The 138246-nt window shown below is 35.0% G+C and overlaps 23 protein-coding genes and 1 non-coding gene across 30 annotated transcripts in view; 8 read left to right on the top strand and 16 right to left on the bottom strand.

Moving 5' to 3' along the window:
• Positions 1-3496: 3496 nt before the first annotated feature.
• On the top strand, positions 3497-6851 carry LOC116011126 (transcription activator GLK1-like). Its single transcript, XM_031250644.1, has 6 exons — positions 3497-4340; positions 4431-4571; positions 4921-5277; positions 5382-5420; positions 5562-5693; positions 6355-6851. The coding sequence occupies exons 1-6, from the start codon at positions 3789-3791 to the stop codon at positions 6502-6504; spliced, it is 1371 nt and encodes a 456-aa protein (XP_031106504.1). The 5' UTR covers positions 3497-3788; the 3' UTR covers positions 6505-6851.
• A 5019-nt stretch (positions 6852-11870) lies between these two features.
• Positions 11871-14536, top strand: LOC116011473 (protein NUCLEAR FUSION DEFECTIVE 6, chloroplastic/mitochondrial-like). The gene is made up of 4 exons (XM_031251051.1): positions 11871-12082; positions 12213-12334; positions 14037-14101; positions 14228-14536. The coding sequence occupies exons 1-3, from the start codon at positions 11940-11942 to the stop codon at positions 14054-14056; spliced, it is 285 nt and encodes a 94-aa protein (XP_031106911.1). The 5' UTR covers positions 11871-11939; the 3' UTR covers positions 14057-14101; positions 14228-14536.
• Positions 14528-16803, bottom strand: LOC116011471 (reticulon-like protein B17). Of its 2 annotated transcripts, none has more exons than XM_031251049.1 (8): positions 16235-16803; positions 15819-15978; positions 15645-15719; positions 15420-15561; positions 15254-15323; positions 15096-15161; positions 14885-15010; positions 14528-14708 (listed from the first exon to the last, which is right to left on the bottom strand). In XM_031251049.1, exons 1-8 carry the CDS (start codon positions 16722-16724, stop codon positions 14581-14583), a joined length of 1257 nt encoding a protein of 418 aa, XP_031106909.1. In that variant the 5' UTR covers positions 16725-16803; the 3' UTR covers positions 14528-14580. The 2 variants fall into 2 exon arrangements, with proteins under 2 accessions (XP_031106909.1, XP_031106910.1); XM_031251050.1 differs by having other exon boundaries at positions 14885-15007.
• A 396-nt stretch (positions 16804-17199) lies between these two features.
• On the bottom strand, positions 17200-19920 carry LOC116011470 (probable aminotransferase TAT2). Its single transcript, XM_031251048.1, has 7 exons — positions 19531-19920; positions 18803-19142; positions 18476-18694; positions 18211-18270; positions 17909-18064; positions 17733-17826; positions 17200-17590 (listed from the first exon to the last, which is right to left on the bottom strand). Exons 1-7 carry the CDS (start codon positions 19797-19799, stop codon positions 17448-17450), a joined length of 1281 nt encoding a protein of 426 aa, XP_031106908.1. The 5' UTR covers positions 19800-19920; the 3' UTR covers positions 17200-17447.
• Positions 19921-23167: 3247 nt separating this feature from the next.
• On the top strand, positions 23168-25992 carry LOC116009844 (uroporphyrinogen decarboxylase, chloroplastic). Its single transcript, XM_031248998.1, has 6 exons — positions 23168-23416; positions 23926-24047; positions 24326-24436; positions 24566-24754; positions 25059-25184; positions 25269-25992. The coding sequence occupies exons 1-6, from the start codon at positions 23296-23298 to the stop codon at positions 25782-25784; spliced, it is 1185 nt and encodes a 394-aa protein (XP_031104858.1). The 5' UTR covers positions 23168-23295; the 3' UTR covers positions 25785-25992.
• Positions 25981-29875, bottom strand: LOC116009845 (tyrosine aminotransferase-like). 2 transcript variants are annotated; one of them, XR_004096860.1, is made up of 8 exons: positions 29490-29875; positions 28120-28459; positions 27801-28019; positions 27397-27456; positions 26874-27029; positions 26702-26795; positions 26473-26633; positions 26195-26311 (listed from the first exon to the last, which is right to left on the bottom strand). XR_004096860.1 is itself a non-coding variant. In XM_031248999.1 (7 exons), the coding sequence occupies exons 1-7, from the start codon at positions 29762-29764 to the stop codon at positions 26193-26195; spliced, it is 1263 nt and encodes a 420-aa protein (XP_031104859.1). In that variant the 5' UTR covers positions 29765-29875; the 3' UTR covers positions 25981-26192. The 2 variants fall into 2 exon arrangements, 1 of the variants encoding a protein (XP_031104859.1); XM_031248999.1 differs by lacking the exon at positions 26473-26633 and having other exon boundaries at positions 25981-26311.
• A 4965-nt stretch (positions 29876-34840) lies between these two features.
• On the top strand, positions 34841-35745 carry LOC116006137 (ethylene-responsive transcription factor 4-like). Its single transcript, XM_031246420.1, has one exon. It carries the CDS (start codon positions 34905-34907, stop codon positions 35562-35564), a length of 660 nt encoding a protein of 219 aa, XP_031102280.1. The 5' UTR covers positions 34841-34904; the 3' UTR covers positions 35565-35745.
• A 6602-nt stretch (positions 35746-42347) lies between these two features.
• Positions 42348-43939, bottom strand: LOC116011079 (zinc finger CCCH domain-containing protein 61-like). The gene has a single exon (XM_031250590.1). It carries the CDS (start codon positions 43819-43821, stop codon positions 42790-42792), a length of 1032 nt encoding a protein of 343 aa, XP_031106450.1. The 5' UTR covers positions 43822-43939; the 3' UTR covers positions 42348-42789.
• Positions 43940-45811: 1872 nt separating this feature from the next.
• LOC116011172 (probable protein phosphatase 2C 58) lies at positions 45812-49587 on the bottom strand. The gene is made up of 5 exons (XM_031250700.1): positions 49292-49587; positions 47129-47383; positions 46749-47025; positions 46329-46483; positions 45812-46174 (listed from the first exon to the last, which is right to left on the bottom strand). Exons 1-5 carry the CDS (start codon positions 49325-49327, stop codon positions 46037-46039), a joined length of 861 nt encoding a protein of 286 aa, XP_031106560.1. The 5' UTR covers positions 49328-49587; the 3' UTR covers positions 45812-46036.
• Positions 49588-52156: 2569 nt separating this feature from the next.
• On the top strand, positions 52157-53062 carry LOC116010125 (tobamovirus multiplication protein 1-like). The gene has a single exon (XM_031249396.1). It carries the CDS (start codon positions 52157-52159, stop codon positions 53060-53062), a length of 906 nt encoding a protein of 301 aa, XP_031105256.1.
• Positions 53063-61711: 8649 nt separating this feature from the next.
• On the bottom strand, positions 61712-64316 carry LOC116010577 (squamosa promoter-binding protein 1-like). Its single transcript, XM_031250050.1, has 2 exons — positions 63832-64316; positions 61712-62281 (listed from the first exon to the last, which is right to left on the bottom strand). Exons 1-2 carry the CDS (start codon positions 64113-64115, stop codon positions 62026-62028), a joined length of 540 nt encoding a protein of 179 aa, XP_031105910.1. The 5' UTR covers positions 64116-64316; the 3' UTR covers positions 61712-62025.
• Positions 64317-68943: 4627 nt separating this feature from the next.
• On the bottom strand, positions 68944-73162 carry LOC116011031 (switch 2). Its single transcript, XM_031250530.1, has 8 exons — positions 72695-73162; positions 72185-72291; positions 71056-71980; positions 70646-70893; positions 70370-70496; positions 69995-70270; positions 69640-69889; positions 68944-69515 (listed from the first exon to the last, which is right to left on the bottom strand). Exons 1-8 carry the CDS (start codon positions 73073-73075, stop codon positions 69196-69198), a joined length of 2634 nt encoding a protein of 877 aa, XP_031106390.1. The 5' UTR covers positions 73076-73162; the 3' UTR covers positions 68944-69195.
• A 65-nt stretch (positions 73163-73227) lies between these two features.
• Positions 73228-74681, bottom strand: LOC116011032. Its single transcript, XM_031250531.1, has 4 exons — positions 74467-74681; positions 74013-74213; positions 73746-73904; positions 73228-73604 (listed from the first exon to the last, which is right to left on the bottom strand). The coding sequence occupies exons 1-4, from the start codon at positions 74659-74661 to the stop codon at positions 73392-73394; spliced, it is 768 nt and encodes a 255-aa protein (XP_031106391.1). The 5' UTR covers positions 74662-74681; the 3' UTR covers positions 73228-73391.
• Positions 74682-81350: 6669 nt separating this feature from the next.
• LOC116011224 lies at positions 81351-82958 on the bottom strand. Its single transcript, XM_031250758.1, has 3 exons — positions 82658-82958; positions 82357-82582; positions 81351-81966 (listed from the first exon to the last, which is right to left on the bottom strand). Exons 1-3 carry the CDS (start codon positions 82910-82912, stop codon positions 81539-81541), a joined length of 909 nt encoding a protein of 302 aa, XP_031106618.1. The 5' UTR covers positions 82913-82958; the 3' UTR covers positions 81351-81538.
• A 3074-nt stretch (positions 82959-86032) lies between these two features.
• Positions 86033-86103, bottom strand: TRNAG-GCC. Its single transcript has one exon. It is a non-coding gene; the product is annotated as a tRNA-Gly (tRNA).
• Positions 86104-86541: 438 nt separating this feature from the next.
• On the bottom strand, positions 86542-91506 carry LOC116009933 (probable serine/threonine-protein kinase At1g54610). 2 transcript variants are annotated; one of them, XM_031249138.1, is made up of 8 exons: positions 90454-91506; positions 89838-90122; positions 89299-89616; positions 88796-89023; positions 88421-88521; positions 88028-88148; positions 87340-87807; positions 86542-87083 (listed from the first exon to the last, which is right to left on the bottom strand). In XM_031249138.1, the coding sequence occupies exons 1-8, from the start codon at positions 90886-90888 to the stop codon at positions 86868-86870; spliced, it is 2172 nt and encodes a 723-aa protein (XP_031104998.1). In that variant the 5' UTR covers positions 90889-91506; the 3' UTR covers positions 86542-86867. The 2 variants fall into 2 exon arrangements, with proteins under 2 accessions (XP_031104998.1, XP_031104999.1); XM_031249139.1 differs by having other exon boundaries at positions 87340-87804; positions 90454-91501.
• A 4079-nt stretch (positions 91507-95585) lies between these two features.
• On the top strand, positions 95586-98036 carry LOC116010499 (pentatricopeptide repeat-containing protein At1g11710, mitochondrial). The gene has a single exon (XM_031249931.1). The coding sequence runs from the start codon at positions 95969-95971 to the stop codon at positions 97934-97936; it is 1968 nt and encodes a 655-aa protein (XP_031105791.1). The 5' UTR covers positions 95586-95968; the 3' UTR covers positions 97937-98036.
• A 99-nt stretch (positions 98037-98135) lies between these two features.
• LOC116010500 (mannan endo-1,4-beta-mannosidase 2-like) lies at positions 98136-101439 on the bottom strand. Its single transcript, XM_031249932.1, has 6 exons — positions 101076-101439; positions 100561-100965; positions 99947-100144; positions 99416-99538; positions 98998-99209; positions 98136-98706 (listed from the first exon to the last, which is right to left on the bottom strand). Exons 2-6 carry the CDS (start codon positions 100939-100941, stop codon positions 98304-98306), a joined length of 1317 nt encoding a protein of 438 aa, XP_031105792.1. The 5' UTR covers positions 100942-100965; positions 101076-101439; the 3' UTR covers positions 98136-98303.
• Positions 101440-105645: 4206 nt separating this feature from the next.
• On the bottom strand, positions 105646-106400 carry LOC116010501. Its single transcript, XM_031249933.1, has one exon. It carries the CDS (start codon positions 106275-106277, stop codon positions 105774-105776), a length of 504 nt encoding a protein of 167 aa, XP_031105793.1. The 5' UTR covers positions 106278-106400; the 3' UTR covers positions 105646-105773.
• Positions 106401-110065: 3665 nt separating this feature from the next.
• LOC116011150 (putative ubiquitin-conjugating enzyme E2 38) lies at positions 110066-112709 on the top strand. 2 transcript variants are annotated; one of them, XM_031250673.1, is made up of 6 exons: positions 110066-110272; positions 110849-111304; positions 111415-111478; positions 111582-111721; positions 111813-112124; positions 112249-112709. In XM_031250673.1, exons 1-6 carry the CDS (start codon positions 110201-110203, stop codon positions 112495-112497), a joined length of 1293 nt encoding a protein of 430 aa, XP_031106533.1. In that variant the 5' UTR covers positions 110066-110200; the 3' UTR covers positions 112498-112709. The 2 variants fall into 2 exon arrangements, with proteins under 2 accessions (XP_031106533.1, XP_031106532.1); XM_031250672.1 differs by having other exon boundaries at positions 110071-110272; positions 110846-111304.
• A 360-nt stretch (positions 112710-113069) lies between these two features.
• LOC116009919 (two pore calcium channel protein 1A-like) lies at positions 113070-126559 on the bottom strand. Of its 2 annotated transcripts, XM_031249118.1 has the most exons (24): positions 126259-126557; positions 125255-125398; positions 125009-125116; positions 124470-124565; positions 123830-123954; positions 122636-122696; positions 122096-122262; positions 121579-121684; positions 121221-121298; positions 120472-120533; positions 120030-120102; positions 119665-119730; positions 119406-119549; positions 118569-118626; positions 117246-117353; positions 116989-117052; positions 116341-116509; positions 115976-116040; positions 115646-115736; positions 114638-114724; positions 114127-114207; positions 113894-113928; positions 113699-113790; positions 113070-113422 (listed from the first exon to the last, which is right to left on the bottom strand). In XM_031249118.1, the coding sequence occupies exons 1-23, from the start codon at positions 126409-126411 to the stop codon at positions 113709-113711; spliced, it is 2223 nt and encodes a 740-aa protein (XP_031104978.1). In that variant the 5' UTR covers positions 126412-126557; the 3' UTR covers positions 113070-113422; positions 113699-113708. The 2 variants fall into 2 exon arrangements, with proteins under 2 accessions (XP_031104978.1, XP_031104979.1); XM_031249119.1 differs by lacking the exons at positions 113070-113422; positions 113699-113790 and having other exon boundaries at positions 113926-113977; positions 126259-126559.
• Positions 126560-128840: 2281 nt separating this feature from the next.
• On the bottom strand, positions 128841-131775 carry LOC116010489 (mediator of RNA polymerase II transcription subunit 15-like). Its single transcript, XM_031249918.1, has 3 exons — positions 131366-131775; positions 130479-130769; positions 128841-130359 (listed from the first exon to the last, which is right to left on the bottom strand). Exons 1-3 carry the CDS (start codon positions 131525-131527, stop codon positions 129196-129198), a joined length of 1617 nt encoding a protein of 538 aa, XP_031105778.1. The 5' UTR covers positions 131528-131775; the 3' UTR covers positions 128841-129195.
• A 532-nt stretch (positions 131776-132307) lies between these two features.
• Positions 132308-133591, bottom strand: LOC116011383 (CASP-like protein 1C3). 2 transcript variants are annotated; one of them, XM_031250943.1, is made up of 4 exons: positions 133530-133591; positions 133214-133365; positions 133001-133103; positions 132308-132683 (listed from the first exon to the last, which is right to left on the bottom strand). In XM_031250943.1, the coding sequence occupies exons 2-4, from the start codon at positions 133288-133290 to the stop codon at positions 132471-132473; spliced, it is 393 nt and encodes a 130-aa protein (XP_031106803.1). In that variant the 5' UTR covers positions 133291-133365; positions 133530-133591; the 3' UTR covers positions 132308-132470. The 2 variants fall into 2 exon arrangements, with proteins under 2 accessions (XP_031106803.1, XP_031106802.1); XM_031250942.1 differs by lacking the exon at positions 133530-133591 and having other exon boundaries at positions 133214-133392.
• A 2477-nt stretch (positions 133592-136068) lies between these two features.
• The window catches only part of LOC116010683 (DNA-directed RNA polymerase II subunit RPB2-like), a 6697-nt gene continuing 4519 nt past the window's right edge, over positions 136069-138246 (top strand). The window contains exons 1-8 of the mRNA XM_031250182.1: positions 136069-136360; positions 136564-136785; positions 136871-137161; positions 137257-137454; positions 137574-137638; positions 137723-137809; positions 137889-138009; positions 138112-138156. Coding sequence (XP_031106042.1) covers positions 136079-136360; positions 136564-136785; positions 136871-137161; positions 137257-137454; positions 137574-137638; positions 137723-137809; positions 137889-138009; positions 138112-138156 — 1311 coding nt within the window. The 5' untranslated portion in view covers positions 136069-136078. The remainder of the gene's footprint in view (positions 136361-136563; positions 136786-136870; positions 137162-137256; positions 137455-137573; positions 137639-137722; positions 137810-137888; positions 138010-138111; positions 138157-138246) is intronic.

Here is a 138246-nt window from a genome sequence, read left to right as displayed (position 1 = left end):
AGCAGGTTAATTACCATATTAATGTGCTAAGTTGCCCAGTTGATGTGTCATTCAAATTTGAAAAGTTTAATTCTTATTTTTAATTTAATTGATGTAGATATTTGTGTCATAGACATTCTTTCACTTTCATGTTTTTGTATTTTATTTTATTTTATTTTTACACTTTTTATTCTTTTCTACGATCAGAGATAAGAATTAAATAAAAACTTCAATTTTGAAAATTTGAAGGACACATCAACAAGGCAACTTAACACATTGTCATGGTAACCTATTAATTGTTCTAAATACACAATTACACGTAATAATATGATGAAAATTGTTTATGGCCCTTACAATTACCATTTCTTGTTAATCATTTTGATTTTCTTTTTAAAAGGAAAATTCTTTATTTTCAAGGATTATTGGTGAATTGGCATACATCACCCTGAGTTAATAAATAATTTGCATATATCCAATAAATGATTATTGGTGAATTGGCTTACATCACCTTGAGTTAATAAATAATTTGCATATATCCAATAAATGATTATTGGTGAATTGGCTTACATCACCCTGAGTTAATAAATAATTTGCATATATCCAATAAAAATGACACGTTATGTAGCGACTAATAAAGAGTAGTAATTATAAGGCCAGCTCTCTAGTAATTTTTTGCGTGATGACTTAGTTGAAGGAGAGAGGGTGAGGTGAGAGAAGGTTTCAGATTCTTGTAGTAAAATGGAGATTTTGCATAGAAATTTGGGTCACACGCTGACATTGATGTGCTCTGTATTCGCGCGTTGCGCGCAAACTGTGCGCCCAACGGGTGCACGCGCCCGTGGTGCGCGTTAAGCATATTTAAAAATTTTTTTTTTTTTGGTTTATGATTTTATTTCGTTTTTCTTTTTCTTTTTTCCTTCCCTCCCAATTTTTTTCTTTCCTAATTACACCCGGAAAAACTCCTCAAAAACATACAACTATTGAGGATAACCTAAAGAGTACAACATTTTATAAGTAATGCAACACACGCTCCACATTAGATTTTGATCGAATGGAATATGATTCCCTCCCAAGTTTTAGGTTTTCTAAGATTTCCAAGCATACTTACTATTTTTTTTCTTTTTAATTCTAATTATTAGAAAATATATATTTTATGTTAGCTTATTATATATATGTATCATATTTAATTAGTTTCTTAATTATATATTTTATTTTATTTCTTTATATATGGAGGTTTGGAGTACTGATTCCAACATCCTGCCATTGAAATGTGATGATGACTACTACAGGCAAGTAAAAGAAATAAAATTACGCATTCTCTACTTGCTATAGCTTTTGCCTCTCGGCAGAGTGGTAAGTGCTTGATGACAATTAGTATCAGAGAAAGTGTCGGAATAATTATTGGGTGGAAGTTTAAAAGGTCAAGTACAACTTAACATCATGTCATTGAAATGTGGCGATACTTATACGCAAGTAGAAAAGAATTCTCTTACACCCCTATCGCATAGCAATGAAGCTTTCGCCAAGAATCCGCTTCCCGTTATATTTTCCTTACTTGAATCTCTTATTACTGACTTAATTCCTTATGAGACGCCTTAATTTGTCAGTAGTACTAATAAAAAAAAAAAGACCCCTTAATTTGTCTCTTTAAATATACCCAAAAAGTAAATTTGTATCAAGCCTTTTCCATTTTTCCTTGGGACGACTAGTTATGTAAATGTGAAAATAAATTAAAGCAGTAATTCGCTTCTTCACACAATCGAAAATGACATGATAATATTAAGAAAAGGACAGAAAGAAATAGAAAGGGACGGATGTGGATGCCTTATAAGTTGATCACGACCGTGGAATTTAATATTGGAATCTTAAGCCTCATAAATATACTCCAAATCATGTTTAGTACTTGAAAAAAACACAGTAGTTTTCTTATAAAATTCAACTGTTCTGTTAATTGAAAAATTGCAAATAAAAATATCGAACGATTTAAAAAAAAAATTCCATCAAAACAAAAAAAAAATTTTCATGAATTTTCTAAACATAAAAACGACTTCCACCGTTGCATAATGCATTATTGCCATTTTCCAATCATTCGAAAAGCAATTAATTAGAAAATTAAATAATTATAATTTTTAATATATAATGCAATGTGAAATAATCTCGAAATCTTGTTTGCGTCACTAAATTATAAGGTTTTTGGCAATTTAATTTGTTAAAATTTTGCGCTTGAGACGGAATTATTTTAGTACCAATTCGGCAATCCGGAATACTATGTTTATGCTTGATTGCTTGTTACCTTGTTATGATTGATGAATGAATGAATCTTATAACTTTTTCTTTTGGGTGACGGGAACTCACATTTACTATTTGATGATGTGTATCGGGTAGATCTTATTTTTGTGTAAGTAGTCCGCAACTCCACATATAAGAGGGAAATCGCATTAAAAAGACCTTTTGCGACAGACTCGAGCCTGTGACTTGTTTTGCTACAAAATGTAAAAACGACTTTTTTTAACAAAAAAGAAAAAGAAAACATGTGTTTAATACCAATGGTCAGAATTATGCTTTTATATCGTACCATTTGATCCACAATTATAGCCCGTAGTAAATGCATAATTTTATTTTCTTATATTGTTCTTAATAGCAACCAACATCAATTGAACCACACCCGTATATACTCCAACACACAAAGAAAAGAGTTACAAAAGTCTATATGCACATCAATTGCAAATAGGAAGCAAACACATTAATCGCGCGGTTCATCATACACATACAACTCTACAAGTAGTGATATATATAAACAATGTCGTCCAAACTGTACCCTTGTTAGAGCATCCACACCAGTAAATATTTTGTGGTTTATGTTCGTATATAAACTTGATGTTGTAAAAGTGAACTGATGTGGAGGCCAAAATGAGAAGAAATAAATCTCCTGCAAAAACTTAGTTTATGTAAAGAAAGGGCAGAGCAAATACAAAAAATGCCTGAAATAAATCGGCAAGTCACACTTACAAAAAACTTCTCAAAAACTCCGAAATAACACCAATGATAAGATGCCCTTAGCTGCAATTGACAACATATAATGAAATGTCCTGCAATTTACACAACTAGTGTTAGCTATGAGGAAATAGGGTTTCCAAAATTAGAATTAGCAGGATTAAGATTGCGCATGGTGATAACATCCCTTTCCTTTTACTGTACCAAGCTAGATATATCAATTCAGTTCCCCAGTCCTTGTTGTGTCTCTCTGTCGCTCTCCAACGTCAACTTGCACAGTTGCACCTACATAAAATATATGATTCTTTAAAACAAAATAATAGCAATAATAAAGAAAACAGGTCACGAGAAGTGGTAAAAGATTTTTTGAAACTTCAAAAAAAGGGCATCCACAAGCCCCAGTAATATTGTGAAATATTTTATAGAATAAGCCAAACCAAATGGAAAAATACAAATCTGAGAGACGCGTCTCTACACAAGTTGTGGTGCTCGTCAATCCTCTCTCTCTCTTCTCTCTCTCTCCTCCCTCTCTCTCTCCACACTCCAGCAGACCAAACAACGACTGTTTTCAGCACCCTTCTGTTATATATTGTTCAGTCCTTTTTATTTCATCAAAAAAAGAAAGAAAGAAAGAAAGAATTGCTGGAATTTTTTTTTTGCTTAATTGCCTAACAATTTCTGCGGCATGCAAATAAGGAATAACGAGTAGTTATAAGCTTGAATTGTGTTGTGAAGGAGATAGAGATCGTGGACAGTCATATACTACGTCGAGGGGTTTAAGGTTTTTTTTTGTAGTGTTTTTCTGTTTTTTGGGAATGCTAGCTGTGTCGCCTTTGAGGAGCTCGACGACGACGACCGGGAAAGATGAGCGTGGCGGCGAGATGGAGGGTTTTCCGATGGGATGCCACGACGATTTCCCGGACTTTACCGGCGGGAACTTGCTGGACAGCATCGATTTCGACGACCTCTTCGTGGGGATCCACGACGGCGACGTGCTGCCGGATTTGGAGATGGACCCGGAGGTTCTTGCGGAGTTCTCAATCAGCGCCGGCGAGGAATATTCCGACGCCACCACCACCAGCACAAATGCCACCGCTACTTCCGTGTTAAGCAGCGAGAATCAGGCATGCGCAGAAGATAAAACGTCGTCGTTGTCGTCGAAGCAAGAAGCTGAGAATAACTTGGGTTCGTCTAATTCGGGTTCGGACCTCGGGTCCGGCCTCACAAGCGTGAATCAAGGGGAAGAAATTTTGAGCAAACGCGACGAAAATACGAATCCGTCGCCTAAAGAGAATTATGATAATAATAAAGGGAAGAAATCCTCGGCGCAATCCAAGAATAATCCGCAAGGAAAACGGAAGGTTAAGGTAATCTTTCTTTCTTAAAACATTCTTAAATTAGGTTTTCTAAGTTTGAAGAATTCAATAATAATAATAATAATCTTGAACTGCGTGAAGGTGGATTGGACTCCCGAGCTGCACAGAAGATTTGTACAAGCAGTGGAGCAATTGGGTGTGGATAAGGCAGTCCCTTCAAGGATTTTGGAGCTTATGGGAATTGATTGTCTCACTCGTCATAACATTGCCAGTCATCTTCAAGTAATTAGCATACCATTATATTTCACCTCTTTTAAATTAAATTAATATTCTTTCATTAATTCATGGCCAAAACAGTAGTTTTTCTGTTCTTGTTAATGGACTAAGTTACCATGCTAGCTTTAATTTGTTTCTTTCTTTTGTTGTCACTCCCTACTGGTATATTCTCCTTTCTCTAAAGAGAAAAGTGGATCCACTTAAATTTTTTGCCTAGTCCAGCATGGAAATGAAATGATTTTGGGCACAATGTTTAGGACTTAATTACTTTCCTCCCAAACTTCACCCTTGTAACTATCTGGGCTGTTCAGGCTGACGGGCAGGACTTAATTACTTATATGTATGTGATGTGCAGAAATATAGATCTCACCGGAAACATTTACTGGCGAGGGAAGCGGAGGCGGCGAACTGGAGCCAGAGGCGGCAAATGTACGGTGGGGCTGCGGCGGGGGGCGGCGGAGGAGGGGGAGGGAAGAGAGAGATGAGCCCTTGGCTGGCACCCACCATGGGGTTTCCTCCTCCCATGCCACATTTCAGACCTTTACACGTGTGGGGGCATCCATCTGTCGACCAATCCTTGATGCACATGTGGCCTAAGCATCATCAGCTAGCGGCTTCAACGTCTCCCCCGGCGGCGGCGTGGACGCCGGCGGCCCCTCCTCCTCCGCCGCCGTTAACTGACCCTTCTTTTTGGCACTCCCACCATCAGCGTGTAAGTACGGTACATATTTAGCACTGCACGATATTATGTACTGTACATACTTTAAATTTATGTGACTAATTAAACGGAAAACATGTTTATTTTTAACGTTGTAGGTTGCAACTCCTTGCTTTCCGGCACCTATAGCACCAGCGGTAACTAACTAAACTAATCCACCATTATTCTATTTAATTAACGTTTTTATCTATCCTTGTATTCTATGTATTCCTCATTTAATTTGTCAGTGCTACGTCGTTATTTTGGCTTATTTGTGTATATCATAATTGATGTTGCAGAGATTTCCAGCTCCTCCTGTACCCGGAATCCCACCACCTGCCATGTATAAACTTGACCCCGGTATTGGTGTCCCGACCGCCCCCACCGCCGCTGCCCAACCTCTCCCTACACCTCCTTTTGATTTTCACCCGGTAAGCAGAAACTCACTACCACTACTTAATAGCAGTGTTGTAAAAGTTCAGACACCGATTTATCTGTCGCCTAGGCTCCGACCGTCCGCCTAGAGTATCACCATAATCGGTAGTCTAGACGGCTAGCTGGGTAGGGACCGACTAGGCCGTCTAAGCACCGCCTAGGAGATTAGCTATTGTTGTCTTTTTTTCTAAATGAGTTATTTCACTAAAAACGACATACTAAATTGTTTAAACTCTTGATGTTTTTTAGGTTAATATTTAATATTTTAGTATTAACTATTAAAGTATTAAATAATTTATAATTATCTAGTCTTAAAAATTAAAAAAATTAAACAAATTTTTAAAAAAAATAAAAAGTACACCAAACGATGGCTCAGGAATGCCTAGCGATTTTTTCAACCATGTTTAATAGTATACATTGGGCCTTGGCACCCTAACAAGCACTTAAACATATTCTTTTCACTTGAATCACATGTAACCACAAAGTCACGAATTAGAATCATAGCCATCTTGATTTGAGTTTGTTAGTTATAGGTTACCTAGACTGGTTTAACTATTTGTGATTCTTTACTATCCAAAAAAAATCTAATCCAGACTTGACTAGATTGGTTTCAGTTACATTTGTTCTGAGAAGTAACGAACTTTAAATTTGTATCAGTCGAAGGAGAGTATAGACGCGGCTATAGGAGATGTTTTATCGAAGCCATGGCTGCCGCTTCCGCTAGGGCTGAAACCTCCGTCCACGGACACCGTGATGGTGGAGTTGCAGCGTCAAGGGATATCCAAAGTGCCGCCGAGTTGCGCTTAATTAACCGGCCGGAGCACGGTGCTGGAGGCTGTTTTTTTTAAGGGTTTTCCGGCCAGAGAATCATAAAAGCCCTTTCAATTTGACGACATTTCGTGAACTTTAATTAGATGAAAACGTAGGATTCGACATCTATATATGTATCGATCCATTTCATCGTATCTGCATGAGCTGCTGCAGTTTTTTTTTTTTTTTCTCCAGATTTTTGCCTTGTTCTTGTTTATGCATGCATGCGCAAGAACATTGTTCATCCATGGGGGTTGTATATGGACTATATAATCTTATTATATATGCATCTCTTCGTCCATGTGAGAATATATAATCTAGCAATGATAACAGCTTTTTCACCCCCTCTTATAGTCAATTATTACAATTAAAGTTATTATACTATAGACACTTATCATAAGTCCATATGCTTACCAAACTGGAAAGAAAAATGATATTGTCGCATGTCTGTATTTTATTAGATGGAGAAAATGAATAAAAAAGGCCCACTCTTTCTTAGATTAATCTGAACATGTTCAATAAATGCGAATTAAGAACGGAATTTTTTATTTTTTTTGGTGATATGAAAACTTTTCTCACTCTTATGTACTCTGTACTAGTTTGTAAACCACACATAAGAAGAGAAAAAGGTGACTACAAGTGTAGTGTGGCCCATAGGGGTGTATACAACGTAAAGTATTACAATCATTCAATTAAGGCAAAAACTTGTGTGAGACTGTCTCGCGGATCTTAATCCATGAGACGGCGCGGGTCACGTCAACATAATTTGGATCATAATTAGATTATGAGTTGGTCTTTGATTGGTTTATACTAGCAAATGTAATACTAAATTAAGAATAAAATATTTGTTACTTATAAGGGAAAATATAATACTTTTGATGATAAATGTAATACTTTTATATTTTGATGTAAAAGTATTACTTTTTTATGTATTATATTTTCATTTATAAGTAGTGTAGCAGTTATAAAGGAAAATGTAATGTTTTTGATTAAAAATGTAATACTTTTACATCAAAATGTAAAAATATTACATTTATTTTCAAAAGTATTACATTTTTCTATATAATTAATAAATATTTTATTCATAATCTAGTATTACGTTTGATAGTATAAATATTACATTTTATCTTGACCTGACACATCTCACAAACAAAGATCTGTAAGACGATGTAACAAATTTTTACTATATTAAAACATCTAAATTTTACCAATTGAACAACGTCTTCGTCACCACGAGAGTTTACTAATAGAGGAAAATTGTGAGCCGCAGAAGTGGCACTAAATTGTACTTTTGCGGACTAAATTGGGGAATCCTTTTTGGAGGTATTTTAGTGAAATATCTCAATCTTTAGGTACATGCTATTTTTTTTTAATCTATGTTATTATTTTGATATAACAATAAACTTAAATTATTTTATTTACAAGAACTCAAAAAAATTATTTTATTTACAAAAGTTTCACCCGTCGCTTTTAATTTCTCAAATATTGTATTAGAACAAAGTATTTTATTACATTTACTTCATAGAAAAGGTAAGATTACAAAAGCTAATAGTTAGTTTATCAGTCAATTTGATTTATTTGACCACTATTAATTGTTTGACTTGGTTAAAAAATAAATATAAATGTTTGATTAATCAATTTTTAATTAATTTAAGTGTTTGGTTTATTTGATCATTATTAGTTGTTTGATTTGCTTAAAAAATCAATTAGAATTCCGATTTGCCATTATTTTCCAGAATTATGAATTGTCAATGTCGATTCAAAATTGAAACTGAACCGTAGTCACGTCTACTGGGAATTGGTTGGGCAAAATTAAAATATTGAAAAGTAATATCATAATATCTAAGAAAATGGAGGTAGTAATGCGATTACCTCCAAATCTTATGTGACGGCAATATAAAATTACTAGGATAATATTATCATATTCATATTATTTAAGTAATCAATTTTAAATAACTCTAATTAAATTCACCCTAAATATTAGATAATTTGAACTAAATCCGCCCAAGGTGTAAAACAACCTAAATGTAAATGACAAAGACGTAAGAAAAGAAAACAAAATTAATATAATTCAAATATTTACTGAAAGAACTATGGGAAGTACTGATAAGTCCAATACTGAAAATGATGGAAGGGACCTACTCAGAAAACACAAGAACGTGGGGTTGCGGCTGTGACCAATTTCATTGCCAAATGCCAACTGATAAATGATATCAAAATCTAATGGAAATCATCAAACAGCAAAATCATTTATCACCCTTCTTATCCAATCACATCCATCACTAACTAAAGTACCCTTTATCATTTAGGTGTGCCCTAACTCATAAGCAAAACTGTACTTTTGGTTGTAGTTTTTGTAAGAGCAAGAGAAAAAAGAAAAAAGAAAAAATAATAATAATCATTACTTTGTTAGCCGTTATGTCAATGGTTCGATTCCAGTAATGAATCAGCGATTTTCAGGCCAAATCGAAACCAGAAATTTGTATAAAGGTTCTACTGCTGGTTCTAGTTCGAACCAGATTTTTTTTAATTCTATATTGTATTTTTAAAATTGTCTAAATTTAATAATTAATATTTCTTTTTTGAAAAATTCTCATTCTAAAATGTTTTTAAAATGGTTAATTGGTTATATGAAATATTTAAACTTGAAAGTTAAACTATATAAAAAAATTTGTTATTAGTTAAATTTTAAAATATTATTTAAAGTTTAAACTTTAATCTAATAATAAATAATAATTATTATTTTTTTCTAGTTTGGAACAGGAATCAGAACCTTGGGTTTCGAATCTTAACCGGTTCTAACAATGCACTGTTCGATTCGACAACCATCTAAAAATAAACTCCCAATGTAAACTCTTTTGAACAGTGCTAGTGATTGCAACGCACGCCTTGTTCAATTTTTTTAGCAATAGAATTCTCCTCTCCCCCTCTCTATCTCCTTTACCTATGAAATTATTTTTTTTAAAAAAACAACAACAACAATGATGATATTCTCCGCATGAATTTTAACTTCATTAACAGGGCGTTTGGTTGGGAGAAGGGAATTAGGGTGGAAAAGAATTGTAATTCGGTGGAATTGTAATTCAATGAATAAAATAGGAATTGAAATTACAGTGTTTGGTATGCAGAAATAGGAGTACAGGGAATTGAAAGGTAAGAAGTGACAAAATGACTAAAATGCCCTTATGTTGTAGATGTTGTAGTAATAGTAGTAGTAATAGTAATAGTAGTAATAATAATAATAATTCAAAATAATAATAATAACTCTTTCAAAATAATAATAATAATAATTATTATTATTATTATTATTATTATTATTATTTCAAAAAATTAAAAAAAAAAAAAAGAAAAAGAAAAAAGACAAAGGGTATGGGAGGAGGGGCAAAATTGTCTTTACACCAACAAATTGCCCCTCCTCTCCACCGAATTGCAATTCTGCGGAATTGAAATTCCCTCCAACCAAACACTGTAGTTTGGGAATTCACTGAATTGCAATTCCATGAATTGCAATTTCCCCCAAACTACATCCAACCAAACAGGCCATAAAAGTCTTTTATTTGACTCGAAAGTGGTGAATTATGTTATAAAAATTTATGAGCCTTATCTTAAAAGAGTTGATAACCAATCAAGTAACTGAAAATCTTTATTTGACTTGCTCTAGACAGCGGACCCTCCCCTTTCTGACTGGACTGACTCGGGGAAGGGTCAACCTCCTCCGTAACCTCCTCCGTAGCGAGTGGTGAATTATGTTATAAAAATTTCATGCCAATTTATTTGGAAGTGATTAACATCCTTTTAATTCCATTTTAAGTGATGGTAAATGTATTGCAAGTATGCATTAATGTAATGGAAAAAGGAAAAAATCACACCAAGTTTATAGTAGTTCAATAGTGCCTACTTAATTACGTAAGGGTACTTCCCATATGTTTTTCAACTTTACTCTCTTGACCAATTATTTTTTGGTAAGAACCGCTACCGTTGTTTATGAACGTAACATCCCCTTTCAAATAAGTTCACACTTCACTCATAGTAAGATACAAAAGTCTCCAACAAAACACCACCTAAGAAATATATATGAACTTAGAAAGGTTGTAGGATGTACAAAGTGTATGAACATTTTTCTAACTATATATATAAAAAGCTTTAGAGTAATTTGGAACAGTTTGAAAAAGTATATATTCAAGAATAGAAAAAGAAAACCATTATATATTAGATGGGAGAAGATGAAAAACATGATTTTAACTCAAACTCCTAGAAAATGTGTTAAAAGAAAGTTTGAAGTTTTGAAAATGGTGAAGATCGAATCAATGTTGCTCTCATCTAACTATATATAGTTTAACAATTTAATAACAATAAATTTTTTGAATTATCACATTGACATATAAAGGTAGCACGAAGAGTATGTACCTTGTCAAAACTCAATCATTATTTACTAAGATACTTGGTTTAACCATTCATGACTAAGGCATGGTGGGGATATCCATCCAAAACCCAGGCGTTGCCTCCTATTGTATAGTTGCATCGAAATTTTTAAACTCTGATCTTTTGAAATATTTTTAAAGATTGTTAATTTAGAAGATCAATTTTAGTTCAAGGAAGTTTTTTTTTTTATAATTTTTTTAAAAAGATGCTAAATGTGACTCAAAAATTATGTTGACACTACAATCCAAGATTTTAGACAATTTTTGAAATTTTGAATTGAAAATTCCTTTTTGAAGTTATTTGAGACAGTAGGACCCATCATCTATCATCTTTACCCCTTCACTAGCAAAATCCTTACTTTTGAAACCAAGAAACCTTGAACCCTGCATCCTTCAATTCAACCCAATTGTGTAATCATGATTAATATAATGAATATACATTCAATTTTATATTTTATTATTTTCAGATTTTTTGTAAGTCCACAATTAATTGAAGTACCAAAAAATCATAATTTTTTTGTTATTGGTAAGTCCGTCAAAGTTTGATATATTTGATCAAATTAAACGTTTAGACTCAAATCAAAATGTTGAAACAAGTGTTTGGTAATCAACAATTTAAAATAATGTTTTCGCTCTAAACTGTTAAAATCTCAAATGTTGCTCTTAGCCGCGCTTGAGATTGATATTTTAAGGATTTTTCTTTTTGTAAAATATCCTTCAAACAATAAATATATTTATAAATAAATAAATAATACTGAGTAGTTAATCACCAAAATCGTTCTTCGATTGTGATAATCAATTAATTATACCAAATATTTTTTTACAAAATATTAATATTATTTACTAATCAAAATCACTAACATAGTCGTGACTACTAATTAACCCAGTAATTGCCAAACAATCCCATAACAAAATAACGTATTCAAAAAAAAAAAACTTATCAAACCCTAAAACCCTCCACTGTCTACTGACATCGCCTCGCACTGAGAACAAGTTATCGAATTGCTTAAAATGGCAATAGCAGCTGTTGCCAGAGTGGTTTTCCGATCTCCGGCTGTCCGTAACGCTGCCTCGAGAGGAGCATCTGAAGCCAAAGCTGCTTACTCCCCTTTCCGCATCGCTTCCAGAAATCCTCTGCCTCCTCGCATTTTTAGGTACATACCGTATGTATATTTTTCCATACTTAGAATCATTGCGTGCGTGCCAATGCAATAGTAGGTAAGGATATGTGTCTGTGTAATTGTGGCTAAGCAAGCACTTATTGTGTGTGTGTGAACTGTGAAGGTGTCCGGCTGAGTTGATCGCGTGTGTGGAGTCGATGCAACCGTACCACACGGCCACAGCTTCGGCTTTAATGACTTCAATGCTTACGGTCTCTCCCCGCAGCTTCGGTTGGCTTGCCAAAGGTACCTTAAGTATTACACGGAGCTAATAAATTGTGATTTATGGTTTTAAATGACCTGTTTTTTGCCCAATTCGATGGAATGTGCTTGATTATTAGTTTGTGATATCTGATTGTGGTTCAATTAAGGTTGCCAGGTTGGGAGTTGATGTGCTTTATGGTTATTTGCTAATTTTGCATATGCCTGTAAAATTGGATTCTCATAGTAGAAGTGTGCCCTTCTGATATGCGGATGAACTTTTCTGTATTTATTTATTTTTAATTTATGGCTTGACAAGGGCTTCATTTCATGGTTTGTCTAATTAACTTCTGACTTGCTAGTGAGTTAATACATTAGCTGATTTTGGTCATTTAGACTTCTAGGAGTTTTAGTTTTCATCCCTAGTTTGTGTAGAGCTCTGCATTTTGCTTGATTAATTGTCCAAAACTCTGCAAAGAGTTAAAGGCCTCTTCTACTTTGGTCATATGCATATGCCTTACTGAGTTTTATAAGTTGTCTTAACATTTATTATCCCATTTGACAGACCTCTATTTGACTCCATACTACTTGTATGCCTTCTGACTCTTCCAGAAGGAACAAGTTAACTTTTGCCCCTTCGTACTTTGCAATATTATAGCCTAATCTATCTTGGAGTACTTTTTCTTTCATCAATCATCCATGATCCATAGCAACTTCTGCCCCTTTCTCCTTTAACTTATACCTTGAACTTGAATATTTGTCTTCCTATCTTGCTTAGTTGTGCGCCTTCCTTGTATCTGTTTATTTCTAAGTAGGTTCTCTAACCAGAGGGCTTTTCATTCTTGATTTAGGTGTCTAGCAAAACATATAGGATCATCCTTTTCCTCTAATAATATGGTGAGTTCATGCTGGATTTTTCTTAAACCTAATTTCAAGTACATGAGTTATTTCCATACAGCATTTTTTTGGATTTGGATTTTGGATTGCATTCTGCTTAGTACTGTTTTGCCTCTACCATTAAGTGGGTTAGCCAGGGTATTTATAAGTTATGGAGTATATCGCAACCCAAGTAGGCAGGCTTCAGTCACTGGTAGCTGAGCAATTCTTGATTTTGCTTTTTATAGAACTTCCTTCTTGTATCATCAAACCATCTCATGATATAACACCAACATCTTTTTATTTCAAATTTAGAGCAATGATGATTGTACAATCTTCGAATTCTAGCAATTTTATTACTTCATAAAGACTGAATATGAGCAATGCCATTGCCATTGAAGTACAGTACCGGGATGGAGATTGGCATTGCATTAAAGATTATGACTTTCTTAATTCTTCTTGTTGTAGACGTTTAAAACACTAAATGAAGGACAAGCAAAGTGGATTAAAATGAATTTCTTACCATATAGTAGAAAGTCTGCTTATTGATAAGACTCGATTAAGAATTTCAAATTTACTTGAAAAGATTATCTGCGCAAGGGTTAAAGTTGAGGGGAACTTTTGCAGATTCCATTAGAAGCATTTTTAGAAGTTATTTCTATTCATTTGTCTCCTGTATTCCTGTCCTGCCTTAGGGCTTGTGGCTGACATGCAAGGTTTTATATTTGCATATTCTCTCTACCCTCAGTAAGTCAGAGGTTTTAATATTTAGGAGTAACTGACATGCGATATATATTTCTTAAAACTAAACCAATGAGCTAGCACTTATATTTGTTTTGTTTTGTTTTGTTTTGTTTTTGTTATTTATCAGCAATCAATGATGATGCGTGATTGTATTGTGGAGGTTGTGAATGAACTGCCGAAGGATTGCTCTGGGTATGCTTAGCTTGCAAAAACATAGGGAAATTTCATCATTTGTATTATCATATCTTTTCAGTGATATTTTGCTACTAATATCAAGTAGTTGAGTATCTTACTGATTTCTTCTATATATTAAACCAGCCTGCAGTGACGGTGTTTGATCAACCATGGTTCAGTTAAGTTTCCAGCCCACAGTCATTGCAAATTCAGATACTCCAACAAGATGAAATCTTTCAGTGGTTCAGGTCCTTCCAGACTGAGTTCCAGTTTCCTTAGAACTTCAATTTCATATATATACTCGGTAGAAGGGAAAAACTGATGTTTGGTCTATGTTGGAGATAAATTCTTATATGGATGCGAGGATTTCTCCATCTTGGGTTCTTTGAAAATATTATCAGTAACCTGGAAGTGATGCATACCAACTTATTTATGCAATTGGGATCACGCAAAGGATTTTTATTTTTTATTGTTACAACAACATACAAGAAGGGAATTCACTCAAACACAATCAATGCCTTCCCATCTTCGGGTTCATCTTTATCTTCTGGTAGCTTTATCTCTTCTTCCATATTTGCTTCTGAACGTTGTCTACAGTATCTAATTACTACAAAGCAAATGAATGCTGCAGAAAAAATCAGCAAAAAGTCTGGGTTACCACCTTTTTTCCAGATCTTGATGTCAGAAGAAATTTAACTGAAAGCAAAAAAAGTCTGATTCCATGCTCGTAACCCTAGCAGACAAAAGCAAGAAGAGAAAAGCCTACCACAGCCTATTCTCAAGAGGCAAACATAAATGTACCTGCAAAAATGCGAGTTCTGGCAGTGGTAAGATTCCAAAAGGCTGTCAGTGCTGATGCTGCTATGGTCTTCTTGTGAGAGCAAGCTCCCCAGCTCTCCATCACCCTACATTTCAAGTATTCACCTGCTATTTTTGGAGTAATTAGAGTCTGACAGACATTAGATCAATAGGAATCCATCGGATAACCTTAACAGGGCAAGCATTTAGATACCTTTTCTACATATCTGACTAGAGTAAGATGAATATAGTTTTGGGGCAGTGAAGCTCATAAAGAACCCTGTGAAAGCAAATCGAGAAGTGATGTTACCCATAAACTTTATGTCACATGCTAGCTAAAAGATGTGTTTAGAATACATGGATGATCCTTACCAAATGCACATAGCCTCCATAGAGAAAGCAGATGGCCATACTCAGCTCCAACAAGCAGGAATGGTACTACCTAAACCATGATGAAAGTCCACAATTCATTCTTCAAATTCCATCCTATTTTATCAACAAAATCCAGTTCAGATACAAACAAGTATGGAATATTTACTTTAAGTGTCATGGCTGGCTCTCCTGAGAACAACTCTCTTGTTTTCAAGATTGCAAGATTTGCTGTTGGAAGTATCATTCTTCCCATTCTCAAAATGTCATCTTCTTTCAGCTGGATATCACACTTAACCTCAACATTACCTCTGAAAGTTCAAAAATTAGTTCAGCAATGATTGCAGTAGCATTCTGAAAGATAACAAGACAGATGGAATGCCAAAGGGTCTACCTTGGCCGGATTGAATTCGACAAGAATGATACAACCAAAAACAATAGCCCCAACTGAGATACTAAGGAGACAATACTGCAATAGTGCAACCATGATGTTAGAATGTTACCACATTGTACTAAATTGAAAGATATGAATACAAAAACTTCATGGTGGGCAATAATTGGGGCATACCTAATGCTAACTCCACTAGCAAAACAAGAAGATAAGAAGCAGATAGACCCAAAACCAAACCAAAGGCTTGATCTTGCTACATCCCTCCACATCACTAGATCATTTACCATCTCCCCAATTCTATCCAGATTAACCCCTTCGCCTTCGCATTCACTCGATTCTGCATACCCAGAATCAAAATTTCATCACCCACAAAAAACAAAATAAAAACGAGAAAGATCGATATAAAATAAGAGCTGGTCTATTGTGAAACGAGTCAATCTGCTGTGAGGCGATCTTGTTGAGCATAATATATAAACATATGTGCAATCCAACTATAAGCTTAGGCTTTTAGTTGAGATGGAGCACATGCTTCAATTGATCTCACCAGAGAATTTGCCTAAAATCAATGCATATTGAAGGAAAAGGGAACATACTTGGAGAGGAAATTGGAACTAAGCCAAGTTTATCTTTCTTAGATCTACCACTATGCCTCTTCTTCCTCTTAATCATTTCTTCTCCCACACCCAAATCTTTATCCTCTCTCATCATTTCCAGCTCCAATCGCCGTCTCGATCTCCTCCGATGATTCCTCGGAGAAGCACACCCCAATACAGCTCCTCCGCCGGCATTCCCATTCCTGGATCTCCTGCGGCCCCCACTCAGCTCCACCCCATCTTCGCCAATTTCAAGCTTCTCCGCCAATCGAGTCCTCGATTTGCGAAGAAGCGAAGGCGATAAAAGCAGGAGATCGCGGACTGGGAGGCTATAATGGTGCTTTGGAGATGAAGCTGAAGGTGGAGGTGAAGGGGCCATATCGAGGTGCGGTATCTCATGATCGTCGGAGCAGCGGAGTTTGGAAAGTCTTGAAGCCGATTTTAGTCTGCTTCGGGGCTCGGAACGATGAGACTGAGGTGTGGTTTCCATGGGTTTTGCTTGTTTTCAGTGCTTGGATTGGATTTGCAGAAAGGTTGATGATGGGAGAAAGAACCGTTGGAGGGAGGGAATAGAGTTTGAATTGTTTTGGGTCGATAATTGCCCATTGGGCTTCTTATATAGTTATATGTACATATTTTTGTATATTTTCTCTAACGGTAGAAAATGGGAGACAAGTCCGTTTTGGACCTTTGGTGCCTTTTGACTTTTGTGGGCTTCTGCCACAATTTTGTATTCTATTTGCTTTAATCTAAATAATATAAATTAGAAAGCCAAAGACATCTTCCACCAAAAAAAAAAAGAAAGCCAAAGACATCGTGGTCGAGCGTGTATGACTCTGGTTCTCTCAAATGAGAGGTCACAGGTCCAAACTTGTGGTCGAGTAGGTATGACTATGGTTCTCTCAAATGAGAGATCACAGGTCTGAAATAAGTTGAAAAAATATACATGGACAGAGACTACATTCTTAATAGAATCAGTAATACTAAAAAAACTGCAAAAAATGTATATAGCAGATCCCAACGAAAGTGGGAATAGGAATTGTGAGTTCAAAAAAAAGAAAGGCTAAATCTTGTGCTTTGCTAATGAAAAAGCACTCACTACTTATTTCAAAGGCTCATCAACATAATATTTGGAAGCTTAAGCTCAAAAACTTAAACTAAAGAAATTAAGGTTTTCATGAGTGACAGGCAGTTAGTTCAGTCTGCACTATCACTATGCACCATCAGCTGTTGTACATGACTGCTTCTTGGCATGCCTTGTCCAGAAAGCTTTTAGCCTTTTAAGTCCATCTTCAAGACTAGCCAGCTCGACAGCGAAAGTTATGCGAATCCAGTTCTTCATCCCCAACGCAATCCCTACAAATGGCACCCTCGTTTTTTAGCAGTATAGCAATGCAGATATGTTTTTAATCGTTTCGAGCAAAAAAGTGGGAAACTAGAAACTGGCCTGTAAGATGAATGCAGACTGATAGGTGTGTACAACTCGAGAACTTTTTACCTGGCAGGACGAGGACCAGTTCTTCTTTTGCCAGTTTGACACAGAAGTCCATATCATCATCTATGTCTTCCAGCAATGACACATTTAATTTAACCTATGAGCAAATATAGAGTTAATTTCGAAGTACTTTGGACAGATGAAAAAGATTGGCTCATCTTCCATGTTTTATTAATTACCATCATTGACATAGCTCCTTCTGGCTTGTATGGACAAGAAAGACAAGGGATGTCTTCAAGTTTGGCATAACAAGAATCTGCTGCTTCTCTCAGCATATTGTTAATATTTAAGAAGAAATCTTTTGGCGTTTTCTCAAGAGTTTGAGGAACCGCTCCCTGAAGGTTCAAGAGTTACACGATCAGTCTATCTATCATCATCCCGACTTAAATTTAGGGTATAAGATAAATTGCCCTGAGGTTCTGATCATGCATAGTTACTAATGAAACATGTATGATTAGATGGAAATCTCATAAAAATGCACCTGAATTACAGTTGCAGGGTTGGCACCGATGTCAAGATATCCGCGAAGGCATTCAACAATCTGAAATGAAAGCAAAACTAAATAAATAATAATTGACTCGTATTCTCACACTCATGAAGATTTTAGGCTTATTTCCAGGCATGCAAAGTTATAGCTACATAAAGGTATTGCTTTCAATCTTTCCTCGACTCGTCTTTTAGCTTGTTTGATTGAAACTGTGAGAAAACATGATTGAAAAGCTAGAAGTAGTGTGAGCTATACAAACCCCAGATTTCTTAAGGACTTCATTGGGATCAATAGTTGCTATCCATCCCAGTCGCCATCCAGGAAGGATCCACCGTTTTGATATTGATCCCAGAGAAATGACAGGAGTGATTGATCCAAACTGTCCCATTGCCACAAACGGTTTGCATCCGAAAGACAGATGGCCATAAACTTCATCAGCAATCAGTAGAACTCCGAGTTTTTGTGCTGTCTCTGCAATCTCCAGTATGAAACAGGGAAAACGGGAAGCAGTCAGTACCCAACAAAGCAGAATCTAAACTGAACTGCAATGATTAACAGTGCGCTTCTTCGACTTCTGAACACTCACCTTCTGTAAATGAGCATGACTATAAACACTTCCACAGGGATTCCCGGGGTTTATTACAACCATAGCAATGGTGTTACCATCTGCAAGAGCTTCTATGCCATTAAGATCAACCTCCCAACCTTTCTCTGGAAGCAGGTTATAATGGCGGACCTCAACATTGCTGAATGCAGCCCGGACTTCATAAAAAGGATACCCTGGTTTGGGCAGCAATATGTTCACCCCCGGGCGACCAAGCACTGCCATTATGACTTCAATCGCTTGATTTGCACCAACAGTGAGATAAACATCATCAGGTGATAGTTTATGTGGAAGATCACAGGACAAATACTCTGCAACAGACCTAATGGATAGAAGAAATTCATAACAACTTCAGTACATTAAGTCATTTTCTTTGGCATAAATAATTCTGAGGTCTTAACATCAAATCTCCCCTAGCTACCAGTCTGCAATATTGTCATAAACCCACACACCCCCAACTGTCTGGAAACTTGTCTAACAATGACTCTGATACCAAATTGAAGCATGTGTTTCATTTCAACTCAAATAAAGGCCTAAACTGATAGTTGAACTGCACATTTATGTTCATATATTATATATGAACAACAGAGAGAACAAACTCATCGATTCCAATGCAGAGAAATATGCAAAAAGAGGAAGCTTTTGAATCCATGCAATACAATTTATCGTACAATAATAAATCAGAAAAAAAAGTAGGAATTTTTACTGACCTTCTAGCCGGATAAATCCCAGTGGCCGGAGAATAGCCATTGAACTTGGCGGATCGCGCGGATGCATTAATGGAGTCTTCGGCCACCGGAGAGGTCCGAAAGCATGGGAACAAAGAAGGGTCTCCTCGGCCGAGGTGAATGAGGGGCCTTCCATTTTCAGCATCCTTTTCATTTACTTTCTCCAATATCGCTTCAAGAACCGACCTGATGGAAACTGCAGATTTATTATTAGTCTTCTTGAAGCTCCATTTCGCCAATTTGTTCTCCATTTCTTTCGCTTCTCTTTGGCGAAATGCGCACCAAAATATTCACGTGCAGTCCCAATTACAGGGAAGATGGAAATCTGGTAAAGCACAGAACAATGATATAAAAAGGATAACACAGAGACAGAACACACAAAGCCAAAAGCGTATTATAATTTGATCACAACTTGATAGCTATATGATTTATATATAATGTGTCAGATATAATAAATTCATAAAATGTTGTTGAGTTCATGTTGATTGATCTCATAGAGTATCAGTGACTCAGCGGGCATTAACGTGTTAATGATAAATTTATTCAATCACCCAACATTATAATGAGATTGATAAATTTCTGTAATATAATGTATTTAAAATTTTCAAATCAAGTAATTTAAATCAATAAATAAGTTATACTTTTAGATTTGTTAAATTAAAAATGAAACTAAGCCAATATTTGAAAGATATATATATATATATATATATATATATATATATATACATTCAATTACTTGCCATCCTAGGTGATACTGGACCACCATTAGTTGTGGGTTTTCTCCAGGTTTTTGTGGGCCCCAGCATCCACATCATCATCTATTATCTCACTCAATCACAAAAACTATTCTCCACATTAGTTTTAAGTTGGGAAAATTGCACTTTTGATCCCTCAAATGTTGCCCGATCTGCAATGTTGTCCCCTTAAGTCAATTTTAGTTAATTGGGTCCTCAATAGTCTTAAACTTTAGTCAATGTTGTCCCTCGGTCAAATTTGGCTCTAACTAGTGTTAAGAGCATGGACAATTAGGTAATTTCACAACCCCACACCAATTTTACCCTAATTTCTTCTGTTCAGTATTGCACATGTACGCCTAACCAGCATTCAATTGTCACTGCCGGAGGGTTGCTTCAAGAACGGAACGGGAAAACGCAGGAGGAGGTCTCAAAGCTGCTGTCAGAATCCTCCATTGCCACCTTAAAGAACAGGGGAGATTTTCACGGTTCTGACTCACCCGCCAGAGACGATCGCTCAAGCTGCCGCCGCGCTACAGGTTTCGTCGTCATCAGAGTTTCGCCGCGCTAAAAAATAGTTTATAAAAAAAAAAAAAAGCTTATCACCAATGAAATATCTGAATGCCCACCCTCCTTGGGTCCAAGAATTCAACAGTGCATAAAATATTTTGCGACTTTCTTCCACACGCCACAGCCCCCAGATGGACCAGCCATGAACACTGAATACCCAGGCAGGAAAAACAGAAAATTTAACAGTAATATCATTGAGGAATTGAGGAAGAATGCATGCCTTGCTGATCTGGAGCAAACAGACAAGCTCATTCTTGTATTCCATGGCATTGCAGGGCTCAATCTCTTTGATAACAGTAAACATTATTGCAGTGGTTGGCGTACACCCAATATGACCAACATCCCAACGTCTTCGCAATGACCGCCAGCTCCACCGCCTCGACGCCAATTCCTTCGGCCTCCTCGCCGTCGCCGCAGCTAAAGCCGGCCAAATCCTTTATGCGACCTCCATTATCAAGTCAATGCTCAAGTCCGGTTACCTTCCCCACGTCAAGGCCTGGAGCGCCGTCATCAGAGTTTCGCCGCCGCGCTAAAGTCAGAGTTTCACGGTTCTGACTCACTGGCCAGAGACTTTCACGGTTTTGCCGTCATCCGATTACCAGAGTTTCGCCGCTGCTCTGCTTGCTGACGCCGTCCGTTGAACCCCGCCGCTGCTCTGCCTGCCAACGAGAAGGATGGAGCTGTAGACGTGGGGGATGAACTCAGCTTTGAGCTTGAGGTTGAAATTCTCCATTTTAAGAGAGATGTAGAGCTGGCAATGACGGCATTGACGTCACCATAGATTCCAGTGAGTGACAAATATGAAAAGTCAATGCAGGAGGAAGAAGGGTAAAATTGGTGTGGGGTTGTGAAATTACCTAATTGCCCATGGTCTTAACACTAGTTAGAGCCAAATTTGATCGGGGACAACATTGACTAAGGTTTAAGACTATTGAGGACCCAATTAACTAAAATTGACTTAGGGGGACAACATTGCAGATCGGGCAACATTTGAGGGACCAAAAGTGCGATTTTCTCTTTTAAGTTTTTTCCCAGTTTTTTATGGGCCCACCATTAAATTTATTTATAAATTCATTTCTAATTAAAAATAAACATAGGTACATTGGTTTTTACATGCACTGCCAACATGAAACTTGAATTTAATTAATAAAAAATAATTAAAATTAATATGCATACACCTAATTAATTAAAATGATAATTAAAATCAATTACTTAAAAATTAAACTACATTGTGTTTTAATAAAAATAAATTACAAAGCGATTAAAAATAAATTAAAGTACATATAAAAATAAATTACAAAGCGATTAAAGTACATAAGGAAGAGATAGTATTTATATAGTAAAAAAAAAATACTAATTAAATTTTTAAAAAATAACAATATAAAAAATAAATTTGCCGTTGCCCATGGCAACGGCCGGAAATTCAGCCGTTGCATGGCAACGGCCTTGAACCAGTGGGCAGTGGCCCACTGGCCACTGCAGTTGTCAGCTAGTAAATGTCAGCTTTTCACTATTTTTTATTTTTTAAAAAAAAAAACCTTGCTGGGGTTGTTGCAGGAGAAAAACATCTCCTAAATGCAACAACCCCATTTGCTAAAAACTTGAAGCTTAAGTTCTTATTTCTTAATACTTGTGCCAACCCCAACTAATGGGGAAGGCCTAACAAGTTGACATAATCTAGTATAATACGTAATGTAATTCATATGTAATAATTCGTAAAATTATGTTGTATACATATGCATTCTATTACTTGCCATCCCAGATCACTATAACAAATTGAAAAAATATAGTACAATAGGCAATGTAGTTCATATGTAATAATTTGTAAAATCATGTATGATAAACTCAATAGAAAAAGTGTTAACAAGAATCAAACTTTTGATATTTAAATATGAGAGTCATGTTTTACCCACTTGACCACCCATTTCTATTCTTAACTAGTTTATTTTTAACTTTATTATGGAGTACAATTTTTTAAATGCTAAATTAATTTTACTTAAAACCCCAACACCAGACATCACACCACTGTCGTATATTTAATATTTCACGAGAGCAAATCATGGCTATGATTTTCATATGTTTTACTTCTTACTTTTTAGACAATTTTTTTTTTTTAAAATAGAGTGATTAATTCAATTTCAAATAATTTTGTTCAAAATTAATTAAATTAATTAACTGATTAATAACTTCTACTCTCAAGAGTCTAGACTGTGGTGCAGTGGAGGAGGGTGGGACCTCTACACAATACACTTGACCAAAGAAGATAGAATTTAGATTTCGCCCCCTTATCTTTTTATCTCTTTCTTTCTTCTTCTTCTTCTTCAAACCAAATCCCTTTTGTTGTCAAAGGTTCTGAAATTTTTAATGTCTTGAGAAGCTAAGAAATTTCATGCCCACACAAAACTCCCTTCCAGTTTACTAAAGAATTTCATGCCACAAAAAAATGTCTTGCATTCACATCTCAGCTCCATCTTTCTCGGCAATCTCTGTTTCCGCTAAGTCCACTCTCAATTCTTCTCCTTCTCGCTCAAACTTCAAACCAAGAATCTATTGCTCCGTTGGAGGTAATGTGTTTCCTCACAATTTGTAATTCTCTCGGCTTATAATTTGTATGCAGTTTGACTTTGTCTTGTAATTTGATTTTTCATGTGATTACTTCCTACAATTGTTCCTGTAAATGATTATGTGAGTGCAGAAATTAGAGAAATTATGTTTCGGGTTGTTGTTTGAATACTGGGTTTGACTGAATTGGGGCTGAAAAAAGAAAACTGAACTTTTATGAATCTGTTTCCGTAGTTTGCTAAAGACTCTAACTTTATTAATCAATGACTTGATAAGAGATTAATTTTTGTTAGATCTGATGCTGTGAAATCACTTAAAAAAAAGACAATTTTGCTAGTTCTAAGGCTGTTGGATTTTCAAACTAAAGTTTAGAAATGAGCTAGGGTATAGGAAATGAATAGTGTCCCACCTTAACCCTTTGTTCAATTGATTAGTGCATTCTTGTTGATCTTCTTGCTTATTCATGAGTGAGTCCAAATCAGATTAGAAGCTTTTTCTCGCTAATTTCCAGGGACTGTTGCGGAACCAAAAGCTATTAATGCTACTGAACCTCTTTTGCTTGATGCTGTCCGTGGGAAAGAAGTGGAAAGGCCTCCCGTTTGGCTTATGAGACAAGCAGGGAGGTACATGAAGGCAGGTTTATTCATCATCTGTATTACTTATTATTTCGAGTGCTTATATATGGAACTCAGAAACATATGTTCATCATCTGAAACCTGGAATTGTGAAGGAAATGGTGCACAAAGGAAAGGAAAATAAAATTTCTAATGCAGTAGAGAATTTGAAAACATTTTCAGTCTTCTAGCTGGATATTTGTAAATATTGTTTTTCAATCTGCTGTATATATGTGATTTTGTAAATTCAGTTTTTTTCCCCTTCTTGTGCCTTATTTTTCTGCATTTCCTTGACAGAGTTATCAAATTATTTGTGAGAAGTATCCTTCTTTTCGTGAGAGATCAGAAAATGTGGACCTTGTGGTGGAAATTTCTCTACAGCCATGGAAAGTATTTCGTCCAGATGGGGTAAGATGTTGCTAGTTCCTGATTTCACCAGGCTATTGACAGAACCGACGTCTTTTAGCTAGCTTGCAATTCTGTTGCTGTTATTTGATTAGCTCTTAACACCTCCTCTGCCTTGTACAATTGTGGCAGGTTATTTTATTTTCAGACATTCTTACCCCTCTCTCCGGAATGAACATACCCTTTGACATCATTAAGGGGAAAGGTCCCGTCATATTTGATCCTATGCAAACTACTGCAGATGTTGAGAAAGTTAGAGAATTCGACCCTGAAGAATCAGTTCCATATGTTGGGGAAGCATTAAATATCCTGCGGAAAGAGGTCAGGCATCATATTTTGTTTACCTACTACATGTCTACATACATACTAGGCTTAGTGAAAAGAAAAATGAAAAATAGCGAGAATATTTGTCAAAAAATAAATAAATAAATAAATAGAGTTGCATGTCCGATTCATTCATCCTGAGTATTAAACGTTTTAGCTTATTTAATCCAATAATCCACTAGTTGGAATTGATTATTGGTTTGTTCAGAACATAATACGTAATCATAAACTATGATTATACTCAATAATCACGAGTCTTGCCAAACATAACTTATATTGATTTGTATCTTTACTTTTTTAGGTGCATGGTGAGGCTGCAGTTCTAGGATTTGTCGGGGCACCTTTTACCCTGGCATCTTATGTTGTTGAAGGTGGTTCCTCAAAGAACTTCACGAAAATAAAAAAGCTAGCTTTCTCACAGCCTAAGGTAATCGAAGTGACCTCTCTACCATGAAACAATGATTGCTAACCTGTCTACCAACTGATGTTACATTTATCATTGTTCTTACAGGTCCTTCACGCACTTCTTCAAAAATTTGCAACCTCTATGGCTAAGTATATACGATACCAAGCTGACAACGGAGCTCAGGTGGTTCAGATATTTGACTCGTGGGCCACTGAACTTAGCCCCGTGGATTTTGAAGAGTTCAGTCTCCCTTACTTGAAGCAGATTGTAGATTCGGTTAAACAAACTCATCCAGATTTACCGCTGATTCTATATGCCAGCGGATCAGGGGGTTTGCTCGAGAGACTACCGTCGACGGGAGTTGATGTCGTGAGCTTGGATTGGACCGTGGATATGGCTGACGGTAGGAGAAGATTGGGTCCTAATGTGGCGGTGCAGGGCAACGTAGATCCTGGCGTTCTTTTTGGCTCCAAGGAATTCATCACCAATCGCATAAACGACACGGTTAGGAAAGCTGGTCGAGGAAAACATATTTTGAACCTTGGACATGGCATCAAGGTAGGTACACCAGAGGAAAATGTTGCCCACTTTTTTGAGGTTGCCAAAGGACTTAGGTATTAGAATGCAATCAGATGTTAAACTTATGCGATAGATTGTTGAGAAGTAGGTGCAACTGTGCAAGAGAGTATTGTCACTGCCTTCAAAGGTTAGTACTTAGTAGATTAGCTTTTGAAGTTTTTGTTAAACTATGAGCTTAATCCTCAGCATTGAACTATGGCCATGATTTCATATTATTTTTTTAAAATGTATTTATATATTTGGCCAAGAATTGAAGGTGTAGCATTCAACATATCTATATGGAATCTAAGGAATTATAAGTGTTTCAAACCAATACATTAGATGTCTTTCTTCAACAGTATATTGTTGAACAAGCAAGCATCTTATTATCCTTCCAGCGCGATCAAGCATGAGATCCAACAAGGAGTTGGAGACCATCACTTGGTTAAATCCTGAGTTTGAAGAGCAGCCTCATAATTTCTTGGCATGCCTTTGATAAAAAGCTTTGAGCCTTGCAAGCCCATCCTCAAGAGATGGTGCCTCAATCGCAAATGTTATTCGGAGCCAATTCTTGAGTCCCACCCCAAAACCTGCAAAGTTAGATGTACAAAGGATCAGTAGTTTGAAAGCATGTTCATGAGTTCCACTTCTTGGTGAGTTCAAATTCTATATTTATTAATTGCTTTCTTTTTTTGGGTGACAAGGGAAACCCGCAGCCACTACTCAAGAGTATGCATTAGGTAAATTTCACCTTGTGATCCTAGCTAGCAAAGAACCACAAGGAGGTAAACCAATCTAGGTTGTCCATAGCTGACCGTTTCAAACCAAGAAGACAGTGATTCGAACTCGTAACCTTGTACCATCTTGACTGGGATTACCCCTGTCAAGTGCTTTCTTGTCTTTGATGTAAATCTGTTTTGTGCAAAGTTATCATTATAGTGAGTTAAGTTTTTCCATCCTACTGGGATTGGTATGTTTACCTGGCATAATTATCACAGATTCCTCCTTAGCCAGCTTGAGACAGAAGTCAAAATCATCTACAATGTCTTCCAAGAGATTCAGGTTAAGTTTAACCTGAGAAATGGAAGCTCCTTTTAGAACATTGACGATATTAGTTATCAACAAAATGATGAGACACGATACCAATCTTACCATTACAAACATAGATCCTTCAGGTTTGCTTGGGCACGTGATGCACGGGATCTCCTTAATTCTGTCATAGCAGATGTCTGCAGCTTCTCTAAGTATATTAATGATTTTAGGGAAAAAATCTGGTTTGGTCTTTTGAAGAATATCAGGAACTGCTCCCTGTAAATACAAGACATAAAAATAAAAAGACAGTGGATTCTAAGTAAATGAAGCAGTCATATCTAAGAAACAGTAAGCTTCAGATGTTTAAAACGATACTCCAAACTCTTGGAATTTGGGTAGACAATCTGGATTCCACTATAATGTTTCTTTAAGTTGTTTTAAGGATTGGAATTAACATAATATAAGAGATTTTTGTGCCAAAAAATGACATTTGTGCCGGTTTCTACCTGCAACAGAATGTTCTATTGACAGTAGAAGCTCTAAATGAGTGAAGAAGTACTCCATAGCAAACAAAGAATAAGATCAAGCAAATGGTAAAATAATGGAAAAAATCTGACTAAACGAAACACTTTGACTTACAAACCTGAATAAAAGTTGCAGGGTCAGACGAAATATTCTGAAACCGGGTGATACAATCTATAACCTGCAGATACAAAGACATCTTAACTTTTTCACTTAACATTAGGTGGTCAATTGGTCGTTGTAGTATCATGTTCTTGAAGTAGTTTTCCAATCAGCATTTAACTGTTATTAAGATTTAAATTTATCTTTCTGTTTACAAGTAAAAACTGGAGTGTATGATAGAACAGTTTAGGCATAGAAGAAGAAGCATAATTCTCTATACTTACAGACTAAACTCCAAACTTAAAAGTTGACATTAATAACCATATCATGTCAAAGTAGGCCTTTTGGGATACTATCAAGCACACAAAAATATGTGCCCAAATAGATGTGATGGAGGGAAGGAAAAGAAAGAATTAAGAATACCCCTTGTTCCTTGAGGATCCCGTTGGTATCATTTGTAACAAGCCACCCGAGTCGCCAACCTGGAACAATCCACCTCTTTGATATTGATCCAACAGTAATAACTGGAGATATTGATCCAAAAACTCCCATGGGCACAAAGGGGTTATCTCCAAAAGTAAGATGGTCATAAACTTCATCAGCGATTACAAGAATCCCAAGCTTTCTCGCAGTCTCTGCAATCTAAGAGGAATAAAACACTACTACTTAATGAGTAAAACACCAACTCCACAAGTTTCAAAATCATAGGCATTTTAGATTACATTCAAACAAATGCAGGCACCTTCTTTAGATGCTGGTACTTGAAGACATTTCCACATGGATTACCAGGGTTGATAATAACCATTGCAGCAGTATTTTCATCTGCCAGAGCTTCAACAGCATTAAGGTCCACTTCCCAATCACTTTCTGGAAGAAGATCAAAGTGGCGGATTTCAATATTGCTATGAGCTGCCCTAGCTTCATAGTACGGAAAGCCCGGCCTTGGAAGTAAAATATTAGCATTTGGGCGAGCAAGAACAGCTAACATGATTTCAATCGCTTGCGTGCATCCAATTGTCAGGTTAACATCATCAGGTGATAGCTTATATGGGAGATCCTGAGAAAGGTACTCAGCTACTGCCCTGCTCATTATTCAAAGACAAATATGTAATTATGAATTTGAAAACTTGAACCAGTTTTGCCAAGCAATAAGCACTTTTATTTTATTTAAATGTTTCTTGAGCTGAAAAATATTGTTGACATGTCAAGATTAAAGCAAAGCACTTACAAACTATCTACCTCACAACTAAAAGATACTCTGCAGAATACAATGGGTAAATACTACATAGTGGATTGGGTATCTAAGAACTTATGAAATCTTCATTTCTTGCCTAGCATACACTTGATATAAAATATGCTCCTACTTCATTTGTCATTCTAGTACCCAGAGAAATTTAATGCATTAGTTTGCATGTCTCAACTTTTCAACTAGTCTAACTCATAGCATTAGTCTGGGACTAAAACATCAAGCATGGCTCTATAGAAAATCAGTTGACTAAGTAAAACCCAAAAAAACCATTAGCCATGTTCAAGAATAGGCTTTCTATAGACCTGAGAATTCCTGTAAGCAGGTTTGTTAACGGGTTTACAAGATAAAGACACAATCACTATAATAGGCCGTTTGGTTAGAATGAAGGAATTATGATAAGAAAGAAATTGTAATTCCATGGAAAAGAAGAATGTGAGAATAAATTAGGAATTCAAATTACATTGGCAAACATGAATAGAATTACCAGAAATTTTAATTATAGTAATTAATATATACAGGAATTGAAAGTGAATAAGTAGTACAATGACCAAAATGACAGTGTATCCACAATTCTTAAAGAAAGATGTTGGATTATTAGGAAGTACAATTTAGTCCTCACACTCTATTTATAGGGGAGGGGGAATTTGCTATTGCAATTCCTCCCAAACTCTAAAATTTTTCACTTTTGCAATTAAATAAGAAAGGAATTGCAATTCCTATCTATCCTACCAAACACCCTTTTAAGAGTTAAGGGAGTTGACCAAATGAATTTTAATGATCAACCTATCAATCGCTATTTTTGTGTCAAGTCTATTCATTGTAAAGTAAAGGAAAAGAAAAATTAAAAAAGATAGAATTTTTACTGTCTAGCGGGAAGAAGGCCGATGGTAGGGGCATAACAGTTGAACTTAGCGGAATAAACGGCGTCGGAGATGGCGGTTTGGGCTTCGGAGGGGGTACGAAAGCAGGGAAAGGCAGAAGGGTCGCCATGGCCGAGAGGGATTACTGGTCGAGTGTCATCCGGGTTGAGATTTTGGATTACAGACCCCAGAATTCCTCTGATGCTGAAAGCGGAGGCTCTCAAAATTTCCTCGTTCCTCCCAAATCCCCACCTCTTCGACCCGCCGCCGTTTTCCATCGCCGATTCTCTCTCTCTCTCTCTCCAACTAAAGAATGAAGAAATGAAAGACGAAACGTGACCGGTAGGTGTAGCTAATATAACGGAGGATAATGCATGGAAGAGCTGTGCACTGAGGTTCAACTTTCTGTCTGATTCAATGGGAGTGGGGACGCCTGTTTTTTTGTTACGTTATGTAGATTCTATGCCGGGAGGGAGATCCTTCTCGTCATCTCGTCTACATATTTTAGTATTTTACTATAAAAATATAAATAAAAATTTTGCTAAAAAATCAATTTCACTTTTAGTCTGTATCACTATTGATTATTATCAATTTCAGTATACAACTTTATCAAAATACTTTCTGATCAAGCCGCATAGGCATAGCTGTCGCTAATGGGGGCGTATGAACAGATACTACATTGTAACAGAGTCAACAATATTAAAAAAAAAAATCGGTATACAACTTTCAAAATTAATAATTTAATACTCTAATTATTTAAGTTTTATCAATTTTAATCAGTTCAGTCAACTGTCACCAGAATCTTTGAATTATTATCAATTTTACATATTCCACACTTCTATATGGATCATGTTCTACAATAAAATTGGCCTAACTGCTTATCTTACCCACACTGCTAAGTAGTAGAAATAGATAGATAGCCCCATCAATTGAGTGATCATTGGGCTCAATCTAGCACCAAACGGGCTATTCGTTTGCCTAAATGGCCTCAAATGAGCCCATACAGATTTAGATAGAAGCCTTTCAAGAACTGAGCTAATTCAGCTGAGAAAATAATATTTATATTGTGGACCATAATTCACAATGTAAATTTTATATATACATATTTATTTTTAGTATATTAGTGATTCATTTTTATTTATAACATGTTAATTTTAAGTGTTATACTTAAAAAAAAAATTATAATATATTAAAAATAAATTTATAATATATTAAAAATATATATATAGTTTACATTTTAATATAGACCATGACCTATGATATAATTTGTCTCAATGAAAATCAAAATGATGAAAAGGAAGAGAAAATGAAACCTACACCTACAAACTCAATACGGTAAATATTACTTCTACTTTTAGCTTTTACTCACTTTCACAAAATTTTAATTTTGATATTTTCCTTAAAATTCACAGGATAAAAATAACTAATCACACATTAAAATATTAAAATGAAAAAGTAGAAATAAAAAAGTACATGTATTAACACTCTCAAAATAATGGGCAGAGACGAGGCGAAGAGAACAACAAGTCGGATGCAGGGATAATGATGGGCGACGGACGCGTAGAGCGTGGAAAAAGTGCCGCGTGTTTGTGGAATACGGCCGTAAATACAGCCGAAATGCGGCTCATTGGCTGTGATCAGTACAGACGCTTGTACATACACTCCTTTGCTCATAGATTAAGATATTTTATGAGTAAGGATAATCCTAATTAATTAAATTGGTTGAATTTTTTTTACTTTTTTTTTTAAAGAATTGGTTGAAGTGTTAATTTATCTTTTTGTGATATTTTATTAATTAGAATCACAAGACTAAATTTATTTGATATTTTTTATAATAATTCCGAGTTTCTTTCGTTATCTAAAACAAATATTCTATGATAATTACTACTCCCTCTGTCCCATTTTACCTGTCCTATTTACTATTCATTGGTCAAACCAACTCTTCCTTCTTTGCTTATTTTCTTTAGTAATTTTTTATTATTTTTAAATTTAATTTTTTGTGTTTAATAGTACTTTTAATGTAGTTTCTAAATATAAAAATTTTATATATTAATGCTAAACTTAATAATATGAAAAATTGGATTAAAAATTACTTCAGTCAAGTCTCGTTAAACGAACCAGACAACCATTTTGGGACGGAGGTAGTATATTTTTTCTCTAATATAATATAATATAAATGTGAAGTGGATTTTCAAAACTTGGGTCAGAAGACATCTTAGAAGCGGTAGCACTGTGCATTTTATTGGAGGGTGAAGAACTTAGTTTGAGATTACTATTTAGTGGATCTGGAAATGGAGAAACCATTATGTTTTCAATCACATTGACAAGGATTTGGAGTATAAATTTGGATGGATCGTTTTCAAAAAAAAAAACAAATTTGGATGGATCAAGAATTAGGTACTGGGAATAGCTAGAGCCTTCAAGAAGGCCTAGGTTCCGGGAGCTAGGCAATGCAATTCAAGTTCATGCGACAATGAGAAATTTATCTTGGGAAAGGCCTCTGGTTGGTGGATGGGTTAATGTTAATACATATACATGTTCACAACATATATAACACCAATAAAGACAAGTGTGGACACTTGATATGTGACTTTTTGGCCAATTGGCTTTGGAAATTCACATGTATAATATTATAAATGTAGCGCTATTGAGTAGAGATGTGGCATATCCTGAAGAATCTTAGTTTTAACTTGTGAAGGATACGAATTATAGGTAAATTTATCTTGAGACAAATTTTGATTTGGAAGCTATATTTGTTAACTAGAGGAATGATAACAATGATATGGTCTAAAACATTCTTAAAATTTACAAATACATCGATAATGAGAGGTGTGCATGGTTCACATTCATAGAGAGCAAAATTGATCAAATAAACTTTTAGTTGAGAAAATCTCTTTTGCATGATCAAAGGTAAGACATGTTTCATCAAATCTCCGGCCTCAATTAAGAAATGAAGAAATTGGTAAGATTTGGCCTGAATAGAGCTTCTCTATTTTTTTTATCCCCTCATTTGTTTTCTAAAAATTAAAGAAATTGAAGCTACAAGGTTTGTGGTGTCAAAATTTTTGTAAACATTACAAAATTAACGATACTTTGCAATATATTTAGATTTTTATTTTTTGACATTTATAGAAGGTGGCAAGATACAACATGGGAAATGGGAATCCACAAAAGCCCTAATCGGTGTGCTACTGTCAAATGCCTAAAAACAAAGATTCCTTTTATCTAATCCCTTTGTCACAGGCTCACAGCTCACAATACCATTATTGCTCTCTCTCCTGCCCAAGAAAATGAAACTTCCCCTGTCACAACCCTATCACGACGAAAATTCAAAAAGTGTAAGTTAAAAGATACGATGTTTATTAATTGGCTTTTTATGAAAAAAAAATAAAATAAGTTACAGTATCATGTGATAATAATAATTATATTTAAAATGTTAAATTTAAATAATTTAATATCAAACATTCATTTTTAGCTTGAAATATTTATATTTTCGTTCATATAAAAGAAAAAACAAAACAAAACAAACATATAAATATATTATCTATCTAAATTATATAATTAAACATGCGATACAAGAGAAAGAATGTCACACTCCCTCCATGGAATCTTAGTATTATATATTTGAAATGTTTTTTTTTTGGAGTAATTTATTTTGAAAATTTTAATTGTATGAAGTAAACTAAGATTGTAATATATTAAAATAAAAGAATAAATAGTAGTTTTGAAATTATAAAATTAAAAGGATTTGATTGTAATTATTCGAATGTAAAGTTTTATGGGGCATCGAATAGCATAGCATAAATGAATATAATTGTTCTAAAATATAAAAGAGCATAATATAATTACAGATTAATAATTTTAAAATTAATATTTAACAAAAAAATTGTTACAATATTGTGTGTAAAAATTTCGCATATTACAAAATTACTTTGATATTTATTACGGAGTATTTGTAGTAAATGAAATTTTACATGTAATACTATTTTAAAAAAAAAAAAATTATTGTGTAAAAGATAAAGTAGATTCGTTTCCTGGTACTGTGCAAGTACGAACTACGAAGTCAGGTTTAGACTCTATTTGTTTGAATCGGTCGAAACCTACGCTTTAGCAGTTCAGCTTAGCTTTTTCTAATTGATTATTTAAATTAATAAATAAATTAGCCGCGGAGCCGCTGTTTCGACGGCTTGAATTAAGGCTACGACCATTTGCTTGCCGTTTGACTCACGCTCCGACAGTTGGACTTGTTTCCTTAGCTCCCACCACAAAATTAATGAGTAATTTTACATATAATTTCAATTTCTACTTTATTTTTTACCCTTATGATTTTTCCTTATAGTTTTTAATATGAAGTCATGATGTTTATTTATTCTTTTTTATTATTATTTCTCTAATCAGATTTGCACACAAACAGAAGTAAAAGTTTGGAGTAAGTTTAGGGGTACATGAAGTATTTTTCAAAATTAATTTCAGGGGATTAATAAAAGGCAATTGAGTGAGTAAAACATAAATTTTAAATTAAAATATTACGGAGTATAAATTTAATTATTGTTAATATATTTTTTATTGAGTCTCTCATACATGATTTTCTTAGATTGACTTACTTTTTATGTATAGTTTTAAGATTCAAACTTGTTAACCATGATTTTTTTAATGTGATTTACGTATATTATGTAATTTGCGGTATATAATAATCTTTTGTATCCGAGATATAACATATGTTATTTGTGGTAACATCAGCCAATGATTTACCTTCAACCAAACCAAAAGATACAATGCAACTATAATGTCATGCATAAAAATTGAGTAATTAATGAGTAAACGATAATATATAAGCCTAAAATTATTTTTTTAATAAATTAAAGAAATTAGTCTAAGTCTGCATGACTCGTATTCTAATTTAAATTAAGCTTGTTTTATGTAAATCATACAGTATTTTACTATAGATTAAACTGACACGACCTATTATAATATTGAGCTAATGTAAACCTGAATCAAATCTGCCCTAAAGGATTTTAATTATGATTTTATTAAAAAATTATAACGGTTAATTGGTGCACAATATTAAAGTTTGAAAATGGCTTGGGGCGGAGTTGGTATACGTGTCAATAGCGAGCGTGAGGCGGAGCAAAAACGGGCGTCTACAAAGCCGGCAGGCCCAGGAATCGAAGTATAGTGAAACGCCCGCGTGCCACGTTATCCTCCAACAATAATTACATCCTCTCTCCCGCTATATCATGAATTGGGCGGCGCCTCCTCGCTCCAGTCAATCTTCTCGTTGACCACGTCCTGGCCCCACCCCCTCTCTCCCCTCACTTCCCCCCATTATATAACCCCCACCACTTTCTTCTTCTTCATCAACCATCACTACATTTTATCTATTAGGGATTGTGTTGGAGAGCTTTTTTTTGGCCGATAATGGCTGTGAAAGGTGGCGGAGTTAAGGATGGGAGCAGTGGTAGGCACGTGAGCGGTGTTAAGGAGGTGCACTTTAGGGGAGTGAGGAAGCGGCCGTGGGGGCGTTACGCCGCCGAAATCCGGGACCCGGGGAAGAAGAGCCGGGTGTGGTTGGGGACATTTGACACGGCGGAGGAGGCGGCGAGGGCTTATGATGCGGCGGCGAGGCAGTTCCGGGGGCCTAAAGCCAAGACGAACTTCCCGTTGCCGTCGGACAATCACAGCCCCAGTCACAGCAGCACCGTGGAGAGCTCCGGGAGTGAGGGGGGCGCTCACGCGCCCCGCGAGCTCGACCTCACGCGCCGCCTCGGTGTCGGTGAAGTTGGATCTGTCAATCACGGGCTTCCGTTTGCCCGTAAGCCGCAGCCGGCGGTGGCGATTCTGCCGAACGGCCAACCGGTCTTGCTGTTTGACACCGTGTGGCGGCCTGGCGTGGTGACCCAGCAACAGGCCTACCGGTTCGAACCGGTTCCGGTTCTGCCCAAATGCGCGGCCCTCGTCCGCGCCGCCCACAGCGACTCCGAATCATCCTCCGTGGTGGACGAGAGCCATTTCGACGCCGGGCTTGCCAAGAAAGGCCTGAATCTCGATCTTAACCTGGCTCCACCCATGGAATCTTAACGAAGAACAATTGATTTTTGTGAAACTAATTACTCATTTTCCTGTATATAAATCTAGATTCGGATGACCGTTCTTTTTCATGGTTCAGTTATGAGAAAATGTCGTAGCTTTCTCTTGCTGTTTCACGTTGTAACTCTAGGATTTTCTTGATTCAATGAAACTCAAAATCTTTTCTCCGACACTCCCACGTCTAACGTTGTTCTTAGATTATTAGATTCCGAATTCTTTAATCTCCTGTTCGGCATTTTTTAAGGATTTCGATTAGGCTGTCCGCCTGTCCTGTTGGCCTTCTAGATGCCGACTATAATTTCCATAATAATTTTATATATAAAAAAAATATTGTGATACAAACCCACTCCCACTATGAAATAATGCATAAAATCTGTAAGAAATTGGGGAGATATATATTTTATAGGGAATACATTTTGCCTAACTGAACACGGAAGTCAACAAACTAATTTAATAACTAAAAAAAGATAAAACCGCTGGGTGACAGCACACAAAAGTAATGTCACCGACGGCGAGTCGGGCAGCTCACGCCACAGCAGACACGCAATGGGACCCGCACGCTAGGATTCCGTGTCGACGCGATACATGTCGTGTCTAATGTGGACGGCACGTGTATGTACACCGCCTGCCGCCGCTGCATAATTTTTATCCACAACACCTTCTATTGTTAATTTACGAAAATAGCCACCATTAGTTGTTCTCAATTGGGACAACCATGTAAATTTAATTAGTCAACTGAGGGACTGTTTAAACGCCTCGCAATTTACTCACTCACCCCTTTACGTTCTGAAAATTTAGTATCAATCTTAAATTAATATTAAAAAAAACTGTCGAATTGAAGAATTTTTTGTTTTTGGTAAAGAGGCGATTTCCGAGTTGTTACTCGATAATTTCGAGGCAATAAGGCGGAAATTGGGTGGATGGTAGGGCCCACAGTTTGGACTTGTGCGCGTCGTAACGTCGCGGGCGCCGCTTCTGGTGGGGCTCACTTGTTTTTTAATTTTAATTTTTTTTATGGGTTTAGCAGTTTAGCGGGCGGGCGGAATATGTGGAGTAGATTAGGATGTCGTACGATGTACTCCAAAGTTGTGCACTTTGGGCTTTAAGGCTACTTGGTGCCGGCACCGGACGGGCAATTAGGCGATCTGAGGCGCGTTTGGGGCGGTGAGGGGTCCATGTGGGGCCCTATTTGAGACGTGTCGGGAAACGGCGCCTTGATTTCTGGCTGCGGGACCCGTTAAGTTTGATGGTTTTGACGGAATTAAATAATGGTATGCACGTGGGGCCTACCCACCGTTGTTGGGGGACAATCGTGCCCTTGTTCCGTTTTTCGCCACGTCTCACGTGAGACGCCATAAAAAGACTGTCTTGCTCCGGGCGGCTACCGCCGTCCACTCTTTTTCGTTTCTCACACTTCCATTCTACGTTTTTCATTTTTATAACTTTAATTAAAGAAATTTCTAAGTTAAGATGCACGCAATTTTTTATGCCTTAGTTTTTGTCACATCTTAAAAATATTTTCTCCTCCTAGTTTCCTATTTGATGTATTTCGAGAAAAAAAAGAAAAAAAAAAAAAGAAGAGAAGAGTATTTCTTGCAAATGAGAGTTTTTTTTGTTGATTCCTTGCATTTAAAAAAAAAAAAACAGTGCTACTGGTGCGTGTTTCACTTACCAGAAGTGTCTAACAGACACGCACAATGCGTTTAATGGTTTGTTTGCTGTTTTTTTTTTTCCTGTGTTATTTATTTATTTATTTTTAATTTTCCCTATTTCTCTTGCCCTCACCCTGACTTGGCAAGAAAAAATATGACAAAATTAAACACCTAACTACTAAGAATGCCTTAAGTACTTATATAAACTACTAGTCTATTTATTAATGTTTTAATTTTACTTTTTGCTTTCAGTATTCCCATAGAGTTTGACTTTTGTATTCAAAACTTTTTAACATGTCATATAAATACATACAAAAGTCAATTTTCCAACTTATGAATTGCCCTAAATTGCTGAATATATCTTTGAAAATGTTTATGATGCCTTATAAAACATATGTTGTATTTGATAAACAGCTTTGTCAAAATTATCAAGGGAGACGAATCTAATATAAATACATAATACAATAATATTGTAGTATTAGATACACATTATATATGTAAATATTTGTTTGACACTTATATTCTCTAGACTCTAGTAAATGTGAAATTTATTCTTATGCTCTTTTTCGTTAGACATCATTTTGTAATTTTGATACTTCAATAATAATAGACTCGACTCACATACATCAACTATGACTTAATTCCCTAACAACTACTTTACTGGTTTACTATTTCAAGTGAAAATATAAATTAAAGAAAAAGAAACAATTAAATGAATAAATTTGTGGTACTTAAAATAATAAAGGAATAAGGGATACTTTTATGCATGCACTTACAGAGCGTTTGGTTGGAAGGAAGGAATTAGAGTGAAGATAAATTGTAATTCCATGGAAAAAGAATAAGGTAGGGGACTCAAATTATATTATTTGGTAGACATGAATAGAATGAATGGAATTAAAGGTATAAGGGAATAAATACTAAAATGTCATTGTATAATAATAATAACAATGTGCAAAATAGTAATTCACCTTAAAATTACAATTCCACAAACTATTGAATTGCAATTCCCTGCAACCAAACTACGGAATTATAATCCCATAGAGTTTGGTAAGAATAAAATTACAATTCCATCCTACCAAACACCCCTTACCTTTAATCAATGACTTAAAGATTTTTTTGTTTCTTTTGAATTTCACATTAAAATCATATATATTAGAAAAATGTACTTTATCTTTGGTCATAAATGCTTCTAGAGATTTTGTTGAATCGGTAGGATCTTTAACAGCAACAATCGTACTGAATACACTTTGAAATTATTAAGAAATGAGAAAATTCAACTACCCAATAATTAAGGTTTGAAAATTGAATGTGATTGCTTGAGTAAGTGTTGTTGCACTCTTGTTTTATTATTATATTGTTGGTGGAACATTTATGGGCAGAAGTTGGATGCCAAAGAGTAGGACGACTATCCGGTACGGCACCATGTGCTATTATCATGCTTACTATGGAGGTAGATGAAATCAATGATTAAGACATATACATACATAATCTCCTGTTTTTATAATAAACCATTGTCTCTGGCCTCTAACTTTTAAAGAACAAAAATTAGTGATATTTTACTCAATGATTTAAGATGTTATATGTCATAGTTTTATAATATTGAGTTGATTTTGTAAAGTCATGTCAAATAGTAAAAATTTCAGTGAAAATTTATGGTCAATGTAATATTGTTATGTGCCAAACATAGTACATACATCATGTATGTATGTGGTGATTGTAATTGACTAATAGTGTCTTTGAGAAACTGGAAAATGACTTAGAATCGCCGTTGTAGACTTGTAGGCAGTTGGCTGCGTAGGCGAACAAGGTTACTTGTTATTGACTCTGTTACAATGGAGTATCTGTTCATCGTCTCCACTAAGGCTTGAACCCACCCCTTTCATGTGGGGGTATAACCAGATGCCACTAGACCGCAAGGTCTTTGGCCTCATTGTTATTGTTTATTCAAAAGGAAAAACAAAAGGTGATAAGGTCATGCATGTAACGAGGTGTGTAATAAGATTTTTGGACCTATGTTTAGGTTTGATGGGAATGTTCAATTGGGCTCTTGGAATAAAAATGTATGCAGACAATCGCTCATAGGACATTTAATTTGGTCATTGCCTATGTGGTCCACCAAGGGAATCAATAGCCTAGCTTCATGTTTAATTTCTCAGCCCAACAACTACCTACCAAATGGATAAATAGGCCCTTTCCTGTGCATTAAACCCAGATTCCGACAATCACTTTCTTCTTCCCATCAGACATGAAGTGCAAACCACAAACTAAATCATGCACTAAGATAAGGAAGAATTCTTTTAGGTAACTCACTAATTAATCAAAGATAAAAAAAAAAATCTAATTTTAAACCCGGAAACACAGCTCAACTGATTAACCAAATCAAAGACAATAATTAAGATAGCCAATCCCACAATCAAGAAACCATGACCTAAACATCAAGAATCAGTGTTGGGGGGGTCAGTAGGTCATTGGAAAGGCATGTGGGGGACCCCTGGGAATGGGAAGGATGCATGGGTGTTCCATCTTTGACATGCCATTGCCTGTGAATCAGTGACAATTATCCCAACCTAAAGCAACAACCTAACCCATGCAAAACTGGGATAGGTACATGGAACCTTGCATGCTTCATGAAAACGGAGCATTCTACACATACTTTTTAATGGCCATCCAGTCTCTTGTGCCCTACCACCTTTGCTGTCTTCCATTACACCGTACGCTTCCTAGGAAACAAGATAGATGCACACCCATTATGTAATCATATATCTATATATATATATATATGCACACTTGTATGCATCTCCAACTTTCACTCTCTATACTACTCTGTAATCTGTATGTATGTGTGTGTATAATGCCTAAAATGTATAATATTGAATTAATTAGAAATGTAACATGTTTATTATATTTTCTTTAAAAAAATTTTGTTACAAGTTACCAGGATCGAATTCTGACAAAAAAGATGAAAATCGTTTACCAATTATGACAAAAATGATGATCAATGATCAAATGTGAAGGCATACTAATAATTGTGATGTTAAATGTGAAAATAATACATTGATTTTTTTTTGAGCGAAATCGACAGTCAATATTTAAGGTTGTGCACTATGCAAACCTCAACCATCGGCTCAAATTAAGAGCAACTTAAATAATGGGAGATTTTTGCTATTTTAGGAAAGAGAGCTGACAAAACAGAGAAGAGGAAAAAAATCTAAGAAAAAAATTAAAAATAAAATAAAAGGGGCACATTTACGCACTCAATTGACGCGTGTAGTGGGCGCGGTAGTGCGCCAAACGTGCATAAGAGAAGACCATGTTTCCCCATTTCTTCATTAAATGGATCCAACAAAAATTCTTGGGGATGAGCTAAGAAGGTTAATAAGTTCGGGTTAGCTTGAATATTATAGATGGGTAGTACAAAAAAATTAATTAATGAAACAAGATATTTTATGTGGAAACTCAAAATAGAAAAATCATGAGCTTTTTTTGGGTTGAGTTAAGTCGAAAATTAACTAATACAATTGAGTAGTACATATTCTGAACTACAATAATACTTTTTTCCATTTGAAATATGAATAAAATACAATAGGTCAGGTAGATATGTGACCAGGAAGGCAACTAAAGGTGAGTTGCGTGACTGGAAGGTTAATTAAGGGTCTGACTACATGAGGTCAAGAGGCACCGGTTGGAGTGGACTTATGAGCCTAGTATGACAACTAGGATTGCCGTAGAACTCTATTAGAGTCAACTTAGAACCTTATGAATACTAAGTCAACAACCAACCTAACTCGGTTGTGGTAGGTCGAAAATAATACACTAATTAATAGTATGGTAGTAAATCGGTAAGAACCCGCTACATGTCACTGTTAATTAAAAATATGCTACATCAACATTTGGTGACGAAAATCTTAATACAAGTAAAATTTGTGATCCATCCATTAAAGAAATATATATATGTTTCGTAACTTGAGAAATAGATAATTGTTTAATGAAAAACTAGAGAAATTGATAACATGTTTATCTATCATTTTGCCAAATTAGATTTTTCTAAAATTAGGAGAACCATTTTAAGAGGGTTATCCAAACAGCAGTTACGACAGGTCATGCCTTTTTTTTTTTTTCCCCTCTCTCTCTCTACTTTTTTCTTTTCTTCCCTTTTATTTTCCCCGCATTTTCTGCATTTTCCTTGTCCTACTTTTCCCCCCCGCACTTTCAATCATTATTCTTTTCCCCCTTTCTTTTTAGTTCCTTTTATTGCCTGTGAACAACAATTTCAACCCCATAAACTCTCTGAAATTTCATTTAATGGTTAAAATAATTTAAGTTAAATAATGTTGATTTATTTATTAATGTTGTCGTAAATTATTTTATTAATGTTTGTTATATAGTATTAGACTATTAGTGTATCGAATTTGTGATTATATAGTTCTTAAAAAATTAAGTTTGAAAAGTTTATATAAAAATTGGGGAAATAGAGAGCTAAAGAACTAGAAAAATTGAAGAAATAAAAAATAGAGAACTAAAATAAACAAGCCATAAATATTTTAAAAAATTGATCATTGAGCAAAAATATCCTAAAAGTATTAAGGGAGGGAATTGTTAATTGCCCCATATCTCTTATAATTTTTCCGAAAAAAAAAAAACATATTTTGTACACATAAATATTTGCATTCCTCCAAATCTTTTGTCCACAATCACCAAATATATCTAAATTAGGAATGAGGGCATACAAGTCAGCATCATATTTTGCATGTTCGCCACGTTGCACACATTCAGATTTGGTGCGCCACCTCATCTTGCTCTCCAACCATATTTCAATAATTGATGTTCCAAAATTAAAACCAGAAAAAAAAAATCTTAAATATTCCTAGTGCGAAGAGCGAAATTTATTGTACATATGTAAAAATCTTTACAATTGTTGCAATTTCTTTTATAGAAAAGGACATATTTTTGAAATGTTTGAAATTTTAATTAAAATCTTGTGGTTATTGTTGCAATTTCTATATAAAAAATGACGCATTTTTGAAATTTTAAGTGATGGATCCGAATTTTCTTATTTAAAAAATAAAGAAAAAAAAGAAAGACAAGTGGATTTATGGAAAAGACAGGTAGACAAAGTCCGGTATCACGGAAATGGATGACATTGGAGATGAACAAATTACAGAGAAAATGAAGCACATAAAAAAACACAACAACCCAGCTAGGACCAAAAACTACGTTTGATCCAATCTTATAATGGACAATACCCTAATCCGACATTAAATTAGGAAAACAATGACATAATTAATTAATTGATTAAATCTAAAATCATCATCACCATCACCATCATAGTCATCGCCCCACAGATCAGAGGTTCTGATGATAGATGTATACAAATATAGATAGGAGATGAACCGTCCATGGCCTTCTTCGGTGTAGCTGCTTCTCTATATACAGCAATCATCTTCTCCCTTATCCTGTACGTCCAACCAACTTTTCATCCGCATTAGCTGGACCACCTAAATTTTGCAGATCAGTGGTCCGCCTCAATTTTGTTTGTTTTTTTTTTTTTATTTTTTTATTATTAGCTAGGTCAGCAGATCGTTGACCCATCCTAGATCAATTCCCGGCAGCCCACTGTCGTTGTAGTATTTCGTGGTGGCGGCGGTGCCGCCGGCGGTGAGGAGCTTGCTTGGGGTGGGGGTCGGCGGGTCGGCGGAGAGGTTGTTAACGTTGAAGTTGAGATCAACCATGGCGGGGATTTTCATGTGATGAGAATAGGCGGCGTTAGTTACATTAAGGTTCATGGATTCAAGAGAGCTCACCAGGTCGGCCATGGAATTGGGGTTTTGTTCGAATTGATCCATTATCCCGCAATTTTCGGGGCCGCCGAATCTTGAAAAAGGGGATTTTGCCGTTGCCGGGGACACGGGCGGGGACATGTGGGAAATGGCCATGAGAGTGGAGTTGGGCGAGTGACAGCACGCGCAGCAGTGGTTCATGTTGGGCGAGTTCATCGGAGAATTATTATTACTGTCGTGGCAGTCGGGCGGCAAGACGCGGAGCTGGCGGGGCGTGTGGGCGAAGAAACAAACTTTCCGCTTGCAATTCTTGCCGTCTTTGCATGCCTCGGTCCGGTACCGGGTCGGGTGGAGCCAGCACTCGAAAACTCCGTGGGCGAACTCACAGTTATCGCCACGGACACAGCTCCCCTTCCGGAACTCCGCGCAGACCGACCCGGAATAATGGTACTTCCGCGGATCCCTCCGGCGGGCCTTCTCGCCCGGGTGGGCGAACGGGCAGTCCGTCCAATCATGGCTCCGGCTCCGAGTACACCGCCGCACCTTAAACTCAAACATGCGGAAATTGTCGGACGAGTAGGGATCATCATCGTCATCATCGCTGTTGTTGTACGGCAAGAATTTCTGAAACTGGGTGTCCTCCATCTTGGTCGGAGATTCCATGTGCGGCGGCGGCGGCATTTCCGGCTCGCCGGAAGGGCGGCGGCTGAGGAGCTTCCTGGGCGGGATTTCGGGTTCTCTAAGGTATTTCCTGTTGAGAAAGAGTTGGTGAGAGGGGTGAAACTTGTGAAGATGGTCACCACAATTATCACTTCCCATCTCTCTCTATATTGCAGATTTGTATGTATCTAAAGAGAGAGGAGGGAGAGGGAATGGAAATGCATGAAAGGAATATTAATTGGGAGTGGTGAATACAATGAAAGAAGAGGATGGATATATGAAATGGGAAGGGATGTATGTAAGGGTTATATAGATAGAGAGAGGGGGGAGGGGTTGAAGATGATGGTGTAAGGTATGGGCTTACAGATGCGTGGCTGCATAGCATTAGAGATTGTCATGCAAACCCATATATGTGGCAGCTCTACATTACACTCTTGCATGCAAGGGAGTCTTGCTGTTTTCTTTATTTTTTATTTTTTCAAATTTCAGATCCCCAAGTCATAGATTAATAACACTTCTGTCAAATTAGATTATATTTTGTATCAGCCAAATATCTTATGGTCTACTGGCACTCGATTGCACTTCCATATTGAAGGGTGAATTTGCGCCTTTGTCCAAGTGATATTGACTCTTTAAGCGTAGTAGATTTAGAAAATAGTTATAAATATATGCACTTATATGAATGTTAAAAGTTGTTACTTTTTAAAAATATTAGTTAAGCAATGATATTAATGAAATTTTACTTTGTTAATAACACTCTAAGTTGATCTCCACTATAATAATCATAAATCTCAGTGGATGTTAGTTGTCTATGTTTTTGTATTTCTAGATACTAAGTTGTGTGATTTGTGTAGAGTAAAAAATTAGCAGTAAAATTCGGTCTAGTATTAGTTTTAGTCCACTAAGATGATGAAAAATAATGATAAATGTTAGCCTAATACTGTAGTTAATAAAGAAATTAAAGATGTTAATTTATTAACAACTCATGAACTAAAAATGGTAACATTGATAATAATACATGAATAAAATGCATAATTACTTTATAATTTATGAAGTAAAATGTAATTTTCTTTTTTAAAAAAATATTTCTTGTTTTATTTTGTTTATTTTAACTTTATATATATACACTCACACGTGGTAGTATAGTAATTGAATACTGAATAGTAACGGCCGTGACCTAATTTTCAAGGGGAGTGACAAAACTCTGAGGAAAATTGATATGAGGCGTAATTATATTTGACGTAATTCCAAAAATTTAATTACATAATTTCTCCTGCACTTAAATCCTTTTTAACAGCTGTTATTTAATTCATTTATAAAATAAAATAAAATAAAACCAAACGGGAATTAAAAAAAAAAAAAAAAGAGTAAAAGAATTGTCACTTTGCGCCTAAATTCGTCCCCCCCAATTTTTTATTATTTTTTTTTTCAAAACTTGGAATACGACGTCGTACGGACTCAATCATCAAGATAGCGTGAAAGAGGTTGGCAGCTAATATTGTGCAGAGGGAGAAAGCTAAAATGGCATTTTGTCCATATTGTGTTTGCAACTTTGCATCGTCTGATATTTAAAGAAAAAAAAAACAGAAACAGAAAAAATAGGGGATAAAAAAAGAGGAAAAAAAGTAATGGGCTGAAAGAAAGGGCCTTTGGTTTTTGGTTCGTGGATCCCCTAGCTTTCACTCTCCGACACTGAAATTCCCCATTAAGATTTGACACGTAATCGTCTCACGTGGTGTGATTTTCCGCCACGTAGCATAATTAGCAACTCTAATATTCATGCATCACAATGATGAAAGAACATGGGTGAGGAATTAATAAAATAACACTTAATCATGTTTAGAAGTTCATTAAAGTGTTATGTTGTGTGGTGTCTTCTGTAATATAATTATTGCTTTTTGTAAGGTTATTATATTTGATTTTGTAATAGAATATTTTATATACTGTACTCATTATTCCAAGCAAAATTGCTATATGTAATATGATTAAGAATATCATGCTAAATTTACACCCTCAAAACATCAATTTATATTATATAAAACTGAAAATAGTACCTTAATCATCCATTCCTACATCATTTTTAAACATGAGTAGATATTATGTAAAACTGTTGTATTATTTTTAATTTAAAATGTAATACTCTTTTATGTATCCATAAAAAAAAAATCACATTTTAACCAAAAACATTACATGTTTTACATAATTACGTGAAATGGTATCACACCAGATTTATTTTAAATATATATATACGGGATAATCCCATTTAGTTCATGTCCAACTCAAACGTAGCAATGTAGCATTGATGGATAGTTTCCCCCCAAAATTTTTTTTGTACACATGCTAAATTCAGCTGAAAACTAACTTCAAACTATAATCAATGGAACTTAACAACTATACACGATATATCATCCTTGCTTTTTCTAGCAACCGCGGCCTCTGCCAAATGCTTTGCCGCGGATTCTGCATCCTTAATGTTCTTGATTGCGTCCACCGCCTCTTGATTCGTCATCACCTAGGAACACGAGGAGCGAAATAGAGATTTGATATCAGAGCATTCAACCCGAAGTTCTTAGTTAACTACAAGGATTGTTTGTCAGTGTTTTGTTTTCACCCATGTTTGCACAGAGTTGTATCTATGGGTAAAATGAAGCACGAGATCAACTCACCTTCCATAGCCCGTCGCTTGCCAAAATGATGAAGTCGACGTCATCATCTATCACCACCGTTTTCACATCTGGTTCTGAACTCAGGTGTCTTTTCAGGCTCTTGTCGCCAAATGCCCTAGCTACAGCCAACTGCCCATCGACTCGAGGGACATCACCTGTAAAAGTGATAAGCTAATGTCATTGTGAAATGCTTAAATGTGCTTCATAGTCATTGCTGGGGTTTGAGTTTGGTGGTATAAAACAGATAGGAAGTCATGTATGTTAGTATGCATATAACACAATATTTCTCATGGCTTTAAAAGTTTAAGGATGTAACAATGTTCAATTAGCAATTAGGGAATGCATAATTAGATAGAGGGATCACGAGATGTGTTTAGCCTAGCAAAATTGAACATTTAAATGTAAAACACAAAGCCCCACCTGGAATATTTGATACGAAACCACCCTTGCTTTCAATAATCGGCTTTTCTTTGTTTGGTTCATGGTCAACTGAAAGCTGCTTCGCAGAACTTTTACTAGAAATCACGGCCCGAGAATCTCCCACATTTGCAACTACAAGCCTTTCACCATTGATCAGTATTGCCGTAACTGCAGTTGAGCCTCCTTTCCCCAAGTGCATTGATTTCTCCAGTATATCATTGTCGGTTGTATGATAAGCTCTCTTTATTGCATTCTCAGTATCGGTCCAAAAGTCATGCTGTTCACAGGAAAAAGATTATTTATGAGATGGGCGGGAATGAAAAATGTGATCCCAGAGAAAGCATTTGAATAGAATAAAAAGATGAAGAAAACATAGTTACCTCTTTCAAAATATTGTCAAAGAGGTGGGATTGCAAGTATTGGGCAACATCATGGCCCATATGCCCATCAAAGATCGCAAATAAACCCAAATCATGTTCATTTACTTTCTTAAATTTAGAAACCACATAATCTTCCATGGCATGATTCGATTTCCCTTTCAATAGGTGGAAGCCTTGAGTGATCCTCTTCGATGTGCTTTTACCTTTCACCGGATCCGGTGAGGCTGGCATAGAGGTGTAAAAGCATGCCTTCTCCTGAAACAAGATACGCAAATAAATTCAGCACCCGAAGATTCCAGTGCTCTAACAAATACTAGACCGAATAAAATTCTCTATACTTTCAACAGCAAAAAACATGAGTCAAGTTTTTCACAAGCACTAGAGATGATACTTGAAAGCAATGTATTTTCCATGAATTAGTATAGGCAAGCACAAACCTCCAATTGGCCAAAACAATTCATGTGGAACGAATGGGTATTTGTTAACATAAAATTATTATATAGTCAAACATTGTAAAAACAACAGTGACCACCACAGGCCTTATAATGTTGCATCTTTTCTACTTTTCTAAAGAAATTCAAGACTATAAAGCTATCTCAGAAGCCAAAAAGTCATTACTTTAAGAAGAGTGGTTTGGATGAATGGACAATTCCGTGGTTATCAGCTTCTGCCCCAACTAATTTTTTTTTTTCAAGGGAAAGAAAACATAATAGTGCAACAAGGAAAGGTATGAGAAATAGGAAATCTTGTGAGGTCGTAACATGCTCTTATGTTTTCCATAGAGATAATCAGAGTGAGAGTAGGGAAAGTGTAAGCAAATCTGAAGATTGATGCCAAAAGAAAACCTTACAACAGCCAAAACAGAGGAGGAAAGGACGACACATTCTATACTATTTCAAAACTCCACCCCAGGCCAAGGTAATATGTATTCTGCCAGAGAATCAGTGATAGGGTGAAATGCATAGGACTGAAAGTAGATGTAAAAGAGGTCTTTTACGCTGTCTCGGGAAAAAATCTGGACTTCATAATGCTCTCTAGCATGCCCCAAATTGACTGCACCACTGGAATCACATTAATGTTCTCTAATTTCATTACAACAATCATTTCAAATGTCTGGCTGCTTTATATGCCACTTGTCAACTAATTTGTTGCATGACCAATTGTATGCTGCACTTATCAGTGTCTTAATCAGGCAGATGAATGTCAAAGGACACGTAAGGAAGCACAGGCAGACTAGGAAGGAAATAATAAATGAAACCTTGGAGCGCTGGCACTTCGCAATCAACAATTCACTCTATGGAAAATGAGCGTGAGCCGCCCATTTACAGCTACTCTAAAAGAAGGAAGTGAACAATGACCACACAGACTGCTGTAACTTTTCAATAAATCAATAATGATTCGGTGAAAGCATTGGAAACATTGGGTATTTCCGAATTTGAAGCTAATAGTAGCACCATTCCATTCTTAACGCCAATAATATGTGCAACTTGTTACCTTTCTCTGGAACATTCCGATTCCATCCACCTAGCAGTTCTATCATTGCTATTGCCATAGAAAATATTCAGCCTTTCCTGCCCACCTTAAAACCAAATCCTCTAAGCCCCCTTGAAAGAGTATATATCCATAGCTCTGCCCGATCTGTTGGGATAAAAAAGGGCTGCTTCGTTTCACAAATCACAACTAGTTTGAAGCTCTTGGCACCAAATGACCAAATACACAAAAGCTAATTGACAAACACCCAAATTTCCCCTGCCACTCAATTTTCTTAAATCAAAATCTAAACTTTTTCCTACTGGCACAGACTTCAAAAATTCCCAAAAATGATTCTTCAAGTGTTCCAAACCTAGATGCCTGAACTACTTTTGCACAATACATGTAATACTGAATGCTATACCACTTGAGGTGGTTTCATTTGATTAACTTGCAGTAAAGTCCTCTAATTTCCTGCTAATCAATACCCTTTTGTATAATATTATGTACAGATTTCCTAAAAGTTCCCTAAGTTATACACATAATCAAACACACATCAGAATATCAAACCAGTAAGCAGAAGGATCAAGAACTAGTAACCAAAGGCCTGAGCCCCTCTACATATCAAAACAAATACTGGGAAAAAAAGAAAACAAAACAACATAAATCAAGAATCAAAAGCACAAAAGCTACCTTCATCTTGTTAAGAATTTCCCTTCCTCCTGTCATGACTGTATCTTTCTTTCTTCCAAGCACCACACCAAACCTCAGATCAAAACGAAAACCAAGAACATAAAGAAGAAAAAGGCTGTTTTTTTTTTTTTTTTATTTTGTTTCCTTGTAGATTTGCCTACTTCTACGCGTATATGGCGGTTGGTAATGTATATAATATATATAGGCTCGAATATAGATGTGGCAGGAATAGGAATAAGAGGAGATACAGATAATAGTCAAGCTGTAAAATGGTAATGGGTCGAGAGTTGAGATTACATACATGTGAGTGTGAACCTTGGCCAGCTGACCTTTTCATTCAAAATCGCGTTCTTTAATCAATTTCTTCATTGTGAAGCTTAGCTCTATCTCTATCAAATATCAATTTTCTTTTACTTTTCTTTTCTGAGAGTGAATGCCATAAATATGTTATTGAAGTTAGATTGACATTTGAACCCAACCTTGCGTCACATTAAATGGTACATTATTTTGGGTGAAAATAAAATAATATAAATAATATATGTTCAACTCTAAAGTAATGTTGCATTTCATTCTTGATTTCACATCCGTACATGACACTATTTGATTGATTCTTTGAAATAGGAGGCTATTTCATTCTGCATTATATTATAACAAAGGACGTGATCGATGAATTCATAGTAGGCGAGTTAAAATAGTCCACTCTTCGACGGACCTCTATTTTAGAAACTCATGCCCATTTAAGTAGGAGCAGGACAGGCCGACCAGCTAGAGATCAGACGGGCAAAGTCTGCAGTGACGACTCTAAAACAACTATATACGCATGTGTGTCTGGATGTACTGAATAGTACAAGTACTTGTGCCAACAATATCTAACATAACCAATCAGTCCTGCATAGTTGTATTACGTATACCGATCAATATACACTAATAATTTTTTTTTAACTATGCAAATTACATGCTGCAAACACATTTGTTAGTTAAGGATTTGGTGGGTACATTAAGCACGAATTCAATCAATAATTACAACTAGATTTGAAGTGATAACCTTCAGTGATTTTGGCACACAATCATTTTGTTTTACATGTAACAATAATAATTAATCAAGTTGCCTACTTGGTGGGACACACCACCCCCGCCAACCCATGGAGAACGACAGGTCTACGGTCAGTAGCACGGCCCATTTGACTTGCCACACTAACACTTATTTATTTGTTTTTTATTAAAAAAATCACAGTCATTGTCTAATGATATTTATTAAATAAATTTAATAAATTTCAATTTTAGGCAATTTTAGGAAGATGAATTTGAATGTGGTGTTGCACCCTACCCGATGTTTTTATACCAAAAAAATTATGAATATTGATAGATTTATATATAGTATTATTAGGTTTAAAGAAGTTGTAGGTTTATCTAGTAAAGTAAAAGATCGAATGGGTGTTAAGTATCTCTATGCAGGTTAGGGTGTGAAATGGACAAATTTTCTCGGATGCAAAAAATAGATCAGATGATGAAAATGAGGCATATGACCAAGTCTTCTATGATGAATGTAGGCAAACAACTAAAAGGATGTATATGGCCAAAACGAACCCTATTAGCTCTTACACATGGGAGGAGACCTCTCAAAAGTCTCCTTGTTGGATGCAAGTAGACCAATGAAATAGAGATATAAATTTAAATGAAAGTATATATAGAAGTAAAAGATACGGTTCGTGTCACATAAGATCACAATCAATATAAAATGTTTATATATCACTTTAAGAGATCATATCTCCACTAACACTAAGAAATTAAAAAGAGAAGAAGAATATAATTAAACATATAATAACTAAATAATCTTTTAGTTATAGATTATAAATTTAAATTTATAACAAATAAAAATTAATAAGTCATTATTTGCTTTAAAAATGGCTTATTGGGTGGTGAAAAAAAAAATCATTTTGCTTGTTACAATTATATCTAAACCTTTAAAAGTTGGTAAAATTTTTTAAACATTTGTGTTTTGTATCAATTATAAATGTATAGCACTTGTATTAAAATATTTAAAACTTGATAAATTAATATCAAACATTTATATGTTATAATAATTATAATTTCCAATAATTCAAGAAAAAGTATAATCTAACCCAAATTTCTTTAGTTTGGACACAAATTATTTTAAAAATTGTAATACAACAATATTTTATAAAAATATATATTATGTATCAACATGTCTACTTTATATAACTAGCTAGAAGTTTAAAACTGAAATACTAAAAGAGTGATCAAAGGGGCATGATATATATAATTCTTGTACTTAAAGGTCACTAGTTCAATCAAATTCTAAACATAGGTTTTACGTACGCTTAGTTTTGGCTTGTTTAATTTGGATGATCTATATTCTTACTTACTAAAATTAAATATTTACATTATTTATTAATTTATAATTTTTTAATTGTATGAAAATAATCTATAAAAGTTAATAATAACAAATAATTCGAGAAGAATAATTATGAAAAAAAAAGAGTGCACGAAAATAAACTAAACTAGAAATATAAGTAATATAATTAAAGTATAAACAATTTACAATGGACAATTAAAAGATAATCAGGAAATAATAACATATGTTTGGCAATACCTGAGACTCGAACCCACTCCCATCATCCATGTGAGAATGTAAATCGGGACATCAGGTGCCACTAGACCACAAGGTCTTTGACATAATTAAAAACTTGTTATTCCCTAAATATTAAGAATAAACATTCCTAGTTTGAGGTTGATTAGAATTAGACGTATATAAATTCCAGCGTTAATCTTTGATCGATTATCTAATATCAAGATTCAAGAAATATAGAAAGAAGGATAAACAGTCAAATTAAATTAAGAGCCATGTCAAGAATGCTACAGAAATTCATCGCCGCCGCCGGAGGTGGAGAATGGTGGTTGCCGGCGATTAACCTGTGGGACAAGGTAAAGAACTCAGTAGGATTGCAAGACGTCATGTTTTACTCGCTGTGCGCCGCCTACTCCGCCGTGGCCACGGTGGCGCTGGTTCAGATTATAAGAAGAGAAATAAGAGCGGCGGAGTTAGGGATTACAACGCAGAAACTTTTTCACGTGATGAATTTGTTCGTAAGTGCAATACGCGCAATCGTCTTTGGTTTCCAGAAAAAGTTGTTTCATGGTCTCCCCTACAAGGTTTTCACGTCGGTTCTACTAGACCTCCCAGGATTACTCTTTTTCTCAACCTACACGCTTCTTGTGTTATTCTGGGCGGAATTATATTACCAGGCTAGAAATTTCCCGACCGGTAAACTCCGATTCTTTTATTCCTCAATCAACGCCGCAATATACACCGTACAGGCTAGCTTTTGGGTCTATTTAGGGATTACTGACGTCAGAAACGGCGTCGTGGACGTCATCTTGAAAATGTTTACGGCTGCGGTTTTTTGCACGGGGGCGCTGGGGTTCTTGATTTACGGTGGGAGGCTGTATGTGATTCTGAAATGGTACCCTCTTGAATTTAGAGGGAAGAGAAGGAAGACACGTGAGATTGGATGTGTGACGGTCATATGTTTCAGCTGTTTCCTCGTACGGTGTTTCATGGTTGCGGCGTCGGGTTTTAACAAAAATGTGGCGGTTGACGATGTGAACCACCCTGTTCTGAGTTGGGTGTATTATATGACGGCGGAGATTGTTCCTTCGGCTCTTGTTCTTTATATTCAGCGCAGATTACCTCCCAGAAGATTGCCTGCAGATCAAATACCATTATACCAGACTACAGGAGACAATTAATGGAGTGCATAATTAGTATATAATTTGTTATTAATTATGTAGTAGGAAAATTAGGAAGTGTTGTATTTGGTAAGTCTTTTAGAATATTCTTCCACCCAGTAGATTCTATACAACATAGTATTTGTTTTATACTTTCTCAATCTTATTCAACTCAAAGAATCTTATCTCCACCTCCAAAAGTAGTATATGTTTTATACTTTTCAATTTCTTTAGTCCAAAGATTCAATGCCGCTCACCTCATCATCCAAGTTCAATCATGTAAACCACTCATGGAGTGTTTGGTAGGATGAAATTGTAGTTGCATTCCTACCGAACTAATTCCATGGTTTGGGAATTGCAATTCCACAATAAATTACCTTTTACCCTCATTATTATTATATTAATATTAATATGATACACGGGCATTTTAGTATTTATCCGCTTCTTCACTCTCAATTGTCAATCATTCTATTACGTCCTACCAAACAATGAAATTTAAATTCCACTTTATTCTTTCCTCACAGAATTACGTTTCTTTCCTCCTAATTCACTCCTTCCAACCAAAGGCCCTGTCATTTGTATGGGTAATAAGGTGTCATCACATTATATAGTAATTGGCCCACCCGAACAGATAAAATAATATTATTTTCTCATCTAATACCAAAGTAACAATATCATAAACTCGATTAAACAATAAAAAGAAGTTTACCACGCATTTTAAAAATTCCAAACAATATCCCAACATCAATAAAAGATAAACTAGCAGATAAGGGGCCACATACAATTGTCGAGGTGAGTTCACTTAAAACAGAGAAAAAAGCATGAAAGTAAACTAGCTGATAGCGGATAGCAAAAGGAGTAACGGCCCCACGAGGTGAAAGTGGGGATCAAAGAAGCTTCCCCCACTAGAAGCTCTGCCGCCGGCGGCTCAGCCTCTATCCAAAAGGATTGAATAATAAGTTGAACTGAGAGGGGTTAAAAGATGGGCAGCAGTTGACGATAGCTTCACATATTATCTTCTTCACTTCTGCCTTCCCAATATGCAAATACACAGCTGCAGCGTCTCTCAAATCCCTATCATACTCCGCTAAAGAACTGTACCACTTCTTCCACTCCCCGGGCTGAGCCTTATTATTGGACACCATTATAAGATCAGCAATCACCTGCTGAGTTGCATAGCAGTTCTCCTTCAAATTGATAGCCTGACCACTTTCATCGTCACCACACTCTAATTTCCCCAGCTCTGACTCCACATTACTCACAGCATCTCTCAGAGACTCCAGTACCCTATTAGCACCCTCCCGTCCCACTCCCCTGCAAATCAGGCTCTCTATCTGCTCCATCTTTTTCTGCAACTTTTCCTTCAGGCCTTCCACAGTTACATGAAGGAAATTGTTTAACTTTCCCATATACCTCTCAACCTCCATTTTCATATCCCCTTCCTTCTCCTCTAACAGGTACAGCACTTCCAAGTATGGGACAATGCACTGCATGCAACCAAGTCAGTGGAGTCAGCATGTGTTCCATCTCAACTAAAAGTTTAAGCTGATAGTTGGATTGCACATTAATGTTTATATATTATATGTTATCTATTGAAAAATTAAACCATACTACATACCCGGTATACACTAGAAAATAGGCCTTCCTGCTCCTCAATAGGAAGCCCTCTCGCACGAGTCCTCACCACTGGGAACACCATGCACTCCATTATTCTCTCCGCCATACTCAGTCTGCTACCAGACGTTTCACCACCACTTCTAGAGGAAATTCTCCTGACTTTGGTTCGTTTTCCACGCTCATCAACTGGTGCCTTTCTCTGATACGAAATTGAAAGATATGTTTTACATTTAATTAAAATTTTAAATTGATGCCAACTGTTTACTATGTGATGTGATGACACATTTGCTACAAGAATTGACTCTTTAGACTAAAATATATAATATTGAGAAAGTACAAAACAAATATTACCAACAAAACCAAACCATAAAAAAATACATACCTTCTTATCTTTGCACTGCTTCTCAACAACTTTACATACCGCCCCAACCAAAGCATCAAAACTTGCATCATCTTTTAATGAAGTACGGCTGGGTATATGGCCGCGGCAAATAGGGCACTCATTCATCCTGTCATTAGTCAATTACATTTGGTTTAAATGAACAGATACTATAATGTAATAGGGTCAGTTCTATTATTAAAAAAAAAACATTTGGAAAATCCCACGCTGGAACTTTCTTGGACTATTAAAGACTTATGAATTGATAAAGAAGTTTGGCAATTACTATACGTACCCCTTTTCCAGAACTTGTTCAATGCAGTCCCCGCAAAAGCGGTGCATGCATTCAACCACGATACGAGTTTTGTTGATGATGCCTGTACATACAAAAAGGTGCGAACAGCCAATGTTTAGATACTCCAGTGCAGTGGTTATTACGTTGTTCTATACTTTAGCCAACGAGTTTAGGAAAGATAGATGTTGAATATACAAAACTCTTAAATGATGCCAAGCAGATACAGAAACCATTAGAAGATGCAATATTGCTTAATTATATTACCTAATCAACCTGAAAACAGTTTAGTGTAAGACATATTGAAGTCAAGTTAGAAGATTCATTGATTACCCAAAGACATCCCTAACTTTTCTCCCCTAATCTCCCCATTTTTGTGCCCTAACTCTTTCACATCACTCTATAACCTCCTCACTTATTATTATTATTATTAGGTATTTCAAACCTCTCCGCTACTAAGAGAGTAAGATTTTAAAGTAATCGGCTTGCTAGCATGCTCTTCTCCCTTATTTTCTCTAATTCTTCTCCTTTTCTCAACATTTTGTGGGTCTTATATTCCTCCACATTATCAATTATTTTATCACTTTTTTTTTATAATTATAATTCCAAATTTTGATTTTAAATCAAAATAAATTTAAATAAAAATATAGTTTCATAAATTAAAAGTTATAATTTCATTTGTTTAAATTAAATGTTATAATTTCATAAATTTCATAAAATACAATTTCATAAATTAATTCAAACAAATTAAGGTTGTGTTTAGAAAGTAAGAAAATGACTTTTGAAAAATATTTTTTTGGAAAATGAGTTATTTTTCAAAAAATAAGTTCATTTCCTGTGTTTGGATATATTCTGTAAAACTGTCGTTTGGTTAATTTTATGGAAAATGAGCATAATTATATATATATATATATATATATATATATATATATATAAAATTTTATTTTATTTAAAATATTAAAATATTTATAATAATATTAAAAACAATATTTTTAATTAAAAAAAAACTCATTTCCGGCAGAAACTAAATCTAGTTTCAGCCGAAAATCACGCGGAAACCAAAGCAGTGCTCTTCTTTCCCACGGAAAATCAGAACGCTTTGGTTTCCCCCAAAAACGTTTAGTGTGTGAGTGAAATGAAAATATGTTGATTGAGTTTTCCAACTGTAACCAAACACGAAAAATCTGGGACTCCAGCCGTAACCAACAAGAAAATCATTTTCTGAACTTCGAAACACAGCAAAAAATTCGCATTTGAAATTAAAGGTTGGGGACAGTTGTTCAGTTGTCCCCACCCCCACCCCCACCCCCACACCAACTGAAAAAAAAACAAACAAAACGGAAGCCGCCAAAAGGCTCATGCCATCCCCCATCTCCCTCTTTCTTCAATTCCTCCATTAGAAATGTTGTAATCAACCCGAAAATAAATTATTGTTTCCAGAAATCCCCATCCAGCAACAATCCATAGTAAATAATTGCAAGAACAAAAAGAGGATCGGAATAGCGGAGAGTACCTAGGCATATTGGGCATTCAATCAAGTCACGGATTTCAGGTCGTGATTCCATCAAACTGCAACAGTAACAAAGATACATAAAAATCTATTTAAAACCAACTAAAAAAAGCATCAGATTTTTTAATAAACATTAAATTAAACAGTCCCAGATACAGAATGAGATAGAGAGTAAATTAAGTAAACACGTAGCAAGCAAGCAAGCGAACAGATGGAAAGGATTTACCGATCCAGGATTACAGCAGAGTCAGTGGCCATCTGATCAGGACAGGAACCTGAAACAATCAATTCATGCAAATCAAACATCAATCCGAGGTACAACAATCAAAATCAAACAACGTTTTACGCACAAAAAACACAGAATACATAACCGCCATTAGAAGATAGTTGTATTATCGAACCTCGATTTTTAAGGGGAAATTCTCCCTCTTGTTCCTCGTTACGCTCCTGCCTCACCATTTCGTCTCTCCTCTCTGCTGCCATTTCTATGCTACTACAGATTTTAGTCTCTATCTAGTATCTGCACACAGACACACACATACATACATACGTATATATAGGAAAATGTTGGGTGATAGATTGTGTACCAAGACAAGGAAAATGTTTTTGATACAATTCACTGGTCCGGATTTCAAAATTGTACTCGCAACCCTGTAAGGAATAAAATTTAATGCAACTAATAATTACAGACTTCTTATAGAAATAAATAAATAATTTACTTGAAATAAAAATCAATGTCTAGGTAATAGCCTAAACAGGAATACAGGATAGTTTTTACTTGAAATAAAAATCAATGTCCGGATTATAGGATTTTTTTTTTAAATGACACGGAAAACCCGTAAATTTACTCAAGTGTAATAGTGCAAGGCCAATGAGAGAATCGTGTTTTATGCATCTCGCTAATTCTTCCAAAGCATGGATATAATAATTACTGGCATTATAAAAAATGCAAAATATATTATGGACCAAGGTTCTACATTGCAATGTAGACCATGAATAAATGTATATTATTTGTGTATTGGAGGTGTATTATTAAATAATATACTAAATAATGTACAATCAGTAATCAAATAATGTGAAATCGATCAACCTGAATTTTATTATTATTATCAAATCTTGTCAACGAAAATTATTTACTATAAATGCAAACTTTTATCATAAAACACTACATTAATTATATAAATTATATACATATGCAAAAGTGGTCATATAAGTATATAACAATTGTGATATGGTTCCGTGAATTCGACCTATCAATGAATTTTATTATTATCACATCTTATACTCCGTAATAATCTATTGCGAACATTAGAGATAAATTTATAAAAAAAGGGATAAATAAATAGATTTTTTACTATAGTTTATAATACATAAACTCATAATACACAGTCACACACAATTAACATTTTGGGCTTTAGCCAAAGGCCTTGTGGTTGAGTGGTCTCAAATTAGAGGTTTCAAGTTCAAATTCCAGTATGAGGACAATGACTCTTTGTGTTTTAGTAGATTGAGAAAGTTATTGTAATAAAGTCAACAATACTAAAAAAAAAAAAGCATTTTGGGCTGCTCAATTCATATATTGGTTCACAATTGAAAATGTATTTTCACCATTTTGTGGCAAATTTAAGAGTCATCTATCAATAAAAATCATTTTAAAATTTTAAGGGGTGCTCAATTCATAAATATAATTACATAAACCCATAATAAAAATTTTCTAAGTTCATCATTTAGGCTCATGAAATCAAATTTAGACTTCCACACTTCTTAACAAAATAAATGGGGGCTTAGGGTTTAGCTAGGGACAAGATCACATAGACACATAACAAATTAAGGCTTAGGGCATCCGATCCCTAAACCCGGTATAAATTCAACATCACAAAAAATCAAATTAGGGCAAACCCTAAACCCAGATTAAATTTAACAAATTCACATAATAAATTGGGGTTAGGGCATTGTGCGTGAGCTCAAAAATCAACATTAAGAGCTTATTAGGACATAATAAATTACATTCCGGTATTTCACATACCACATATCTCAATAAAAAGTAATAAACTAGGGTTCACGAATTAAGACATACCCACCAAAGGCAAACTATGCATTGGACGCGGGTCCACCTTGCAAGGTGGCCCAGGTCCATGTCCACAATTTAAAAATTTTATATTCACAATATTGTAATTCTATGTTCACAATTTTAAATCTCAAATATACAAAATTTCATTACTCAATATTCACAATTTTTTAACCCTATATTCACAATTTTGTTATATAGATTCAAAAATTCTGTTACACTATTGAATATAGAGTTATGAAATTATGAATATAGAGTTCTGAAATTGTGAGTATAGAATTTTATAATTGTGAATATAAAGTTTAAAAATTATATATATGAATATAGAGTTCAAAAATTGTGAACATGGACCTAACCCGAGTCCATGACATAACAATTGCCCACCGAAGCTTTGGGCTTCCACCGACCACCACAATTCAATTATTCAACGATTAATGAAAACGGAGCAGCACAATGCCATGAACAGTCAAAATAACATACAACTGTACATGGCGTCCGCTAATGTTGAATCTAAACTAATAAGCCTCTGGAATATGAGATGAGAGATCAAGTAAGACTGTAAGAGATTGAGAGCTGATGAGAATCTAAGAAGAGAGACATCAAAGAATTGAAGTAGACAATGAGAGAATGACAGAACGGATGCATGCAACGAGATAAAGTGCATTCATGTACATGTTTTTACTCTATATATGAACCTATTTTTATTGATAAATATTTTGGTTCTATGAAAAAATGTATGTATTAATTCAGTTGTTTATATCTTTAGATGCATAAATTATTGAGTCGAAGCCAATTGTGTGTTTTTAGGAGCATTTTGGATGCATTTGGAGTCATTGGAGAGTCAAGGCTGGTTTACCTCCTTGTGGTCCTTTGCCGGCTAGGGTCACAAGGCGAGGGCTTTACTCACATACTCACATAGTGAGGAGTGGGGTTTACCTCGTTAATCTAAAAAAAAAGATGGATAGTTTCAATAGTCTTGATAATTTAGGCAAATTAAGGCAATAGTGAAGCAAAATAACAAGGCATTGCATTCAATTATCGCACAACATGTCAAAGTCTTAGTATTTTAATCATATCTCAGCATAGGAATATTCAAATAAAGTGATTCTTGTGTCATTAGAAAGACAACTCAAAGAGTTACAACATTTATAAAAACCATCAAGTCTAATTCTAACTTTAAAATGGTCGAAAAAAGAGCTAAAAGTCTCACGAATGCTCCAACGTACGACCGTGTACATACACGTATACCATGCAGCTCGTGCAATAAAAAAAAAAAAAAGTTTGGAGGTTTGAGAGGGGTGGTCTACACTCTACAGGCGCTTGCATGTCCATCCCATGCCTGTGGAGCTATTCCATATTTTGTATTTAAGCGTGATTTCAATCATTTCTACTTGATGTTATTGCCCGTGTAGCTATCCAATTGTAAAAATTAAAATACATGTATAAATTCAACTATTTTTTAATTTATAAAATACAAAATTATTTAAAATATAATTAGTTTCATTTATATGAAAATATAATTATCAATAACAAACGAAAAAAATCTAAATTGTAGTTGTGGTGGAAAGTGGAAACAAATAAACTATAATCAATATATAGTTAGGAAATTACATTATTCATGGAAAGCTAGTACATTATTTGAGTACTGAAAGTGCATTATTTTGTATAATGTACCTCCAATACACATATAATATATTTTTAGTATATTAAAAATGTAGTTTTTTATAGTCCATACAGTATTTTGTAAACTATGATCCACATAAAAATTTGCCATGTGGTTGTGGGTTGAAGAAATCTATCCCATGGGCTTAGCTTCATGGCTTGACCTGACAAAGGCATGCAATAGTTACAGCACGTAGTTGGGTGAACTAGCACGCACCACCACTGAGACTCAAACCCACCACCACAAGAGTTAGTATTGCCTCCACTAAGACTCGAACCCACCACCTTCCATTTAAAGGGAAGAGTTTGATGCCACTGGACCACAAGGTTCTTGGCATGACGTAGAAATTCTTAGATAATAATATTGGTGATTACGATCAAATTGCAGTATGTTTTTAGTATTTGAACAGTTATTAGTTTTTTTTAAAAATGTTTTCTAAATTCATTTTGTAACAAGAAACTATAAAGATGAGTAATAATTGATATCAAGTCAAGGATAGATAAATAATGATAACGTACAGTAATAATAGTTGATGGTGAAAATTGATTTCACCATATATAGATAAAATGTAAACCAATTATAATATTGTACTCCCTCTGTTCCATTTTACCTGTCCTATTTACTATTCATTGGTCAAACCAATTCTTCTTTTCTTTGCTTATTTTCTTTAGTAATTTTTTATTATTTTTAAATTTAATTTTTTGTGTTTAATAGTACTTTTAATGTAGTTTCTAAATATATAAATTATATATATTAATGCTAAACTTAATAATATGAAAAATTGGATTAAAAATTACTTCAATCAAGCCTCGTTAAACGAACCAGAGAACCATTTTGGGACGGAGGTAGTAATAAAAGTATAAATACTAGACAGATTTTTCTTGCAATTTTAGCAAATTCTTAATTTTTTTTTTCTAAATTGACATAAATACATAATCTGACTTTATAATATTCTTTATTTAAAAAAAAATCTAAATCATATCCTACATATCATTAGTCACTTAAAAAAAATTCTCTTTAGTGAAGACAGTCTATTAACCTCATCTAAAATGCACTTTCAAATATAAGTTACAGAATTTAATTTCCAGTAAATAAAAGTATTTGGATACTTCAGAAATAGACAAAAAAAAAAAAAATTTAATTTAGGACGTACGATGCGTGCAATTTATTTAGCAATGTAAAGCCAATAATCATCAGTAGATACAAATGAAACCTTAGACGAAGCAGCTTTGGATGCATACAAACAACCAAAGCATGGCTTCTCTTCTTTCTTCAATATTATGACCCCATATATATATATAGACTTATATATATATATATATATAATTATTAGTTAATCCCACTAACTATATAAGATTTGAGCTTCGATCACATGACAGAAGAGAGAGGGCAATTCATAGTCGATTAATTAGCTAGCATCAATAAGGATCATATCCTTAATATTTGTAAAATATTTTATCTGATCTGAAAGTGTTTGAAAGAAGAATTTTCTTGGATGGACATCTGAATTCTTCCCTTCTCGTCAACCTGCCCGCACGCGTTTACGTCCTTCAGATACTGATTGCGGGTTGATGAAGATGCGGCCACCGCTTCTGCCGCCGCCTGAGACTCGGATGATATAGCCGAGCTCTTCCTCCGCCTCTCGTTGTGTCCGGCCAGCCTCCTCCGGCAACTCCTCTTAGCTTCGTCGAATTCACCAAGCTCGTGAAATCTGCATGTAAATTATATAATTAATTAATTACTTACTAGTCGTTTCATTCATGCACATATTACAAATGTGATGTACAAAAACCATACATTGAATCAATTATAAGTAACAATAAATGTATATTTATAAATTTAAGTCGAGATATAACAAATTCTTCAATTAGCATATATTTAACACAGTGTACATATACAAAAATGCTTAGACATCAATACAATCAATATGTATGTCTATATATGAAAATTGTTATTTACTCTAATTTTAAAGTCTAATCTAACTTTAAATGAAGTGTTTTATGGCAAATATCACGCTATTGTCATCCGACAATAATTAAATAAAACAGATGCATACATATTTGACCAGATCTTACCTAAATCATGAAATATATACTGCCATACAAAAGATCATGCATTAAAAATAAACATGAATAGTAAATGAAATTCTTGTAACAAAATGCGGAATCCCCACCCTAAGCACTCCTACACACCGACTCAACAGGATTATGAAGGGTTAATCATAGTGACTTAATTGATCAATAGAGTAGACAAAAGATGAATAGTAAATGATAATTTATTAGTTTTAATTGATGGTTCAAGACAAAACATCCTTAAAGAATTGAAATTAATATGAACAGCAGTTGGCAATGCAATCAATTAAATCGAGTTTAGTTGTTCATGCGGTTCACAAATTATATTGTTAGGTATTAAGCATTTTTTTTTTTGCATCATTAATTAGACCAAACTTAATAATGATTAGAGTCGACAATTATTAGATCTAGTTCCATTAACAATGATTAAACAAAGTACTTATAATTCAATTTCCTTACAAATCTAAATAAAATAATAATTTTACTTTTATTATTAAATTAAAAAATTTCAACACTAATCTATTTATTTTTAGGCATTATAAATTTTTTTCTAAAATTTTATATATTTAAAAACTAAATAAAGAAGAAAAGTGTCAAAATTGAACTCGGTCTACATATAAATAAAAAATCCACTAACCGTTTGACATTATAAAAGATGCTCTTTGGTCCAAGTGATAAAGAAGTATACGTACTTATTGATCTGAAAAATTCTCTAATTTAAAATTAAAAAAATCCATTTACTTATACATTTAAAAAATGACAATATTTTGTGTCCATACACTTGTCACTCACTACTATAACAAGTTTCATAAATTAATAAAAAAAAAAAGTACCAGAAAAATAAACTAATTAAAACTTGTAATGTCAAGAGTGACAAGTTTGTGAGTGGTAAATATAGAGGTACTAAACATTTGATTTTTTTTTTTAAATAGAGAGTAAAGTTAGAATGCAAAATTGGAAAAATAAAAAACTTAAGAAATAAAAAAATAAAGTAAACAGTTAGATACTGATTTCTTTTAGGAGGCAAAAGAAAAAGAAAAATGTTGGTGCTTTAAACTAAGTGGAGACACTTGTCGAGTAGCTAATGTTCCGTTGAAAAAGAGTCAACTAACGCAGACGTTATAATTATCACAGAAATATATACTAAATACATTAAACAATTAAGTTAGCTAGAAGCGAAGGATCAAACCGGCTGCATTGCTGACAGAATCGTTGCCGGAGACCGGCGACGACCACCACCTGCGCCTTGGAATGGTACTCGCACACCTTATGCCGCCGGTGGTACTGCTTAGCTTCGTGAAGATCAGCACTGCACTTCTCAGCCTGGCAACTCCTCATCGACGGCCCTCCATTGTTGCCGCCACCGCCTTTCTTGCCGCCGCCTCGCTTCTTCTTGTCGTCGTCGGCCGATGACGGCGAGTCCCTCTCCCCCTCCATGGCCTCCCTCTTCATTACCACCTTGCTACTACTCATGATCGAGCTCGATCGGGTGTCATCAAATTTATAGGCGCGGGGATAGATAGGGAGGGAGATCAGAAAGTGGATGATATATCTGGAGAGATTGATATGGAGATCAGAAGAGGGAAGATGAAAGAGAATATAATTTTTATTATAGATGAAAAGCTAGTTGGTAGCTAGAGAGGAATTGTGTGAGGACCACATTCTCATCAATTTCTTTTGCGTTTTTGTTTGCATGTGTATGTGTGTCTATGCGAGGGCTATAAGGAATGTACGTACGTTAAAGAAACAAAGCATTTGTCCTTTTTTTTTTTTTTTTTTTTTTTTTTTTTAATGTATGTGGCGATACCATTGAAGGGAGCAAGGGATTGAAAGCTACATTTCTTGTCGATTTCGACATCACTACTAAACAGAATTAGGTTAATTAACAAATCAGTAAATGGCAATCCTTAATTAAAACATTAATAAACTCGTTCCACCATATCAGACCAAAGTGCCAAATTATAGTTAACTAACCCTAAATAGTGTTGAACTCTACTGGTTGTTAAGGTGACAATTGTTGTGTGTTTTGGGTAGTCTGATCTAGTGTGAATTATATGTGCTCAAATGGCAAAGATTTGAAATCCCTAAAAAAAAGAAAGTGATACCTACTTTAAAATAGTGAAATTGTGAATCAATTCAGATGCTGTGGTCTTACCCATTCTTTCCGAATTACCTTAGCCATGATTTGGTCACTCTTTTGTTTGTTCCAAACGGTGGCTAGTTTCTGCATGTTGCCAAGAATCCCTAGTAAAAAGACATCCACGGTGCAACATTTTCTACATTATTAGAATATTACTGTTTCAATAAATAATGCATATATGTCCATGCATGCATACATAAATATTCATTTGGGATATGTAGACTAGTTGAGACACAATATCCGTAATTTATTCCATCTACTAATCTATCAAGCATGAGTGGTGACACTATACATACACATATAGTGCATATAAATGTAAGTTAGTCGTCAAGAGAAGAAATAAATTATGTACCATACTTAACGCCACCATATTAAAATTTTTAATTTTTTTTAATATACTAGGGGACGCGAAGATAAAAGACAAGAAATACTACAAAAAATTTGAGTATAACCACACTCAGCAATATCATAAAAATAATTGGGCCTAAACTCTCAAGAGGCCTCTAAAAAACTTGTAAATCTAGATGAAAATAATTATGGTGCGTTGTTATCCATTTTGCATAGGAATTACTCAATGTTCAAAGTTTAACACATTTGCATATGCACTTTGAAACTTTACCTAGTGTGCACAACCAAATTTATAATTTTTATGATCAAAAGAATTGTGTTAGACTCCCCTTCATTTTCACATAATTCTCTCTACCACCTAACTTGAAAAATGCCAAATCATGTTTTCTACTAACAAAAAATGCATTGGCTATTCAACATTCTTCATTAGTGGGCCCTTTGTCATATAAAGGGGTGAAAAATGCAGGGAAATCAGCATTATATTTTGCTTTATGAAACAATTGTCATTAGCTTTTTTTTTCTCCTTCCTTTCAAGATATTGATCATCCTAAATCAATGGCTAGTATTAGTTTGTATTTTTACCTGAAACATTGTTCTTATATATATAGAGAGAGAAGAGTGATATTAAATTCTATTCCTAATATTTACTCCATGAGTCTATGATATGAATTGCATTATTTAATCAACAGTGATGTATATTTGTTAATTCACAAATCACAAGTAGTCAATAAATATAGAAAAAAGAAAAGGCTTTATTATTGACACTGAAATTGTATTGATGACAATGGAAGTTTACTAACGGGATAGCTAGGCAACAAATGATAGGGGCTACTCCAAGTCAAGTCGATGGGACGGGTAATCACATGGTTTTAAGTTTGACTTGGTGAAGATTGTGTATTAGCCTTCTAAATTTGAAGTAATCTAATTTGATGGTATCTCTAATATCATTTATAAATGTAAAGATCAAGTTTACATCACATATATTATATTTGATATGATATATATGACAATTATCAACATGTAATTTAAGTCAACTATTATGTTTTGTGTTAACATTCTAAATTGGTGGTCACATGATTGAACTCTGATGCATGGTACGGTGGAGCATTGATTCTTTGGATGGGCTGAAAAAATATAGAACAAATACTATTTTTTAAAGAATTATAAGTGTTTCAAACAAGTCAAAAGGAGTTTAGTTGTCTAAAACAAACTTAGGTCTCGGGCTCTCATCATGTTGTAATTAGAATCCTGTAAATATATCAAAATTTGAAGCTAAGCTTATTATGGAAACGGCATGATGAAGAGGTGATGGGGGGAGTAAAGAATGGGAAGGACGAGGGAGTGATTGCCAATTGAATTCTCGTGAGTGGTGGCCCCCTACACATACAGTTAATGTTATTGTGCAGACAGGTTTTCCCCCCCATGAGGACGATTCCCTGTGATGGGGGGTATGCTCCGATGCGCCAACCTCCATGCCAAACAACCAACACGCGTTCAAGGATCGTCCGAATGTTTTGAGGAATTGGTGTTTGGTCCATTATTTGGTCGAAACGTGTAGAGGAACAGTGTAAGGGGTGGGGATTGTGAGGATCGAATAGCACGCGAGGGAGGTACGATTCCTACAGCAGTGGTGGGGATAAGGTTGTCTCGCCCAACAAACCAATGAATCATTGGCCCCTTCATGTACTTTGCTTTTTTGTTAGCCAAATATTTTCAGCATATTACCGCGTACTGTGTACGTCGTCACTGCACCTTGCTAGGCTTCCCAATTTAATAGCCTCAAATATTAGTTAAGCGAATTAAACCACATACTTTATACTTTCTCAACCTACGAAAGTACAAAGGGTCAATATCATCTCAATTGCGTGAGGCTCGAACTTATGACCTCCTATTTAAAAAAGTCATGCCACTAGAACACAAAGTCATTGACCGTCTATATACTGATCATCCTTAGAAAAAAAAATTAATTATCTTTCATTATCTCTTACTACAAATTTTTAGAGATTCTCTTTTCAGTCACTAGTAACATAGTGTCTTCACTATGTTACTATTCTTTTTTATCTCCCAAGTTGGGCAGTCCAGAATTTAGTGATACGCAAAAAAGTAGGTTGAGAAAGTAGTTATGAACAAATACTACATTGTAACAGAGTCACTAGTACTCAAAAAAAAATGTCAAATATACAAATATAATAATAACGTAATTACCGAATTGTCATTGAAGTTGATCGAAAAATGAGTAAACCAACAATAATGTGCATAAGGAGGGACAGCAACATTTACATTATTATGAATGGCAAGTAGCAAATGATGGATGATGGGAGGCACTTTTATGTTGGATGAGGTAAGGGTGAGGGAACATGATGGTAGTAGATTAGTAGCGAATGATGGATATCTAAAGCTAAAATTTTTGTGACTTGTTGTGTCCGTAAGTCTAAATATACTGATAGAATAAGTAATAAAAATGATGACTAAAGTTATATTTATAAGGAATATTTTTTTTTTCTCGCTAACAAGTACTAAAATTATAATGTTTTGTTTATTTAAACAAAACATAAATTTAAGAAAGCAATCAAAGAGAATAAAGCAACCCAAAAAGAGAAAGTAAGTAGGAAAATAAAGTAAAGGAAAGGAAAGAATATATGGATGATGGAATGAACAAACTTAGGGTTTATAACTTCACATTGTAATATTTAGTACTAAATTTTTAATTTGACCACATATAGTCCACAACTTTTTTTATATTTTCACATTTGTTCATCTATTAAAATTATATCTAATTGAATTTATTTTTTGAAACATTAGATAATTTCATAATTTTAATATTCCTTTTTTTTTTAAATGCTCATAAACGAAATACTAAATGATATACCATATGAAAACTATTTTCTTTTCATTAGAAGTATCAAATCATTATTTATTACTCGTATATCATTTATGAATTTTTTTTAACAAAAAGATTATCCTCAAATTGTAAAATTATCCAATTTTCTTAGAAATTAACATTAATTTACTGAAAATTATAATAGATAGATGACCAGATGTGACAGGTTCAATAAAATCATAGGCTTAAATTAAAAATTAGAAACTAAATATTTCAATACCACAGTAGCCTTAAAGTTAAAGGCTGAATTCACTATAATGCCATTAAAATAGGGACAAATTATATTGTAGACCTATACCATAATCTACATTACAAGATGGACCGTTGATAAATGATCATTTTTAATGATCCTAAGATGGGGCTGTTGGGCGGAGTTCATTCGAAATGAAAGCTTAAACTGAGCCCATATCGAATTTATGCGGCATTCGGGCTCATATCAATCTGATGGTGATGCTGGGCTTTACTGTGTATTCAACATCTCATGCGTGCAGTGGGACTTATTGTTTACTGTGGGTTATATCCCGGTTCGATAGTTTGTGGAAGAATAAATTATAGTGACTCAACTGATGTTAGACTTTTGCTCACTGTGCCCGAAGTCCCCTCATTTTAAAAGGTTGTTCTCACATTGTCGCTGTGAGACTCAAACCTTAATATCTTGTGACAAATTTATCTATGTAACCAGTTGAGTTACCTATGTAACCATGATACACTTAAACCTGTGGTTCTAGTTAGTGTATTGCAGATTTGCAGGCATGTATACTGAAGTGTTTAACCCTTTTCTTCCATATAAAACTTCATCACTCTTTTTTTTTTTTTTAATACTACTGACTCTATTACAATGCAGTATCTGTTCATAACTACTTTCTCAACCTATTGAAGCACAAGAATCAGTATTGCCTTCACTGAGGCTCGAACCCACCACCTCATCACTCTTAAGCACTAATGGGAGTTATGTAACCATTGATATATGAATTTTGTCTAACCAATCGATCTCAACTGCATTGCTGCTTCTACTTGAATCTACAGGATAATTTCTGGGCAAGTTTCTTGCTGGGATGGTATTGGTGCTGGTTTGGCTCCCTACCACTGCATCCCTTATGTCAACTTTTTTCTGCTAACTACATTTGTAAGCAACTAACTATATTTACATCACTTGATTCAGCCCCCCAAAAAAAGAAGAAATCTCAGCCATTCAGAACTTTCTCCTTTCTCTTCTTGTAATCTTTGAGCACCTTTTCCCTTTCCGCTGGAGTTGCAGAGAGTATCCATTTGCTAAACTGGAGCTCCTTCATTCCCATGAACTGGGCAATGCGGCAATATTGCCTTTTCTTATGCATCTTCACCTCATCTGAATTCCCCGCCTTCTCTTTTCCATTTGTAGCATCCAATTTCCGTCTCCCAACTCCAGGAAATTTTCGCTGTTGCATATTCTGTTCCTCGCTAGTTGGGATTGCCACAGGTCGGAGGTTAACAACATCTTCATTGCGATGAGCATAAACAATACCTACATCCCAAAGTTCATCAGCTAAGATGTATATATGTTCCATTATCTGCTATTAGTCCATGGTTTATTCAAGGATCCTAACTAATTGGCATACATTACTTCATTTTTGAAACGTAAAACTTACCGAGGTCTTCTAGCTTGAGTTTCGTATCTCCTTTCTTAGGTTCTTGGCATTCGGATGTCAGTGAAGACGATCCAGTAATTACTTTCTCGGGGAGAAAATGCATCCCGAGGTCACTCAGATTAAGGCTTCCTCCGTCTTCCTTGCCTTTATTCTCTTGTAATTCAATGATATCACTTGTAAAAAGCTTATCAGACAGATCGCGGAAAAGATTGCAGATTCCAAATAGCTCGCCTTGGAACTCTTTACAGTCCTGGAAAAGTAGTTTGGATCAGTGATTTTTTCTCTTCTCCCTTAAGAATAACACAAATTCATAAATATATCATTTGGAGATACAACGACAAAAGTGGCTTCCAACCTGCACGCCTTCAAAGTACCGCTTCTCCATCTTGCCAGAAACAGCGATATTAGATAACTGCTGTTTATACACCTGCCTAGAGTAAACGAGCTCTTCAAGAGAACCAGCAGCAAGAAGGCGAAAAACAACAACGTGCCTCTTCTGCCCAAATCGGAATGATCTATCCTGGGCCTGCAAATCCTGAGCAGGGTTCCAGTTTGGATCAAATATTACTACGCAATTTGCACTAACAAGGTTGAGTCCAAGGCCGCCAGCTCTCGTTGATATGAGAAACACCTAAAGGTGAGAAGAGGTGAAGGCAAACCAGTAACATTAGATGCCATTATATAGAGCCTTGTTAAGTCAGGTTGAACCTCGATCTGTGTTTAAACTTACCTGTTTGCTTGGACTTGAGTTGAAGTCATCTACGAGAGACTGACGCAAGCCGGTTGGAGTGGAGCCATCAAGTCTAGAGAAACAATATCCTTTGCGTATAAGAAATTTTTCGAGTATATCCAGCATCCTGCTCAGAGAGTCGGGGGGAATTACTAAGCTAGAGAGGTAAAGAAGAAAACAACATGAAAGAAAATCTACGAAGAAAGGTGCAGCAAGAACATTGGATCTATGACATCCTGCCTTGAGAGGCACCGAAATAATCCTTTGACAACTTACCTCACAGAATAACTGAAAAGAAGAATCTTGTCACCCTGTGAAATCCAAGTGAACATAAGTTTTTCCAAAGCTCTCATTTTCCCGCAATGTTTGACATCACTCAGGCCCATAAAACTCTCATTTTGAGTATTGCCACCCACCAAATCGATATCAGGACCAAATACAGCAGCCGCAAATTCTGCATCCTTTCTTTGCTTGTCTGGATCATCCCTCGGATTAGGTTTGATGAGCTCTAAGTGATTGCTCACCTGTAAGAGAGATTTAAATTTCAGGATAAACGATGAAATGTATAAACAAAAGAAATCAATTTGTGGAAAGATTCAACGTATAAATGAGTGCCTTTCCCAGTGAGCAATATACTTCTTTCATAGACACAACCAATTGCTTCAAAAAAAGATTTTAAAAATTACCTGTTGGAGCTTGACAAGACACGGAAGTACAAGGCAAAAAGGGCACGAATCACAACCATCTGGATTGTCTCTATGAAGGTACGGCCAGATAATACCATCTGGAACAATCCTTTTGCAACATTCAACTTGCTTGAGAGGACTTCCGCAACTACAAGGGTTGTCCTTATTGATAAGGCACTGGATATCAGGTAACTGTAAAATCCTCTGGTAAACTCGTTTTTGCAATGCACTCATGGCACAAAATACAACATTGTCTTCCTTCCCTAGCATAAGATGTCCGATGGTCTCCTCCTTTGTCCTTCTCAACAAATACTTCTGCAAAACTGATACCAAGTGCTGTTTTCTCTCATCAGCAACCTGGACAAGTCTATTTGAAGCCGTTGATCTCTGGCCATGCTTAAGGGGATCCTCATAGAACTCGCGGAAGTGTTCACGTGTGCCCAAACAACCAGGTACCACCCAGTCAAATAGACTGAACAATTCCATAATTTTGTTCTGCATTATGGTTCCCGTGAGCCCATAGCGTTTCTTAGTTTTAATTTCTAAACAAGCTTGATAGAGTTTAGACTTGTCATTCTTAAGCCGGTGTGCCTCGTCAACAATCACAATCTCCCACTGGACATCAGATAAAATGCTTCCATGGATTCTGTACGTATCAAAACTGGTTATTATTATCTCAACTCCGTACCTTTCTAGTTTATCAATTATCAATTCCCGGTTTGGTCCATGATGAACATAAACGCTAAAAGTTGCCCATTTGGAAAACTCATTCTCCCAGTTATGAATTACAGAAGTAGGACAGACAACTAGTACAGGGCCCTTCCTTTCAAGATCCCCCGTGATCGATATTGAATCAGTGGCATCTGCATCTTTCCCATACACAGCTGCTAAGAAAGCAATGGTTTGGATTGTCTTTCCTAGTCCCCTGATCGATGAACACGTCCTAGTTAGACAGGAAAAATGCAGGCAAAAACGAAAGACAAAATGTACAGAACAGATCAAAACCACATCATGCTGCAAAGGGAGAACACAGAGGAGCTAAAGAACTACACATAAAAAAAGAGTCCAACGACACGGGGGAGTTAAATCCATTAGTACAATCAAAACGAAGAGCGGGAAGGAAACTAACATGTCATCTCCTAGAACACCTCCATGGTTGTTCCGGTATAAACCATACAGAAATTTAACTCCCGCTCTTTGGTGCTCCAGAAGTCTACAATTAATAGATGCTGGTACCTACAAAAGCAAAAGAGAAAGCTCACCAGCTCAGATGAAGTTTGAAAATTACCATAATATAAAACAATGAATCCAAGAAAGGAATAAGGCAATTTATGATGAATCAGTTTCTAGTAGAGAAGGTACATTGAAGAGCAATGGAAATCTGGAACAATTAAACAACCAGAAAAGGTTTCAAATTTAAACATATTTAGTAACCTTAAATATCCCATTGACACCACCACTATTCCTTGTCCAAAAGATGAAATTATCCCAAGATTATAATCTTTCTTTCTTTTAAACTCTTCCATTTTCCACATAAACTTGAACTATGTGCAATGGGGAAATAATAGCAATGAAACTGTAAATGTGCTAAAATTAAGCTGAAAGATCAACAAAATCAATTCTTTTAAGGCAAAATCACCTGTACTACTGGTGTTTCGCCGGGAGGAGATAGAACCAAAGGCTCATAAGGCCCGGTGTGATCAAGAACAAAAGACTCCAACTTTGACCTTCCAAACGTAAGGGGTTTCTCTTCTTCTACTGCTTCTTCCTCTTCTTTCTCATCTTTGACTCCAATACTGGAATTGGTCTGCTTTTGGGGTCTCTGTGATTGGGTCCAGGATGAAGAGGTGAAGGAATCTTCAAGGAGAAGAAGCTGGCGTGAAAGAGAAGATTTGGGGGGCTTTCTAGGGTTTACAGTGGATGAATCAAACTGAGTAGAAATCAATGAAGTTTGGGAGGAATTCGAGGAGGATTGATTATTGCAGGGCTTGAGGACCTCCTTGAAGGCGTTCAAAGACATTCAAGATTTTTGCTTCTTCGCAATGGGTTTCAGTGTTCTCCGTCTAATTTCTTGGTTTTTAAAACTCCTCTTTATATATTTTACACTCTTCTACATTTTGCCTTACGTATCAGATTTGAATGAATCAAAATAGGGTTTAATTTCAAGACTGATTGATTACTTTGATTATAACTTATAAGTATAATCTCTTATTTTCTGAGCATTAAACATTACATAATTCAAATTTAATTAACTATTTATGATCAAAAAAATTGTAAGCAAATATTATTACAGTAATTGTTTAATCGTGTAATGAAGAATCAAACCTTTTTGACAATTAACTAAATATAACACTCGATTGAAATTGATATTGTTTGAGTTGAAGAATGCGATGAAACGCTTGAGCTTTCTTGACGTTTAGATCCGTCAATTTCTTCTCCAAACGTCTGATATCTTTCTCTATCGCCACAAGATGTCTGCGATGTTGCTGCACTTTAGTCCTGAAAGCCATGTCCTCCGTCTTCAATTGCTCAATGTTCTGGACTATGTTCTGCATTGATTTCAACAAAATTAATAACCAAAAACATGATGTTTCGAACTCAATCTCAGTATGAAGATATGCGCATTCACTTGTTAGTGTATATAGGAAGATATAATAATAAGCTCAGAAGATTATTATTGTTTGTCTCACTTGAATTCTTTCTTCCCTACTGGAAGCCTGCGGGGTTTTGTTTGCAGCAGCAATGAGATTTTGTCTTCTTAATTCTGCATTTTTGATTTCTTCAAACAGATTCTTCTCCTCTGCTCGTTTATTGCTCCCATGCTGCAACTTGCTATGCAGCTTCCGAATCTTGATATATATGCACAAACATCATATCAATACGAATTAATAAAATTTGCATTTATCATGTGATTCGTATTATATATAAAAAGTCTCGAGCTTAATTAATTCACATACAAAACCATCAAGCTCGTTAACTGAGGAGCATGTCTCTGTATCTTTCAACCGTCGATGATTTTCTGACCCTGAAATTTCTCTCAGTAAACATTGGAGACCTTTTTTACGCCTAATTGCCCAATTTGTAACATCATTCAAGCTACTCATGCAGTTTATCCCGGCAACACGCTTCAATTCTGATGAAACTATTACACGATAGGTCTGAGGATGGATCAGTAATCATATTTCAATGATAATGCGATAGTAATATGAGACATAAGAGACAGTTGGGTGTTAACTTGTAACTATAAAGTTCTAAGTTTGATTCCCAACAGAAATGACTTATTGACCTTTTTGGTTTGAATGTCTTAGGAACAACAATCATTGTGGTCTTTTGCTGATTAAATACTGACTGTGAGTTTCTAATTACTCATCAGTCATCACTCAAAAAAAAAAAAGAAAAAAGAAACAATACCTTCTTTTGTTGTAATTTATTGTTGGTTTGATCTCGCTGGTGCTTTAAACATTGATAATGGTTCTCTGCCAGGCTGATTCTTGGGGTGAATGTAGGATGTTGACGGGGCAGGAAACGTTCAACTAAACAGAAGGGATGATCTTCCTTAGAAACATGGAAGTTGGGTTGTGTAACGCTATTGTTTTCTGGGTCCATTGTATTGAGGTTCAGATATGTCGGTCCCTTTTGGCTAAATGTGGTTTTATACTTTTATAGGAGGAGGGGCAGGGCAGTGTGGTGGGCGACCGAGTAAAAGTGTTCAAGATTAAAATTGCAGATAGAAGGTAGTCTAGTATTAGCAATTGCAGAGGGTACTTGCATTCCACGCCAAGTCTGTTCGCTCATCCTTGACTTTGAATTTGAGTTTTTTCATTTAATATTATTAAAAAAAAAAAACATGAATTCTTATTCAACTCTAAATTTAGAGAGAAAATATTGAATTTTCCCAATATTTTTAGTTAAATACAAAGAAAAAGTGTTAAATTACTAGCCTATTAAATATAATGAATATAGTAAGTGGAAAAACACACACACACACACAACACCGCCATAGCCAAAAGCAACCTGCAGGCCACTCTTCTTCAACGTAGACAATCTAGTCGTCTTTGTCCCCTCTCATCGGATGAATGAGCTATCTAGGTTATTGTTTGTTATGTTGATTGATAGCTAGATAGATCAGAGGTTGTGCATCAACAAGAAAACCTCAACCTGCATAATTGGTATTACAATGTTTGTGTTTTATTTTAACTGATGGTAATAATTTTCTCCATATTAATTTGATTGAGTTTTTCTCATAATTTGAGTTGTTTAATGCTCTATTTGTCTTTCAATTAAGTGAATTATTATTTCATGACATTGTAAATTTATAATCATATCGAAAATAAAAATGAATGACAACATAATAAAATTACATATATGTTTGAATTGTCCACTCTTTGTCCAAATTTGAAAGAAAAATTCAACTAAATCAAATCAATTTCATAACTGGAGAAATTTTGAAATTAAACTTAATATATAGCTATTTATGTCTTGTAAGCTTAATCGTCAAAAGATTACAATGACGCAAACCATCCTAGATTACCTCATAACTAACTAGCTAGCTCAACTAAAAAAAGGCCAATAGACAACTCTCATTATAGATTACCAAGTCAATTATTGACCAACTTAATTGAAATTGCCCCTCAATTAACTCCTTTAATTTTTTAATTTTTTTTTGAAAACAACTCCTTTAAATTTTAACTTCATTACTCTCTTGTTAAAACTAATTTGTCAAAATAATTAAAACAAATATTATGACAATTTAATTGGTCATATCATATTTATAGGTCATTATATATTAATTTTTTATCTCAAAATTATTCACTGGGTCACATATTTAAATTAATTACTTCCCTTTTTTCATTATAAACAAAAATAATATGACAATAATTAATTTATGATCTTGTCAATTAGTTTCTTTATATATTAAAACAAAACATTAAAAAAAAAAATAAATAAATAAAACCAAGGCGAATATATAGACCGCTCCTGCTGCTTTTTTTTTTATTTTTTTTATTTTCATATACCCAACTAATCATCTTAGTCCTTATCTCAAACCATCATAATTGACTAAGCAGATTATAATTCATTACATCTACGTCACTTAATGCCACCAGATTTTAAGCTAAAATAGCTCCCTGCACCCACTTAAAACAGTCGTATAAGACATCATGGCCGTGCTTAATTAATTTTCTCCAAAACCAGGGGGGCCCTTAGTTCCTTTATTAACATCGACGAATCGCCGAGAAACGGTTGTCTTCCAACCATTTACACGATAATTGGTTCTACAAATAGTATATATAATATATTAACTGAAGTTGATATGATATTGACGTACTGAATAAATGCCATATTGGTTCCAGGTCACCATAGCCAATTGTAGCTTCTTCCCCAACTTTTCCTTGTATAATAATAATTTATTAAATGAATATATTTACAAAAAATAATTCATATATATATATATATAGTAATACAAATGAAACCTCCCAAACTTAGTGTGGTCGTTTCATATAGTTAACTTAGGTTACCTAGCTTCTAATCGCTTCATCTTATTGTTGAATATGTTGTTGATGAATACGTAATGCGAAAATAATGTTTAATGATAACTGATAAGTAAATTTTAGATTTAAGTTATTTATGATTTATTTTTTAATATATATTTAGTTTAGTATTAGTTATAAAATTTAAATATTTGGACATGATAGTGTTATTAGGTATGAGATCTATATGTTACAAAGTATAAGCTAAGGTAGAATACAAATTTATCTAGGTAGGATACTAGGATGTAGTTATATGGGTAAAAGATGTATTTATTATTTATAATACCAATTAGTTAAAGTACAAGCCACTAAATATAAGATAAGCTCAAGAGGCTAATTTGCTAGGTTAGAAAGTGTATTGCGAAGTGAAGGTAAGATTATTTAGCTAGATAGTGATGATGGTCTTTATTTATATCAAGGAAGCACGGAGTATAATCTTATAATTTTATCGATAGCTCTAATGTTGTAGAATGTAGCTAGTGGCTAATTAAGTTGGTTGTGACGCGTGTTGGATACTAATATGATGCCTCTGGAGCAATGATAGCATAATTGACATGTTTTCGTGATTTCACTTAAGTTTTAGCAACCAATTTCATGGCCTTTAGATAGAAATTAAAGTGCCTAGATCTGGGCGGTATATGAGTTATTGCATGTATTAGTAATCTTGTTGTATAACACATCACAATATTAAATTATACGAAAATAATGTAATATAGAGAATTGTTTGAAAAACAAGTGATGAATAATAAATATGACAAGTTTGTTAATGTAGTATCAAAATATTTCATTTTATTGTGACATCGGGCTTGCCTTCCCTTAGATTAAAAAATATATATTTCATTTTATTGGCACAACCATGTCAATCCAACTTTTACACTTTTAATATTATAACATTTTAATTATCAAATAATTTTTTTTTTTAAAATGATGATGGTTGATTGGTTGTGCAGCTTGGCCAAGAACTATGGCCAATTTTTAATCATGATTTTCTTTGATTTATGAGAAAGTTCGCAATTACTATCTAAATATGTGTTTTGGGTGAAAGTTGTATTATGGCCTTAATCAATAAAAGATCACTATGAGATAAGCCAACATAGATTACCCACAGTTGATCTAACCATCATATGATTTCTGACAAGAGACGACATTAAAATTAAAATATAATTGTACATTTGTAACATTCACTTTGAATTTTCTTTTTAAGTCGTACCCAAATTAACATTTAAAAATTTAAATTCTTTTCAAAGTAAAATATTATTCTTAAAAAATTGTACATTATATATTTATATGATGTCAATCAAAAAAGATCAAAAACATGTTTTTTATTTTATTTTATTTTTCTTGATGTCAATAATTGTAATTTGGATTATGATGTCGTCCTATTTATGATGTGTAACATTTTTTTTAATTTATTTTTCTGGACCCCCTTAATCTTGTTTGTTCATTGAGAGTTGGCATATTTAACCATTGTAAAGTATAAGTTATCGCTATGCCAGATCAGTTACACATTTACTTGTGCAGTTGTGCCCACAACCACAAGTATACATATGAATTAAATTAAGAATAAGAAACCACAGCCACAAGCATATAAATTAAATTAAGGAATATATATTGCCCTAAGAAGTTCTCTTTAATTGGGAACATCTCTTAACGCGAGAACATACGGACTTCTTCAGTAATGCATGATAAGTTTTACATCAATACACAACAACTACTACTCCAGCTCCGCACATGACAATTACATGGATGCACCATGCATTCATGTAGTAATTACCGTGCATTCGTGTAATAGTTTCAGTGCATTCCTGTAGTAGTCACGGAGTTGAAGTAGTTATTGTGCATTCATGAAGAACTTACCTTGCATTAGTGAAGAAGTCTGCATGCTCTCACGTTAAGAGATCGATGTTTTCACTTGAACGAGACCTCTGTGTGTGTGTCTAAACTCCCATGAGAATTGAACAAGGCTTAATATGGATCAACTTATAGATCTGTTACGAATGTCAATTGAGCCCATATGTATCTTTTCCCTTAGGCAAGTGTGTATGACCAAACCCTAACCATATTCCTATAATTAGGGTGGCCATCCCTTTATTCTTTTAATGAATTTCTTGAATTATTTTCAAGCATCACCTTTACACTCAAAGCGTATCTGTTAATCTTTGATTAACTTCTTACATTCTTCAATCCTTTAGAATTATTATTTGGAGTTCGATCTCATAAACTTCCTAGGGGCATAGCTAGACACGCTACATTGAAGATTGCTCGTGAATTCTTGAAACTCCTGCGGATCGCAACGAAAACTTGATTGGATTCGAAACTAAAGGGAGATTTCGTGCTACTACAGGTAATTTACTTCGTACAATTGAATTGAGAACATTTCTGGATAATCTTATTGTTCCATGATATGTTTCTCGTGAAAAAGTTGGAACAAATACTAGTCATTGATCTAGTAAATCTAACAATTGTAAAATATTAAAAAAAAAAAAGAGAGAAAAAAAACATGTTAATTTTATAAATATTACAAACTTTCAATATATATATATATATATATATATATGACCCATATTTTTTCTTAATTTATAACTATTAATCATTATTAGTTAATAATTTTTACAAGAAGTCTAGTTCTCATTTGATCATGAATTCATGATCATGCATGATCATAATTATATATACAAAATTATGCATTCTCATGGCTATTATCCTTACTCCTTAGGTATCAAAATTTAAAAAGTCCAATTTTTTCTTAATAAGAAATTAAAAAGAAATCACTCGATCAGACGGCCATTTAACATTTAATAAACACAAATTATTGTGTCTGCCAAAGTCTTAACGAAAGAAATGGATAGCATAGACCTACCATGCACGAAAACACTTTTGGATTCGTCACGTAACATGTTTTGGATTACACGATGATTCCCACAAAAGATACTCCAAAAATCACATTAAAAATGGGGAAACTATTGAAAACCTGGCCCTCAGTTTGTCAACGTTAAAATCAAAGAAACCCTACCTTTCACTTTTATACCCTTTCCCCCAACTTTTTTATGAGTTTAATTTAATTCCTTTTTAATTAACTATTATTATTATTGTATTTAAAATGACTTCATATCGCTTTTCCCTATCACTGCCTTACACTGACTGGATAATGGCATTTTTTATGTTGACTTTGAATGCGACATTTTCCTTCTTATCCTCTAATTTACTTAATTATATTCTAATTAATTATAATTTTAATTTATTCATTTTTTATTTTTTTTACTTTTAATCTTTCACGTCTGTTAATTAAAATCGACAATAGATTTGGTACCTGACTTTTGATTATAAGTAACAAATTTTCATAAGTTAGATAGCAAATATAATTGATTTTTATATGTATGTTGATGGATGTAGGTGAAAAAGAAAGTTGATGGGCAAAAATTAGAATTAATCCCTATAATTATGATTTTTTTTAAAGTTTATTACTCCATTTAACATAATGGACAAAACAATATGAATACAAATTAAAGATTTTAAGTTTCGGAGACCTTTGTATGTATTTCTTAAATCGTTGTTTACATCATATAAAATCATTTAATTTAGTTTGTTTAAATAAGATCAATTTGTCAACTACTATGTAATGTGATACATATCTTATTGAGACTTAATGTTCTGCTTAGTTTTATTCTAGCATATTCTTTTGGCTTGCCTAGTTTTTGTATAGGTTGTTATAACTGGTTTCCTTTTTTTCTGGTTGTGTTCTCTATATATTTTGCTTCCTTAATAACATCAAGCTTATAGTTTCTACACATCTTATATCATTTCAAATTGGTGGTCACAAGATCAAGTCCCAATGGTGGGGGCATTGATCCTTTAAGCTGAAAAATTAAAGATTGAGAAAAATATAGAATATAAACTACACTGTAATAAATCATGAGTGTTTCAAAAAAAAAAAAAAAGATCAATTAAATTATGAATAATCCATTAATAATTTAATATAAGAAATAATGACATTTGAATATGACCTTGTTAAATAATATAAGATGCATGTGATACGCAAATGCTTTTTGCATTAGGTGCAGTTAACCATGTATACTTTTAAGTTTTCCGACGATGCATGTGATACACCCACGATGATTGACACTTTAATTTAGAATTTTTAAAAATGTTTAGTGTGAAATCTTTTTTTTTTTTTCTGAAAAGAATAATTAAGTGAAAGCTAGGGTCCAAGGTAGATTAAATTAACAGCACACTTAATTAATTCATAGAATGTTTTCAAAAAAAAATCATAGAATATGTTAGAAATGGTATAACATTTGTGCGAATATATTCTCTCCAACGTTTGGTTTTAGCTTTATATTTTCATAAATAGCATTCAATGAACTATTCATTTGTAAGGGAATGACCATATAGAATAGAGGATTTGATATTAAATATTTCAGAATTTTTATAAATAGTTATTTTCATAATGCTAAAAATTCCTTTACACACACATATATAGACATTGTTTTAATTTTTATTATCTGTATTTATAAATTCAACAATAATTTATTTTATTTTTAAAGTAACGATTTTATTAGTTCTTAACATCAATATAAGCTGGGTTTTATGAGGCATTTTGATTTATTACGTGTTACTTATGTTCTAATTCTGATAGTGTGCATTAGAGGATAGAATTGAAGTATGTGTTCCATCTCAATTAAAAGCCTAAGTTGATATGCTCTCAACAGGCCCCATTTTTTATGGAGTTGGCTCAAATACTAAATTGAAGCACGTACTCTATCTCAATTAAAAGTCTTGAATTGGACGTTTACTTTTATATATTTTAGGCTCAACAGATATGATTGGTTCTGGCATGGGATCGGAAAATAAGTTGAGTCTGCATCTCAGACCAATATAATTTACATTAATTATTCAAGATTCCAAACTGAAACTAATTAAGGCACGACAACTAACACGTACAAACGACGGCGGCATCAAACAACTCTGATCGCCGGCGTAAAATGCATGGCCGGTAAACTGTCCAGCAAGTCGAACGTGAGCATGGAAGCCGTTGGCCTGGGCGGCGGCCGCTCCGAATGCTTCACCGGAAAGTTGTCCTCCGGTTTAAGCTCAGGCGAGCCCAGCCACTTAGATTGCATGTACTTTTGCTTCCTCCATGGAGCCAAATGCCTTTTGTTCTTCTCCATGCACTTCTTTGACGCTGCGCATAATATCTTTATCAGAGATTGAAGCCTTTCAAGTTTTCCGACGTATACTTCCGGCAATTTTTTTACTAAACGATTATATTCTTCGCTCCCTCTCCCCATCTCAAACTCCCCTCGGAAATTCAACTCTATGATCACCTTCATCGCCCCTTTCTTTGAACTTGATTTTTGCACCACTTCCATATAAGTATGCTCACCTGAAATATTTTTTTTTTTTTTAAATTATGTTACACAATTATTCAACCATATTGCCGTAGCATAAATATATACAACCTGTTTGGTAAATGGTAAATGGTTGTTAGCTGGTTGGGTCAGAGGGTATAAATAGTTGATAAAATTAGTTGATTTTAGAAAGGTGTTTGATAAATTAGCTGTTAGCTTGATAGCTATTTGATATAATTTCTTTTTTCAAAAAGCTAATTGAAAAAGTTGCATTGAATTTTAGCATTTTGAAGTTAAAAAAAATGAATTAAACAAACATTTATATTAATTTTTTAATCAAGTCAAATAGTTAATAATGGTCAAATAAATTAAAATTGACTGATAGGCTAACTATTTTACCAAACATAAGCCATAATAATATATACCTGATGGAAGTTCGGGCGAGCTTTTCCACTTGGATTTGCAAATAGTGCAGTTATAGCCTGAGCTTTGAAGGCGGTGAGAGATTTCTTTCTGCATACAGCACCGACAAATATCGGCGACCATTTTCCGGCAGTTGCAAGTAGCTCCGGTTAAGTTCAACTCTTTTATAGCCTCCTTTGTAGCCTTTCTGATTTCCGACTCAAAAAAGGTTGTCCGGCATATATTTGCCTGCAAAATATATATTTAATGTAATTAATTAACAAAAATATTAATAATTTGAAAGGAAATTAAAGATGAAGATACCTGTAGAAGCTCCTCTGTTGATTCCCAAAAAGCCTTGTTCTCCTCGCTATCGCCGGAATTTTCTTCGTCGTCTTCTTCATCTAATATTTTTGTTGTATTGAGATCGGTGGAGTGAAATGAAGTTTCTGAAAATTCAAGATTTTCGTCTAAAAATTCAAATTTTAAATTAGTTTCGTGTTTGGGTTCACCGGAGTATCTAAAAAATTTATCTAAACTCCGATGACTTATCGGAGTTTTAGCCGTTGATCCGGACATGTAACCCTGATTAAGAATTAAGACAAATGCTCACCCTTTGATTAAGGTATTTGCCTTATGGGTTTCTCACCTACCGGAATTTTGGCCTAAATTTATACTGAGCCATTGGGACCCACTTGTCCCAGGTGGACGAACAATTCGCCGCGGACATGGCAGTCGTCCTGCTGACGTGGCTTTGTTATTGTAGGCTTAATCATAAAAGTGTCTGTCATTTTCTCTTTGTGATTATTTAATTTCTCTTTTCTCAATAATTAATGTTGCTTACGCAGTTGGGTTTCCACTTTTCCATGTCAGCTTGGACAAGTTGGCACCAGTGACTCAGTGAGTCACCGCTTGGTAACCCAGATTCTTTCAAGACATTTACACAGTGTTTATCTACGTCATAATTCACACCCATTTAAAACGAAAAGTATACTTTTAATTCCTAAACTATATCTGGATAGTAATTAACTGATTATTATAGTCTTTGAAAATCTTTTAAAAGTCTTAATTAAATACACCCCTTAACATTATAGTAAAGTAGGAATCAAGGTTAGTGTCTATCCTAAATGAATTGGAGGTATTAAGAATAAATAAACAAAACCTAAACCTTGATCATTGGCCAACTGTAACAACTTGTTCCTGATCAGCATAATAATGCCAGGCCAGCCTAGCTACCAAGGTTGAAGGTGGGTCCGCCATTGTTAATAATTGTAACTTTGTCATGATTTATGATGAGAAGAATGACTAGTTGTACAGATTATATTCCAATTCTTTATGCGAATATATATGATCAACGGTTTATAATTCACATCTGTTAAAAGAGAGAGTGAGAGAGAGAAACTGGAAGTTTGGTAGATACTGGAATCTGGGAAGCATCAAAAACCTGTGAGCGCGCGGCTTCTGGTTTCTCAGTTTTTTAGAGCCGACATGCTGCTGATCTCACTACCTATCCACAAAAATTGATTGAGGGAGGACTAAACAAGCGCCTGCTCGTAATTATGTCGTAATAATTTTTATTTTTTAAACTTCAATATATGTTTGATAGGAATATACAGAGCATATATAAGGATCATATACAGTTTGATAGGAATATACAGAGCATATATAAGGATCATATACTCCGTGGTCAGTTTTTGATCGCACATTAGTCATTATTGTCTTGAAGGTTAAGTTGTTATCTGAGTACCTGACCATATCACAACTAATACAACACACTCATGCGTGACCACCATAAAATTAAAGCTTGTCAATAGAATTAACATATGTTCCTTGTTTTAACTCTATAAATACATATTGAACCCCGCTATCTTGAAATGGATCTGATTTCTAAAATCTTGTGCATTCCCTAACTCTAAAAGAGCATTCCAAGCTCAACTATAAACTAAATTTGTACTAAACTCCTAAAGGTTATCAATAACATCACTACATTACTTCTTTATCTTTGTACAACTATACGTACTACACAATCATATATAATATTCTATAGCCCCTAGAATATTAACACTATCATTCCTATCAATATTATATTCTAGTTATTATTAGTTAGAATTGCATACATTTGTAATCAAAATGTTTATCTTGATGCATATACTGTAATCAAAATTTGTGTAAGTAATTTTTATAAGGTATTGATCCAACTAATTAAAATATCTTCAATTATAGCTAATTAGTGTGCAGTAACACTAGGGTTTTAACAAACCCTAAGAAGTAAATTCCTTAATTCGTTAAGAACTTAAATACATTTATACGAAGAATAAGTGTAGAATGGTATTTTTTGAGTTAGCAAATATGAAAATTGGAATCTAGAACATGGTCTTCCATAATGACGCATGGCTAATGGGACTTCTCAAAGGGCAGGAAACTATCATTTTCAACAACTTGATGCATGTATGCATCATCAACCTTAATTAAATTGCAGTAATCAAATTACCTAGTACCAAGTTTTATATTACTCAATAAACAACTTGAATTGAACGTAAGCATACGCTAATTCCGATTATTATTTATCATATGCATGAAAACTGATCGAAAAGTTAGGATAATGTTACCAAGTTCTGTTTTCTCTTTAAGTAGTTGAGTTGTCTCACATAACACATATGATCCTAGCGAATCTAATTTAATTAATGAGTCGTCCAACATGAATTAAAATAATTAGTAAAACTAATTAACAACGTTACAGGCTTACAGCTGCGCTAATGATGAGTATTTGCGTATTTTAGTTTAGATATGAAGATGTTTATATATATATATATATATATATATATATATATATATATATATATATATATATATATATATATATTGTGTGTTTGGTCACCCACAGCTTGAGATAATCTCGTACTACTTTTTAAGATTACCCAAAAAACAATTCGTTATTGCTAATTAACAGAACCTAGTTCTAATCTACTTTCTAATCCATTCCAAGAACTGGGATCTACCTTGTAAGATAAACTTTTTCGTATTTCTCATTAAATTTGATTAGTAACTTCTTTTAGAGTCATTTCGTGTATCACTCATACCTTGGGGATAGATGGATGGGATGAAGTAATCGCGAGATCAAATGAGTCATTAATTGACGACCTATAAGCTTCTAATAATTGCTTATACACCAAAATTCATACATCTTTTCAGAACTATGCACTATATGACTATTAATAATAAAAAAAAATTTAAAAAGTTTATAATTTTATTTTTAAGTTGAATATTTTGAGAAACTACTTGAGGTATATATAGGGGAACCATTTTCTTTCCATTAAATGACATACAAGTTGATTAACTTAGTGGCTTAAAACAACCCTCATCCTCCACTGATGAAACACCCATAATTACAATGATTAAAGAAATTTGATAATAGAAAAGTTTATATCATTATCCATTATATTACAAAGTTCATAGTTGTACTATAAAATATTATCTATTTATGACAAAGCTTTCCTTTTTTCTTTTCTTTTCTTTTCTTTTTCCCTCTTTCACAATTATCTTGAAGTCCCTCATTTATTAACTAATCAGCAACTATATTAATAGGATTTTTATTTTCCTTTTCCGAGGAACATTATAAAGACACAAAACCTATTTATAGTATTATGTGGGAAAACAGAACCCGGAGGGGGAGCAGGATTAAAGTGACAAAAAGACTCTTGCACCAGCCGGGAATCGAACCCGGGTCTGTACCGTGGCAGGGTACTATTCTACCACTAGACCACTGGTGCTTGTTGTTCTTCATGGTAAATTTTATATTTAAATTCAGGAATAAAATGAACTGGGGTCTGAGTTCAAGCCATTGCCTACTTGCTTGGTAAAGGAAGATGACAATGAGGTGGCCAAGAACATCATATTCATATAGTGTTGAAGATTGGTGATAGAAAAATAAAAATCAAACATTCAAGACGGATTACAATAAATGTGCTACTCATTGTCCGAATGGACAGTTCAGTTGGTCACGTGGATGAAATTTGAGAAGAAAGATGGGAGCTCTTTGTGCGTAATAAGCAAACATCTAGTCTCTGTGTTTAGTTGAGTCACCATGATTTACATCTTCCCATATACTCTGTCGGACCGAGACATGGAAGACTGTGGGGTTGGGGATTCAACCTTTTGGAAAGAAAAAATAAATGTGCTACTCAATTACTCAACTTGGACCAAGATGGTGACTTATTAGTTTGTATAAATTAAAGCACACTGGGAAAATGCTGTCACTGTTATGCCAGTATTCAAGAATCAAGATGGCCACAAGCTCACAAACTGACTTCAACTCCATTTCAGAGGGCTCAACACTGCAGATTTTTGGGCAAAACAACACAATGCCAATTCACATATATTCATAAAGATGACAAAAAGGAAAATGATTTTCTAAAGAATGCTGATATGCAGTGACTGGCTATATATTCATCCCTTCCTAAACAACTGTACATCTCACTCACTATCTACTCTAAATTTTTTACACAACAAATCTCTGCGAAGAACTGATGTTAATCTACCTTCTCCCCAGACTGGAGATGTATATAGAATTAGCCGCTGTTTGCATTCCTTGCGCGTGGGCTCTGTCAAGTCTCGCCTTCTCAATCCTTGATCGTCGAGCAGCTTCCTGGATGCGACGATCATGTTCTCTCAGCAATTGTTCGACTCTGTTGGATGAAACAAGTAGTGGACCAGAAAAATGGGCCTTGTTTCCCTTAACTCCACATTCGTGCTACGAAAGTAAACAAACAGCTAATTAACACACAAGTGCAGCTAATAACATAAAAACAGATTCATACTGAGAGAGGCAGATCAAAACAATACGTGGAGATCAAGTTATTCACGTGAAGTTTCACAAAGCAAAACTGGTTAAAGGTTTTACTTTGGTAATGAAACTTTGGTGATTCAGAAATTTTAGGATTTTAGTTACGCTTCACAATTATAACGCACAGTTGAGGTATTATTAAGATCCACAATATGAAACTCACCGGAGCAGGTTCCTTGGCACTGGGCTTTCTGCTTTCAATGTGGCGTGAACCAGCAAAGTTCTGCACGTAATGCTTTTGATCCTGGTTCCTCACGGCTGCTTCAAGTAATGCCACGGGCACCTCAATTTCATTTGCTGAGTCCATACGTGAAACACCAAGTCTATCTTGCGAGTCCCCAGGCAAAGCTGACCTTGATGCTACTAAACCAGTTAATTTGGATAAATTGGCTCTAATCGATCCAATGGAAATATCGTCATATTTCTTCCCAGAATTTGCCCACTGCATCGCTGGTGCTAGAGGTCCGGAATGAGAATACCTCTCTGAAAGAGGTTCGGGATGATCCTTGCAAGTTTCTCTTACAGCTTGTGGTGGTCTAGGCGCATCAATAGGAAAACCAGATGCAGATTCCTTGTGTGGGTTGAATTGCTCGCTTATGCTCTTGCTGTTAGACTTGTGCTGCCTCATCTGCTATAAATGTAAAACAAAAAATATGTAGCACTAAGAAAGATATGACCAGAAATAGCCAAAAATTATACGGGACAACATAAAATCTGTAGTAACTTTAACCTGGCTGATAAGAAACTCACAGCCAGCAGGATTTAACCAGAAAAGAAAGTACAATAATGAACTTGAGCTCTATACGGGTTCCCTAACAAAAATATATTGCAATTGATGTCCAATTAAATACCTTCATCGGCCTAGTCAGCATGGCATTGACATTAGATGCCAAAACTCCTCTAATCTCTTTCGACCCTCCTCTTGAGCGCTTATCACTCATCTGACCCTTCTTAGCTTCGAGGGCTGCTTGCCTATGTATTTATTTGAAACAATAACACAGAGTAAGTCTTAGATTCTTTACTGATGAGAATAACAAACTATAAAAACTAGAGATGCTCAATTTTATCCATTTAGCGAATTCAAAAACGAGTTATAAGTTTCTTATAAATGCGAGGTATGTAAAGTTACAAATGAAGAACTAGTGCTACAGTTTCGAGGAACAACAGATCAAAAAAGGCCAAGAGAATTGCTAGTAAAGTTAATTGTGTATATGAGTATATGACGAAATATCCAAGAAGATTACCTTCTAGCTTCTTCTTCACGCAATTTTGCATCAATTTCCTTGCTGGGAGGGTATTTTGGCAAACTTGAAGCATCACAGGCGAATGGCTTTGTTGTGAAAAGCTGTTAGACAAAATAAAAATAAAAATTTAAGCAGGAAACCACAATTTTAAATTGTAAAAAAGATGGCAAATTAATCCATGAAATATGTAGCAGTTTGGATGTTGACAGCTTACAACATGAAAATAGCATGGCAATCAAGGGTTAAGAATTAGAAGGAATTTACAAGAACAGAAGTAGTATACATAGTACAATTGAATGAAAGATTATTAATGATGTTGTTCTTATTATTAAACTACAAAATTATTCAGAAACGCTTTTTGGCTGAGAAACTTACATCACTCTCTAAAGCGCTTGCTGCAGTTCCTCTTTGTGCAGGATCTATAGAAAGTAACGTTTCCATTAGTCCCACAGCAGTAGGGGGAAGATCCTTAAATGCCTCTGTGATACGCCGCCTATAAGGCTGTAAAGGTTTGAATACTGTTGAATGAGGTAATTTTTCTTTCCTCCAATAATCTTCAGATGGTGAACCACAAATCTTAAAAATTTTATGCAATTGCTCCACCTAAAAGAAAAACAATTCACACACATTACTTCTCTTCAACAGTAAAAAACAAGTTTATGTATAAAAACTAAAAAGACGTGTGGCGTGAAAACTTGTTACTTTAACAAAGAAAAGTTTATGGGTAAACAGATAGACATGCCATGAGCTTTTTATTTGCTAAAAATGCAAATGACAATTGAGGAAATTACCAAAAGAAAAAACCCAAAAAGAAGAAGATGAAGAATAGAAGAGGTGCATTAGCCATGCTCAAATGGTCAAAGCAAGTCATTTTGTACCTCGGTTCTACCGGCCATGATGGGCTTGCCAGTATATAATTCTCCAAGTATGCAACCAGCACTCCACATGTCTACCGCAACTCCATAGTGAGTTGCTCCAAGTAAAAGTTCTGGTGGCCGATACCAAAGAGTCACTACACGGCTTGTTAATGTAGCGCTTTGCTGATGATCAAAAAAAGTTGCTAAACCAAAATCTGCAATTTTCAAGGTGCCTTCATCGTCAATTAGAAGATTTGAGCCCTTTATATCCCTATGTAGAACACCTCGAGTGTGGCAATGATCAAGTCCTCTAAGAAGTTGCTGCATGTAACATTTGACCTAGAAAAAGTAAAAGAAAAGTGGAAATTAGTGTTCCATACTAAACTACAAATTCAAAGAAGGAAAATAATCATGTGGATGCATCAATATCTGTTCAATCTAAAAACATGCCTGATTGAAGATTGGAAATAAATCCTTCACCGAACATTAACCAAGCCATGCCCCACCCCAAAAGAAAGGATCAGATAACAGATTAGAATACAGAATCTATGGAAAAATACCTGTGGTTCAGTGAACTTAACGCCGGGAAGTGATGTCAATCCTGTGAGATCATGTTCCATGTACTCAAAAACAAGATACAAGCTGCAAGATGTTCTAGAGGTAACCATGCCTTCCAATTTTATTACATTTGGGTGATCAAGCCTTCGTAAAATCTGGATCTCCCTTGCCATAAACTTGACACTTTCAGGGTCCATATTATCAAACCTAACCCTTTTTAGTGCAACAACTTTATTATGCACCAGGTCACGAGCCTTGTAGACACTGCTATATGTTCCTTGCCCAATCTGCAAGAATAAAATGCTATCACACAACAACGAAAAAAAAAAAATCAATTCAGGAAAATTAGATACATGTTTGAAAGAAATACAGGCCTTAAAGAACTGGAAAGAAAAAAATTGTTGAAAAGATTAATGCTGAAAGAGTCACATTCACTTTCTTTTGATACATAACTGTAGAAGATTTCATCAAAGGCACATGGTGCCACCTCTATACAAAAGACTTAGCTGTATAAAACACATTATACTATGGCCATTAACAAACTACAAGCAAGTGCTATCCAAACTACACCTGCTAAATAAACTACAAAAGCAATAAGATCAAAGACCAGAATGTTACCTTATCCAGTTTCTCAAAAGTATCAGCTTTGCGGGGAAGCCATCCAATAATAGCTTCACTAGCAACCATAGAAAGCCAAGAAGGCCAACCAGCAGCAACTAATTCCCCCTCCACAGCATTGGGAACTTTACCATATCCTGGACTACCACTGATAATAACTTCAGATTTCTCTTTTATCTGCTCAAAATTATCATCCCTGACTTTTCGTGATCCAGTACCCTTCTTATCAACTGATCCTTTTCTTGCTTCTCCCTTTTCCTTCTCTTTTCTCCTGAAACTCTCCTTCCTCTTTGAAGAAATAGCTAGTGTTACTCGTGACTCTGGGGACCCTTTGATCCATTCTCTCTTCTTTTCACCCTTTACCCTTTCTCTCTTCTTTTCACCCTTTACCCTTTCTTTGGCAGCTGGGGAAGCTTTCCCAAAGACACAACCCATTAGAAACCAACAAAGAACCCACCAAGAACCTTCCTCTACTGAAATCAATACAAACCCACAAAAATATGCCTACCAAAAATCATCTTTCCACAACCCCATTGAAACAAACTACCACAAATCACAAATAACTATCCAATCAAGAATACTGCAAACAAATATGAAGAAAACAATAACCCAATACTCTTCAAATCAGAAACTTTCAGAAATCCCAAGTTTCAACCTATGTCTCGTACAAGAACTGTAACACCCAAAGAAAACCACTCCCAACTTTCTAAAAACTCTATTGAAACGTATAAATAAACATAAACCTTATGCTGACCAGCCAAAACTGCCGAGAATGTTGATCAGGCCTATTGATCTCCACAACTGTGTCATAATCTTCTAAGAAGCTCTCCCTGTTTTTGAATTGAAATTAGGAGAATAAAATAAAAAAGAAGTCTTTGGTTTTAAAGGAACGGTTCTGCCATGCTGCTTGACTGTTCAACGCGCTTATACCAGGCAATAATACATACGGAGGATGTGTGTACAAAAAATGCTACTCCGTATAAAAATCACATGAATTATAGATAACAGCGATGACGTCAAAGCAGTCAACAGAGGCTACAGAACGCCGTTTGTATGACAAAATCACCTTGTTGGAGTCAGAGAGGGTTGTTAGCGAATAGCGACACAAGAGAGGAGAAGAATCATAAAATGTATCGTTGACGACTGTGTGGAAGTAGATGACTACTATGACATTGGAGGTGTATGACTGCTAACCGGCCATTATGAATTGTCCGCGAGGTAGATGTGGATCCCTCTGCTTCACTCCCCAGTTTTCAATACATGTGTCCTCTATAAATACTTTTCTTACTGTTTTTTTTTTCCTGGAAGAAATAATCGTTTTGGTTGAGGAGAGATTAGGAAACTGCAACCACTATATATTAACATGTAATAGGCATAGTTACGGTAGGCGATGTCATAACCCCTAATTTGATCGAATTGAACGAATTAATTCGGCTGAATTTATCACCAACTCGATCAAGTTGGGCACCTAGGTGACCAGCTAGGTAGTCGTTGCCTATGGGGTAATTCGCTTAGGCCCATTTTTGCTACAGTGATAATAGGTTTGATTAAAAGGGTGTTGATAAGTCTAGACCTTGTGGTCTAATGGAACTCGTTTGCACTCTCATATGGAAGAAGGTGAGTCAAGCTTCGGTGGAGTCAATGTTGACTCTTTGTGCTTGTATTGTAACAGAGTCAACAAAAAAAAAAGTGATACGGTAAAATACGATTGTACGATGAAAATACTCTTGTATAAATATCAAATCGGGTACAAGTAGAAATACTCTATACGAGACCAGTCTACGTGACAGTGGGTTAGAGGTTCCCGGTCTCTTTGACTATTCTAGAGATGAAAACAACCAAAAGTCATTTATGCCGTAATAAATGCGCCTTTTATAGGCGACCTCGGGATGAGTTCCGGCCTGTTGGCATGCGGTACGCGTGTCGAGCATGCACCGGTCCGTGCAACGGTCCAATCCCTCGACGACTAGGTGTAAACCTTGGATGAGCTATGGTTCGAACCCCTACGGATACGGTAGCAGGTCGGGATGCGACTCTGAACGGTCCTCGAGAGACCGGGAGAAAGAGGGCTCCGGAGGACCTAAAATCTAACCTTTGAAGCGGAGAGTAGACCGGGAGGTCAGTAACTATAGACCGAGATTTCATCCCTATCAACTAGTATTAATAAAAAACAAATTAGTGATTTTTTGATAATTATACTTCACCTATTCGGTCACATTTTCCGAAGCTAGAAGAAATATTATGGTCATGTAGTTCATTGGGTTGTTGAGTTATTCTATTCATATTTTTTTTCATTTTATCTAATACTGAGTATCCAACCTATTAAAATGCATATATATACAACATAAAAAGCAAGAGCAAATGAAAATTACATGAACTGAGGTCTTAAAATGCCAAAAAAGTCAACTTTTAGGAATGGCTAAGAAAAGGTTCAAAATCCAAAGTCATTGTAGTTTGTCATAATAAGCCGTCCAAACACGCATTCCTCTCCTATGGATATGGAAAATTGAGCAAAACCAGCTCCTATGCAAATGAGCAAAACCATTGTGTATCCCATTCCCCTTTTTGTCAGGGTAATTTTTCTAATTTTGACTGCGAATTGCGTGTGGCATGATTGCGGTTTATGTAGTTCTAGTTGTTTCATTTCCGTTTTATTATATCAAAAAATATGTATAAATAATTTTTTTATTTATGAATTGTGTGTGGCATGATTGCGGTATTATGTATTGATTCATTGAATGACTAAAATAATCACAATATCATAAATTTAAGAATGTGTTTTACAATTTTTTTACCATAAAGATTAAAACAACTAATTTCAAATTACTGAAACCCAAAAATATTTTGTCATCTTCGTTGAAAGCCTAGATGGTCAACCCAAGAATTCGTCAAACTCTTTCAATTCTTAGTACATTCTACATAACAAATGCATATAAAAATCTGTCAGCTATACAGGATTTAATATTTGTGCATTCAATTCATTTGAAAAAGTCCAACATTATTGCCAAATTTGTCGTCTGCATGGTGGAAAAAACTAAGTTGTGGGGCTTTCCAAATTAAATTCTTTGATATTTCATCAGACAACTGCAGGCTTACTTTTCAGCACCGATTTGAAATTCAATATTATTAAATATATATCAATCATAATTTTTTTGGTTTTTTGGTTCCCGATTATTGTACCCCTTTCAAATTTGAACACTAACTATTAATTTTTTTTACATTTAGTACATTATTATTAAAATATTATCACATTTATGTCCTTCTAATAAGTTTATGATTTTCATCAACACTAACTCTAAGACCACTATATTCAACTATATATGGCCGATTTACATGTTGATAGAGTAATATACGCGAATACGAATAAAATACTCTTTATTGATGATTAGAACGTTTACAATACGGAATACCCTAGGAGAATCCGGTCAACGTGACAGTGGGTCAGAGGTTCCCGGTTTCTTTGACTAGTATATAGAAGAAAATAGCCAAAAGTCCTCCACCTTGCAATAAATGCGCTATGTATAGATGACACGGGGGACAGGTGCCGGACCAAGGGCATGGCGTACGCATGGTGAGCATGCACCGGCCTGCAAGGTGGTCCTATGTCCCAAGGCGAACGCTTTGAAGGCCGGACCACCTGGCCACTAAGGGCTTGGTGAGGAATACTAAGTGCACAGATGCCACCGACCATAGAAGGTCGGCTCCTCGCCCAGACCGGTTGGTCTGAATTGCCTGCCGGATGAGGGGCAAATATGAATATAGACCGATAGTTAAATCTGACCGGGAAAGTAGGTCGGGAAATTATCCCTATCACATGCTATTCAAATTCAAATAACAAAAATGCATTTTTAAAATAATCGACATTGCTATTATGAGGGAATTTCTGACTAAAATTGGCTAGAAAATTAATCAAATTAAAGTGACCTAAAAATTTAATAGCTATGTATTAAACGTGAAAAAAAAAAAAGATAGTCATCGATCAAATATGAGAGATATGCAATAGTCGATAAACTAACGGTGGAATATAATTCTATCAAGCTAAGTATGCCTTGAGGAATTTTATCATCCATTTGATGAGTTTGGACATTTCCATCATCCATGGCCCCATGCCCCTTGATTTGAATATATATATATAGAAAATTTGAGTAGGTACATAAAACTAGTGGATTTTGTGGACTGTTGTAATAACCATAAGTTGAAGTGTTGAACCAAAAAGTGATGACCTAAGTTGATTGGATGACCAACTCCTCTATTTATTTTGTATGGAGTAATTCCTATTTGAGGTCAAACACATGCGTCTTGTATTCATCATCGTCGTCATCATCAACAAAAAATAAAAAAATAAAAAAATTAATAATAATAATAATAATAATAATAATAATATGGTGAAATGGAAATTGAGCCTTTTTAAATTATTATATATAGTATAAACTATAATCCACGAAGGGTTTTAAAGTTTAAAAATAGTTAATATTGAAATACTATATTTTTTCATCTTATAAGTTAAGGCTGAACGGGAAACCGAAAAAGTCGTAAACTAAAAGAACTAAAACGACGTAGTTTTGGATCGAGGTGCACAATGCATTGTACACCCTGATCCACGATATAAATTGCCGCCATTGATGCCCCATACATAACAAAAACCCATAATAAATTAAGAGAGTTTACTTTGTTAACTGTCGTATAAGGCATAATTCAAATCTTATCAATAATTTTTTTTAAAAAATAGAGATATAAATTTAACTTTGTTGGCTCTCAAGTGACTTGTGTATAAAAAATTATGCTGGTAACATGTTTTATTTATTTATTTTATTATTATGTAAGGGCACATACAGACATGTTTGGTATGACATTTGGACGTAGTCCATAGTGTGTAAGAAAATAATAAATAATAATACCAAAAATATATGTTAAAATTTTTATGCGACTCGGGTAAAAAAATTAACTTTTTTTTTTAACTTTTACCTTTTAGTAGGGATAATTAAATACTTTATGATGGTTATAATGGATGATAAAAGTATGAAGTAAGTAAAAAAAAAAACTAATTATTTTTAATGTATTAAATTTAACTCTTAAAGATTATATGTGCTCCAACTACTGCAAGTCTGCAACTAGGCCACATAGAAGGGTTTTAGGGTTTATGAGGGACATAATAAAGGGGGTTTAAGAGCAAATGTTCCCGTTACTCTCACAGCGATGAAGGAAAAGCCGAGCAGTGGTCTTGAGTTGCAGGTTAATGGCACTGAGGGTTGTGGGCGAATTCTGGGAAACTATATTGTAGTCCAATGTTACTGCTTTCTCAATGTATTAATTCAAGTTCTGAATTATGCTGCTTATATTTCCATGGGTATTTGATGATTTGCTTGGATTTTTATATCTTTGAAAGAAAGGGTTCTGAGAACAGATAGATTTGAATGTCTATTGATCTTTTTCGTTGTTATATGATGACCTAAAACGATACTTTCAGTGAGTATGCAAAATCAGTCTGTTTTATGATTCGGGTGAGTTTAAGTCTATGGTTGCAGGCTTGTTCTCGCCAAAAAGGAGGCACCTTTTTGTTAGAGCTCTTCATTTGGGCAAGCAATTCGCACACCCAAATACAGAGGATGTTCTGTTTCGATCAATCTGTGTGAATTTGAGGGAAAATAAATGGAAATTTATGGACCAAATATGCTCTGGACTCACAGGGTCTGTGCTTTCTCGTGCTTTCAACGAGTTCCGGAGCTCTCCCCAAGTAGTGTTGGAGTTCTACAAGAGGATTGGTGGAGCAAAAAGTGTCTTGAATTCGCTTGAAAGTTGTTGTGTTGTGGTTCATGTGATGGTGTGCTGTAGACATTTTGATGATGCTTTGTGGTTGATGAAAGAGTTGATGATAAGGAAGGGGATTTCGCCTTTGGAGATTTTGGGAGGGCTTATTGATAGTTATGATGTAGGTTGTGGGAGTAATGCTGTATTTGACACATTGGTTAGGGCTTGTACTCAAATTAGGCTGACAGATGGTGGTTATGAGGTTATAAAGAAGTTGAGAATGGAGGGTCATATGGTTTCGGTTCATGCACTGAATAATTTTTTGAATCATCTGTTAAAGTTAGATGAGGTTGGTCGCTTTTGGCTGGTGTACAGGGAAATGGTTTCTTGTGGCTATATGGAGAATGTGTATACTTATAATATCGTTATTTATGCCCTTTGTAAAGAATGTAAATTGTTTGAGGCAATTTCTGTGTTTTACCGGATGGTAAAGAGTGGAATAGTGCCAAATGTTGTCTCCTTCAATATGCTTATAGATGGAGCTTGTAGAATCGGTGAACTTGATTTAGCATTCAAGCTTGTTAGAAACACCGGAATTATGTCAGGAGGCGAGGTATTCCCTAATTCAATTACCTATAATTCTCTCATCAATGGGTGTTGCAAGTTGGGGAGTTTAAGGATTGCAGAAAAATTTCTTGCTGAAATGATTGAGATGGGTTTTGAGCCAAATGTAAGGACCTATGCAACCTTAGTTGATGGGTACTCAAAAAATGGTAAATTGGAGGAGGCATTTATGATGTGCCATAATATGATTAGTATGGGTTTATTGCCAAATTCAGTAATATATAATACATTAATTCACCAGCTATACATGGAAGGAGATGTGAATGGGGCTTCCGGTTTATTGTCTGACATGATCAAGAGAAATATTCTTCCCGACAACTTCACCTACTCGATTCTTGCCAAAGGGCTCTGTAGAAATGGCCAAATGAGAGAAATTCTCAAGTATTATAAACAGATTGTGGAAAACAACCTTGCAGAAGATGCTTGTTCTCACAACATTCTTATTGATTATCTGTGTAGAAGTGAAAACACACTTGGGGCGCAACAAATATTTTGCAGTATGTTTGTTCGGGGGTTAATTCCAGACCTGGTCACTTATGGTACTATGATCAATGGATTCTGCCAAGTAGGCAACGTTGAAAGTGCTGTTGAGGTTTACGATGACATGATAAACACGAAGAAGAATCCCAACTTAGTGATTTATAACACTATAGTCGATGGATTATGCAAAGCTGCCTCTGTAGATGCAGCTAAAGGTTTGGTTGATGCACTGAAAGGAACTTCTGTATATGATGTCATAACCTTTAATACATTGCTGAATGGGTATTGTATAAACGGTGAAATTGAAAAGGCGCTGCATTTGTTCTGCAGTATGAGAAAAGGAGGTTTATCTATCAACACGGTTACTTACAATATTCTGATCAATATGATGTGCAAATATGGATTGATTCAGCACGCCAAAGAACTTCTAAGTGTGATGATCACACAGGGTATAAGTCCCGATGCTGTCACATACACAACGCTACTCACAAGCGCGAGCAAGATAAGCAATGCTGACGAAGTTTTACAGCTGCACGACTATATGGTGCTGCAAGGAACAATTCCAGATAGCGACACTTATAAAGCTGTCGTTAGTCCACTTGTTGAAGCCAATGCCTCGGGTTTTCTTTGAACTTCAGTTGTAGGGCAAACAAGAGTGGCTTCTAAGCTTTGTATATGTACTTGCCAATTGTGCATAAATTTGTTAATTTCATAGTTTCTCTTGATGGTAATGCATTAAGATGTTCCTTTTGTGTTTACTGTTGAGTTGGAACCATAATGTTTTTAAGTTTCTTGTGATGAGAATCTAAAACTTTTTGCTTGCCAGAAAAGAATCAACCTGGACTCATTCATTTGATGAAGACTGCATACATGGTATAACTACACAAAGTAATTACAGCCTGATTTTCCACTGGTAAAGATTTCAAACAAAAGAATATGGCCAGATATTTTGCACCATGGCAGAAAATTTCACCTAAATGAAACATTTAAGATGATCATCACCTATGGGAACACAAATTTATCAAGTGGTCCTGTGAAGACAGTGCACCATGAACTCTTGCAAGCCTACATGAGTGTTCTGCAATCAACTGATATGTGGAAGATCTCTCCCAAGGAACAATCCCGAAATCATCATTATACTCTTCCATGCCTTCGACGAGGAACTGCCAGAAAAAGGAGCCTGCGCCAGCCTTGTTTCGTCTTGCAGATTTGTACATGATGTCGAGAATAACCTTGAAGAATCGGTCCCGTTGGGATGGTTCAAAATCCCTGTTCTCAGTTGACAATCCGAATTCGGTGAACATGATAGGTTTCTTCAGTTCCCTTTCCCCATCTTCAATGTGAGAAAGTGTCCATTTGGTCACAAATGCCAATTTTTCCTCGAAACTTTGATTATGAAACCTGGCATCAGCGCCAACATTCTTTATCAACAACAGGAAATGAGAAAGTGGCAATACAAGTTCAACTAAATAGCCATGGGAAAACAAGAAACTATCTACAAAGTCACTTTCAATTTCTGTTTCATCCTTTCTGTTAACAACCATATGGAGTACCATTTTACTCGGTTCCTCACATTCATTTCGCTTACATACAGAACCAAGTCAATAATATATTAAAGGGGTCTGAATCTTTTAAAATTCATAACTTTCTAACAAAAGAAATTTATGAAGTGAACGTCAAAGAAAGGCTCACCAATGGTCAGGGTATACATGGACAGAGGCAAAATCCACAGTTGAGAGCTTAGTATTGCGAATGAAGTCTGTTCCCAGACCAGCAGCCCAAAACTCTGGATTGACTTTCATCTTTGTGGGACTTTTTGGACCATAAAATCCTTCAAGGCCAATAGTAAGCAGATGATTCCTGTCAATCGACTTTACAAAGGTTGACATTTCTTCAATCCAATCCTGCAATTCTACGGAATACAATTAATTCATATCTGGGCAATGGATGGAGAAAACAGTCTCTCTCTGTGTAATTGAATAGTTATGTGCTCAGATTGCACAGACAAAAAAAATACAGCCTGAAACATTATTGTTTCCAAGTTCCAACTCAGAATAGAAAAGTTGGAGCAATTTAGCATTGCAGTGTGGATAAATAGTTCAAAACTTACTTGGAGGGTGTCGCCTGAAGGATCTGTCAGGCACCGAGGTTCATTAATCAATTCCCATGCAAAGATAGTAGGATCGTCCCTGTACTCGACACCTGTGATTGTGTTCTTCCTTGTTAGTACCGTCTGCAAAAGAACAAGGGAAAAACGGAATTAAAGGGCGTTATGCTAATGAGTTTCTAGTCTAAACTATAAGGGAGATACAAGGATAAAAATCTATGGTTGTGCACATCCAGCACACACAACGCAATGCATAGCATCAAAATGGGAAAAGCAATGCCATAAACAATATTTTACGCACACCAATAGGCAGCCAAAGCAATAAAACCAATAGAATCAAGGTGAAAGATCATTAGTAACAAGTAAAACAAAAACAATATGAAGTAACTACAAAGCCAAAGTTCATGATATAGATTAAACACCATTTAATCTACAGGTTTAATGGGTTTTATGTAAACCTCATTAAATGCTGCCTAACATACAATTTAGGCAATATACTTAAGAACAATTTAGGCAATTGCGCAAAAGGATTACCTTAACATAGTTTTTGAAATAATAGCGGATGGTTGGATCATAGAAGAATGAATCATTAGAAGAGCTTAAACCAACACCCTCTTCCCATGCCCACTTCACATATTGTGTCTTCCCACCATACGCTTGCAAGTTATTAACCAAGCAAAGTATCAGCCTAATTCCATTTTGTCGGGCTTCAGCAAGTACATGGTCTAAGGCCTGTCATACAGCATTTAGCAGTGCGTGAAACTTGAACCAGAGAGGGAGAAAAATAATGGATACTTGTATATGACAAGGTAAACAAAAAGACACGACTTCTCCGAGATGCAAGTCTGTGGACCATATTTGTTCCCACTATGAGAAAACAAAGGAGATCTCCACAACACTAAAATTGACTAATCAGAAAAGATTTGTAAGCCATAACCAAAAGCTTTGGAGATACAATACAGTAGAAATGAGATCATTTCCAAAATCTATAAACTAGAGCTACAAACTGGCCAAGAACTCCAAGAAGAGAATCCAATGGACAGATAAAAACATTAAATAATCTTTAAATAAAAAAAAGTAATCATAACTACTAAAAGTGAAATAGATATAATATGATATCATGATTATGGAAATGCAAAAACTCTTACTCTAAATACTCTTTCATCAAATCTCCCAGGGGAAAGCTGTAATGCATTATGTTCACCATCATTGAAGGCCCAAGTTCTACACACGGTGAGTCCCATCTTAGCACCAGCTTGCAGCATGGCTCTAATTCTTGGTCTTCTGCTCCCATCCACAGCATGGTCCATCAACCAATAAGAGTTCCACCCATTGATATAGAAGGCTTGACCATCCACAAAAAACTGAGTCCCATTCCTCTCCACAAAATTTAATTTTGTTTCTTTCTGGACATCTACCCATAAGTCCCCAAAACACAGGTAAATAAAAGTCACCAAAGATGCAAACCCAATGGTGGGGTAAAACAGGCCATTTCGTTTTGCCATTCTGCTAATAGGAGATTTCACCATCAAAATGAGAAAGACGAACAGTGCCTGTAATATCAAGTCCAAATCAAGAAAAACGTTGACACTAAAATGGTAGCAAATGCTCCAAACCAAAGAAATTGATGAATGTAGAACACCAAGATGGAACCTTTTTGTACCTTGGATCTTTCTGGGTTCCCAATATTTAGGATTCAGGACAATCAGATCCCCCCTGCTGCAAATACCACCCTCTGCAATAACTTCAAAGTGGTCCAAGAATCATCAATGAGGCTCCAAAAACTAGATGCCCACATCAAACTGCATAATGGGTGTTTGCGAACTTTGGTGAAGGGAGAGGAGGATGGGCGGGTGTTTTTTTTTTTGTAGCTTCCTGTGAATCCCTGTGATGGTGTGATGGGCGAAAATGAAAGCAGGAGAGACCAGATGGGAAAAAGATTCACAGAAAGCAAGAAAGCTCAGCTAAATGTTCCCCATTAAAAAAGAAACTGTCATAATCAGATGAAATCTAACAAATGGAGAAGGTTAGATTTTTGTGGTGCGGTAGATATAATTTTGACCCTAATAAATCATTTTGATATATAAGGTATCATAACTTTGGTTAGTCCACTCTTAAGCTTCCAAAACTTTGTATAAGATAAATCCTGAGTCACTTCGTGATTTACTCTAAAATTTACAGCTATTATATGCAGAATGTATCATTCTTATCATTTTGTACAAGATGTGAATCAAAATTTATTTTCACCATGCCTAGTAGCTATTTTGATACTCCACTATTAAATATTACTTCGGTATCATGCAAGATTTAATCATCTGACTATTATTATTATTAGTTATACTCCATGTACTCTTAAATTATACTCCATCACTTTTACTATTTGATGTGACAGATAATGATAGACTATTTTATCACGGGGTCTCAAGAAAAAAGTATACATCAATAATGAGTTATACTACATGAACTTTCAAATCTAACTCCCTAATGTAGCAAATACTGGTAAACTACTTTTTTCATGTGGACCTCCATACAAATGTGCATATAAAAGTTTTGTGTTTGAGAGGAAAAAATGAGAGTACACAGAATATTTTACATTAAGGATTTGTTTGGAAACCCGGAAAATGATTTCTGGAAATCATTTTCCGGGTTTTTGGTGTTTGGGAAGTAGGGAAAATAGAGTCAATGGAAATGAACTTCTTGGTCAATGGAAAATAAGTCCAATTTTATGGAAAATGACTTCCCCTTTTTTTTGGGGGAAGTCATTTTCCGGAAGTTTGCTTCTTCTTTCTCCTTTGCTTCTTCCATCTCCTTAGGCCTCTTAAATGCTTTAACTTCTTCATCTTCTTGACATCTTCAACTTTTTCTTTTTGTTTTTAAGTAATAATTTATTTTTTTATTATGATATAGATATTATAAGTTTTATTTTTTTTTATTTGATATCTGAAATCAGTCGGCCACTTTTATTTTTTATTTTTTTATGAGATAGATATTATTTTGTTGTGATTTTTTTTTGTGATTATTTTATTTTTTGGATTGTATATTTGTTATAAATGTTGTTACATTTAAACAAATTAATTAAAATATTCAATTATATAATTCTGTTCATTTTCCTACCCATTTTCTGGAAAATAAGCCAAACACACCAACACAGTTTTCTGTTCTATAGCCAAACACAATAAAGGAAAATATTTTCTGAAAAATGACTCATTTTCCAGAAATCATTTTCCATAAACCATTTTCCTGCTTTCCAAACACACCCTAAGAATTTAAGAGTGAATGAAATTTGAGAGTAAAACCTGAGAGTCCATATAATAATTTCATATTATTATTATTATGTGAAGAAGCATAAAGTTAACACCAAGCGATCAATCTTGCGGGTTTCATGGCCATCTTTGAAATTAGTTCAACAAAACTTTATTTTCCACACAAACACACACATATATATAAAAGATGTCTGCGGAAATTTCAGTTTAGTTATTGGAAAAAAAAAAAGATTGCACGAAATGTGACAGTGACACTTGTCCTAGGTAAACAGTGCACCAGCTACCCATAAAGCACCAGAGTTTAATTTTGTGTGCTTTACCGACACTTATCAGTACAGTCGACAGTGTACAACTCAATAGGACAATAGCCGACACCGTTCTCTTGAAGGGAAAATATTTTATTGTGAAACCTACACAATGGTTGCTTCTTTTTCTTTTTATTTTTTTAAAATATGAGATGCATTATTTTGGTTAATTATTTCTGGCCACCCTTCCAAAATAGTACTAGTAATACTCTTCTCCCAAACTCGATCCACATTTATTTATAATTTTTTTACTATTTCCTATCGTCCCAAATTAAATTTCCCTAACTTTATGTGTATAATTTAATTTAAAATTAATTTTTTATTCATATATTATTCATTTTGAATATAAATATACAAAACTTATTTTCTCAGTTATAATAATTCGAACCGAATTTGAAGTAATCCAAATAAATTTATCCGCACAAAACAAAACTGCATAGCAACCATTCACATGCCATTTTTTGTTTTTGCTAATTTTTCAACAAGCAACATGATTACAATGTAGTTCCAAAAGAAACAATGATTAATGGCTTTCCAGATTTAATGCATGCATCGTTTATGTACGTACTCAATATTCCAGCTTCCAGTAATGGAATATAATTATTGTTCAGGATTCTTCCTTTCCTTCTTTCTCAATCTCGTTTCTCCTAACTATATATGTGTCTATATATATGCAAGATAAAGACTATAGTACATCAAAACAAAAAACAAACTTCACCCACATTGACAGCTCAATTGGGTACAAAAGTAAGTTTGAAAAAATAAACAGATAAACTTACCCTGAAATAGTGGTTAAATAGGGTGTAGCATGTTTTTCGTACTTAAAGGTCACAAGTTCAATTATTGTTAATAATTTGTTGTTGATTTTATTCAATTCACGTCTATTAATTGTGGATTCCCTCGCAACTTAAAAAAAAATGAAAAAGGAAAAACGGTGGAAAATAACAGGGATGTGTGCTAATTATGTACCTTAATTAATACCTTGCTTCGTGTGTGTTCTCATTTATTATTGCGGACTACTTTATTGGAAATAGCATGGACCCCATATATTCTATTATTACATACCATTATTAACAACAATTTTTTTTTTAGTGAACCAACAAATTCTATTATTATTAGGTACATTTAAAAGCTAAGAAAAATGTTTTTTTTTTCCCTTTCTAATTCAACAGTGTAAGGAAGCTAAAGACGTTAAAAGATATGTTTTTCTAATTCAACAATTTGGAAAAATTAATAAACAAACTACTAATACAACTGTGATTCAGTGAGACGAAGTTAAATTCTACGCTACAATTCAAATTGAACCTAAATTAATTTTTAAATGATTAAAATGCTAAATACTTATCGATAAATAACAATTATTCTAAATCACATCTCAACTCGTGATGTATGAGATACAAATTATTATATTGAACCAACCATGGTTAGAATCAATCAAATTATAAATTGATCATCAGTCAAGTTGGTCAGATTGTTAACTTTATAACCACAATATTTCAAATTTGAATCGCAGCCTAATGCACACATTTAAATAGTAGTTACGAGTTTCCTCATTACCCATATATATATATATATATATATAGATCTGATATCCCCATTTCTTTCTTCTTTTGAATTTGATAGATACAGAGAATGTTGGAAAGTATGTGGTTTTGACCCAAATCCATTATATGAGGTATGATAGATTTCATCAAGATTTTGACCCAATAACGCATCGCCAGTACACATTACGGGCCTTTTAATTTGCTTTCTGGATACTATACTTGCTTCTCAATCCATCTACCTCATCTCATGTCACACCCAATAATCTTTATACCCAATACCACATATTTAATATATTATAAATTTATTATATTTTAAATTACTCATTTTTAAGGTATTGCAAATTCAGTATGTATTATAGATCAAAATGAACATATAATATGTCAAAAAGGAACATTTATTAGATGCATCGATTCAAGATATAACAATTGCATATACTGCCAAATCTTTTACAGAGCATAAATATTTACATTTTAAACTTTAATTTCTTTTAATTTTTGTCAACCAAATCACATTTTTTCAATTCATAATTAATTTTTCAGTTTTATGTAATTATGACCACTCAATATTGTGTTTGACCGTTCCAACAGTATACACACGCAGTTGATTAAACAAAACAAGTTACATAATATAATATATGATAAAACTGATAATGCGTTTGTTGAACATCTAATTACAAAATATTTTTAATTGGATGAGTACTATAAACTACAAAGTAATTTCGAAATGATATATAAAAATTGGGAATCTCTCGAATTAAAATATACTGTAATAAATATTTATTATTTATTGATGCTTGGAGTTAAAGTAATATTATGTCACTACCAAAATTAGTTATCCTCCAACTTCCGGAAAAGAGACATTGTCTGCGTTTTCACCGTGTTCAATTTTAGTAACTTTTTTTTTTAGAGTGATACTGAGTCTGTTATTATCTGTTCTATATTTGTTTATCAAATATGGCCAATTTAAATAATTAAAACAAAAATATATAACCTAAGAAACAATTTAAGCAGCATCATATATTAAAATCAGAAATCGTACACACAAAATTAGTTACTGTTATCCAAAATTGGGGGAAAAGAACACTAAACAAAATATTCTAGGAAAATTTCAACTATCTTCAAAAAAAAAAAGGAAAATTTCAAGTTTTTAGTAATTACATATCCAGGGAGGTAAATTTGAAAATTTTCTAAACAGCCCCATAAACTTAGGGGATTTTCAGATTGAGCCGCCGGATTGGATTGGTGAGAGTCAATAATCAGTGGCGCCGTCGTCTCTGTTCCGACGGAGAAGGGCGAAGTAGCCGAGAACGGCGCAGAGGGCGGCGACCACGTTTCCCTCCTTAATCAAGACCTTAAACACGAATCCAGAAATTTCAGCAGTGAGCTTCTTAGCCTCCATAACCAGAGCTCTCCGAGGCTTTCCGCAGAAAGTGAGCAAGACCAATACCGTGATCCAAGTGACGAGGGTGGCCGGAACGGCGACGGCGAGCGCGGCGACCATGGAGAGAAGGCCGAACGCTAGGCCTAAGATGACGGAGGCGTAAAGAGCCGGCCAGCCGGAAGATGACGTGGCGGAGGAGGTGGATTCGTACCAGGAGAGAACGGATTTGAGGAAGTTCCAGGAAATGGAAAGGAGAAGGGTGTAGACGAAGATAAAGAGGAAGGCCCATGTCCTTCTCTTGCTCATCACTCTTAGCAGAAACATGGATGAATTATAGGGTGGAGTTTGAGGTTCTTCATTGGTTTCCGCCATGGATCTTTCTTTGGTCTACAATTACAGCAGCATAGAGATTAGAGAGATGGTGGGTTTTGTGGAAATTGATTTTTGGGGGCTTTGGGTTTGGGGTTTCAACAGAAAGATGGATGGATAGATAGATGGATTATTCTTGGTTAATGGTAATTGGTAAACAGTGCGGAGTTTTTCAGGACAACTTTGGGCCCCACGCACTTGCTAACGTTGCCACGTTGTCAATGAATGAGTAGTCGTTCTTTTAAATTTTCTTAAAATATACCAGGTGTTAAACATGATTGCGAAGACCTAGGCATGCTTAAGAGCATCCACACCATTGTATAATAGGAGAATCATGTCAGTATAAAAACTAAGATTAAGAACCTTGAACTGATGTAGGAGATATTTAGAGAAGAAAGAATTCATTTGCTAAAACATGAATATTGTCAGTTTTGACAGAATTAAAAAAAAAAGAAAAAAAAACAAATAAACCAAGGAAGTGCGCGTTTGGCGCACTTCCCGCCTCCACACGCGCCCGCTGGGCGAGTCAGAGTGGCGGTTGCCACTCTGACTTTTGCATTGCTTTTTAATTTAATTTTTTTTTTTTTACAAACTGTCAGGCTTTGTGATTATTTTCTTTTTTCTTTTTCTTTTTTTTTTTTCCTTCTCTCCATATTCTCTTTCCTAATCACACTTACAAAAACTCCTCAATAATCACGAGAAAACTCCACTGATAAGGATGCTCTAACCAAATCTCTAATAAATTTATCCTTGGTATTTAGGAATTATCATCCAAGCTCCAACTAGATTAATTCACTGATTCAGTATATAGTGTTTAAAATAAAAGATCAATGTTCAAAAATTGACTATAATATAGTCTAAGAATTATGTCCAAAGTAGGCATATTTTTTGTGCACACTAACATTAGTGAACTACTAAGTTATCGTGATTTACATCATTCTAAAAGTTCTATCAGATTAGAGTGTGAAGACTCTTAGGATTGGGATAGATAAAACCTTTTGGGGCAAGGAATTATAATCCTTTATGTTAATCTTCGGTAAGTTGGATCCTAAATGCTAGTCTTCCCTATAATCTTAGCTTCAACACTCTTTTTTAGCAACATCATTTACATTTGCCAATACGATTACTTGCTTCTTGATTTTTATTTTTTTTAAAATAACTTGCTTCTTCATTTTAAACTTGACAATTGGCATAGTGTGTTGATCTCCAAGGATTATTGGGTGCTAGATAAGGTTTGAAAGGTGTTCCCATATTAAGTATAGCCTAAGTAATTGCCTGGTTTATCATTACTTAATCATTAGAAAATAAATTTTGAAAGGTGTTCCCATATTAAATATAACAATAGCATAAGTAATTGTCTTGCTTATCATTGCTCGATCATTAGAAATTAATGATTAATTAAGTATATTAAACGTTTTCAATTGTATAAAATCTCCAAAAGATAGAAGGAAGAGGATATGTTAGCAAAATTTATTCTCAGCTGAGTATGTAGTGAGTACGTATGGTACTGTGTCCATTAACATTGGGAACGAAAATGTACGAGAATGACTGGTTCTGTGAATTTCCTTGAATCTGCATGTCCTTAAAGATTCCCCTTTCAATGAAATTTCAAGGCAAATATAATAGAAAAGTAGAAGAAAACCAGGTCACATTTTCACCATCACATCCGTCTCCTCATTTGCTGTAAATCTGTAATCCAATGAGACGGATTGGATAAAATAAAAAACAATAATCAAAATTTAATTTTTTTGAAAAAATATACTTTTAAATTTATACCATCATAAAATTACGATTTTGATTCTTACTATTATCTTCTTGGTCAAAAATGTCTCTTTAGTGCAGTGGTTTACAAACATTTAAGCCAACAAAATAAGTTAAAATGTTTATTTCTTTATTTTTTTTCTTTAATAAAAAATTAAAATGATAAAAATTTTAGTTTTGAGAGCGGGGTTATCATATTGGACTATTTTCTTTTTCTTTAGTAGTCAAAAGTAAGGATTCTTCCCTTCATTTTTCCACAGAGGACGGCGGCATGATGGCGGTGCATGGGATTGTGGGAAAAGCGTAGAGAACAAGTTTCATAATAGAAAAATATTATATCTACTCTCATTTCTTATTTTTACATATAAATTTTTGATATAAACATTTTTTCTCAGATTCACATAATAAAAATATTTAATATTTTATTTGTCGTAAAATTAAAGAAGTAGAATAACTATTTTGGGTAAGCAGTAAGGTGTAGGTCCCATAGGGGTGGGGTTGGGCAACTTTAGAATCCTCAGCTTTTCCACTTCTGAAGCAAACAGATGTTGAGCACAACATCTGAAAAGCTGAAATACGCAAAATGTTTTTATTATTATAAATTGCTATACATCTCCAAAACATCCCAGAGATGCAGAAACCACAAGTTTCAGACTCTACACCATAAATACTTGTACCATAAGTGAAATTGGAAAATGTTGTTTTAATTTTTTTTGTCTTTTAAATATAAATCCAAACTCTTGTCTCTTCAGTGGATTGATTTGATCAGGAAAGCATACTGCAAAGGCCTGCATTTATTTCAAGCAGGACTGCTACCTGTACCTTTGAACATAACTAGCTACATTCAAACACTTCACACCTAACAAACCAATGAAGATGTAAATTCTACAAGGCCAACCACAATAGTTAAACTTTGGTGTAGTTTTTGAGGAGTGTGATTAGGAAAGAGAAAATGAGGTGGGAAAAAAAAGAAAAGTAAAAAAACAAAGAATAAAACTGGAAAAAAAAAAGAGTAAAGCTAAGTATTTACGCGCCCAGGGGCGCGTGCACTGCATGGCGCGCAAATTGCGCACAACGTGCGCATGGAGCGAGAAAGCAAACAAAGATGGGATCCATAATTTCTGCAAGATCCCCTTCCTTGCAGGGAGGCCTCCATTTTTCTCTCTCTCCATTCCCACTCATCCAACTCATCGAAGGGGTGTTTGGTTGGATCGAAAATATTTTCCTACAAGTTAAGGAAAATGATGTTTTATGTTGTTTGCCTTCACCATACTTTATTAATTTTATTGTTATTATAATATTATTATTGTGTAGGGCTATATATGTCATTATACTCATTATTCCTTATCATCTCGAACTCAACCAAATAATGAAATTTATATTCTCAGTAATTTCTTCTCCACTAACCAAACAATGAAATTTATTTTTAATTTTTAATTCTATTTTTTTCAAATATTTTTGGCGAACCAAACAGGCTGTAAGCAGTTGTTGCACTTAGATTCGCTTTCAACAGTAAGGTAGAGTATAATGAGATTCAAACTATACCGCAGATAATTTTTAATTGAATGGACTCTTCAAATTAAATTGAGCTCACTGTATACAGAAGTGTTTGATCAATTATTAATTAGTGGTACTTTATAATCGGACAAGCACTAATTTTCTTCATGGTTTGTGATCACGTTGTAGCTAGGGTGATCACCCCCCCCCCCCCCACCTCGTAGAATATTAGTCCTACAGTCGATGGAAAATGGAAAAGGAAAACAACGTAAAAGAAGAAAAGGTTGACAAAGACTGGGTACTTTAGGAAATTTACCAAGTCTTCCCTAGTCATGCACGGAACCGAAACGGATACAAATCCATAATCCTCAAGAAATTATAGGATACAGCTAATGCACACCGTTGTCAGAAATAGAAACAATTGCGATTGGTTTCAAAACACGCAAGAAAGCTTTACAGTGGACCTCAGCGTAGAGGATCGATCACAAACGCTTCCTGTGCACGATAGGAAGAAACTTGGGAGCTATATTAAGGCGCCAACCCGATGCTCATCACTCCCTTTCTCTCTCACAACTTTCTTTCTTTCTTCCTCCGCCGATTGCAACTGAATTTTCCGGAATTGAGGGGCGAAACTGAATCTTCTGAAATTGGGGGAGAAAAAAAGATAGATGGAGGGCTTGACTTCGCAACTACCCGCATCGTACGTTGACACAACCCTTAAGCAGATTAAGCAAATTCAGGTATCCACTCACTATCAAGCTTCTGGGGCAACACGAATTGAAAAAATTTTGATCTTTTTTGCTCATTTCTTTCTGTTGTGCCCGTTAGTAAATGGGTTTTGTCGGCAGAGTTTTTGATGGTCTTGCTTCTTATGTTGAGAGTTTTCTGGTAAAGATACGATCTTTGCTTGTTGGGTGTTTTGGGATGATTTTGTTTTCATAATCTGTGATGATGTTTCGTTCTGTTGGGTTGTGTGGTGTTAGATTGAACTTTTTTCTTCACTGGCGTTTGTATCGAGGTGGTTTTGTGTGTTCCAGTTTGACTTTTCAGTGTCTTGTTCACTAATAAAGTTGTATGGTGTGGAACATTGTACTGGTTGAAAATATTGGCATGATTGAGTTGTTACACAGCTAAGCATTGTTCAAATTTATGGAACTAGATAAGAGTGTGTTTCTTTGCTTTTGTGATGTGTGTGTGTTGTTTTTGTTTTTCCTTGAGCATACAAATGGGATTGTGATTTGAGTGTAATTCTTGTATGTTAGCTTTGATATAGTTTGCTGTGTTTTTGTATTTTCTTTTGGTTCCCCACATAGGAGAGTTTGGCAAAGGCTATTGGGACTTCAAGTAGTGGAGATGCTAGTGGTGGGGATGACATTGGTGATGATGATGGTGATGGTGATGATGATGATGGCTTTGATTACTATGACTATTTACTTGATGATGAGGATGAGGATGAGGATGGTGATGAGGAGGATGACAGTGTGCAAAAGCAATTTGACAATGTTGACTTACCTCCTGGGGTTGAGGCGGCTGTCCCGTGGTGGAATGAGTCGGATTCTACTCCGGCCTCAACTGATACTGTTTCTTCTGGGGTTGCATCCCAACTCTGCTCTTCAGGGAGCAGTTCTGTAGGTCAGAGCTCTACTGGCAATGGCAATGGCAAGGAGGAAATTAGTGATATCATAAGAAAATATCAAGAGTTTAAACATTTTGATACTGTTGATGATTGTTCAGATCACCACTACAACATCACGCATTTCCAGGGGCAGCAGGTAATGGCTTTTATCTTAGTTTGAGCATGGATTGTGCACCATGGTTTTTCTGGCTACTATGTCAAATTTCAGTCAGGCAAGCATATGATTACCCGTATTTCTCTTCACAGCCACCCAAGGCCTGGTCGAAGAAAATTCAGAGTGAATGGAAGATTTTGGAGAAGGATTTGCCTGGTGAGTCAGTTCTTATTGAACATTTCTATCCTGTATCTGTGCTGTACATTGAAGCTTTAAATCTGCATTGATTATGATTACCTTAATTGTCTCTTTTTTACAGACACCATATATGTAAGAGTATATGAATCAAGGATGGATCTTCTTAGGGCAGTGATTGTAGGACCTCAAGGCACTCCCTATCACGATGGTCTTTTCGTCTTCGATGTCCTTCTCCCTTCCACATACCCAGATACACCACCAGTATGTATCTGGAGTCACATATTCTTGTCCTTTTTTATTGTGTGATGCTAAAATAATATGTTGATTTTATTTTTTTTCTTTCTATTTGAAGTTGGTTTACTATTATTCCGGTGGCCTGAGACTGAATCCTAATCTATACGAGTGTGGTAAAGTCTGCCTCAGCCTTTTGAACACTTGGGCTGGTAAGGGTACTGAAAAGTGGCAGCCGAATACATCAACCATGCTGCAAGTGTTGGTTTCTATACAAGGTTTAATTCTGAATGAAAATCCATTCTTCAATGAGCCTGGGTATGAATCTACTTATGTTGGTTCTGAGGGGGAGCGCAGATCCAAAGCTTACACTGAAAATGTTTTCGTTATGTCTTTGAAAACAATGATGTATACCCTTAAAAGGCCTCCTAGGGTATGTTCTGCAACACTATTTCTGTCTCTTCATTTGTTTGAGTAGCTTGCTTAATTGCTTGTTTGTTGGATACTGCACGTGATCATGTTTCTAACTAATTTCATAATACTGGTCATTCTTTCAGCATTTTGAAGACCTTGTGACGGGTCATTTTCACATCCATGCACATGATATCCTGTCAGCATGTAAAGCCTACAGGGAGGGTGCACCGGTTGGTTTTGCTGAACGGGGAAAACCTGAGGGCGATAATGTCCCAGAAAATGGTCGCACACGAGACTTCAAGGCAGCATTAACTAAAATTACAAATGTTCTTGTCTCGACTTTCACTAAATTTGGGGTGAAGGACTGTGAGCAGTTCAGAATTACAGGCTGATGTTGAGCTTATTGAGAGGGCTTGTTAGAGCTGATACATTGCGCTTAGGCATTTTAGTTCAGTTTTAAATGCTCCTTGTATATACACCTGTCTTTGACTGATATGTTTCTTCACATTAGTGACTTTAACTGTTATGTTTCTTCATATTAGCAGAGGATGTTTGAACATGATTTCATTTGAGTTTCTTTAACTGATATGCTGGCTATTTGCAACGTCGTCTTTTCATTTTAGTTTTGCTGGGCAATTATGTTCCAAATGACCTCGGTACAGCAAGAGCAGCATCTCCTATTCTTGCTCTTGCTCCGTCGGGTGAAGGAAAGTAGGTATTATGTGGCACCAATAAGACCAACTAAGAGTGAAATGACACATATCGAGTATTAGTAAAGCCTAGTAGTCTAGTGGTACTCGGTTTACACCCCCATGTGAAAGGAAGTGGATTCGAGTTTTAATGGAGACGACGACTCTTTGTGCTTCAATAGGTTGAGAAAGTATCTATGATCAGATACTACATTGTAACAGAATCAGCAAAAAAATGAGACCAGTTAAGAGTGAAATGACATGAGACCAGCTAAGAGTGAAATGACACATATCGACTATTAGTTAAAAACTTGGAATCTAGAGTCCGTTACCAGAAGAAAAGATACTTATCGTTAAATGAAATCCCATTTCCGAAGTGCTTTAAACAAAAGAAAAAAGTGAAAGAAAAAGTCACAACAGAGAATATTCTGGTTCAAATTCACCAATTAAAGTCCTGAATTCCTGATATACCATCACCAGTTTCCATGTGAGCGACTATGCTACAATAATTTAAACACCAAGCGCCTATCCACAAACTGCACGTCATGTTGTCACATCCGTCCTAATGCGAGAGGTTTACTTCCTAGTGGATAATGATGTACTGGTTTCTCCGTCAGGTATTCACAACCTAGACGATGACAGCAGGAACACACACGCATTCTTGGTAAGGATTTTATCAAATGAACATAATGCAAAAGAGACAGGAGGCCACTGAAGCACGGATTTTAATATTTCATTGCCAGTATTGGAAAACATGAATAGAGGAATTGGTGAAATTCAAGATTAAGTGGATGTGATGCTCTAGGCTTAATAATGCACAGAGATGTGAAAGCTAGCGACCGTCTGGACTAATAAATAATAAACTTAGAAAGAAGAAGAATGAAATGAAATTCAATGAGATTACCTGGAGAGAATTATGGGCTGGAGCACTGTGTCAGTTCAGAGCTCAGCATATGATGGAGGAGGGCATCAACTCGCTGGCTCCTTGTCTTTGTTCTGTATAACATAAAATTCAGATTTAATGGCAATCTTTTGAGTTGCTTTAATATGCAGTGAGATGTTTTCAGTGAAAGATTGTCAGTTCTTTAGCCAGACATACCCATATTTACGGCGTCGCTCCCTTTCTCTTTCTTCCTGAATTTTTTGGAGTTAAATGTCAGCTCTGATTCGTTATGCACATTAACTATTCATAGTACAATTCATAAGAAGGTTGAAAGGAAATATTTTATGTCATCAAATACAATATCAGTCTAGGGGATCAATGAAAGATAAATGAGTATACTAAAACGCAATTGACACTATAAGACCAGCTTAAGTTGGTCCACTACTAACCTTGTTCTCTCCATCCACATACATTGCTGTAGTTTCCAGATCCATCTCAGTTTGGAAAGCCTCCAAGACAAATGCTATAATCTGAAATAATGAAAAATGAAATGTTAGTTCACTGTTTTAGCAATTTGGCAATAGGTACACAAAAACAATCAGCTTGGATGAAAGTCAAGCAAAAATTAGCTATGCGACACTGCAACTGAAATAACTACAATTGATATCTGTGTTCAAGGCATTGAAGTTGCAAAATAATTTCCATAAACATTGGGGACGAGAATTTGATTAATGTACCATCATTTAAGGAGACTTTACTAATTGTTATTGGATTATTCAGTTCCTACCCATACAAAAATGAGGAGTATAATGTGCTGAAACCAGGGCAGAACCCACATTTTTCTCTGCTCATTTTGACAACAATCCCGCATATGAAATGTGCATGTACAAGTGCAAATGTTTATGCAACCCCCATTTAGGGCCTGGGGTACTGAGCTCATAGAAAGTATACACAACTTACCAAATTCAAGAGCCATAAAACTGTGATAACATAGAAACTGATAAAGTAGACATAACTCCAAGAAGTCCCAGTCAATTCCTTGTAGCTCTGAAAGGTAAGCCACATATTATCAGTGATACTATCACATCTATCAATCAAATGCATCGAAAACAAACATGATCTTATGATAGTGGTTTAAAATAATTTTCAAAAGCATGTCTGCAAGCTATAAATACAAATCATCCTTGTTCACGTAGAAGATATTTTTTTAAAATTGTAAGTAGGATACTAACATCAGCCATGTGAGAAATTTTAGCCTTACATCCTACGTTCAACATTCATTTATCCATGAAATTCTAACCAATGTAAAGTCCTAAATTGAAACAATGTTGCATCTCAAGCTATTTCTAAACGGAAACTCATTTACAATTTCTTGTAATGGCTTCTGTTTATTATAGATCTAAATTCTGCATCTCAAGCTGGTTCTAAATGGGAACTCATTTATTGTAGTGGCTTCTGTTTATTAGAGAGGTAAATTCTTAATGAGTGGGTAAGAACCTGTTTCACCAATGTTACAGCTCCTGAGACAACCTTGAAAAGAGTACTAGATTACTAGATTATTGCACTTTGATTCTTGCTGTAATAACTTGTGTTGGACTACATTAAGTCTGATCACATTTTTTTTTTCTACAAAAATTTATTTATTAAATTTGGTTAGAGATAATCAAAGTTTGATGCTAACTAGAGCTGATTTGATCCTCAGTTAGCTAGAATAGATAGTCAAATCCAAGTGGCTAACTATATTAAATAAAGATCAGGATCTCCAAAAACGAAGATCAGAATTGGATCAAGCCTTCTTGTAAATTCAAATTATATCATTTAGAATTTTAGATAAGCTCCACAATAATTAAAAAATAAAGGTAGAAAGGATAAACTGATATAGGCATGATATGAACTATGAAGGGCAAAAAGAATGGTCAAGTTTCAAATTAGCAGTAACTAAGGCAAGGTTGCTGAAAATCATAATACCTGCATCCATGATTGCCAGTTTCCCATCACCAACAAATTGAAAAGTGTCACCATTCCATTTGGATAGTCATTGAAGTTGAAAAGCAAATAGCTTATTGTTCAGGAAAGCAAAAGCAATAGCAGTCCAACTAAGAACAATGTGCCTTTTACATATAATGAAAAATTGAAAACGGCCGGTTATAGGTACTCATTTTTAAAAAACCCATTATTGCCATAACTGTAAATTGAGTGCTCATGAAATGAGGAAGAGTCTTTTATGCAAAGGAAAGAATGTCTTTGAAATCTGACATATAATATAGCTATAGGACATAAAAATTGACAAAAGGATACTCATTATCAGAAAGATCAGTTCTATCTAAATTGGGGTTCCCAGCATTGACCATCCCACCAAAGATCTGCATAAAATTTGAACATTCAGGATAAAAATAGCAGACAGAGAAACAGTACAAGGGAGAAGCAACACTGGAACTGAAGTCATTATATTGGTATTTTATGACATGACTTGGGATCTGTATGAGACAGAATATGCCATCATTGACCATTGAAGGACCTCTAAGAGAGAAGTAATTTGAAGATAAGTTTTGGAATTTTAATCTGAGTCACACTTGGAACATCTCATGTAAGAACAAGTTTAAAAAATTGAAATCAAATAGAGATAGAGTACAGAGTGGCCAATTATGGTAGAGAGAGTGCACCTGTAAACCAAGAGAGCAATAAAAGCACAATATACAGAAGATGGTCCCTAAGTATGGCATGAGACTTGGTATGAGAGTCAAAAATGTTGCTACAAAGGCACGATAACTTCGGACATGCATCAAGAGCCTTATTAGTCGTAGCATTCTTGCAATAAGAAGATACCTAATCCTGTAAACATCATGTGTGTCAGGATAAAAGGGAAGCCGCACAACCCACGGAAGAAGAAAAATTCAAAGGCATCATGACAATGGAATCAATAAAAACTGCCTTACAGTACATATATTCATCACAAGTAAAAGTCTCCACCCAAAACTTAAGTTGTGGGTTGAAAATGCAATTTTCAACTGTCACTCAATTTAGAGCAGAGATCTCCTAGATGAGTTTTGATTCTTAGAGACAGTTCTCATTCATTGGTAAATTCAAAGTGCTGCCTAAAACAAAGGAACTTAAGATTATAGAGCAATGGTTATTTAATTTTATCAAATCCTTTACTAAGCAAAAAATAACAGTTATCTAGTTGCTAACATTACCTGCTGTGGCCATTAGAAATACAAAAAATTGAAAACAAAAGTTGGAATTTAAGTAAGCTTATATTGAAAATACTAATATTGCCAGAGTAGAAATATGTAAGAGTTAAGATGCCTCACCATTCCCCGTTAGATAGAAAAGTCTCACCATCAGGAGCGGCAAAAGTAGTAGTTTCTCCAATAACTGCAAAATTACAGCCATCCACATGATAAGATACAACCAGTAAATTCAAAGATGACTATGAAAATAAGTGATTATGATTCTCACTAACTCCAACAAGAGAAGTATACATTACTCTAAGAAATGAGATTCCATCAAATTCAAATTAAATAGGCTGATCTTCATAAATTTTTACCCAAACCCTTTATCAACCCACCTATAACCCAAGTGACAACAAAATCGAAGCGATTTTGTCCATCCCTCCAATAGTTCTCAAAACCATATGTATATATTTTTAATGCCATCTCGATCACATAGAGCCAGCCTGTTGAACAATATACAGTCTGTTAATTGGCTTTCAACATACATTGAATATGTATATAATTTACAACTAAGATAGCTGATGAATCATATGTGCAGCAAAAGATACTGGGAGTTGAATAATAAAATCCAAGCACTACATGTCATGCGAACAAAGAAGGCAAAGAAAACATATGCTTGACATTCTTATATCAGCTCCAAGGTTTTACCAAGTAGAAATGATTTCAGAACCCATGCCATGAGCAAGCTTTTACTTGATATATTAAGCAATGTGCTCTTTTTTTTCTTTTTTTTTGAATTTTCTCAACCTTCTGAAGGACAACGAGCCAACGCCCCTACTGGGGCTTGAACCTGTGACCTCTCACTTGGGAGGGCCACAGCAATGCCGCTTGACCACAAGGTCTTTGGCCCCACATAATAATGCTTAATTCATGAACAAGTTCGTTGGACTGAGATGTGCTCAAAATACAATAATATTGTGTGATAAATCCTTTAAGGCTAAATCTTTGTTATAGCCAACAGAACTTCATCAAATATGTAATCTAAGATTCTTCCTCCATTTCCAGTTACCCATGTGCACTACTTTCGGTGATGTCCCTTAAACCTCTGTGTAATTTGTGCTTTTGGTTTAACTTAAGAATTTTGTGACTCTGGAACACATTAGTGGCAGGAGGGGGTTAATGCTATTTTCTAATAATCTCTTTAAATGTATCCAGGCTTTGGATTCACATTTTTACCAACAAGTTATGTTTAAAAGATGAATCATTGTTTTCACCCTTTCAAGTATAAAGAAGCTCTGCCATCAAGATTATGAGCAAATTCTGGGGATAAAATAGTTTAATTCATAATTATAAGATTTCAATAGGTTAAAGATAATGGGAAAGGTGTAAGAGACAATATGGATCAATAACAAGTAGAGATGGAGCCATGATAGATGTGATAATAAGATTCTAGAATGAGAGAAGAAGACAGAAATAAGGGAGGAAACTATGTGAGACAAGGCAAAGGGTCAACTGAGACACCTTGAACTAGAACTTTAATGTATGACTAGAAAATCAAGCATTACTCAGACATTTATACACCAGAAATCTAGAATTACAAAATCATGGAGCACAACAATTTACAGCAGGTAGGTAGCAAGTCATTATTAGCAACAAAATTTCACAGAGACCAAACTACTTTGCTCTGAATTGCTGAGTTACAATTCACTGAGACTTACCAAAAACAAATTCTACCTTCTGCCAAAAGGTTTGAGAAGAACTGTCCGCTATATCAAGCTGAAATTTTTAGGCATAAGTTATCAGGATAGGTAGTCATCAAGTCAACAAAAGTTGTAAGACAATTTGCAAGATGATTAATAGAATATCAAAATATTGATTGTTCATAGGGATCTATAATTCTAAGCATGAAATGTTGGTTTTTTAATATGTCATCTATAGATAAAAATATGTATTAAAAAAAAAGGCAATAAAGCTAACTAAGTAACTATAGTAAGAGTAATGATCACTGAATTCAAAAAAATGGAAATAGATACATCATGAATTATGATAATTTACTCAAGAAGCTGGGCATCTAAATCTAAATAAATATATGCCAGTCCAAGGTTATTGTTTCCTGATGAAGGAGATGCTGTCATTTCCTTATAGGGTAAAGCAAAGAAGAGCCCACTGGACAAGGTCTAGAAATTTTTAAAAGAAAGAAAAAAGAAATTCAGATTGATAAGATAATAAAATCTAATAAATGTTGCATAAGATACCTGACCTGTTTCCTTCATGACAACTATTTCATAAGAGACATATGGCACAAAAGTACATGATTCTCATTCTGTTGGATCTCTTATGAAATAAGAAATTCTATAGATGCTCAAACAAGAAAAATTCAGAAAAACAACCATCCAGCCTCAATTCTAAAGAGGCATTAAAATGTACATCCAAAAACTTTTTGAAGTATTCGTGGGCGTATCAAACTTCAAGGTAAATTTACTGAACTGGAAATAAAGAAATTCAAATTGTATGCCAAATTTCAAGTTAGCAGTATACATGAGGGTTATTCATACCGTTGTCTCTATTACCACGGCAATGAAATTGATGACGAGAATAAACACTATTATGTATTCAAACTTAGTGCTTCGAACAAATTTCCGCAACTTCTCAGATGTTGTTGAATGGTAGACATAAGGAAATGTTTCAAAGACTGGCAGCTGCAATGCACAGTGCAAGCTAAATGATGCAGGAAAAAGGCATCTTACTTTATCAAGACAAAATGCTTCCAATACCATAGTTTTAGCACCAGTTAAAGAATAAAATCTGACTCACAGAATCTTCCTTCTGAAATCTTAACGATATGGCATTGCATAGATCAAAAAATTCGTCCAAATCAATCTGGAGAGAGAAGGGATCAACTGTAATATTCAAACAAAATTGATAACAAGGAAATGGCAATAACAAGGAAATAGAAACTTGTGCAAAGAAATACTTCAATTTCAAGTACCTTGGACTGCCTGTTTCATATCATATCAAATAAACAATAATGTTTACCTCACTAAAGGTAGAGCTAAAATGGAAGTGTAAACAAATTAGCATATCATGATTACATGCCACAAATCAGACATAGAAGCAGAGGAGATAAGACACTAATAAACCTCACTTCAGTAATATATGTCATGAAAATTTGACTCTACCTTAAAGTCACGAGTATCATCCAACTCATCAAATATTAGCTCAAAATCGTCTCTTGATATTTTTGGCAGTGACCTAAGACATTAAAAAAAAAAAAAAGACTGTATGCTTTAATCCATTATTTTGTAAGCAAAAGCATACACATGAGAGGATTAGACTGCATGATTTAACTAAAACAAGTGTTAATGAAATATCCAAAGCCTAGGGACAGCAAGCCAAATTGTATAATTCAAAAACCAAAACAAGTAAAAGATATACACATTGACTAGCTTCTCATTCTTTTGATCTTCTGTCAATTACTTTTCCAGTGAGAATATATGTTCAAACAAAATGCATGGCATGTTAAAACTACAATTTCTATAATATCCCTGTAAAAGATCATCAAATTGAGTGCTTCAGTGAATGCTTCAACTAGCGAAAGGCAGCGTAGAAGCATCAGTGTACCTGTAATTGTTAAGTTCCTCAAACAAACGGATACATTGCTCTTTGTTGAGGAACCCGCAGTTCTGTTAATTACCAATCAGAAAGAAACCTATTAGCTTTTGCAATAAGAGCATTACTCTGAGAAGTATGCTTCCTCAATAAAGATTATGAAAATAAAATAAAATAAAATAAAATGTTAAGGCACAATAAATGGTCACTAAACATATATGCTAAGAAATTCATAACTCTTGAGTTCATTGAGGAACTGTTCTTTATATCTGTCTATATATTAATGCTCAGAGAAGTAGTTCACCAATATCTAATCTTCAGTCATTCAAATTAAGACAAGCACAACCTTTATTATGAATGCATCATAAACAAAATGATTTTCCTCATAACAGTGTTTTATACATTATAGAAATCCATCCATACACCATTTAAAACAAAATTAAAAAGAAAAAAGAAAGAATTCCTTGCAGGAGTAGCTCATAAGTCACAAGTCTCTCTTCTACTTTGAATATACCTACTAAATAGAAATAAAAAATAAAAAATTGATGCCTTCTAGATCTATGGGCATAAATAAAAATTTCCCATTAATCTCATTCTCCGCTATCCATAAAATGGGTGTGTCAACTTTAACAGCTCATAGTAGTTGATTACGGAGATGAGGACGTGGAGCTTAACTCCACAAAACTGATATTGTTAATACCTATCTGATCATGGCATGAATGGGGGACTGGATGCCTTGGGGGGATGAACATTTTACTTACATTATCATCAACCAAACTAAATGCTTTCTTCAATGTCCTTAGCCTCACCCGATCCTTCTCAGACACTTGTTTGGCAAGCTATGACAATAAATAAATACCAATAGTCATGTTCAAGTGCATTGAGGAAAATGCTCTCCTGCTAGCAAACCAAAACTTGAGCAACACATTAGAAAATAATTTCCCAGTGGCTGTAACAAGCATGCACCCTAGTGTCAAATTAATTTCAACTCACTTTTCTATAAAAGATGTAGAGTTGAAATAACAAATGAAAGATTACAGTTGACCAATATGCCTAGTATACCTAGAGCAATGAACGAGTATGTTTGCAAGTAGCATAAGGAGGCAAGTAAATTAATACCTCACTTTTGAAGCTATCGTATACAACAGCAAGAATCAAATTGGTGACGAAGTAAACACCCAACAACACATATAGAACAAAAAACAAGCAATACCACCGCGATTCCCTATAACAAATAAAACAGCAGAGAATTTTCAGTGTGGGAGCGAATAATTCACTTGTTATTGAAAAAAGTTAGAAGTTATTTGATTTTCCTATTAGCTTTTCCTCTTACTGCTGGCACTGTTGTTCTTGCAGTGCTGGTGTTGGTGTTGGTGGTAGTGTTAGTGCCAGTCCAATCTCTACTTAATGTAGATTCATAATGAAGAGAATAATATAACATTTATCTTTACAAAATACTTTTCCTTCATAACATAACCTTCATAATCAACAATGCCAGTTGGAAAAGTTAGGTTCACGGATATTAGTTTCCAAAGATATCTTACTTGTACGCAGGAATTCAGACTTCTGGATAGTTAGAAGTTGTAAATAAAGCAAGCATTTAGTACAAGGTTTGTAAATGTGGCGAGCAACTTACTTGTATGCAGGTATCCAGACATCTGGATTGTTAGATGTGGTAAATAAAATAAACATCTCGTACAAGGTTATGCCAAATGAAGTAAAAACAGTCTTTCCCTGTTCGGTGTCCTCAAAGATGACATATCCTAACCAGCTAGAGAACAGAAGGAATAAAGCTGACAAAACCTGCAAAATAGAGAATAATAGAGAGCATTAAGAAAAGTATGGGGAAAAAAGGTAAACTGGCGTTTTACTGTTTAAAAAAAGATGCACAAATTGAATAATCAGCTAATATTGAATTAGGAGAAATGGAACTTTTAATCCCTCGGTTGTGATTGAGGTTTAGACTTAGTCCCTAGGTGCTCAGTAAAGTTGCAGATTTGGTATTAGGGTTTTATTAAGAATAGGGAATAAATCTATACCAAGTTCAGAAAGTGCCATTTTCCCTATGAATTACGATACTTAAAATTTTCATGTGATGGGTAGAAAGTTACATATTTAGCTATGTTTGAAATAGATTATCAAAATCATTAACTGCAATGATAGAGATGCAACTAACCATGACATTAAGGTAGGTTCCAGACATTCCAGCAAGGATCACGATGCTGTCTCTCAATTCCCTAATCTCAGCAAAAGAAACAGATTATAATTTTTTGCAAAGGGTAAATTCATATCAGATTATTATTTACCAGTACAGATATGTAATTTATAAGCACAGGGAAAAGAAAATATGAAACTGAGCTCAACCCTAGCTTATCCCATCATGTCAGGTGGTTGTGAGTTCCCATCTTAATTTCACATCTCAAATTTTTCTCTTGTGAGTTTATGTTTTATTGCAGCTCCACAGATTACTTTTCTATTGAACATTTTAGATATTTTCATATCAATAGCTTTTTAGTTTTTTCAGGCACATGAAATACTTCTGCTATATTTCAATTCCACGTTTCTAGTTTATAATTATTATTATGAATTTTGAATGATATCAGCATGCATTGAAGGTTCTCCTTACAAATATTATTTTAAAAATTCATGCATGTTATTCTTACTCTGCCTCATAAAGTGGATATGAAGGGTATTATTTGCTCAGTAGAATGAATGTGCAATTTGAATTGAAGGCACATGCATATTTGCTGCTTCTAAATATTGGATGCGTAACTAAAGGGAACAAGTTTACCTACAGTGAATTAATAATTCACTTGATTTTTTATTATTATTTTTTTTTGAAAGATCACTTGATTTTTTTTTAAATCATCAAATTCATGACTCTTTTCACCAGTAAAATATCACAACACCTTCAATGGAAATCATACAATTCCTTATCTATCTGTCCTACAACGGTTTTAGACTATCAGAAAAAGTAGTCCACTTTCCCGATATGAAGACATTTTTCCAGCTACTTGGGACTAATTTGGCATGATGTACTGCCCCCATTTTGTCAGTATTTGGGCATAATTTTATAGATAAAAGAAGTTCAATAATATGGTTCTATTTGACCTGCCTACCTGTAAAAGAACATCACTCTTAACATCCCAGTCCGATCAAAATGGGAAAAATACAATGGCCAGCAAACAAAACTCTACACATTGGCTGAAATGTTATGTCTTGGGAGAACAGAAGTGTTATATGATTAAACAAACTTGATACTCAGTAACAAGATTTTGGAATGTATATTGAATTCAAAGTAAAAGAGAGCTATACAAGCAACAATTATTATGCTTTGCATGGAAAAAATCAAGCATCTTATAAACCATACCTGATATTGAGAATGAAAAATACAACCCGTACATAGGGTGCAGCCCTGAATGGCAGATAATACAAGCCAGCTATCGAGAGAACATAGACCACCAGATCTGCAACCAAAACTAACAGCAATAGGACCTGAAAGTTGAGGGGTGAAGGAGTTTGTCAACAAGAAAACTATTACATTTAGACAAGCATTTTTCAAAAAATATAAAAATTCATCAGAGCTTCAGTTTATGAGGATCGTGTAATTTCAATGCACTTGGTTACTAATACTTCTGTTTGTATATTATTTTCAGTTCCGACTTTTCTATTTGAATTCTTGTTACAAAATTCTAGAGAAATTTATCTTTGAGTTTGGAGTTTTTATTTATCCAGATTTTGGGCAAAGAATCTGGATTATTTGTTCTTGATCTCCTTTTTATTGGCCTATGAATACCTGCCAAAATGAGAACTACACACCAGTTTTCAGTCTTTTGAGTGTCATATCTCACAAAAACAAATGCAGTGAATGCAAAAGAAGCACTGCTTACCAACATATTTTACCACAAGGTAAAGTGTATATAATCCATAGGAACAATGAATGGCTGTCATGAGAACAAGAAAATAAATATATCTGAAAAGAAACCATACGGAAGAGTACAATCACCTACCTTTAACCTATTGAGGATGCTTCTCCAGTATATCTGAAAACCTTCGTATGATATTGGAAATAAAGCATGTGTCACAAGAATTACAAGAGTAACACCCTGCAGAATATGTTTTAAATGAAAATTTGTTGTCAATAAAGAGAATTTTACTTTGTTTCTTCTAAAGAATTTGAAATGGAAGATAATATCTAAGTCATGAGGTTGCATAAATACAGCTATTTTGGGGGGGGGGGTGCAAATTTGCCAAGAGAAAGCACCCAATAAGCCAAAGAACCAAATACAGTACTATTATACTTGGGAAATATTACATCCTAAAAATTGATGCTATGATGTGCTTGGCAATAGAAATGTCCTTTAAACAGCAATCTGCATCTAAATTATATAATAATTCTTCGCCAGTGCAAGAAATGACTTGGCATTAGTAAATCCAATAATAAGATAATACGGTTACTCTACTACTTACAATTACCTTTAGCTCTCTACTAAAGTCTAAAAAACATCCAATAGTCAAAACTTGAAAAGAAACAGAGTTTGGACCTGACCTCATATACAAGAGACTCAGTGTTAGTCAAGTAAGGAAGCTGCCCAAGAAAGTAGTACTCTCTGTTACTGCAGGCATAAGCAGACTGTTTGGAGCACCATAGTGGTTTCTGATATTTAGATAAAAACAAGTTAGGAGAACTGGCTTTCAATAAACAGAATATGCTTCTAAGTCCTTACTAACATGGAACAGAAAAGGTTACTACAAAGCCGAGGAAGAAGAACCAGTCATGAGAAGATGTACAAACCTCAAGAAAGTTCAGAACAATCAAAGCAAAATAGTTTAGGGACCATAGGAAATCAAATCGTGTAAATATGAAGTATAACTTTGCTGCACTTGCAAAGCTTGATTGATCAAGGATTTCCTCAGGTATCCCAACACCATCTTCAGCCTGCAAATGGAAACCCCATGAAAATCTTTCCTAAAACTACTAGAGAAAGAGCTTCATTGGAACAGAATTAAACCCACACTCATCAGCTAAGCATTTGGGGAAACAATGCACAAAGATGGAAATAGAAAGATTTAATATACAGATAACCAAAATGGTCCATATACTAAATGTTAATGCTGTACTTATCATACATCAAACATAAAAATTTTTGCTCAGCCACGTTTAGTAATTTGCAGAAGCTAGTTAGAACTCCTAACTGAACTAGTACTACTAACAATTTTTATTTATTTTTATTTTTATATTTACAACAACCGTCTCCAATTGACTCAAATTTTTTAGTTTGCCTGCCAACATATATATACTTCCCAGCAACTAAAGAATTCTTGCAGAGACAACACCTTATGGCAGCAAGGCAGATATCTATACTCTCTCTCTCTCTCTCTCTCAGCCCTCACAAGTCACAAGAAGTCAAGTATAACAAGTGATCATACGCCTACTCTGCACTGTTCTAATTATGACTCACAACATATTCTCCAGTTACACGCACACGCTAGCTGAACCTGAAAACTCCTAGCTAATACATACTACTTCCACCATTCCACCAGCATATTCTTCAATTTTGAAATTTGAATCATAGCCGTTTGCAAGCTAGCTAGCTAACAAAAACTACGATCTCCACTTGGTAAACTATTGAATTTCCGGAAGATGAATACGTCAACCAAATACACAATCAGCCATCACGCGTAATTCAAGAGATCTAATGATATTTAGCTAGGAAGTAGCTAAGGGAAGTAGTAGCACAATAGTAGTAGTAGAATTGGAAGGATGAATATAGATGAAAGGAAATTAATGAAGCTTACAAGATCAACCAAAGCAGCGGCCTTCTGGTAAGTGGATCCGTACACAATTGCATCTGATCGGCTACTGAAAGCGCGTCGCCGGAAGAGCCGGAGGGGACCGGAACCACCACCACCACTTCCGCTGCTGTCTCCACTCAGCAGAGCAGTCTCCATCTTGCCTTATCTGTAACTATTGCTTCTGGATCAGCTACCAGTGCCGACACTAACAAAATCACAATATAGCGGCAAACCAGAAGACGAACTGTACGCGCACTAATTGTGAATGCATACGTGGAATTTGGACAGTGGGTTCGTTAGCTTTCCGTCTTTAGTAACTGAAAAATCAATTTATCCGTTTACAGTTAAATACTGACTTTAAATAGTTTAATTTGGGAGAAGCTCGTAAAAAGACCATTTTGTCCTCAATTTTGTGTGATGAACCTCCATTCACATTTCACCGCGACGCACGAAATGGAGGGAGTGTTGACATATTTTAGACACATTTACTCACATAAAAATCCTCTCCTTTAAAACATTTCAAACAATATGCATTTTATGAGTCTAATTGTTAAATATGATCAAAACTAATTTTTTATTTATTAATTTCTCATATTTCATTTTAAATATCTCATCCAAGACTCGACAGAATAATCAAATGGTAAAATGAAAGAATTTCAAAAGCTTGCTGACTGATCTCTTTTTTTGCAAGTTAAAAATATGACCTCCTCCATGTTTCTACTCTTTACTGACCATTTAACAATTTTCTTTGTATGACATTTCACAACTTAAACTTTACCCTAAATTAAATGAAGATTAGTAAAAATACCACATATTGTCACATTTCTCCCTCATCAACATACCAACACCCGACACTATTTATAAAGTCTAAAATTTACTCTCCCTCAACGTTGTTTTTAAAAATTAAAAAAAAAACACACACACGCACCATTTTTGGATTTAAATTTATATTGAAACACTCATTAATATTGAGTTTAACCCTAGTTCGTTTTGAAAAGCAGGTTTCAATAATGCATTAGAAAAATGCTCTTGTTGCCTCTATTCATTGACATTTAATTCATTCGACCTTCACTAATATATCTTTAAAGTTATAAATAGAGATAGAAATTCTAAAATCAATCTAATAAAGTAAAGAAAAGTATTCATGTGGTAATGTGATATGGATGATATCGTGGGGTCTTTTCTCACTTAATTAAAAAAAAATATTTAACCCTTAAAATTTAGCTACTTTATGTATTAGAAAGAAAGAAAATAATTTAATTTGCTCCCCGGCGAATGTGGATGAAATTGTGGAGCTAGATTAGCTTCATGGGAGAACATTAAATGCTGGCACAGTGGACAGCTTGCCGACTTGCGTAAACAAAAATTTCAACATTATGTCGGTTCATAATTTACGTTGACTTGCAAATAGCCTAAAATCAGACTCATTACTGGGGGACCTCATCAGCCATCTCCCTCATCAGTATCCACCAACCAAATGGGTGTTTGCCTTTGATCATTACAATTTTTTATTCATTTTACATTCACACAATTTTAATTCATTTTAAAATTTCACATCACATAATAAAATAATAAGAAAAATATCAAATAAGCCCTTGAACTTTATGATAAGTCAATTAGGCCATTGAATTTTAAAAAGTAACATTAAACTCATCAACTTGTCATTTTCATGCATTCAAATTCTTAAACCAATAAAATTGTCAGCCTCTGCCCACTGCCTCTGCCGCCGCAGCCATCTATTGCCCAGGTTCATCTTCTTTCAGAAGAATAAACAGCGTCATCCTCAACCAACAATGACTCTCGTTTGTAAAGAAGGCCAGGGAGGAGAAGTTAGACCACATGACAAGATGAGGTATTACCCAATAATCTCTTTTAAGTAAATACGGAGTAATACTTAAAGTGAGTTGTTGATCACCAAGTACACCTCATGTAAAAAGATAAACAAATTAAAACTCTTTTTTTTAGTACTTAATTTTCTTAAAAAAATCAAAATTTATAGAAATTAAGTGAAACAATATCCATATTGTATCAATCAACTAATTAAGTTATTTAAGAGATTTTCAACAAATGTGATATTGAATAATATGAGTTATAATAAACTGTCATCCAATCAATACAGAATTCACTCTTTTATAAACATGTCTTAAAAGAATGATTGCAACTTTTGATCTTTAATTTCTCCCATGATGAGTACTTGATGTGAACATATAGATCTACTTTTATTTCTCCCAAGAGTACTTGATATCTTGAAGTGAACATATAGATCTACTTTTCACACAAGAAGTCAAAATATGCCGCTCTAATTTAGCACGTTTATATAAAGTGTGAAGATTTTGTTTAAATGCTTGAGCTGGACTTTCAAATTCACTTAATAAATTATCTAATACTTTGGATATCATAATTTGCAAGAAATTAATGGGGTGTTTGGTAATTAGCTTTCTAATTACGTGTTTTTAAAAAGTAATTTACATCAATAACCAACCACTACTACACTAGCATAAATACAAGATAACATGAACGAACATATATACAGTGAAAATTTAAGTCTCCATAACCAACCACTACTGCACTAGCATTACATGACATCAAGCTCAATGGTGGAATTGCCATAATTGATAGAAATTAAGATGTCATCCCATCATAGATGTGTATTGTATTATATGTCGTCATTGAAATGTATCAAAGAACATAACCTTACAATGTATAAGAAAGCAGGGAAGAGGCCACAACAAATAATATAGTGCGCCTCTTGATTTTATACATACCAAATTCCCATGCTAATCGTATCAAGTTTTATTGAAAGCAAGGCATATATAGTAGGCAAAACCACCGCGTGAATGTGGTGTAATGATACAGAATTACAGACCGAGATGGTTGTTTGCCTTAACCATGGTCTTTCAGAACACATAAAAAGTGACAACTAGAAAGGTTCGAGGTTACTTACCATCCTCTATAGGGGACACAAGAAGAATGGCCATTCAATCTATCAAGCACGCTGTTGAAATCAACAGGCTGACCCGTCTCCTCCAGCTTTTGGATCACGTTTATGACATGATCACCCCTGTAACCCATGTGCATGAATTTCTCGGTCAATTCCTTGTAGGGATGGTTGCGGATCAACTGTGGTGGACGAGCCATTGCATTAGTTGTGCTAGGAGCTGGCTGTGGGTTCTGGGCAGGGAAGCTTGATTGAGGATAGCCGCCTTGTGGGAAGTGAGGTTGTGGGGTTGAATGACTCCTTGCCCCTTCCCCGTCATAGATTCCGTAACCATTGCCTTGTGAAATGGAGGGATGGGCTGTGGCGAGTCCATATCCCTCCCCAGGTGCCCGAAGAGTGGGTTTGAGATGCTGAACTGGAGTTTCGGGCTGAACTGGCTTGCCAGCACCAGCATACCCATAACGGATTCCCCCCTCGGGGCTGCTTGCAAGTGGTTGAGACATAGGCATTTGCATTGACATAGTATTTGGAGCAATAACGGGAGTAGGATTTGGTTGACTGAGCAGGTAAGGAGGGAAAACGGCAGGTGATGATGGACGAGCTTGCTGCTGCTGCTGCAGCCTTGGCTGTGGCTGTGATTGTGGAGCCTGGTGGGGTAACTGCTGCACCCACTGCTGCTGCTGCTGATAGTTAGCTGCAGCCTGAACCTGTGGGGTCACGTGCAATTGAGATTGTACAGATTGTGGTTGCAACCTAGTATGTTCTTGTGCTTGGGAAGTTTGGTAGTGAGGGACAGGAGGTATGTATTGACCATGAGACAACTGAGGTGGAGGTAAATAGTATCCCTGTGGTTGTGAAATAGCTTGTGATGAAATGGGCGGGGGAGCAGGGACAGGCGGCAGTTGATGATGTTCCACTGGTCGGGTAGTAAGTGAAGGTCGTGGTGCTACCTGGTGTGGTAGTGCAAGTGCCAGTTGCAGCCCGTTAACTTCAGAAGAATTTCCACTCATTTTGGTATCACAAATAGGTTGCATATTTCTCTCTTCATTCTGCTGAGAGTTGTTACCTGAATTTGATTCTTTCTGTGCAAGCCGAATCTTGGCCAGCTCCTTCTGAGCTTCGGCAAGTTCTTGCTTATCTCTCAGAATCTGTACTGACCTGTGAACCTGCAAGCAGAATAGTACAGAACCAAACCGATCAATAGCACGCTCAGAATTGAATATATACTGCAGTCATATCTTATGCACAGACTAAGAGAAATATGCTAATATAGTAACATACATACCTCTTGAAGATTCTTTTCAAGTGAATTGAGCTTGGAATCCGCTGCTCCATGATCACGAATCATATCAGACTGTACTTCTCCAATTGATTTATCAAGATTGTAACAATATAATTCCAACTGAGACAGCCGTGAACTAATTCCCTCAAGGAAACGCATCAGATTGTCAGCATACTTCTTCATGGTCATGTCTACAGTAACCATAACATCTTCATTAAATGATGATTCTTCAGGAAGCCTATAAGGCGGAGCAGCAAACACAGATGATCTCGTCATTCTGTTTTTTTGAAACTCCTGCTCAATACAAGAGACACATTCCAGGTAAGCAGCAGAAACTGAGATCAAATTGATTAGCCATCTCCTATTAGTACATATTTTTACCTTCAAACAACTTTCTTAAAAGCAATAGCAAACTCAACATTGCAATTTCAAAGAAAAGAACTTCAATGGTCACCCCCTTCATATTATCTAGTTAATAAACTCTCATTTCATCTGATTCTTACTTCTTCTTAGTATCAATACCATTAAACAGCTTAAGTTTTGCAGACATTAAACCAGAGTATAGTCTTTGTTTTGCCGAAGCTTATGTGTATGGATTATCAGAGTAAATAAGCTAAAACCTTGCAACATAGTCTTTGCTAAACATGTTATAAGGATTATTTAAGATATAATCCCAATAATCTAATTAACTAAAGCTTTACCAAACACCCCAGTGACCAATGAGTTCCCTTCCCAGAAAATTTTCAGATTAAAACTGAAACCCATATTCCAAAACTTTCAGATTCAGCAATTTACAGCAAAGCTGAACAGTAAAGACTCCAACTTTCACCAGTTATCACCAAAGCCCTAGCTAAAACCGCAAGAATCAAACACCATGAGAAAAAGAATACCTTTGCAGAAGTGGACGCAACCGCGGGATCGGAGTGGAGGGTGCCATTAGAACTCGCGTGATTGGAGTAGTCTTCGTAGGAGCAAAGAATATCATCGGAGGCGGTGAAGTCAAACCCTTTGGAGACCGAATCGTTGGCCGGAACTGACGATCCAGAGGCCATAACCGCGAACAGAGAAAGCTAACACTTTTGCCGAAGCTGCGAGTATTTCTAAAGACTATATGCAGAGAGAGGGGGGGAAGAAAGGTATCGAAGCAGGTGTGTGTGGACGGTGGACTAATGAATTTTAGGGTGTACACTGTACAGTACTGAAACGTTTTTGATGAACTAACGTGAAAATCATGGCGGTTTAGACTTTGAGGTTTGGTACTGAAGAAAGGCAGGATAAGGATTAACCCTGGCCGACCATAATTATTTGGTCGCTTCTGTGTCTCCTTAAAAAAACAAAACGAAAACAAAAAACAAAAATTAATGACATTTCTACGGTTGAGTTATATTATAATGGTTTATTCGATCTTTGAATTCTTCAGTCACTATTCAAGTATTGATCCATGGTATCCGTGATTAGTACGTGCTAGCTACTGGGCCGATAATAATGAATAAAGTATGGTAAAATTTAAGTGATAAAATAGAACATTGAGTTTGCCCAATAAGTCCCATAGCTTTAGGTTTTAAGGTTAGGGCCATGAATTTTGACCGACAAAGAAAAAATTGATTAGTTCAAACCGATAATTCTAACATTGCGAAATCTTAATAGGGCTAGCGTGAAACTGAGTTCAAATGAATTGACTCGATTGATATCCCTACTGATAGCATTATATATACACATGTTGTGTAATGAATTTATAAGGTGGTTTGTATCAAGTAAGTTGATCGGATTGGCATTCCTAATTCTCGTATTAAAATAATATAATGATAAATTAATTAATGATCTCATGCAGATAATCCCAATCAGTTCTCCATTGAAACTACGAGCAGAAAGAAGCTTGTGATCATGATCTCGATCTCACTCAGCTCATTGAATTTACAACTTAGTATTCACCTTTTAGGTACGGTGTATACTACAAGTAGATATGGCGGCAGACATAATTATAAGTAAAAATACTCAGCGAATGATAGTGTGGATGGTGTAGAGAAGAAGCAAGAGATACAGTATGACTGCAAGGAAAGCGGCGATCAAAGCTCCGGCGACTTGGTCGCAGTATTTGTGAAACTTGTCGCAAATCGGCAGCCACCCCGCGTAAGAGTTGCCTTCCTTTCCCACGTGAGCAATCGCCAGAGCTGCCGACACGCTTGACATCAACAACATCGTCATTACCTGCCATACATATCATCACCCTAACCTTTTTATCATTCTGTATGTATTCAATATACTTCTGGCCAACCCAGTCAAAGTTGGTATGGAGGTTACTGGTTAATAACAAAGTTTTAAGTTGGATTTTCAGTCAGAATTATTTATTGATATTTTTAGTTTGAATTATATAGATCATCAACTTAATTAGACAACATAAACTGGTTTATATGTGGTCTTGTTGTGTCATTTAATTTACATGTAGACTATAATTATATGATAAGATCATATTTACTCAGTGCACTGTTCAATAGTTACTGTGAATTTTTGTCATCACCACTTACCACATCGGAGACTAGAGCTAGCCGCCAGAGGAAATTCTTGGGAGGTGGGAAAAGCATGAGGATCCCATACACGCTTCCAACAACGTTGGCAATAAGGAAATACCTTAACAGAAACATATATGCATTAAAACGCAAACTCGATATGATCTGATCTTTATTTCCACTTGAATTACAGGCAGGCCGGGTAATCATATCGATGGAATCGAAACTTACTTGAAGGCGGTGGTGTGGCTATACTTGGCTTCAAAAGGAGCAGAAAACAGGTAGATTTTCTGGTGGCTAGTGGCCATCACGAAGGCTGCCGAAACCGTGGCGCCTAAGGCCAGAAGCCTTAGTGAGACATAAAGAATCCTTAGCTTCGTCGTCTTTGCAGCCTCCATGGAAAACACCAAATAAAATAATGAAATTTGTAACGCATGATTATGGGAGTTTAATAGGTTTAAGGATTATATTACTTGAGAAACTGAAAGTAGTGGCGGATAGGAAAGGGAGGCTTATAAGCAAGAGTGTTAGTTTGTGGTAGTCTTACCTATATGTAACCGTATTTTACCCTCTGCCCAGTAGCTGATGATCTGATGACTATTGTTTTCAAGTCTTTAATTTCTTTTCCTAGCTATAGGGACAAGACAATGAATTGGCGCATATACTTGATAGACCCATGGTGGTTGAATATTGGTTTTGACTGCCAGGATTGCTTAGTTCCCTTTACTGTAGAAATGATCCATCATTCTTATTTGTGGGTTCAACCCAAAAGGTATATATTGATAAAAATTAAATTTCTTATTATATTTTAATACGAAAATCATACTTCATCCACTCAACTATACCGTCTATAGCTGCAAAGCAAGAATTTGACGAGTAATTCCTAGCTTGAGGCACTTTATTAACTATCGATTTCCTTTCAATAGTCATTCAATATAATACACAATGACTCCATCAATTTCTTTCACGCCAAATGAGTGAATAACAGAAAACTAATCAAAACGTACAAAAATTAAAGTATTAATTCATCAATATCTTAATATATTATAAATTGATGCAACAAAAAGACAAAAGGAATGCCTACTTACAATAAATTGTGAATTATTCATATCGTCCATGTGATAATGAGCTTTAATAATAACCAAAGCAAGTGGTATTTAATTTACAGGGAAAATGATCAAATAAGTAATCAAATTAGTAGCAACAATATAATGCAATTAGGCCCCTAAACCAAAAAAAAAAAAATCAATTAGACATTCGTACCTGCAAATAAATTACTGTAACTTCAAAAATGGTTTATTTTTTTTTCAGGCGTGGTGAAAAGGAGAGAGAGTAAGTTGGAGTTAATTCCGGCAATGGTCCTTCGACTATGTTAATTTTCCAAAATTAGTCCCCGACTTTTAATTTGGACAATTTTGGTCCATTGACTTTCAAATTCTTTCCAATGTTGGTCCTTTCGTCAAATTTTGGTTAAGTTGAGGTCAAACGAAGGGGTAAAATTATCCGTTAACCTATTTAGTGTATTATTACTCGTATTTCTCCTGTCCTATACGCTGTATATATGAATATAATCTCAGCCGAAGTCTCAATTGAAGCCATATAATCTCATATGAACCTGATTATATTCATATATATAGCGTATAGGATAGGAGAAATACGACAATAATACACTATACAGGTGAACGGACAATTTTACCCCTTCATTTGACATCAACTTAACCAAAATTTGACGAAAGGACTAACATTGGAAAGAATTTTAAAGTCAAGGGACTTAAATTGTCCAAATTAAAAGTTGGGGACTAATTTTGGAAAATCAACATAGTCGGAGGACCATTGCTGGAATTAACTCGAGAGAAAAGTTAATATGTTGCTTGGAATATTTATTTTTGGGTCACACTTGTGTGAGACCGTCTCACGGATCATTATTCGTGAGACGGGTCGGGTCGGGTCAAAGCATCATGCAAATGTCATACTTATATGTGCAAATGTCATACTTATATGCTCAAATATAACACTAATCAAGAATACAATTTTTGTTACTTATAAGAGAAAAAGTAATACATTTTTCATAATAAGTAATATTGACAAGTATCCCTTACTTATAAGGGCAAATATAATACTTTTGAGAAAAAATGTAATACTTTTAAATCGAAATGTAAAAGTATTGTATTTTCCCTTAAAAGTACTACATTTACCCTTATAAGTAATAAAAATTTTATTCCTAATTAGTATTACATTTGAGCATATAAGTATGACATTTGTGCATATAAGTGTTACATCTTAATCTGACCCGACCCGACACGTCTCATGGTGAGACGGTCTCACACAAGTTTTTGCCTTTATTTTTTTGTGGGCTTCACCACATATTTAAAAAGAAAAAACAAAAAACACAGATAGTTGGTGCACGTCTCACGCACCAACAAACCTTAGCAGGCGCGTTAAGGTGGTCATCAATTGACGAACACCCTAACTTTTTTATTTTTTACTTTTATTCATTTCTATCTCATTTCCATCATTCCTACGTGGATTGGGAAAAAAAAAACAATTCAAAAGAAAAAATCTCACACTATTGGGGTTGTTCTTTAAGTAACATGTACCTGATTTGGCATTGAGCTAAAATTTGTATACTAACAGTAAAATTAATATCATAAAAAATTGTATTAAAAATAATTTCAGAAAGTCTCCTTAACCGAATTAGCCACATAAAATAGGACGGATGAAGTATTATTTAATGATAATATATTATTGTTAATTATGTTTTAATGTTAGGCATTGTGCATAAAAAAGGTTGAGTTTTACCATATGTATTCCATTTTTCTACTTTCTCACGTGATAATGAATAATTAGTTATTTTCATTATGTACTCCTAAAAAATGTTAAGAAATAAAGTTGAGAGTAAAATTTGAGAGTAAAAGTTGTATTACCTTTTCAGTAGTAAAGCTAAGGTGAACAGTCATGCAAGTGACTCAACGTAAATCAAATACTGTACGTAATCAACAATAACTAATCTTACGAATTCATAGCAAGTACACAAATTAAACCCAGATTATTGACAGCGATCGAGAAGCAGTGGGGTTTTGGTTTCTGGAGTGGAAAATGTATGAGGAGAATGAATACGCGGATGAAGCTTTAGAAAAGAATATTGAAAGAGACGAAGAAGAATACGAGGAGGACGATGGGGGTGGCGATATCGGGCAAGAGGATGCATGGGCGGTGATCAGTGCATATTTTGAGGAGAAAGGTCTGGTGAGGCAGCAACTCGACTCCTTCGACGAGTTCATACAGAACACTATGCAAGAAATCGTCGACGAGGCTTCTTACATTGAGATCCGCCCCGAGGCTCAGCATAATCCCGGTCGTCAATCCGACTTTGTTGAGGTTTAATTCTTAATCTTTCCCGTTAAAGTAATTTTGATTTTGATTCCTAGGTTTTTTGAGCATTATTACTGCATTTCAAGCTTAATGAATAATCGAAATTCTCTGTTGCAGAAATCATATATAATACTCCGTAACTGCAATGTCTTTGTTCATTTCGGCTAGCTGATTATGTGTTTCTATTGATTACTCGATCTTCTGTGCAGACAATTTATAGGATCAAGTTTACTCAGATATACCTGAGTAGGCCTATGATGACAGAGTCTGATGGAGAGACTAATACCTTATTCCCAAAGGCTGCGAGGTTGAGGAACCTCACATACTCATCACCATTGTACGTGGATGTCGAAAAGGAAGCGATAAAGAGGGGCCATGACTATGAAGAAGTCACAGAGAGTCAGGAATTTACCAAAGTTTTCATTGGGAAGGTACAAATTAAATTAAAGGTCTGGTATAGGTTTGACAGTGAATTGAATTGGGATTTTTTGCTTATTGTTTAATTTGTGTTTGCAGATTCCTATAATGCTTAGGTCCAGTTATTGCAGCTTGTATAACCTATCAGAGAAAGACTTAACAGAGTTGGGAGAGTGTCCTTATGATCAAGGTGGATACTTCATAGTTAATGGTAGTGAAAAGGTTCTGATTGCTCAGGAAAAGATGAGCACCAACCATGTCTATGTGTTTAAGAAACGACAGCCAAACAAATATTCCTATGTAGCTGAAGTCCGGTCTATTGCCGAGGGCCAAAACAAGTCGCCTAGCAGCATGTTTGTCAGGATGCTTTCCAAAACAACTTCCAAAGGGGTATCTAGGTGTTATTTTCTTTAATTTTTTTTTTTCACTGAACAGTATGTTTTGTGAATGTAAAAGCTTATGAACATTTATGTTCTTCATTCCAGGGATCCTCAGGACAATATATATATGCTACTCTTCCTTACATAAGGACTGAAGTGCCTATTATAATTGTATTTCGAGCATTAGGTTTCGTAGCAGATAAAGATATATTAGAGCATATCTGCTATCACTTTGAAGATCCTAAAATGATGGAACTGCTTCGCCCATCTTTGGAAGAGGCATTCTTGATTCAAAATCAGCAGGTCGGTATTATACTATTATAGCATTATCCATTTTTTTTTCTGTAACAATTTCTGTCTTTTAGTCACGTGATGATTAGAAAAGCTATTTCGTGTACTACATAATGTGTCAACTTTTCTAGGTTGCTCTCGACTATATTGGGAAAAGAGGATCGACAGTTGGGGTCACCAAAGAGAAAAGGATCAAGTAAGGAACTCAGTTAATAACTTCCATGTTACCACTTACAAAACTTTTATTTTGCCAAGGAAAACCAACCTCCATATTCCACAGGTATGCTAGAGAGATTCTGCAAAGGGAAATGCTTCCACATGTTGGTACTAGAGAGTATTGTGAGACTAAAAAGGCCTACTATTTTGGGTGAGCCATAATTTCCATATCCATGACAGTGTTAAATACTTATTCCATTGGAAGATTCACATTTTTATTATTTCCTCAGATACATCATCAATCGGCTTTTACTCTGTGTACTTGGCCGAAGGCCAGAAGATGACAGGGATCACATGGCAAATAAGAGGCTGGACCTTGCTGGTCCTTTGTTGGCAGGCTTATTTCGAATGGTCTGCAATATCTTCATTTTATTTATTTATTATTTACTTAATTCTATTGCCAATGTGAAGGGAATCCATGGTTGTACCTAATAAATTTGAACACTGACACAGTTATTCAGAAAGCTAACCAGAGATGTGAGATCGTATGTTCAAAAGGTTTGCATCTGGCATGTTCTGATACTTCTTTCTTTCTTTCTTTCTTTCTTCTTCTTTTTTTTTTTTTTTTTTTTTTTTTTTGGGGTTATC

This window comes from Ipomoea triloba, chromosome 2, assembly GCF_003576645.1.
Source record: "Ipomoea triloba cultivar NCNSP0323 chromosome 2, ASM357664v1".
NCBI classification, from domain to species: domain Eukaryota; kingdom Viridiplantae; phylum Streptophyta; class Magnoliopsida; order Solanales; family Convolvulaceae; genus Ipomoea; species Ipomoea triloba.
The sequence above is the reverse complement of the archived record's forward strand: the minus strand, read 5'-3'. Positions and strand labels throughout refer to the sequence as shown.

Coding starts and splice junctions, on each gene's coding strand:
- LOC116009844 (XM_031248998.1), top strand. CDS start 23,296: ATGTCTTGCATTCACATCTCAGCTCCATCTTTCTCGGCAATCTCTGTT. Junction 24,048..24,325: donor AAGCAGGGAGGTACATGAAG/GCAGGTTTATTC, acceptor TTTCCTTGACAG/AGTTATCAAATTATTTGTGA. Junction 24,437..24,565: donor AAGTATTTCGTCCAGATGGG/GTAAGATGTTGC, acceptor CAATTGTGGCAG/GTTATTTTATTTTCAGACAT.
- LOC116011032 (XM_031250531.1), bottom strand. CDS start 74,661: ATGGACCCAGAAAACAATAGCGTTACACAACCCAACTTCCATGTTTCT. Junction 73,905..74,012: donor TTAACGAGCTTGATGGTTTT/GTATGTGAATTA, acceptor ATATATATCAAG/ATTCGGAAGCTGCATAGCAA. Junction 73,605..73,745: donor GTAGGGAAGAAAGAATTCAA/GTGAGACAAACA, acceptor AAATCAATGCAG/AACATAGTCCAGAACATTGA.
- LOC116006137 (XM_031246420.1), top strand. CDS start 34,905: ATGGCTGTGAAAGGTGGCGGAGTTAAGGATGGGAGCAGTGGTAGGCAC.
- LOC116011224 (XM_031250758.1), bottom strand. CDS start 82,912: ATGTCCGGATCAACGGCTAAAACTCCGATAAGTCATCGGAGTTTAGAT. Junction 82,583..82,657: donor CAACAGAGGAGCTTCTACAG/GTATCTTCATCT, acceptor TATATTTTGCAG/GCAAATATATGCCGGACAAC. Junction 81,967..82,356: donor CTCGCCCGAACTTCCATCAG/GTATATATTATT, acceptor AAAATATTTCAG/GTGAGCATACTTATATGGAA.
- LOC116011172 (XM_031250700.1), bottom strand. CDS start 49,327: ATGACAGGAGGAAGGGAAATTCTTAACAAGATGAAG. Junction 46,484..46,748: donor TTTCGTATCAAATATTCCAG/GTGGGGCTTTGT, acceptor TCACTTTTACAG/GTGATGTCCCTCGAGTCGAT. Junction 46,175..46,328: donor CAAGCGACGGGCTATGGAAG/GTGAGTTGATCT, acceptor TCGTGTTCCTAG/GTGATGACGAATCAAGAGGC.
- LOC116010499 (XM_031249931.1), top strand. CDS start 95,969: ATGGTTGCAGGCTTGTTCTCGCCAAAAAGGAGGCACCTTTTTGTTAGA.
- LOC116011383 (XM_031250942.1), bottom strand. CDS start 133,380: ATGGAGGCTGCAAAGACGACGAAGCTAAGGATTCTTTATGTCTCACTA. Junction 133,104..133,213: donor AGCCACACCACCGCCTTCAA/GTAAGTTTCGAT, acceptor GTTTCTGTTAAG/GTATTTCCTTATTGCCAACG. Junction 132,684..133,000: donor TAGCTCTAGTCTCCGATGTG/GTAAGTGGTGAT, acceptor TATGTATGGCAG/GTAATGACGATGTTGTTGAT.
- LOC116009933 (XM_031249138.1), bottom strand. CDS start 90,888: ATGGGTTGTGTCTTTGGGAAAGCTTCCCCAGCTGCCAAAGAAAGGGTA. Junction 88,149..88,420: donor CGTGAAGAAGAAGCTAGAAG/GTAATCTTCTTG, acceptor ATAAATACATAG/GCAAGCAGCCCTCGAAGCTA. Junction 87,808..88,027: donor TGCTGACTAGGCCGATGAAG/GTATTTAATTGG, acceptor TTACATTTATAG/CAGATGAGGCAGCACAAGTC.
- LOC116010489 (XM_031249918.1), bottom strand. CDS start 131,527: ATGGCCTCTGGATCGTCAGTTCCGGCCAACGATTCGGTCTCCAAAGGG. Junction 130,770..131,365: donor TTGCGTCCACTTCTGCAAAG/GTATTCTTTTTC, acceptor TGTATTGAGCAG/GAGTTTCAAAAAAACAGAAT. Junction 130,360..130,478: donor TTGAAAAGAATCTTCAAGAG/GTATGTATGTTA, acceptor TTCTGCTTGCAG/GTTCACAGGTCAGTACAGAT.
- LOC116011150 (XM_031250672.1), top strand. CDS start 110,201: ATGGAGGGCTTGACTTCGCAACTACCCGCATCGTACGTTGACACAACC. Junction 111,305..111,414: donor CGCATTTCCAGGGGCAGCAG/GTAATGGCTTTT, acceptor TTCTCTTCACAG/CCACCCAAGGCCTGGTCGAA. Junction 111,722..111,812: donor CATACCCAGATACACCACCA/GTATGTATCTGG, acceptor TTCTATTTGAAG/TTGGTTTACTATTATTCCGG.
- LOC116009845 (XM_031248999.1), bottom strand. CDS start 29,764: ATGGAAAACGGCGGCGGGTCGAAGAGGTGGGGATTTGGGAGGAACGAG. Junction 27,457..27,800: donor GGATCCTCAAGGAACAAGGG/GTATTCTTAATT, acceptor TTGTATCTGCAG/GTTATAGATTGTATCACCCG. Junction 26,312..26,701: donor ATCTGTGATAATTATGCCAG/GTAAACATACCA, acceptor CTAACTTTGCAG/GTTTTGGGGTGGGACTCAAG.
- LOC116010125 (XM_031249396.1), top strand. CDS start 52,157: ATGTCAAGAATGCTACAGAAATTCATCGCCGCCGCCGGAGGTGGAGAA.
- LOC116011471 (XM_031251049.1), bottom strand. CDS start 16,724: ATGGAAACCACACCTCAGTCTCATCGTTCCGAGCCCCGAAGCAGACTA. Junction 15,720..15,818: donor GCTAGTGGAGTTAGCATTAG/GTATGCCCCAAT, acceptor GCACTATTGCAG/TATTGTCTCCTTAGTATCTC. Junction 15,162..15,253: donor ATGGAGGCTATGTGCATTTG/GTAAGGATCATC, acceptor TTGCTTTCACAG/GGTTCTTTATGAGCTTCACT.
- LOC116011079 (XM_031250590.1), bottom strand. CDS start 43,821: ATGGGAAGTGATAATTGTGGTGACCATCTTCACAAGTTTCACCCCTCT.
- LOC116011470 (XM_031251048.1), bottom strand. CDS start 19,799: ATGGAGAACAAATTGGCGAAATGGAGCTTCAAGAAGACTAATAATAAA. Junction 18,065..18,210: donor ACCCTGCAACTGTAATTCAG/GTGCATTTTTAT, acceptor TTGAACCTTCAG/GGAGCGGTTCCTCAAACTCT. Junction 17,591..17,732: donor ACTGGTCCTCGTCCTGCCAG/GTAAAAAGTTCT, acceptor TGCCATTTGTAG/GGATTGCGTTGGGGATGAAG.
- LOC116011126 (XM_031250644.1), top strand. CDS start 3,789: ATGCTAGCTGTGTCGCCTTTGAGGAGCTCGACGACGACGACCGGGAAA. Junction 4,341..4,430: donor AAGGAAAACGGAAGGTTAAG/GTAATCTTTCTT, acceptor AACTGCGTGAAG/GTGGATTGGACTCCCGAGCT. Junction 5,694..6,354: donor CTCCTTTTGATTTTCACCCG/GTAAGCAGAAAC, acceptor AATTTGTATCAG/TCGAAGGAGAGTATAGACGC.
- LOC116010500 (XM_031249932.1), bottom strand. CDS start 100,941: ATGGTGAAATCTCCTATTAGCAGAATGGCAAAACGAAATGGCCTGTTT. Junction 99,539..99,946: donor ATTTCAAAAACTATGTTAAG/GTAATCCTTTTG, acceptor GTTCTTTTGCAG/ACGGTACTAACAAGGAAGAA. Junction 99,210..99,415: donor CTTCAGGCGACACCCTCCAA/GTAAGTTTTGAA, acceptor GTAGAATTGCAG/GATTGGATTGAAGAAATGTC.
- LOC116010501 (XM_031249933.1), bottom strand. CDS start 106,277: ATGGCGGAAACCAATGAAGAACCTCAAACTCCACCCTATAATTCATCC.
- LOC116010577 (XM_031250050.1), bottom strand. CDS start 64,115: ATGAGTAGTAGCAAGGTGGTAATGAAGAGGGAGGCCATGGAGGGGGAG. Junction 62,282..63,831: donor TTCTGTCAGCAATGCAGCCG/GTTTGATCCTTC, acceptor ATTTACATGCAG/ATTTCACGAGCTTGGTGAAT.
- LOC116011473 (XM_031251051.1), top strand. CDS start 11,940: ATGGCAATAGCAGCTGTTGCCAGAGTGGTTTTCCGATCTCCGGCTGTC. Junction 12,083..12,212: donor CTGCCTCCTCGCATTTTTAG/GTACATACCGTA, acceptor TGAACTGTGAAG/GTGTCCGGCTGAGTTGATCG. Junction 12,335..14,036: donor CTTCGGTTGGCTTGCCAAAG/GTACCTTAAGTA, acceptor GTTATTTATCAG/CAATCAATGATGATGCGTGA.
- LOC116009919 (XM_031249118.1), bottom strand. CDS start 126,411: ATGGAGACTGCTCTGCTGAGTGGAGACAGCAGCGGAAGTGGTGGTGGT. Junction 122,697..123,829: donor TTTTTCATTCTCAATATCAG/GTATGGTTTATA, acceptor TGCTGAGATTAG/GGAATTGAGAGACAGCATCG. Junction 114,725..115,645: donor ACTGGCAATCATGGATGCAG/GTATTATGATTT, acceptor CTTACCTTTCAG/AGCTACAAGGAATTGACTGG.
- LOC116011031 (XM_031250530.1), bottom strand. CDS start 73,075: ATGTCTTTGAACGCCTTCAAGGAGGTCCTCAAGCCCTGCAATAATCAA. Junction 70,271..70,369: donor ACTCAAGTCCAAGCAAACAG/GTAAGTTTAAAC, acceptor TCTCACCTTTAG/GTGTTTCTCATATCAACGAG. Junction 69,516..69,639: donor ACTCAAGCTAGAAGACCTCG/GTAAGTTTTACG, acceptor TTTGGGATGTAG/GTATTGTTTATGCTCATCGC.